Genomic DNA, 112,648 nt, shown 5'->3' with positions numbered 1-112,648 from the left:
AGTAAAAAACAGACGCTTCCTGTAACTAACAAAATCTAGGAGGAAAGGGGTAACAGGAGGAGGTCGAATTGCAGAAAGGGCCCTATAGAGAAGCAATCAAGATGATCAATTAAAGGGGATGGGATGGGGGAGGATGGAACCTCTTTAAAACTCATGAGGTCCCACCGGGTGTGGTGGTGCATGCTTGTAATCCCAGCACTTGGGAGGCTGAGACAGGAGGATCGCACAGGTTCGAAGCCAGCCTTAGCTATTTGGTGAGGCTCTCAGCAACTCAGTGAGACCCTGTTTCCAAATAAAATATAAAATAGGTCTGGGAGTATAGCCCGGAGGTAGTAAGCCCCTGGGTTCCACCCCTAGTACCACCAAAAAAATAAAACAAAACAAAACAAAAAACCAACCAACCAACCAAACAAACAAACCTTCATGAGGTACATAAACAAATGTATCAAAGATAATCACCAATCAAGCATGGGATCGAGGGATGGGGAGGGAATGGGATGGGGATTGGATGAGGGCCAATTGGATGAAGTGTGCTTGTATATCTTCTCAAATCTTGTATTCCAATGTCATGTATGATTACAATGCACCAATAAAAAAAAAGAAAAGAAAAATAAATAAAATGGACTCCAGAGATCTAAAGAGATGTAGACTTACTAGAAACCTATTTCCTCTTAACTATTAAAACCATCTTCACATATGCGAACAAACGTACCACAAACACTTTACAATTTGCTTTAAATGCTTTATAACTTGCTTTAACCCTCTGATTTTCCTATCCTGGTCCTTTCTTTCCCATTTGGGACAATCTTAGGATAAACCTTGAAACATGCTTTCTTGTTGATAACTAGAATACCAGTATTAATTTAAGCAGTGGCAGGTCACTACAGCTTTGGCACCCACAGAATCATGTCTCTACATATTGTTTGTCACCCTGTGTCTCTTATCTTGTACACAACAGTTTTGAATGGTTTGTTATGCAGCAATTGATGTCACTGAATGACTTATGACATAGTCCAAAGTATATTACAAATGGTAAAACAAGATTAAAAGAAAACAAGTAGCTAGGTGTGGCGGCCTGTGCCTGAAATCCTAGTACTCAGGAGGCTGAGAAAGAAGGATTGTAAGTTTAAAGCTGCTCAGCAATTTAGTGAGCCCCTGTTTCAAAATAAAAAATAAAAAAAGATCTGGGCATGTAGCTTGATAGCATAATGCCCCTGGTTTTTATTCCTGGTACCCCCCCCCCAAAAAAAAAAAAGAAATCTATTGTCCTCAGATGCTCTCTCTCGTTATCCAGGTCTCAGATCAAATGTTACTCTGCAGTTTTCCGTGACCACACCATTTTGGTAATGTTTTATTCCTTTTTCAGTTTCTATCACTTTATTCTCTTCACATCACTATTTGAGTTTATTGTATTCATTTTTCTTTATGTCTGCTTTTCTTATTGGAATGCAAAGTTCACTGGAGCAAGAACTCTAAGTATTTCCCACCTCCCTTTTAGTTTCGGTGCTAGAGATTGATCTCAGGGGCTTTCTACCATTGAACCAGCCATTTTATTTTTATATTTTTGGAACAGTGTCTCACTAAGTTGTGGAGGAACCTTGCTTAATTGCTGATGCTCTCCTCAAACTTGTGATCCTCCTGTCTCAGCCTCTCAAGTACTGGGCTTACAGGCGTGCATCACCATGACTGGCTTCTAAGTATTTATTTGTAATATCCTAGTACATTATCATAGCTCAGTAATATTTATTGAGTTAATGAGTTAATGAAAGATATTCTGGTAGTGATTTTACTTTCTAGGCTTCAGCTAATAGTAATCTAAATTTGGAACTGGGTGCTGTGACACACACCTGTAATACGAGCAATTTGGGAGATTGAGGCTGAAGGTTCATAGGTTTGAGCTCAGCTTCAGTAATTTAAAAATACCCTATCTTAACATAAATACTACTACTACTACTGATGATGATGATGATGATGATGATGATGATAGGGTCATGGATGTAGCTCTGTGGTAAAGGACTCCTGGGTTCAATCCCCAGCACTGCAGAAAACAAAAGACAAACCCCCAAACAACTCCTCAAGCTTCCTTAAATTTGACTACCTAGCCTTGAGCTTCTCATGAAGTGCAAAAGCAAAAGACACAAAAGGGAGGGACAGGCAATGGGAGAAGCAAAAGCATAAAATATGGCAAAAGTTAGTGTTCATCTCATGTAAAACATCAAGAAATAAACAGAAAATCCAAACCAGAGGACTGCAGAGAGTTTAGCAAGAAAACTAAAAACCTTCAGTCAGATCCTGATAGGAACTAAAGAACTAAAAGTATAACCACCTTGATGTAACACTTACCAAGGAATGTAAAAGAAAAAGACCATGGTATAATTTGGTGTTAGGTTATATATTCTGATAGCACTGTAAATTTGTATTCTTTGGAAAACAACATCTGTATAGCTATTAAGATATTTTAAAATCTTTGGCCTGAGATTCCTATGCTATGAAAATTAGCCAAAGAAAATAACACATGTAACTCAACAGATGCCAAATACAAAAAGATACTCTTTAAGATACTGTTTTCATAGTGAAACAGAATAGGCGTTGCCTAGTAGGGGCAATGATTTCTTTAGCTGAGGCGTGGGTAAGGCATGGAATTTCACGTTGCCATTAAATGTTAGAATTGTGAGGATTATGAAGCAGCATTGAAACATTTCCTTCACACTCGATGAAATGCAGAATTTTATGTTGAGCATACATATGAAGGAAATGACGGCACAAAGATACAGGATATTTGTCTCTGAGATAGTTTTTACCTCCAAAATTGGAGAGTAAACAGAAGAAACAAAATTTTAAGTAACTTCTTCATGCTTACATCCTTTCAAAACAGACTTGCCAAGACATCCTGCTGCCTCGGCATCTATGTGTTGAAGACCCCACTCCACATAGGTAATCTGGCAAGAACGCCCCGAGAAAGAGGTATCGTCTCTGGCAAAAAATATCCCCCACTTTAGATATCCTTCATAACTATTATTCTCTTGGTATTCTTTTAACTCTCTACACGAATTGCTCCAGTGATGTGAAATTAGGACTATAAATAGAAATTGAGTCCATGGATATAAATTTTCTAATAATTTGTATAAACGTCCTTGGCTTTGCTCAATAGTAAGGAAAAAACTGGCCAGAACTCAGATGCTGTGATAAGCATTCCAGCTGCAGCAATTACAAAGGGTCTCTGACCCTCACTATCACTAACTTAGGTTAAGCTATTAACTCAGGTAAGGTAGTTCAGTTTAAGGAAACTTTGTTTACCCTTAAGATCCTGCCTAGAGACAGAAGAGATAAAAACCTTGTGTGTGACCTTAAAGCAATTTAGTTGATAAACAACTTAGTTGCCCAAATACAATAGACTCAAGGAAAAAGATTGGTGACTTTTACGCCCAGTGTAAATATTCCTGAAGACAGAGAGGCTGACCGCAGGGTTAGAAATAAATATGACTAAATAAAGGACAGACGTTCTAAATATATATGTATGAAGGAAAGGAAATACCGTAAGAGTAAGAAAAGCATTTTTGCATGAAGAAGAGCTTATCATAAGAAAGTCCCAACTGGGAAAGGAAGGAATTAGAAAGTTAGAAGCAGGTTGCAGAGGGTTTGTGACAGAGAAATGGATTATTAAAGATGAGTAGGCTTTTAATAGGCTTATTGTCTAAAGAAGAGTGTTCAGCAGTTAAGGACAATTAAAACCAAGAACTTTGTGGTGTTGTTTGTGGTATTTTGTCTGCAAAACTGTGTTGTGAGTATGCTTAAGCTTTCAGATTAAGAAGATAAGATGCCAACACCTGGAAAAACTCTATCACATCCACCTGAATCACCACATCTCCCCACACTTGCTATATGAACTGAGCCCAAAAGATGGAAAGTTCCAGGAAAGTTAAAGAAGATTCCCCGAGAAACCGCCAAGCCTTGGGCATGCCTGTTTGGAACTGCTTATCTGCAAAACCTGAGAAAAAATCCGAAGGGAGTTAATCTCTCGAAGATCAACAGCCAGCTGAAGGACTAGTTTTATTACCTTTGTTTACATGTCATTCATTATCATTTCACAGTGATTGCATTCACCCCCTTTTTCTCTTATTATTAACCTTACTGGTGAAGGGTATAAATTTCTTGGAGTTTTTGTAATAAAGTGTCATTGGTTCAAGAAGCCTTTGTCCACCTCAAATTCCTTCCCAAACGTCGTACCCAAAAACTTAGGGAATTCATAGAGGGGAAGGAATTGCTGCAGATAAGTTTCTGCAGAAATCCACCTGCCTTTTGCCCCATCTTTCTGAGGCTCCCGGTCGGAGGGGACTTGCCCCCCCCACAAGAACTGAGCTAGTCGGTAACACAGACTTTGTCTCTGAGTTGCAGCACCCATTCATATTTTAAAATTTATCATCTTTTGTAACAAAGTTCTTTTTCTTCTCACTGCAACCTGTTTCCTGTCTTTAAAAAATTAGCAGCACTAGCCAGGCATAGTGGCCCATGCTTGTAATCCCCGCGCTTGGGGGCTGACACAGGAGGATCGCACAGGTTCGAAGCCAGCCTCAGCTACTTAGTGAGGCTCTCAGCAACTTAGTGAGACCCTGTTTCCAAATAAAATATAAAATACGTCTGGGAGTATAGCCCGGAGGTGGAAAGCCTCTAGGTTTCACCCCTAGTACCCTCTCCCCCAATTGGCAGCACTATGTAAAAAAAAAAAAAAGTTTTAAAGTTCGTGGGTTCAATTTAATTCCTCTCACCCATTAAAATTTTTGGTACTGGGGAGTGAACCCACCATGCCTGACTTGAATTCTTTCACATGACTGCCTTCTTGATTTTTGTACAATACAGTAGACACAATGGCAGACCCGGTAATCCCAGTACTCGGGAGGCTGAGTCAGGAGAGTCACAGGGTCGCAGGTTGGAGAAAAGCCTCAGCCACGTAGGGAGACAGCAACCTAGTGAGACCCTATTTCAAAACAAAAACGGGATGGGGGATGTATCTCAGAGACAGAATGTCCCTGGCTTCAACCCCCTAGCGTCACAAAAAAAACAAAAGAAAAAAGCCACACTCGGGCTCCTATTCCCACTACTCAAACGCCCGGGTATAAACTGGGGTAGAGGCCAGCGCCGAGGCCAGTGAGCGAGCCTCCAGCCAGGTGTCGCAAGGCGCCCGCCGCGCTTTCCGGCACTCGCCCCGCCCCGCCCCGCCCCGCCGCTGCCGTAAGTCTGGAGCCGGCCAGCATGGCCGCGCCCTGTCCCCGCGGCCCGTCCGCCGCTGCCCTGGCAGCCTGGTGGCTCCTGTCTCTCGGAAGCCTGGCCGCTGGGCACATCGAGGTAGGCGTCGGGCTCCTCGACGACGTCGCCGCGGGAGGAGGCCGTGTCGGGGCTGCGATCGCCCGGAGCTTGGCGGCCGCTGGAGGCCGCCGAGGAGCCCGCCCGGGCCGCGGGGGCTCCAGCCCCTGGGTCGGGGGACCGCGCGGCCCGTGTCGGCCTTTGCAATTGCCCAGTGCAAAGAGTCGAACCCTTGGAAACCGAGAAGAGCCCGCCCGGCTGCTCCGCGCGCGCCCCTGCCCAGCAGTGACGCGTCGGCCGGGCGGGCGCCCCCTTCGCCATCTTCACCCCGCGCCGGGCGCTCGGGGGAGGAGCCGCCGCACCTGTGGGCGCCTGGGCGGCCCCACGCACCCTCCTTCCCATTTTTTTTTTTTTTAAACTTGGCCACAGGTCGTTCTGATTCTCTATAATAATTTTACTAACCTTTTACTCAAATACGCTTGATTCCTCGGTTCTGTAATTCAGACCTCTAGCATCCTTTTCAGGTTTGCATATTCAGCTGGAGCCGAGACATGGGAGGAGTAGTTTCCGAAGTTTTATCTTCTGTGTATCCCCTATCTTTACAGACACACTGGGAAAAAACCCAAACAACCAAGCACCTTCTTTTCTCTGTGTGTTGCTTAGTCCAGAAGTGTTGCTGGCAAACTGGAAGCCTGGGAGTTTAATTATCTCCAAACTTTATGTTCTGAACTCTTAGAAGTGTCGGTACCTCTCCACTACCAATGGCTTAATCCTGACACTGATCATTTCTTGTCTAGAATATTGCAATGACTTTCTTTTGTTTCCTCTGGGCTCCCATACATTAATGATAGTCTTAGTAAAAATATAAGCCCGATCAGGGTAATAGGAGACTATTAATGTTTCTCCATTGCCTATAGAATAATGTCTAAGTATTATAGTCTGGTCTCTGCCTGATTCCCCAGTATTTCATATTAGAACCTACCCCCTTCAGCACCTTGAGCTTGGACCAGTGGACCCCAAATTCTTTGAATACCCACCCTGTCACTCAAAAGGTGATATTGAACATAAAATTTTGCTGTTTGCTTTCTTTCTCCTAGTGGATTATCATGCATACTTCATTTTGGATACCATTATTATTTCTCATAGATACAATATTTTTTCACATTGCCAACTTTAGACCCCTATTCCTTTTGTCCAAGTTGCAGAGAAAGCATAATCTCTATACAGCCTCTCCCTGTCTGCTGCCTTTGCCTTTACTATCGTGATTTGTACTTCAACTAGTATAGTAGTCATCTTTTATAATCCATGTATTCTCTATTATTCTATCATCTCGCATTTCAAGTGCAATAATTCTCTGACTGGTCTACCTGGAATCATTCTTTTTTCCAGTCCGTTCAGCAGAGAAACTTTTGAGGTTCAAATCTGATCATTTTCTTCATATGTACCTTAATGTTACTTTAAAGGTAAAGAACAAAACTTCATCATGACTCACAAACATCCCTTGCCTATATTTTCAGTTCTCTCACTTTCCCTTTCATATGTGTAGTTATGTAAAACTTCTAGTTTTTGAAACCTTTAAGCTCCCTTCTTCTATTGGTTACATTTCCCTTGTTTGGAATTGTCTTCCCTCTTTTTTTTGCGGTACTGGGTATGGAACCCAGGGGCATTCTACCTCTGAGCTATACCCCCAGCCCTATTTTTTAATTCTTTATTTTGAAAGTCTTATTAAGTTGCAGAGGGCCTCATTAAGTAGTTGGGGCTGTCTACAAACCCTTGATCCTCTTGCCTTTGTCTTACCTTTTTTGTTCATCTTTTCGATTTTAACCCAAAGGGTGATTCTTTTGGGAAAGGTTTCCTGATTGGAACATAAGTCACTTCCCCTTCATATACTCCTTAAAAAAGTAAAAATAAAATTCCCGTGTCTTTCCATTGTAGGATTTATGGTTTGTTTTTATTTGCTTAATATGGAATCTATCCAACTAATTAGTAACATCGTTGAAGGCAAGTACCATGACAATTTTTGACTTTCATTATGTCCTTATTACTTAATGATGACTGGTGTGTGTTGTCCAATAAATGCAATTTAATGAATGTTGTATGTAATGAATTTACATGCTTGTCTTTATTAAACTGGAATTCTTGAGAAGCATTGTGCTTTTTAGTGATTTTTTGTATCACTGTACATTATATGATATCTGGCCCATAATAGGTGCTCCATTAAGTATGTTCAGAGTGAGTAACTTTACAGTGACTATATTATGTAGACAATCAGGGGAGTCTGACAGTCTTAAAGTTTTCACTAAATTTTTTTTTTTTTTTTTTTTTTTTTGCGGGTCTGGGTATGGAAGCCAGGGGCACTCGACCTCCAACCTATACCTCCTGCCCTATTATTTATTCTTTATTTTGAAACAGAGTCTCACTAAGTTGCGGAAGGCCTCACTAAGTAGCTGAGGCTGTTTGCGAACCGCCATCTTCCGGTCTCAGCCTCCTAAATACTGGGATTACAAGTGTGCACTACCATATCCCGCTTCACTAAAATCTTAATGAAGTAAGAATATTGGGGCTGGAAAACAGATTAGAGATTGAGTCAAGACTCACTTTCTACATAAGAAAAGTCAAGTCTAAATAGTGAAATGACTTACCCCAATCTCACAGACAGCTGGATTTTAGCTCAGGTCTACAAATTCCCAAACTAATACTTTATATACTATAGCATGTTTCTTTCCTTAGCATCTAGGCAGCTATTGACAAGGACTTAAGAGGAGAAAAAATATTCTACTCACATTTAAGTGGAACTTTTAATCTTATTTTCCCTAAAATTTTCCTGCTAGCCAAAAAATAATATTTGTTCAGCAATCACTATGTTCCAGTCACTATTCCTATACTTTGGGAGTTAGATAGTATTACTGTTTTGTAGTTGGAGAAATGGAGGCACAAAGAAGTTAAACAACTTTCCTAAGTTTGTATAGCTAGTGAGTAGTAGTGACAGATTTGAACCCAGGCATTCTAACTGTCCTAGTAACATACTGTTTGGAAGCAGATCTGAGGTCAGTATTATTTAGATCCATTATTAATGTATAATTAAAATCATGTTCAAGCTGGGCGTGGTGGCGCACACTTGTAATCCCAGTGCTTAGGAGGCGGAGACAGGAGGATCGCACAGGTTCAAAGCCAGCCTCAGGTACTCAGTGAGGCTCTCAGCAACTTAGTGAGATCCTGTTTCCAAATAAATGTATAAAATAGGTTTGGGAGTATAGCCAGGAGGTAGAAAGAAAGCCTCTAGGTTCCACCCCCAGTACCACCAAAAAAAAAAAAAAAAGAAATCATTTCATTAGTATTGTATTATAGAGTTTTTGACATCTTGAAATGGCAAGTATAATTAGCCTCACTCTGATACATTAATGAAATGGTATGTGGCAGCATGCTAGAGGGTATGTTCAAAAGATATATTGGTGAGTTTAAATAAAATACCTAGCACATAGAGAAGGAAGGATGTTGAGTGAAGTTTTAACAGGAAAGATATGAATTGTTCTATGTAGAATCCATATATGAAAAGTATCCTTCACAGTTTCAGGACAGAATATAAGTATGTGAGTAAGATTTGGCTGTGTTTGAAATAAAATGGTTAAAAACAAATAGCTGAGTGTGGTGGTGCATGGCTGTAATGGGGGGGCTGAGACAGAAAGATTGTAACTTCAAGGACAGTCTCAACAAATAGTGACATTCTTCAGTAACCAAGTGAGACCTTGTTTCAAAATAAAAATAAAATAGGACTGTGTGTGTGTGTGTGTGTGTGTGTGTGTGTGTGTGTGTGGTAGCTCAGAGGTAGAATTCCCCTGGGTTTAATCCTAACTAAACAAAAAACCCAAATAGCTCTCCAGCAAAAACAAAAAATATTCTCCAGCAAAAACAAAAAACAAAAGCATTTTTGATGGATTCATTAACACATTTGTCTGATCATTAATGTTTAATGTTGTGTCCAGTATCAAAGTATATTAGCATAATTGAAGAGATTTTAGAAAACTAATAGTAATGATTATTAAATGATTAAAAAGACTTCTGTGAGAAATTTGAGGAATGGTTGTTTTGGCTGAGAAAATAGGGAAATGATGTTATTTCTCAACAGATTCATGGGGATTAAAAACTATATGACATTACTAAAAGTAAAAATATTAATTGTTGAGATCTTGGCATAAACATTTTCATTATATGGTTCTATTATAGAAAGTGACTACTTCATTAAAGGGATCATCAGAGTATAAGCTAAAAGATTTTGAAATTTACAGGTTTATAATGCTACTTTTACCTGACACTTTTTGTCTGAACCCATCCTTCATGTGATTTCAGTTTTTAGGCAACACTCTTGCTTTGTTTATTACCAAGAAAGGCACGTGTACCATATATTCATTCATTCAAAAAATAGGTATTTAATGTCTGTCACAGTGGTGTAGGCCTATAATCCCAGCAATTTAGGAGGCTGAGGCAGGAGGATCACAAGTGTGAGGCTAGACCTTGTCTCAAAACAAAACCCAACCCAACCCAACCCAAACTAAACCAAAACAAGACACAAAGGGCTGGTGCTGCAGCTTGGGATGGAGCTTAGTAGTATAGCACTTGTGGGTTCAATCCCAGTAATCCCCCCCCCCCAATTTAAAATTCACTATGTGCCATACTTGGAATGCATTAGTAATGTAACTGATTAGTGCCTCTGTCCTCCTGGAGCTTGCATACTATGGGAAGAAAAAGACCATAGTATACATAATGAATAAGTTAATTACATATAATGTAAGAAAATGATAAATAATGGAAAAAATAAATGGTAAAGAAAGTGTTGTGTGAGGTCGCAGGATTTAAATGATAGCCTTGTTAAGTCTTGAACAGACATTCTGTGTTCTCTGTTGAGCCTTTGTACAAAATAGATCTCAGGGAATGGGTAATAATATGTAGCTTATGTATTTTCACTTGTATAATGCTTAATAATTCTATTAGAGTAGAAGCTCTTGCACACATATTGCTAGAGTCCTGTAAAATGGCATTGAGGTGGAGGGTTGGCATTGCTTTCATTTTGCGCAGAAAAGTCTTGAGAGTTAAGAGAGTGTGTGTGTATGGCCGGGGCGTGGGGCACGCTTGTAATCCCAGCATTTGGGAGGCTGAGACTGGAGGATTGCGGTTCGCGGACACCCTCAGCCACTTAGGCCCTCCGCAACTCAGTGAGACCCTGTTTCAAAATAAAGACTGAAATACTGGTCAGGGTTGTAGCTCGGGGGCCAAATGCCCCTGGGTTCCATCCCCAGACCTGCAAAGAAAAAGAAAGAAAGAGAGAGAGAGAGAGAGAGAGAGAGAGAGAGAGAGTATTGTTGGAGATCTAACCCAGCGAGTCTTGAGAGAGTTAAGGGTGTGTGTGTGTGTGTAGTGTGTTACTGAAGATCTAACTCAGGGCCTGCTTTGTGCTGTGAAAGCACATTACCATTGAACTGTACCAACAGCCCAGAAGCCAAGTATTATGTATTATACTAATTAAAGATGCTCTGTTTAATCATTGTTTGATGTCAGAGCCTTTTTTTTTGCACACAGTATCTTTTTGTGTGTGTGTGTGTGTGGTACTGGGGTTCCTGGAAGCCCTTCTACCTCCAGGCTACACTCCCAGACCTATTTTTATATTTTTATTTGGAAACAGGGTCTCCTAAGCCAGCGCGTGGGGCTGGCTTCAAATCTGCGCGATCCTCCTGTCTCTGCCTCCCAAGCGCGGGGATTACAAGCGTGCGCCACCACGCCCAGCTTGCACACGGTATCTTAAACTATGTTTTTTTCATTTCTATATAGCATCATAAACTAGGGCTTTTTTTTCGAATATCTTAGTACTAGTTTCTAGTCTTACGTTTGATTCTTAATTTTATCTATAAGATTAAATACTGGTATCTTCATCAATTTACATGCAATGATTGATTTTATAGCTGAGAAAAACTCCATGAGTCTTAACTGTCATTTATCAATCCTTATTCTGGGAAATTTGACTTTTAACTATTTTGCTTTTATTTGACTGACAGGACCAAGCAGAACAATTCTTTAGAAGTCGCCATACAAATAACTGGGCTGTTTTGGTAAGTATGTTTTCTCAACATACACTGTGTTGTCACATCAGAACTGAAAATTTTGTATGAATAGAATTTTAGAGAATAAAAAAATAATCATATATATGTGTATATATATATATATATATATTTGTGTGTGTGTGTGTGTGTGTGTGTGTGTGTGTGTGTGTGGTGCTGGGGGTGGAACCCAGGGACTTTCTACCTCCAGGCTGTACTCCCATACCTATTTTATACTTTATTTGGAAATAGGGTTTCACTAAGTTGCTGAGAGCCTCAGTAAGTAGCTGGGGCTGGCTTCGAACCTGTGTAATCCTCCTGTCTCAGCCTCCCAAGTGCTGGGATTACAAGCGTGTGCCACCACGCCTGGCTAATCTTATATTTTTAACAAAAATTTTTTATATTTTGAGTTGGCTATAATTTATCTTTTATTTATTTATTTATTTTTGATGGTACTGGGGGTGGAACCCAGAGGCTTTCTACCTCCAGGCTATACTCCCAGACCTATTTTTTAACATTTTATTTAGAAACAGGGTCTCACTAAGTTGCTGAGAGCCTCACTAAGTAGCTGAGGCTGGCTTTGAACCTGTGTGATCCTCCTGTCTCAACCTCCCAAGCGCGGGGATTACAAGTGTACGCCACCACACCCGGCTTGAGTTGGCCATAATTTAAATTGACCATTTTAACTAACAGTTATTTCTTGCCCTTAATTTATTAGTCAAGTGGTGATCTGTAAGTAAATAAATATAAGAAGAAATTAGGGTGCTGTTGTTAAAGGAAGCAGTTTATAAAATATAGAATCATTTTTAACTGGAAATGAGTAATTATATTTCTTATATTAATAGATTATAGTTCCTTTTTACTTCTTTTATTTTTTCTTAATTTTTGTGTTACTGGGGATTTAACCTAGTGGTATTCTACCTCTGAGATACATCCCCAGCCATATTTTTATATTTTATTTTGAAACAGGGTCTCATTAAGTTGTGGAGGACTTCACTAAATTTTGAGGCTGGCCATGAGCCTGCAATCTTCCTGGCTCAGCCTCCCAAGTACTGGGAATTTATAGGCATATGCCACCATGCCCAACTTGATTTTTTATTTTTAAATTTTTTTTATGTTCACAAAAGTAGTAAATGATAATCATAGAAAATACAAATTATACAGAAAGGTTTAGAAAAAACATTAATTTTTTTGTGTGAATTTCACTTCAATTAAAAAGGAGAGAAGGCTGATCTCACTTAACATAATGTTCTCCAGGTCCTTCCATCTTCTTGCAAATGGCATGATTTTGTCCTTCCTTACTGCTGAGTAGACTTCCATTGTGTGTATTTTCTATAATTTTGCAATCCATTCATCTGTTGATGGAGACCTAGGTTGGTTCCATATTTTGGCTATTAGGAATTGTGCTGCTATGAACATGGGTATGCATATGTTATTTTAGTTCTTTGATTTCAACCTCTTTGGAAAGATACCCAGGAGTGGTATAGTCGGATCATATGGTGGGTCCATTCCCAGTTTTCTAAGGGATCTCCACAGTGATCTCTATAGCGGCTGAACTAGTTTGCACTCCCATCAACAGTGTAAAAAAGTTCCTCTTTCCCCACATCCTCACCAGCATTTGTTGTTATTTGACTTCTTTATGCTTGCCACTCTGATTGGGGTTAGATGGAATCTCAGCATAGTTTTGATTTGCATCTCCCTGATGGCTAATGATGTTGAACATTTTTTTCATGTATCTATTGGCCATTTGTATCTCTTCTTTTGTGAAGTGTCTAGTCAATTCAGTTGCCCATTTCTAAAAACTTGCTCTACAGTAGCAGGAAAACTAAGAGTTCTTTCATGATTAATCTATAAGAAGTCTTAGAAGAGGGAATAACTGCCAATGTGCAGACTGTCAATTGCCAAAGATTTCCTTTTCAAAACTAACAGCCTATTAGCTTGTACTACACATACATTAAAGCCTTCTTTGTCTGGGAAATCTCTAACCAAGAATCTCTCCATCCTCAGTAATTTGGGTTTCAGATGAAAAATACAGGATAAAAAAGAGGTATTATTGCAGTTTTATGACAACTGCAACCTTGATATTTTGCTCAGTGTTTTACATATTAGGCTTAGCACTGTATGGTGAAACATCAATAAATTATTTTCTGAAAATGGGAAGTTAGGAAATTTGACCAGGCCCAATTGAAACTACTAAAACACATTCTTTCAATGTTATGTTACTCAGTTTTTAAAAATATAAGTTTTTCTGGGTTTTGGGGTGATACCTGTAATCCCAGTACTTGGGAGGCTAAGATAGGACAATCTCAGGTTTGAGGCCAGTGTACTGTAACTTAGTGAGACCCTGTCTCAAAATTTAAAAAATAAATAAAATATAGGTAGGGATGTAGCTCAAAGATAAACTGCCCCTGGGTCCAATTCCCAATACCAATCCCCCCACACCTACATTTTTCTTCCAGGTTGAATTAATTTAATGTTAGTCTTGACTACATGATCAGAGGTAAATGAAGTACCCCTTTTCTTTTGTAAAATGACTGAGGAAACATTTGCCACCAGAGGGAGATAGACGGAAAATTGAATTCTATTTTGGTTTCAGATCTGTTTTGTATAATAATTTTTGCCTCTGTTTAGTAAAAGAAATTATGAAGATAATCCATATTCTTGGGTAGAGAATTACATCAATAAAGAGTATAAGATGAAAAGTTATTGGGCTCCTCTTTGGATGTCATTTTATTCTTTAGTGGTAGAATAGTGGTTACTATTAACAGGTTCTTATATTTCCTTCAAGAAATTTGTGGTGGGTATGATCACATTTGTGTCTACCCCTCCTCTCTTTTAAAAAGACTAACAGATGATACCATATGCCCTTTTACAACTTCAATGTTTTTTGTATTTCATTCAGTGAATATTTGATAATTTATATTTGGTTGGTATTTTGTGTCTCTTCTATTTTTTCACCTTAGTTTTCTAATAAATTACCCATGAAAATGAAGGACTTTCTTAGATATTTGCTCTTTAAGTGATTTAACAGATGCAGAAAGCCTTTTATGTTTGCATAAAGTACAACAAAAGTACTGGCTTTTATTATGGTTTATTCAGATGTAAATTGTCTTTTTTTTCTGCTTCAAGTTAGGAAACCTGTAAATTTTGGGGGTAGTGATTTGGCTTTCAGCTTTTTGGTTTTCATTTTTGCTGGTATAGGCAATGTTTAGTGAAAAATGTTAAGTACATATTTTTGCATACTGTGTGAGCAAAGTGAAAAGATGTACATTTTCAAACTTGATGTGTATTGCAAATTGCCTTCTTAGAAGGTTTATGCTAATTTTCACATTTTAGTTAGTCAGCTATGAATACTTTCTCCACACCCTTGGCAATACTGTGAATTGTCACACTTTTTGGTACTTACTGGTCTAATTTATGTTTTTTAAAGTGTGGCTGAAGTTGAGTCCATTTTTAATACTTTTGTTATGACACACTTGTTCTTATCCTGTCCTCTTTTTTTTACAAATTAGTCTGTTCATTTTTTTCTGTTGAGTTATGTATAAGGCTATTAGACCTTATATTATTTTGAATTTTCATTTGTTTTTTGTGATTTCTTTTTAGTATTTTGTGATATTTTAGTATTTTGTGATACTATTTTGTGATATTTTTGACATATGGAGTTTTATATTTTTATATAGTCAAAATTTTAATCTTTTTTTTTGTTTCTAAGATGAAAATTCACCTTAAAAAATAGCTGGGCATGGTGGCTCATACCTGTAATCCCTAGTACTCGGGAGACTGGGACAGGAGCATCTCAGATTCAAGGCCAGCCTCAGCAATTTAGTGAAACTTCAGTAGCTTAGTGTGACTCTGCTTTAAAATAAATAAAAAGTGCTATGGTTGTAGCTCAGAGGTAGAACAGCTCTGTGTTCAATCCCCAATACTCACTCCTCCCAAAATATCAAGTGGTTCCTGTATTTGGCAGGGGCAAAAGCATTTATATTCTTCTCATGATTGTCATTATTCTCACTATATACACAGACATGTGGTAGGAGGAAGGAGTGTGCTTTGTGAGTATACCACCACCGGCCTCAATCTCTGTTTACCTTCCTTAAATGGATTACCAAAAAACCTAATTTTTCAGGCATAGAGTTAGGTCTTCCTAGCAACTCTGATGTAATTTTTAGTAATCTTTAAGTGTAGAACTGTTTCTGGTTTTCTGATCTATTTATTGGTTTTATAATGCATTTTCTTATGTGTATATAAAACTGTTTTGTATGTTATATTTTAGTCTGTCGTACATTTTTTGCAGTTAAGAAGCAATCAAGAGTGAAACAAACATATAACTTAGGGGAGCTTATTTTCTTCTCAATTATTTGATGAGATTATGGGTATTAACTTTGATTCTAAATAATTAAACCGTTTAGAAATAGGAATGTCATAAAAATCACAGAAATTGACATTGACTAAATTGGTTTACATTTGGTTAAATTCTCTGAAGATTATTTTCTTTTAAGCTGTGTGATCTTTTTTAGCAGTTAGGAAAAGCCTCTCTTTAGAAAGATTGGTTTTATTAACAGTTCTTTATGTTTTTTTATTGTTTGTAAGTCTGAAAGAATTTCTAAATCATACTTCAAGAACTCTGTGGCCTATTTTTACTCATAGAAATCATATTTTTGTTTTAATTAGGTGTGTACATCCCGATTCTGGTTTAATTATCGACATGTTGCAAATACTCTTTCTGTTTATAGAAGTGTCAAGAGGCTAGGTATTCCTGACAGGTAAGAAATCTTAATGAAGTTCAATTTTGAACCTTAATAAAGATGACCCTTATGTAACTGTTGCTATATTTGTATTTTTTTGTTCCTTATGAAAGACATAGAGAAACCCTATTTGAAGTTTTTGGCAGAAAGCCAACTTAATGAGACCCTATTTCCAAATAAAGTATAAAAAATAGGTCTAGGAGTATAGCCCAGAGGTAGAAAAGCCCCTGGGTTCCACCCTCAGTACCACAAACAAACAAACAAAAAAATTGGGTTGGGGGTATAGCTCAGAGGTAAAATGCCTCTGGGTCTAATTTCCAGCATATCCTTGAGCCAGGCTTGGTGGCACACAGCTTGTCATTCAGTACTTGGGAGGCTGATACAGAGACAGGAGGATAGCAGGTTTACGGCCTGCTTCAGAAACTTAGTGAGGCTCTGTTTCAAAATAAAACAATAAAAAATAAAATACAGCTGGGGGTGTAGTTCAGAGGCAAAATGTCCCTTAGTTCAATCCCAGATAATGCCAAAGAAAATAAAGAAAAGGCATATCCTGATTCCCTTATTTACCTCTATAGTACCTCTTGTATACTATTAATATAACATGATTGTCCTAAATATAGTATATCTTGAAGGGAACAAGACTCCCCTGCCCCTGTCCCCCACATGCTAGAGATGGGTGATACCTAGGGCCGTACATGTGTTGGGCAAGCTCCACTTGGAGTCCTGAAGGGTTACATTTTATTTCACTTTTTCCTTTAGCATCTGCCATGGTGCCTAGAGCACATAGTAGGTGCTCAGTAGAAGTTGGGTAAATAAATAAATGTGTAACTTGGAAATATTTTATCAGTTATACAAAGCAAACATAAACTTACTTTTAAAGCAGAAATATTTATATCTCCTAAACTGTTTTTGTCTACTTTTCAGAAAATACTAATCTGATATTAAAGACACTCTAATCAATATCTTGCTAGAATTTTATAATATTATTTGAAAATATTGGCTTAAAGAAAAGAGATATTAATGGCTCTGTGGGAAGGTGGAAAGACCCCCCCCCCAATAAGATTCTCATAATTGATTTCTAGTTCAGCTATTATCGATTTGATACCTAAGGTCCACACAGGAGAGGTGTCTTGTATTTTGTGTCCATACTTTTTTTGGTACCTTACTGGGGCTGGGAGACTGTGTTTTTATTTACCTGATTTCAGCTTCCTGAACTGTTCCACTGTGTTGAGGCCGTTTTCTGCCCCGAAGAGTTGTTTTGGATGAGATCCCTGTGTGGCTGCCTCTAGTGTTCTTAATGTGACTAAGATGAGAAACCAGCCATGAAGCAGGGAGTAGGTTCTAAAGTTTGTATGTGATGCAAAAATTGAGGCAAAAATGTTTCTGAAAAATTTCTTAAATAGCACATAAATTAGTGCAGTATTGTCTTTCAAGTATGACACAATTACAGCCAGTTTTTCTTCCAGTGCTTGAACACTTTGAGCACTGGGTGGAGTCTTTTACTTATGAGTAGAAGCTGTGTTATATGAAAAATATACATATCTAACATTAGAATTAAGATTCTAACACTGTGAGAGGCACATGGGAATTGAGGCTGACTTAGGGAATATAGATTCATAGCTCCCTTCTCATGTTTACTTTGGGAAAAAATGCATTTTAGTATTAGGCTGTATTAGGCTGGGTGAGATCTTTTTCTCTCCCCTCCCCTCCTTCTCCCTCTCCCTCTTTATGAGATTTAAATTATTCATGGAAGCCTGCAGCGTGGTGGCGCACGCTTGTAATTCCAGCATTTGGGAGGCTGAGACCGGAGGATCTCCGTTCACAGGCAGCCTCAGCTTAGTGAGGCCCTTTGCAACTCAGTGAGACCTTGTTTCAAAATAAAGAATAAAAAGCAGGGCAGGGGGTATAGCTCGGAGGTCAAATGCCCCTGCGTTCCATCCCCCAGACCTGCAAAAAAAAAAAAAAAAAAACATATTCATGGAGTAAAACATGTATGTATTTTTTCTGAAAATATTATTTAGTACTACCACAGGCTGAGTGGATTTGAGTTAACGTAATTGTCCCTGTCTGATAAACTATTTCTGTAGTTAAATCTAAGGCTTTTTTTGAGTCTACCTAACACTGTCTTTCTTTATTCCATATTCCAATCATTATATAAAACTTACATTCTTAGTTTGAACATTCAATTGTTCATCTCCCTTTATTCAGAAATCTTTAGTTTTTGCAGAATAAAGGTCAGCTTCCCTTTCCTGCTACTCGAGACCCCTTACAGTCTGGTTCCAAATCTGACATTCCGGTCACTGCACTCAGCCACTAACGTTTCAGCCAGTTCCTTCTCCTCCGCCCCTGCATGGCCTCTGTGCATTGTCTTGATTGGTCTTCCCTTATGGTTCTTTCCTTCTTTCTAGTTTGCTGATGTCTATTTAATCTGTGTGTTCCCTAAAGGCTTCTTGGTCCTTTTACATAAATATTTTACTTATACTTTTAGGGCACTATCTTGTTTGTGTTGCCCTCATTTCTTCAAGCCTGGATATGATGCCTTGTTTATATTCCTCACAGTGCATTCTTTGGTGCATTGTGCAGTTTAGTGAATGAATAATTATGTTAAGAGACCCTTAGCTAATTGAAACTCATTAGTCTAGACTAGAAAATAAACATTTGTCAATTCTGTATTCTCTTTTCTTTTATTCATGTTTTTCAAACATCGCTGAGCTAAAAGTGCTCTGTAGTTGATTTTCTCAGCTATTCCCTAGCTCCTGTTTTAGGTGGGTGGAGGGTCTCACTAGGCCATTTCAAACTGATTTCTTTTTACCCCAAATAATTCCATAAGAGTCTTGTCTAAAACAAATTAACTTCAGTCTTATTTGTTCCCTACCTTGCTACCCAGTAAGCTCTTTCCAGGATGGACATTTTTCTTTTCATCACTTGTTTTTAACATTTTTATATAGTAATTAGAATTGGGAGCTAAATAGACAGTCATTTGAATTCTAATAATGTTTCTGTAAATTGAAAAAAACCCACTACTTGCCTGTTACTGCTATTTTTTAAAACCTGTTGGTTACATGAGGTCACTTGCTCTTCATGCTGCCGTGGATTTGTCTTTGTCTAAGGTAGAGCATTAATAAGATATGTGAACACTCTTACTGTATAATTTTTTAGTGACATAACCAGGAGAAGGAAATAGCTGTTATGGGTGTGTATAAACGTTTGTGGCTTTCTCCACAGTAAGGATAGCCAACATGGACTCCTTCCCATGCCCTGCAGCACACATTCACTTTCCACCGTAATTCATAGACTGTGTCGGAAACCTTATAATCAATTATTTAATTATTCCTTCAGACCATTGTGAGAAATTTTTCCCTAATTTACATATTAAAATGGTAGCTCAGGATTGCTAAATGACTTGTTTAAGGTCCCTTAAGTATACCCTTTAATAAAAATAGCCAGAATTTGAATTCAGGTTTGATGTTATAAGCAGAGAATTTCTATTATGTCATACCTGTCTCTTCCCTAAGAAAATGTAGTAGTTAATATTTATATAACATTTGTGATTAGATTTCTTTAAAATTATGTTATCTCACTTTATGACAATCTGTAGAGATTAATACAATTATATATACTCCATGTTTTAAATATTTAATTAAATTCTAAAAGATGTCTACATGTAGTAATGGGGTTATGAAAATAATTAATACATATGAGAAATTTCTCCCCAATTTTCCCATTTTGTTGTTTCCATAGTTTTTACTGTTGCCTAAGTGTTATTTCATGCTTCACCTGCTTGATTCTTCTGGATTTAGGCATGCTTTGTAGTTATAGTACAGGTTGAGCATCCCTGATCTGATAACCTGAAATGCTCCAAAACCTAAAACTTTTTGAGCACTTATATGACACCTCAGGGTCATATCAGTGCTGACACATGGTAGGTCTTAGTCATAATGTAGGCACAGTAAAAATGTTGTGTAAAATGTGTGTAAAGTGTATATGAAACAAATCATTTTTGTGTGTAGACTTGACTCCCATCTCCAGAATATCTCTTCTTCTGTCTACACACACACACACACACACACACACACACACACACACACACACTTCAAATTTTGTATAAATCCGAAATCTGAAACACTCTGGTCCCAGTAAGATGAGGGATACTTAACTTAAGCTGGGCATGCTGTTTATTCCTGCTTGTCGTCTCTTCCCCCTTCCAACTCATCCTACACACACCTATGACCCTGCATTCCTCCTTTGACTCCCACGATGAAGAACCTGCAGTGACTCTCTAGTATCTTTCTAACAGATCCCAAAATTTCAATCACCTTTGGGCTTTACTGCTTGTTAATTCCAATTCACTATTTTCAATTTGTCCATTTGTTGTGATATCTACTATGAAGTTTTTGGCCTCTCTCATTTCTACTTTTGGCCATATGTCCCACCTAGGACACTTAGACTGTCCTGTGTTCTTCATTTATGTTTTGTTTCACTGTGTAAATCTTCATGGTCTCTGTTTATAGAGATCACCAGCAAATTTTTCAATTGACTTACTTACAACTAGTTTATAAGATTTTAAAATAATTATATATGTCTTAAAATTTTGATCTATCATTACTTTTAGTATTTTAATATACTGATAATCATTGTATTTTATGATTTTGCCTCATATTTCTTTTTCTTGCCCCATTTTTTATTTATTTATTTTTAATTGGTACATTGTAGTCATATATCAATCACATTGGAGTACAAGACTTGAGAGGATATACAAGCACACATCATCCAATTAGCCCTCATCCAGCCCCCATCCCATTCCCTCCCCCTCCCTCGATCCCATGCTTGTTTGGTGATTAACTTTGATACATTTGTTTATGTACCTCCTGCGTTTTAAAGAGGCTCCATCCTCCCCTATTCCATACCCTCTGATTGGTCACCTTAGTTGCCTCACTATAGGGCCCTTTCTATAGCTCGACCTCTTCCTGTTGACCCTTTCCTCCTAGTTATTGCTGATTAGGGGAAGCATCTGATATATATTTTCTACGATATTTCTCTATGCATGCCGCGTTGCATGTACTGATCCCACTCTTGACGGCCCCAGTAGTGGCCTGGCTACCAGGTGGACTGATCCAGACCACACTGGCTGGCAGTCTCTGATCCTGGCCTCGGAGGCCCCAGCACCGGCCTTGCCTCATGGCAGGCTCCGATGACGGCCTTGCTGGCCCCAGCACCAGTCTAATCCCTTGGCAGGCTCCGATCCAGCCTCGGAGGCCTCAGTAGTGGCCTTGCCTCACGGAAGGCTCCGATGCCGGCTGCTGGGCCCGGCACCAGCCTAACCCCTCGCAGGCTCTGATCCCGGTCTCGGAGGCCTCAGTACCGGACTTGCCTCATGGCAGGCTCCAGTGCTGGCCATTGGCCCCGGCACCAGCCTAATCCCTCGGCAGGTTCTTATCCTGGCCTTGGAGGCCCCAGCACTGGCCTTGCCTCATGGCAGGCTCCGATGCGGGCCGCTGGCCCCGGCATTGGCCTAACCCCTTGGCAGGCTCCGATCCCAGCCTCAGAGGCCCCAGTAGCGGCCTTGCCTCACAGCAGGCTCCGATGCTAGCCGTTGGCCCCAGCACCAGTCTAACCCCTCGGCAGGCTCCGATCCCGGCCTCGGAGGCCCCAGCACCAGCCTTTCCTCACGGTGAGCTCCGATCCTGGCCTTGCTGGCCCTGGCACCGGCCTAATCCCTCGGCAGGCTCTTATCCTGGCCTCGGAGGACCCAGCACCAGCCTTGACTCACAGCAGGCTCTGATGCCGGCCTCGTTGGCCCCAGCACCGGTTTAACCCCTTGGCAGGCTCCAATCCCGGCCTTAGAGGCCTCAGTAGCGACCTTGCCTCATGGAAGGCTCCGATACCGGCCATTGGCCCCGGCACCGGCCTAACCCCTCGGCAGGCTCTTATCCTGGCCTCGGAGGCCCCAGCACTGGCCTTGCCTCATGGCAAACTCCGATGCCGGCCTCGCTGGCCCCGGCACCGGCCTAACCCCTCGGCAGGCTCCGATCCTGGCCTCGGAGGCCTCAGTAGCGGCCTTGCCTCACGGAAGGCTCCGATGCTGGCCGCTGGCTCCGATGCTGGCCGCTGGCCCCGGTACCGGCCTAACCCCTCGGCAGGCTCCAATCCAGGCCTTGGAGGCCCCAGCACCAGCGTTTCCTCACAGTGAGCTCCGATCCTGGCCTTGCTGGCCCTGGCACCAGACTAACCCTTCAGCAGACTCTGATCCCGGCCATGAAGGCTCCAGCACCGGCCTTGCCTCACGGCAGGCTCCGATCCCAGCCTCCCTGGCTCCAGCATCGGCCTAACCCCTCGGCAGGCTCCGATCTCGGCCTCGGAGGCCCCAGTAGTGGTCTTGCCTCATGGCAGGCTCCGATGTTGGCCATTGGCCCCAGCACTGGCCTAACCCCTCAGCAGGCTTCGATCACTGTCTCGAAGCTCCAGCACCGGCCTTGCCTCATGGCAGGCTCCGATCCCGGCCTTGCTGGCCCTGGCACCGGCCTAACCCCTCGGCAGGCTCTTATCCTGGCCTCGGAGGACCCAGCACCAGCCTTGCCTCACAGCAGGCTCTGATGCTGGCCTCGTTGGCCCCAGCACCGGTCTAACCCCTTGGCAGGCTCCAATCCCGGCCTCGGAGGCCTCAGTAGCGACCTTGCCTCATGGAAGGCTCCGATACCGGCCATTGGCCCCGGCACCGGCCTAACCCCTCGGCAGGCTCTTATCCTGGCCTCGGAGGCCCCAGCACTGGCCTTGCCTCATGGCAAACTCCGATGCCGGCCTCGCTGGCCCTGGCACCGGCCTAACCCCTCAGCAGGCTCCAATCCTGGCCTCACTGGCCCCAGCACTGGCCTAACCCCTCAGCAGGCTCCGATCCCGGCCTCAGAGGCTCCAGCACCGGCCTTGCCTCACGGCAGGCTCCAATCCCAGCTTTGCTGTGTCCGTCGACGGCCTCACCCCCGGGCAGGCTCCAATCCGAGCACCCTCTTCGCCCAACCAATTGTCCCACGTTCTCGAGGGTGTGTGGTGGTAACATTCTGCCTTTGGGGTTATTATTTCAAAGTTTCCAGGTGTAATGCATCAGATCTCTGCCTCCCTTGAGTACTGGCCACTGCCACTGCCACTGCCTCCACCATTTCAAATCCTTCCCAGGCTCTTTTTCCACTCTGAATGTTGTCCAGTGTTCCTAAGCATGCGTGACGGTAGCATTCGACATTTGGTGTAATTTCTCCAAAAAAATAAGGTTGGTAGGATCCAATTTCTGCTTCTCTTGAATACAAGTCTCCACCGCCATCGCAGAGATCGCTTTCAACACCGCCTTTCTCCTTGGTCTCCGCTTAACTCTCTCCTTACAGGTGATGTCCAAGATTCTTAACAATATAGAGAAACAGCAGTCCTCCTTCATGGGGAATTTTTCCATAACTTTCAGTGCATTTGGATAAGTTTTGTCTGCATCTCCAGTGTCCTGGCATCCGCCACAGCTTTCTTAACTCCTCTCCGATATTTTTTCTTTTTCTTTCTTTTTTTTTTTTTTTTTTAAATAAGAGAAGACAGTATATGTGGTTTGAGGAGGTAGTGGGATCAGGCACTCAGTAGCACTGTTTAATGGTCGGTTTCCCCATGGGTCCAGTGTGCTCCGCACTACTCCGCCTGGGGTCCAGAGTCCCGTGACCCGGGCCCCGGCTGGCGTGCCCCGCCTCTTGCCCCATTTTTTAATGAACAAAAGGTCTGGAACTATATAAATGTGTTTTGTAAATTATTCGCAAAGTAGTGTCATAGATATTGTCAAGATAATTTTAACTCATGCCTTTGAATGTTCTTTCTCTTGTCTCCTGTCATGTACCAACAGTTTTTTTTCTCATCTTCTCCTTAAAAATATAAATAATAGTGTGAGAATACGAGTACTTCTATGCTCTGAACAGTCTGTCCTTTTAGTCTCACATTGGCAGTTGGTCTGTCTGACACTCCATGATGTTCCTGGTGGAGGAGTGTATTATAGCTTGGGTAGGTAGTGAAGTATATGCTATGGTTTGTGAAATATGCTTTAGGGAGGAGAACAGTGACAAAGGTAAAATAACATGTTGCCACCACCTTGAAGCTCTTGTTTGGAGACTTAAGTCGAATCAATTTGCCAGACCAGTAAGCCTTTAAGGGATTTTATGGAGTGTAAGGGAAATTTCTTTATTGATTTACATCCGTTTGTATTTGTAGATAAGAAGATCTTTGGTTGTTGAAGGAAGAGATGCTATTTCCTTTCCTTTGCAAATGAGACCCTGTTCCAAAATAAAGAATAAAAAATAGGGCAGGGGGTATAGCTCAGAGATAGAATGCCCCTGGGTCCATCCCCAGTACCGCAAAAAAGGGGGGGGTTTCCTTTGAGTATTAAATCTTTTCATATATATCTCTATTTAATCTTGTTTTGATAGCATTAAATTTTAAACTTTTCAATGTTTTTCTATAAACCTCTTTGGTAGAGTATTTTAATTATCTTAATTTTGTTAATATTATAAATGATATATTTTCCTGAACACATTTTCTAACTTCTGTTATTTGTATGCAGTTTGTTTTTTGTATATTGTTCTAGCAACTTGCTGAACCTAATTATATTTAATAAGTTCTTTTTTGATAGCTATAAATCTGCAATGACAGTTTTTTCACATCTCTGTGCCTATATATTTTTTAAAGAAATCTTCAAATGCTATTCAAATTTGAAAAATTTGAGATAAAAATAATCTTTAAAGGCCTCAAATTTAACAGTCTAGAGAAATCCTTTGTTTTATGCATGTGAAAATGGATTTTTGAGATATAATGTTTAAGGTTAAAACTTTATAGAGGCAAAACTAATTCTAAAATTCTAATATAGTGATTATATTACATTGTATTGCCCATTTATCAATGAAAAAGCATAAATGAAAGCAAAAATTAAAAAATAAAATGCTGATATGCCTTATAAAGTTGATGTTTGCATGATAATATACTTATTGTTATAAATGATAACCTAATAACATTACCAAAACTACAATAGGCTATCTTCAGAGCTTTCTCCTATAATAAGCTTTCTGTAGAGCTATTCATTTGTTTCCATTTGAGAATAACTCAGAAATTTATTTTTATTTTCACTTTGGTGCTCATAGTAAATGGATCTATTGGCATTTTATATCCAGTATTTGTGTTAGAATATGTATTAAGCTGAGTATTTGTAATGACTTTGTTTGTTAAAATAGTTTTGTTTAATGATTCTTTCAAAATAAATTATAAGTCATTTTAAAATTGAGGAGCTCCCGAGGATTGTATAAACATAAGGATATCACAACTAAGATGAGAGGCACTTAACATGGTATTTAAAGAGTATGTAGTGCTGGGCTTAGGGGCACATGATTATAATCCCAGTACATGGGAGGTTGAGACAGGAGGCTTGCAGTTTGGAGATCAGCTTCTGTAGATTCGTGAGACCTTGTTTCAAAATAAAAATTAAAAGGGCTGGAGGTGTAGCTTGGAGGTAGAATACCTTTGGGTTCAATCCCTAGTATAAAAAAAAAAAAAAGACTATGTAGGCCATAGTGTCTGGGACTTTGGTTTAAATCATTTTTCCATTATTGAGTTAGGCCAGACCAGAAAGAATTGGAGAAGAATGATTACTTGGCTTACCTTGCTTTTGCTTCAGGTTGCTATCAAACTAACATAGAAGCAACACAAAGGATATATGAACTGGAGAAATGATGTGAGTGAGTGGCTTATATTTCTTCCCTAGTTTCTCACTGCAGTGATTTCCAAATGTGGTGGTTGACACAGTTTATAGAAAGTAAAAAATCAGGTAAAATGAATCCAGAACAACCAATAGAGGAAGAGCTTTATTGTCACTCAGAATCCTACTGCTTCTCACACACGGCAAGTTTCTACTGTGCCTGAAGTTCAAACTTGCATGTTTTATTACTTACTGCATCACCAAGCCTTCAGTGATTTTAGAAATACCATAATATAGCCACTGTTCTTTCTGGTCAGTATTCTTGCAGCTATAATCTATAAGACTGACTTAGAGCCAGGCTTGGTGGCACATGCTTGTAATCCCAGTATTTGGAAGGCTGAGGCAGGAGGATTGTGGTTCATGGACAACCTCAGCTATTTAGGCTTTTTGCAACTCAGTGAGACCCTTTTTCAAAATAAACAATAATAAAAAATAGGGCTGGAGGTATAGCTCAGAGGTAGAATGCCCCTGCTTCCATCTTCATTACCGCCAAAAAAAGCCCCCCCAAAAACAACCCCCCCCAAAACAAAACACTACTCTCAAGGCTGAGACAGGATGATTGCAGGTTCATGGCCAGCCTCAGCTACTTAGTGAGGCCCTCTGAAACTTAGTGAGACCCTGTTTGAAAATAAAGAATAAAAAATAGGGCTGGGAGTGTAGCTCAGGGGTAGAATGCCATTAGGTTTCTCAGTACAGCAAAAACAAAAAACTACTTTCAAGTTCTAATCTTTGTAAGGCTTCATGAACTTGATGGCCTGAGTTGCTGCTGCCCTTCCTCCTCCTCCTTTTATTTTTTTAAGCACTGGTGAAGGGATTGAATCCAGTGATGGAGCTAGACAAGTGCTCTGTCACTGAATTACACTTCAGCCCAAGCCCTGTTCCTGAATTTCTACAAAGCTGTGTGTCATTTTAATGGCTATCCTTCATGAACAAGCTGTAGTAATTCCTTGCACTTAAAAAAAACAAACAAACACCTAACTAGAATAAATATTAAGGAATGATAGAGAATTAACAGAGCCTTTTCCTTTAACCTAGGATTTAACTTTTGTTTATTTTCTGATTTTTTTCCCTTTGGAAACTTGATAAAGGCAGGACATTTTATTTTTAGTAAAGAAATATTGATTGAATGGCTATAACTGGACTGGAATAAATAATACCTTAGGAGAAAGACATATCTTTGGGTTTCCCTGATTGTGATAATTCCCATAACTGGGCTTGTTCCTTTTAGGAACCTTGAAAACTATGCCTATGAAGTGCTATATAAGATACCAACTCTAGGAAGAGGGGGAATGAATCTCTTAAGACAAGTTGGATATTCTGCCCACCCAAATATAAGTCTTATTCCCCTAGTTGTCTCCTGATGTACTAGACAGTACCTTGGGAGGCCCATGTTTTCTTCCTTTCCTTCTCCCTCTCCCTCTTTCTCTCTCTTTCTCCAACAACCCCCCCCCCCCCCCCCCAACACATACTCTTTTTGCCTTCTGACTTGAAAGAGAAAGTAAGCCCTGGGCAGTTGTGTATGTTGAGAGCCTTTGTATTTACAGTACATTTGCCAATTTGTGTAATTTCAAATGAGGTGGGAATACATGGAACAGAAAGAGATTGGAGAGTACATTATAAGAAAGAATGTAAAAAGAACTTAGTAGCCATGCGTGGTGGTATATGCTTGTAATCCCTGCTCTTGGGAGGCGGAGACAGGAGGATCACACAGGTGTGAAGCCAGCTTCAGCTATTTAGTGAAGCTCTCAGCAACTTAGTGAGACCCTGTTTCCAAATAAAATATTAAATAGGTTTGGGAGTATAACCTGGGGGTAGAAAGCCTCTGAGTTCCACCCCCAGTACCAACACACACACACACACACACACACACACACACACACACACACAAAAAAAAAAAAAAAAACCAACAAAAAACCAGTAAATTATCTAAGAAAAGACTTAAGTGCTTGGGAGTTGGCCGTGAGAGTGACTTCAGAATAAGTCAGATCCAACTTGAATTTCACCATGGAAAGTGGTGATAATAAGTATATCTAAGGAAGTCCTGAAGACTTTTAATGGAGAATTGATAGTTCTTTCTCTACTATATTTGATCTGACACTTTGAAGAACATTGAAAGGATAAATGAAATTAACATTTATGCCTGGTGTGGTGGCACACGCTTGTAATCCCCGTGCTTGGGAAGTGGAGACAGGAGGATCGCGCTGGTTTGGAGCCAGCCTTGCTGGCTTAAGAGACCCTGTTTCCAAATAAAAAAATATAAAATAGGTCTGGGAGTGTAGCCCGGAGGGAGAAGGGCTTCCAGGAACCCCAGTACCACCAAAAAAAAAAAAAAATAAATAACATTTATGAATATGATTTGATTTCTTTGGGGAAAATATATTTTACAGAGTTTCATATTAATAGTTTCCAAGAATTTGGCATGAACATGACTGGTAGATTACTCAGTTCATTAAAAGGTTAAATTCCTACTCTGATACATTAATTTACACTTAAAATTATATCCATCTCAGCCGGGCGTGGTGGCGCAAGCTTGTAATCCCAGCATTTGGGAGGCTGAGACTGGAGGATCGCGGTTCGCGGACAGCCTCAGCTACTTAGTGAGGCCCTTTGCAATGCAGTGAGACCCAGTTTCAAAATAAAGAATAAAAAATAGGGCAGGGTGTGTAGCTCGAAGGTCAAATGCCCCTGGGTTCCATCCCCAGACCTGGAAAAAAAAAAAAGTATATATATATCCATCTCTAAGACTTCGATTCATGATATGCAAATATGCTATTTTATAAAGTAAAATCCATATTAGCTAGAACTTTTGCTTAACCATACTAGTCCTCTAAAAAAAGAAGCCAAAGGACAATCAGATAATAGCTTTGTAGGGAACATTCTCTCCAAATATATTTTAGAGTTTCTTTTCAGGCAAATGAAGTCCAATCTGATGTCTTGGCTTTTATCTAATTTTATCAACATTATTATGCTTAATTAAAATAGATATTTAAATCATAGCTTTGGCACACTGATCAAAAGTATTTTGTGTAATAGATTATACTTACATAAGAAAGCAGTTTATATATTCTTTTTACATTTAAATATTTATGTAGTTGTTTAGCTTCCACATTAGAATATTAAAGGTTGGTAAACACCGATCAATTATTTCTTCCACAGAACTATAACCACATATTATCAAAACAGTATGAAAATATACTTAACTAACATTTATACACATCATGATTTATCAATTATATAAAAAAACAGATTATCAAGTCTCCAGATACTAAGCTATTCAGCTCAAGAGGCATATAAAATATTAGCCATCTGCTTCGTTAGTAGAGACCCACTTCTTTTGCAAAAGAGGCTGAGAATAGAGGAAAAAATATACTAAAAACAAAAGAATAGCTGATAAGCAAATTCCAATTAAAAATTAACAAGTTACTGAAATTTTATGGTTGGGAGTTATTTTAGTTAAAGTAACAAAGTATCTCTACCTTTAAAAAGTATTGACTAGGGGCTGGGATGTAGCTCAGTGGCAAAACGCCTGCTTTGCAGGTGTGGCGCTCTGGGTTCGATCCCCAGTTCCAAAAAAGACAAAAAAAAAAAAAAAAAAAAAGTATTGACTAAAATGAAGAGTGTCTTTATTTTCTCTACATATAAAGCACAACACTCGTTCATTTTTAGGCCTTCACTGTCAAGTTGTACTTCAAAGTACAAACATTAAATTAAGTGTAAATATTTTTTTTGGGGGGGCACATTCTGGAGACATTATGACTTATTTCTGTATAATATAAATTTTCAAAATGAAAGTTTTCTATAGCAATATGAAATGAGATTTATAGAATGATATTACATAATTGCTGCAAGATTTGGTAAAAAGTCCAGCAAGAATGAAAAGGTTGTGCAAGCCTGATATAGTGGTGCCAACGTGGGGACTATGAACAGGATGTGACCAGCAAATGATTTGTAGACATTGCTTTCAGAATTTGACATGACTCAAGGTATAAATCATGTAAGATATAGTGTTCCTAGTTCATAAGGTTTTAGTTCGTACTAAAAGCATGCATGTATTACAGTAGGTATTTGGTGCTCAATTGTTCTAAATTACCTATTGATAAGATTCTGGCATTGGAATAGATTTAAAGAAGACATAATTGAATACTGCATTATATCAGGAAAGGTCAGCTGGTATAGATGGTAAGCACATCTTAAATGCTGAGCAAGAAGAATCCTTTGCTGAGTGTCCAAGTAGATTGATCATAACCCAGAGGTTCTGTCAATTTTGTGACCTTATGGTAAAACTGCTTTTCATTTATTCCTATGGAATCTTCAGACTCTGTCAACCAACTAATTTGTTAGCTAATAGATAGGGAAAATTAGATCCTGTCAAAGGTTATTTCTAAAATATTAGTATCCGGCTGTTTTTTTATTTTATTTTGCAATAGTTGTTTTTAGGACCATTGGAATCTCTGCAGCACTGACATGTTTTAGGGTGATACTTCTCCAAGTACAAAAGTTCCTTGATGTTACCGTGCATGGTGGCGCACGCTTGTAATCCCAGCATTTGGTAGGCTGAGACAGGAGGCACTTGGTTCTCTGCTAGCCTTAGCTACTTACTGAGGCCCTTTGCAACTCAGTGAGACCCTGTTTCAAAATAAAGAATAAAAAATAGGGTTGGGGGTGTAGCTTGGAGATAGAATGCCCCTGGCTTCCATCTCTAATATCACACACACACAAAGGTTCTTGATGTTAAAAGTAGCAATCTGCTTTTGTCTTTTGAACTGTTATCCTCATGCTTCATTCCATCTTTTGATAATGGCAGAGCAGTAAGCCCTGGAGTTTTCCTCAGGCCTGGAACACAGTCAGCAGCAGACAACCAGGCTCTTCATGAAACTTACTACAAACTTTACTAGTCATCAGCAGTCTGGCTGGATGGCGATGCATCTTCATCAAAAGGCCAGTGAAGACCCCTGCTCGTTTTCCATAAGAACAGTATCATAAATTGCTTTACAGATTACTGTTGTAGTAACTGCATACTTAGTTTTCTCTATAAGATAGTCTTGGTTGGATTGTCTGTAATAAGAAATATAATGTTCTTGTATGTGATTTCTATAGGAACTGGGTGGTTCATTCAAGCCATGCTAGTTAAAAAAATACTCCATAGTTAAAAAATAATTAATTAAAATTTTCTCATTTTATTGCCATGTATGAATTGCGCAGTGAAAATTTATAATAAAAAACTTATTTCATTACATTTAATGCATATATTAACATAAAGGAATTTAAAACCTATATACAGAAATCATGTAAAGAAACTGAAATCTGCTCAATTATAGTGTAGTTGGAATTCTCAGTGCCCTGGGTAGAAAGTTAGTAGTGGGTATGAAATGTAGCTCTTACTATGGAGGTGCTGCAGGCCTGTAATGCTGTGGCAACAGAGAGGAAGGACACTGAGTTTGCTCTGTCTGGGTCAGAGCTGTAGAAAGCCAGTTCAATTCAGCACTTTGTGTTTAGGCTAACTGCTCTTTAGAGGGCTTCTTGGTAGAGTAGCAATGACTTGCTATAGTTCACTTGCCCTCATAAAGGTCATGCTGTACCTGATAGTAATTTCCAGTGCCTGCCAGCAACTCTATAAAGTATAATTGCAAAAAGAAATGTCTTTACTCATTGAAGATTGTGGCCTAATCATTCATCTGGTTCTGAGGTGGCAGTAAAATACAGTTGGCAGCTGTGGCTGTGGCTGTGGCTGTAGGGCAGAGGTCCATGGTGACCCCTTGTAGGGTGAAGGTAGGTCAGGTGGTGGGGCAACAGGTTAATTAGGTTTTAAAAGAGGATTGAAATAAAAATATCTCATTCCTCAAGCATGATTAGTCAGATTTTATTGTAATTAGATTTGGAGAAGAGTCTTACTTTTTTTGAGGTTCTAGGGATGGAACCCAGGGGCATTCTACCTCCGAGCTATTTTTTATTCTTTACCCTCAGCTCTATTTTTTTATTTTTTACTTTGAAACAGGGTCTCACTGAGTTGCAAAGAACCTCACTAAGTAGCCGAGGTTGTCTGAGTACCATGATCCTTCTGTCTCAGCCTCCCAAATGCTGGGATTACAAGTGTGCACCACCATACCCAATTAGATTCTCACTTTTTAAAATGTGAAAACAGATTTGTTTATTTAGAGCTTAACAAAAATATATGTAATGAAATTTGAAGCCTAAATTTCTTGAATCATGGAAAATGAAAACACGAAGATGAGGTTCTTAAGAGGATAAACAGTGTCCTGTTAGCATTTGTTAGAGAACTTAGTAAGGATTTTGGCTCTTTTCAGTACTTGGGAGTTGGATGAACGGCAATATATACCATTGTGCCAAAGGATGTAGTAGTGACTGAAAGTGTGCAGGCTCTAAAGCCTAATCTTAATTCCTGCTTCCAGCCCTACAACTTTGGGCAGGCAATCCCACCTCGCTGATTTCCTGTCCTCAGGATGGAGACAGCAATTCGTTTTTGTAGAATTGTGATTTAGTGAGAATTAAGTATTTGAAAGGGCCTTGAGACAGTGAACGTCACTCAGTAAACTTAACTAATATTTGATTATTTATTTCCACCCTCCCCAGCTCCACCCCAATCACCTCTACCTCATTGTGGCTAGGTTTTAAATATTAGTAGTCACCAATTTTTTGTTACAATGTTCTTTATCCTGAATTCTGCCTTCTCTTTTATTTTAATTTTTAAAATTTATTTTATTTTATTTTATTTTTTGGTGGTACTGGGGTTTCTGGAAGCCCTTCGACCTCTGGGCTATACTCCCAGACCTATTTTTTATATATTTTTTTGTTTGGAAACAGGGTCTCTTAAGCCAGCGAGGCTGGCTCCGAACCAGCGCGATCCTCCTGTCTCCGCCTCCCTAGTGCGGGGATTACAAGCGTGCACCACCACACCCGGCTCTCTTTTATTTTTAATTGGCTGTCTACTAAAATTCTGTGTTTAGGGAAGTGTTTTTAGAAGTTCTACTATATAATTTAACATTTCTCAACTTAAACCAGTTTTCTCTTCTAGAAATGACATACAGTGGTAAGTTCTGTAAATTTATCTTGTTGTCACTTTTATATAACCTTTACCTTATTTTTCTATAATCTATTGATATGTGAAACCCAAAACTGATAATTCGGATAAAATTTTATAGTAAGTACAAGAACAATTAATGTGGAAAAGTTAAGTTAGATCCATGCCAGTGAATATACTTTTAAAAAGTATTGTTGAATTATTTGGGATTTATTTATCTTCCAGTTAATTAGTCTTTGATCTTGTCTATGATAGTTTCCATTCTATATTTTTCCCTCCTCATTTTTTTTTTTTTGTCAGAGATGACTTTTATAATCAAGTGGAAGAGCAGAGGGATGACAAAGTACTCTTTACCACCAGGGTTGTGTCTTCGTATTTAACCTTTTGCCAAATAGGTTTGTAAAAATGACATGTAATGCCTCAGAAAAAAAATACCATGTAATTTTTCTTAATGAAAAAAAAAGTTTGAGTCATCTTGCTTAAAGCCTAGAAGAAACTAAAAAGACTATGATTTTCTTACCATTTGAGAATAGAAATATACTAGAAGGCATATTAATGATATTTGCATATATTTTCAAGCAAAGCATAATTCAGGCATGTGGTCAAGTCATAGGAAATTGCTTGTAGCACTAAAGAGATTACAGATAGACTGTTAAAATCTGTTTTACTTAAAAAGATTCTAAAATACTTGTCATAAAAGTAGTTGAGTTAGGGAGATTGACTATATCAGTACAGATCATTATTGGAAAAACAACAAAAATAATGATTTTGTTAAACATTAGAATATATGAAAGATTGCATACAGTAGTTTCTAGTTCAATGAGTACAATGTGCTACATCTTTTTTTTTTTTTCTTTTTTCTTTTTGTTAAAGGTACTGGGAATTGAACACAGTAGGTTTCTCCCACCAAGCTACACCCGTAGCCAGCCCTTTAAGTTTTGAAACAAGCTCTTATTAAGTTGCTGAGCCTGGCCTTGAACCTGTGATCCTCCTGTCTCAGGCTCCCAAATACTGGGATTATAGGCATATGCTACTATGCCTGGTTCTGTATCAGGATTTAAAAATCTATTTTGTGTATTTTGGCAGAAAGTAGGTTATGCTAGATCAGTGACATTCATGAATACAACATTACTGATTTTTACTATTTTTGTGAGCCATCCAGAATGTTCAAGAAAGACAGTAACTTGTAATTTTGGTAATGTAATACACAGTTGAATTCTAATCCTTGAAGCTGGTGTGCTTGGGTAAGTCATTAAACTAATTAGTGAGGAGTCAAGCAGTGGAAAATCAGAAGAGATGAGAATTTGTCTATACAATACTGATTTTAACCTAAGAGAAAAGGGGAAGAAAGTGGGTGGAGTATCTGTACTACTTGCTCTTTCCTGCATTATGGGAAGAGTGGTACTTTTGGGGGGACAAATTATAGGCAGAAACAAGGCAGTGATGGTATAAGGTGTAGGCTTCTTCGGATGCAGATGGTGGAGAGCAAATATGGCAGGCTTGGTGGCCAAAAAGAGTAGTGAGAGAAGGGCCAGCACTAGGATCATAAAATAGAATTTGCAACATACTGAAAAAAAGTAGAAAGGGCACTGAAAAGTTCCATCATTACCTTGATATACTTACAGGAGAAGCCACATGCTCTGGTGCTATTCTTTGATTTTAGACTTTGCTAAGGTCTCTGGATACTTGTAGTTAGACTTTCAAGGGCCTATTTTATTATAGTTATGTGCCATAAATATTGAACAGTGATCATGAGTTCACATATCTAACTTAATCATCTGAGTAATTAAATGATCTGTGTAAGACAAACATTAAATATTTAAAATGTCTGTTCACATAGTTTCAGGATACTGCAAAGTTGTTAAAAGCAGACTCTAATGTTAAACAAACCTGGGGTAGAATTCAGACTCTGCTACTTGCTAACTCTGTGACTTGGGGCATGCTACTTAATATCTGTGTGGTTTAGTTTTGTAACCTATACAAGAGAGATTAATAATACTTAAAGGAATAATGTATGAGATAATGGTTATTTTATTTGTATAGTGCTTGAGGTATACTAAGTGTATAATAATTAGCTGTTATACTAAATCACATGTGACAGCCGGGCATGGTGGCCACGCTTGGGAGGCAGAGACAGGAAGATTGCGCAGGTTTGAAGCCAGCCGTGCTGGCTGAAGAGATCCTGTTTCCAAATAAAGAAAAAAAGGGAAGTATAAAATAGGTCTGGGAGTGTAGCCCGGAGGTAAAAGGGTTTCCAGGAACCCCAGTACCACCAAAAAAAAAAAAAAAAAAAAAAAAAAAAAAAAAAAAAAAAAATTCACATGTGACTTAAAATATGTGAGCCTGCAGCTACCTCATGTAATTTGTCAATATGGTAACTTGTCTGCCACTGATGGCTCTTTCTGTGTGCAGTATGTGTTTTATTTCTAATAATGTGAAGTATAAAATACCTGACAGCATATAGTATGGAAATGCTAATAGATAATTTGGTAAATTGAAAGTAATTCTGAGAATTTTAATAGTCCAGCATCTGTGACTAGCAGATGTCTCATGATTAGTTTCTAGTATATTGGTAGTGAGAGTTACTCTTCAAGATGTGAAAGAAGAAGAAGAAAAACCTGAATGAAAATTACTTTGACATCATGCTACTGATTAAATTGAATTGCTGAATTTTCTTGTTCCAGTAGTTATAACATTATTGCAGAAGCAGAGTGAGAGAGTGAGTGAGAGTGAGAGAGAGTGAGAGAGAGAGAGAGAGAGAGAGAGAGAGAGAGAGAGAGAGAGAGAGGTGTGTGTGTGTGTGTGTGTGTGTGTGTGTGTGTGGTGTGTGTTGGGGAGTGGAGACCAGTAACTATGAAGCAAAAACCTAGAGGACCCTTTGACCCTCATATTTCCTGCTGCTTTAATTTCTGCTTCTGTCCTAGCTTGGCTTATGATCTTATCGGAGATAAGCCTTGTAATCTTTGTTCTAGTAGCTAATCATGTTTTAGGTAGTATTATCTGGTTAGTAGTATGCCTATAGAATGCCAAGCAATTTTAAGGGGACAATTTAATAATAACATTTTTATCAATATAGTAATTTATTTAAATTTTATTCAGTGAAAATTAAGGTAATACTAGTTTATTTTAAATGAAAATTTATGCTTTTTGAAATTTTATACTCTAATAGACTATGAAAGATTACTTATTTATTTAAAATAAGTGTGTATGGGCCAGGTATGGAGATGCATGCTTGTAATCCTAGTACTTGGGAGGCTGAGATAGGAGGATCACTGGTTCTCGGTCAGCCTCAGCAAACTTGTGAGGCCCTCCACAACTTAGTGAGACCCTGTTTAAAAATACATAATAAAAAATAGGGCTGGGGGTATAGCTTGGAAGTAGAATGGCCTCCACTTCAAGTTTAATCCCCAATATGACACACACACACACACACACACACACACACACACACACACAAATAAAGTATGTGTATTTTTTTTTACTCGTTTGGCAAAAGATGATTGGGTAAAGAATGACTTAGAAGTCCCAGTATAGGATTTACCTGTTCATTCAGTGCTTGGCAAACGTAATAGTGGTAAAGGATTTATTTTGGGTCTTTCCCCCAATTATTATCAAATTTGGTTTTAAAACGTTTTAGAAATTTAAGTGTTTTTTTTTTTTGTGGTACTGGGGTGAAACCCAGGGACTTTACCTCTGGGCTATACTCCCAGACCTATTTTATACTTTATTTAGAAATAGGGTCTCAGTAAGTTGCTGAGAGCCTCACTAAGTAGCTGAGGCTGGCTTTGAACCTGTGTGATCCTCCTGGCTCAGCCTCCCAAGCACTGGGATTACAAGTGTGCGTCACCACGCCCAGCTAGAAGTTTAAAATTTTTATTTTCATGTTGATTATGATCTTAACAAAACCTATATAAGTATGATTAGAATATTTAATTTAGAACTAGTTGCCAAAAAGTAGTGAGGGAAAGATATTAGTAGATTTCTTACGCTTTATGTATGTATAAAAGTAGTAAATGCATATAAATAAGCATATATACATAAGTGTGTCCTCACAGTTTTCTTTAAATTAATGGAGAGTACATGATTTTAAAAACATGGAAGTCATTTGTATAATAACTTTCCCATACCTTCGAGGGCTCATACTGAGAGGGGGCCATTTTACAGATGCTTTGTTGTGTGAAGTAGGTTTTGCAGGGGCTTGAGAACAAAGCAGTGTGAGTTGAGTCATCATGCTCAGTGGAATAGGCTTACCTAACTGGGAGCATTGTATTCTTGTATGAGTTGATTTTGGGGATTTTGTTTGAATTTTAATAAGTTATAAGGTGATTTGTTATTTTTTGGAATGTAGAAGCGAGCCTGTAGTGTAAATGTTTTTGGTCTTGATTGTAGAAGTCTTGACTTAATCCACATTAAGTACAGATTTAAATAACCACTGTGATGATAACCCAATATTCAGTGAAAAGACACTTGAGGGAGTCAAGTGAGACCTCACAGCTGGCATTAGGGAATGCTTATTGGCAAAAGCTTACTTAAATAGATCTGGTTTTCCTGAACTATAATAGAGGTTGGAAATTTTGAATTGCATATTGTATGACATACTTTTGTGAATATTGTCTATATGAAGTTATATTTGTAGTGTTGATGTCAAAATACAGGATAAAATTAAATGTACAACCAGACCTGAAGCTCTTCAGTTAAACATAACAGCAGTCAGTTTTAGTAAAATAACATCTTTCAAATGGGATTAATGTTGTTACAGTATTAGTAGTCTGGTAGTTTTGCTAGAATTTAATTTATAATTTTATCTTGAGTATAGTTTTGTAAGAACTATGAACCTAAGTGTACCAGTATTGGGAATGGCCTAGGAATATTTGAGAAAACTCTGATTATTAATAAATATATTTCAAAAATTGGGTGAGGGGCAGATCTGTGAAAGGACTTGGTTTCTGTGGAGAGGCAAGCAACTATTCCAATGTAAATTAACCTAGCTAGAGGTAATTAGCAAGTCTCTAGGAGAGGGGAACTAGGACTTCCTCATCCTCATTCTAAAGACAGGTTTACATAATAATTGGATAATCTAGTTAGGATGGGAGGAGGGGGTCAACCTTTGTGAAAGGAGAAACCTTGGTTGGAAAGTACGAGGAGGAGCTTTACAGGGACTTTTACTATGTAAGAATTACGTGAAACAAGATGGAGGATGTCGTGTATAAAAAGTCTGTTCATGGACGGAGGATGTCGTGTATAGAAAGTCTATTCCGTGTTTTGTACTTAGGTGATTTCGTTCGAAGCAACCCCTCATGTTGAGGCTGTAACTATCTTCTGTATTTCTTTCTTTTTAATAAACTTTTTAAAATCTTCAGCAAGAGTCCGGGCTATTGCATATCTACCCTTAGCTCAGGACAAGAACCCATGGGTTTTTTTTTTTGTTTTTTGGGGGGGAGAATAATTCCCAAGGGTCTAACAAAGGTCCCTGGGGACAGTTTCCCAAACGGTAAAAGTCCAAAACCGTAACACTAAATACTTTACTTTCATATGTATTTTTAAATACCATTGTATAAATATTTTTATTTTCTCCAGAAAACGTTATGAACTTTTTTAGTTCTCAGAAACAGCGAATGGACTTTTGAACCTTTGACATTTATTCTGTATCTTGATTTGTTTCTCATTTATCAATATTATTATAAATAAAATGTTTTATATAATGATTATATGTAATCCAGGGCAGAATACTTATGCTGATGTCTAGGAAAAATATTGATTATATTTATAATTTTAAGATGAAATTATTATATCTTTATGATTGATATTGACATTGTATAGGCATTGGATAATAATTTAGTTTTATGGTGTGAAATTAATTCTAAACAAAAAATACTTTTTTTTGTAGTATTGGGGATTGAGCCCAGGGGGATTCTACCTCTGAGCTGCACCTCCAGTACTACTTTTTATTCTTTATTGTGACACAGGGTCTCACTAAGTTGTGGAAGGCCTCACTCACTAAGTAGCTGAGGCTAGCTGAGAACCTCTGATCCTACTGTCTTAGCCTCCCAAGTACTGGGATTACAGGCGTGTGCTGCCACGCCTGGCAGATGGAATACTGATTTTTATATTAACATTTGTATATTGGTTCTGTTTTGTTTTAAAATTATAGGTTTGATAATATTAATGTAAATTAATGATCTTAAGTTATAAAAAGGCAAAATATATTTTTTGCTTAAAAAGGAATAACTCACCATTTTGTAAGTATGAGTCAGTAACAGCTGAAGATCTGATATTTGAATGTGGCAGGATTGGAAGACTTTCAAAGTAGAAGTCTAGCCAGTTTTTAAGACCAATCATGGTGTTTCAGTTTTGAACTTTAATGTATTTGAACATATGCAGCAGAACATTTTCTTCTTGCTGACTCCTGCCAAACTAATTACGTATGCCACAGTAATTTTTCCCTTATGTTTGGGAAGCTCAAATATATGGTAGAATAAAGAATTTCCTGACTCATGTTCACTAGTTTTAATAGTAGGACCAAGAGGAGAAGTATTTAAGAGACATTCTGAAAATTTCTCCTAAAGAAATGATATGCAAAATGAAAATGTTTTGTTATTTTAAAATTATTTATTGAGTGCCTACTACATGCCAGGTTTTATTACTAAGCCTAAATAATACAGTGGTGATCAGGAGAGAGTGTGGTCCTCTGAGCTTATATTCTGATGGAGGGAGGTAGAAAATGATGGGGATTTCAGATCACAAATATCCTGTAGAAAGTAAAGTACATAATGAGCTAGTGTTTCTTATCTTAACTGATATCAGAATAATTTGAGTATCTTTTTGAAAAGAAGTCTAAATTTGGTGAGTAGCTCCAAAAAGTAGGAAATATTTGGCGTATTTCTGGAACAGAAAGGCCTGTGTGGAAGGAGCATAGCAAATATAAGTGCTAGGGACTAAAGTTGGAGAGAAAGAAACCAGATTAAAAGAGGGTTTTATATCCTAAGTAGTTTTTAATTTTTTATTTATTTTATATATTTTATTTTTATGTGGATCATATTGAAAATGGCATACATTTAGACTGTGCTTGGTGTCCTTATACCCCCACTTCCTCTTCCCCCTCCCAAGAATGAGTCCTTTTACACATATTTGAATGTAGCTCCTCTATTAGTCAACCTCAGCCTTCTTCCTCTCCTACCCTTCCATTCTAGCTTTGCTGAGGTTTTGCCTCCATTATCTGGACTCTCACTGGTATTCCTAATAGTCTGTAGTTTGTGCATATTAGAGAAAACATATGTCTCTTCTCTTACTGTGCTTGGCTGATCTCACTTAACATAATGTTCTCCAGGTCTTTCCATCTTCTTGCAAATGACATGATTTTGTTCTTTATAGCTGTAGTAGTTTTGATTTTACTCTAATTATAACAGGGAGCACTTGGAAGGTTTAAGTGGGAAAGATTTGACTTATTTAGGTGAGATCACTCTGAAGATAATGAGAAGAATGAATAAATGTGGGTGAGAGCAGCTGCAGGAGGTTAGGCAGGGGACATTCTAGCATCTAATGGAGAGATGATGGTGACTGGGATGAGGAAAATGAGTGAAGCTCATGAGGAGGACTGGAATGGCACTGTGCTCTTGTGCTGTACTGATAGCTGGTAGATCACATATTTTTATACTTGAGCATTTGAGAGTCTGAAAGTTAATTTTTTTGGAGTATCATCGTTTAATGTGGACGCTGCAAGTCTTAAAAATGTCAAATATTACTAAAATATTTAAATATTTTTTGGGGAAGACATTGTAGCTCCTTTACTTTCCTTTGCTGTATATTCAGTCATTTCAGTTCGTATAGATAAGTTCATGCCAGATTACTCTGTTTCTCTATTTACTTTTCTACTTTTGTTGGTGCATTATAGTCTCACATCATTATGTTGTTCATAGTGATTATGACTTACATGCAGACAACACTTGGTGAGCTTTCTCTTATCTCCCTCCCCGCCCACATACAAGATAGTGAGATTGGCGTTGGTATTCTTACATATATACCTAATGTCAGTGGAGTGTTCCCTTTATTAATTCTCCTTCTCCCCACCCAAAACCACCTCCCCTACTCCATTATCTAAAGTCCCTTTTATATCCCAATAACTCCTAGCTATAACACTTCTGGGTATCTTTCCAAATGGACTGAAATAAGAATATTATGTAATTATGCATATCCATGTTTCTAGCAGCACAATTATAGATAGCCAAATTATGGAACCAGCCCAAGTATCCCATCAACAGATGAATGGATCACAAAATTATGGGATACACACACACACACACACACACACACACACACACACACACACAATGGAATTCTACTCAGAAGTAAAAAAGAACAAAACTATGTCATTTGTAGGAAAATGGATGGACCTGGAGAACATTATGTTAAGTGAGATTAGCCAGTCACAGAAAGTAAAAGGCTATATGTACTTTAAAATTTACATTTTATAAGAACATGCTAAAATAATTAAAGCCCCTTAAATATAAAGTTAAGAATTTAATTGTTTTAGTGATAAAAAGTAAACATAATTGTATTTTTTTTTTTTTGTGTGTGGGTCTGGGGATGGAACCCAGGGGCATTCGACCTCCGAGCTACACCCTCACCCTATATTTTATTCTTTATTTTGAAACCGGGTCTCACTGAGTTGCAAAGGGCCTCACTAAGTAGCTGAGGCTGTCTGCGAACTGTGATCCTCCAGGTCTCAGCCTCCCGAATGCTGGGATTATAAGCTTGCGCCACCACGCCCGGCAAAAAGTAAACATAATTGTAAATGTTATAAAATTTATGTGTTTAACCTTTTGATTTTATTTGAAGATAAATAATTTATATTTCTCTGGAACTCTTTTTCCTAGTCACATTGTCCTGATGCTTGCTGATGATATGGCATGCAATCCTAGAAATCCCAAACCAGCGACCGTTTTTAGTCACAAGAATATGGAGCTAAATGTGTATGGAGATGATGTGGAAGTGGATTATAGAAGCTATGAGGTACACTGTTTAATCTAGCAATATTCTTAAATGTCATTATTACTATTTATTTTGGGATGTTGGGGATGGAACCCAGAGGCTTCCTACCTCTGGGTTACACTCCCAGACCTATTTTATATTTTATTTGGAAACAAGGTCTCACTAAGTTGCTGAGAGCCTCACTAAGTAGCTGAGGCTGGCTTAGAACCTGTGCGACCCTCCTGTCTCAGCCTACCAAGTGCTGGGATTACAAGTGTGCGTCACCATGCCTGGCTTTTAAAGCAATTTTAAAAGCATATCTCTCTCTTCCTAAGCTGTAAGTTCCTCTAGGACACTCAGAAGTGGTTTTTCAGTCAATTAAGTGTTTATGAATAGTTTTACTTCTTACTTGTTTAGTCATCTTAAAATATAGACAAAAATTTTTCTTCCTTGTTAGCCAACAAGAAGCCCTATTAAGACAATTGGCATTTTGCTGTCTTTTGAGCAAAATGTAAATTTAAAGAGCTTATATGCATGTTTTCACATACATTTATATACTCATGATGTAGAGAAAAGTCTGACAAGAAAGCTGGATAGATTTTCTACTTTTTAAGGTTAGATATGCATAATATATGACTTAGCTGTTAATTTTAAATTAGCAGTTTACTCTCTACAACTTTAAATATGCCTTCAAAGAATTCCAGGGCTTGAAATTCCAGATTGAGAAATCTGATTTAAAATGTGAATTTTTTTTACATATTAAAGATACTCCTAACAAACTCTAAGTAACAAAATGAATTAAAAATTAAAGATACATGACTTAAGGATACATGACTTAAGGGATCTTTATAGTTGACTAAGTAGTTTTACAGATCAGATACAATAATTTGTCTGAATTTATTTACAAATTCTTAGCTTTTGTATCTTCTCAAAGGATTGCCTATTCAGACAGGTTAATAATTTTTAAGCTTTTGGGTAATTTTTTTTTTTTTTTTTTGGAGTGTCTGGGGATGTAACCCAGAGGCATTTGACCTCCGAGCTACACTCCCTGCCCAATTTTTTTCTTCTTTATTTTGAAACAGGGTCTCACTGAGTTGTGGAGGGTCTCACTAAGTAGCTGAGGCTGTCCTCTCGCAATCCCAGTCTCAGCCTCCCGAATGCTGGGATTTACAAGCGTGCACCACCACACCTGGTGGTAATTTTTTTAATTTAATTTTTTTTCTGTGATACTGAGGATTGAACTACTAAATTACATCCCTAGCCCTTTTTATTTTTTATTTTGTGACAGAGTCTCCCTAAGTTGCCCCGGCTACCTTCACACTTGGTATCCTCCTCCAGTGCCTCCTGAGTAATTGAGATTACAGGCAGGTGCCACCATGTCCAGGGCTTTTGGGCAAATTTTAATGACAAAACCTTGCATAGCATATATAGTTTTAAATTTAGAATTAAGTTACTTTCTCCAAAATATTCTGTTATTTCTTAGTATTTTCTTTTAATAGAAGCAAAGTTACTTGGAGGCATATGTATAAAGAAACATATTTTAAATGAGTTAACTTTTTTGTGTATTTTATTTTCAGTCTATCCTGAGCAATATTGAGGAGGAGGAATGTTTTTGAAAGTTAAAAAAAAGTTGTTTTTTTTTTTTAGTTTCTTCAGGTTCTATTTTATCTGATTCCTTCCTTTCTTTTTACAAGGTAACTGTGGAGAATTTTTTACGGGTATTAACTGGGAGGATCCCACCTAGTACTCCTCGGTCAAAACGTCTACTTTCTGATGATAGAAGCAATATTCTTATTTACATGACAGGTAATTTCAGAATTTAGAGACTTCATAGTAGAATATATTGAAACTCTTTGAAATCTTATGAGAAGAAATTTAAGCGTATTAAATGATTTTTGTTTAAAATCATTTTTGTCATGTTGTTTAGTATTCTTATGATACAGAACTACTTGAAATGATATTTGAAAATGATATAGAAGCTGAAATGCTACAAAATCTGAAACTGTTTGAGCACCAGCATAGATGTCACAGTGGAAAATTCCACACATGACTTCCTTTGACAGGCATGCTAAGAACATTGTATAAAATTACCTTTAGCCTATGTGTATAAGGTGTATATGAAAAATATATTATTTTCATGTTTAGACTTAGATTTCATTCCCCAAATACCTCACTTAGTAGAAGCAAATATTCTAAAATTTGAAAAGATTCTAAAATCCAAAATACTTCTGTCCCAAGCATTTTGGATTAAGGAATATGCAGCTTTTATAACATATTGTGCTATTCTTATTTTCTATGCTTTTTATTCTTGCCCTGGTAAAGTTTATTGCCCTTTACTTGGCTTCCTGTTGTAGCATCTTTGCCTTTAGTTTTCTTCTCCTGTTAGTCAGACTATCTTGGTAAAGTATTTAATAGAAATTAGAGATATTCTGCTTAAAACTTTATAATTCTTTTGTTGATTGAATCTCAAGATTTAGTGTGCATAAGGATTAACTGGATGTAACTACTTAGACCTTGTCCTAAAATTTTTACTTAGTTTGATCTGGGGTAGGTTGATAAAATTGCTTTACATACTACCCAGATGTGATATAAAACAGGTTTTTGTCTATACTTTGAGGAATATTGGACATAAAGTGTTTCATGTAACAAAATTAGTTATAGTATATGTTTTATATGATAATATGTTATGATTTAGTTACATTATTTTTTACTTAATTTCATTCTTAGTTCCTACACTTATTTTTATTATAAGCACTTGATTGTTCTTTCTTCCAAACATTTCCTTAAATTGTTGGCCTTTGCTTATTATGTCCTGTCAGTCTACGTGCCCATCTGATGCTTTTATCTTTTTAGTGTTCACTTGGGCCATTTCCTTTGTAAGTCTAAGGTGGCCTATGTCTGCAAAGGCATGGGGTAGCCCTAGTTTAGATCTGCTGGCTCTGTGTAATTATTAACAGCGTCTCCTTTCTTCCTCAGAAGTGTCCTTGTGTCAGTAGCACACTGTATAATTGTCCTCCCGTGACACTTTTGATCTTGGCTGGTGTAGGTTCTGCTCTTTGCACTCCCATATAAACCTTTCATTTCTATCAGGATTTAAGTTACTAGTTTCTTATTATTACCTGAAAGGAAATTATTATCTGAAGAATATTTTGAATTCCAAGATATCAGTACCTATATTAAATTATTCAACAAATATAAATATTGATCAAAAGATATTCAGTAAAATTTCAGAGGCCTTTTGATTCAGTTGATAATAATATAGGTACAAAATGATTTTTAGATGTCATGTGGCAGACTAGTAATGATGCCTAGCTTTAGTAGATGTACTCAACTAAAGAATTTATGTCTTTTTTTTTTTTTGCGGGTCTGGGGATGGAACCCAGGGACATTTGACCTCCGAGCTACACCCCCTGCCCTATTTTTTATTCTTTATTTTGAAACCGGGTCTCACTGAGTTGCAGAGGGCCTCACTAAGTAGCTGAGGCTGTCCGCGAACCGCGATCCTCCAGGTCTCAGCCTCCCGAATGCTGGGATTACAAGCGTGCGCCACCACGCCCGGCTTACACGTCTTTTCTAATTCTGTTGGTTCTCTTTTAGAATAACTCCAGCCATGGAAGAAATTCCAATAGTTTAGATAGGTTTTGATAAACATTACCTCTGAACTAACTGCCTATTTTGTAAATAAAGAGTCCAGTAGCTGTGACAGAGTCCACATGGCTCACAAAACTACAACATTTGTTATCTCATCCTTTATAGGAAAGGTTACTAACCTCTGTATAAGAAAGTGAGGGCTGATAATTATGATAATGTAATAAAAATGATAATATCTGATAGTTATTAAGGCTCACCATTCCTCATGTAGTATCTTGAATTATTATATACATTAACTAATTTCTTCCTCACAGCAGCCTGATGATTTACATATTTATAGTCAGGGCCCCAAATATGTTTGTGGAGTTTGGACAGTGCACACCAGTATCTGACTTGGGGTTGAGTGAGAGCTGAAATCTAGTGCATCTAATAGTATCTAATAGTAGGTTGGAATATTTTTCCCAGAAAAACATAGTCACTGTTTACTTGTGATCTTTCAATGCTACATGTATTCAGAGGAAAACACTAAAACTTATTCTTTTTTTTTTTTTTTGGTCCAGTGGAAAATATCTCGAAAATTTTTAAAATTTTTGTTTGTTTTTGTGGTGCTGGGGATTGAACCCAAGGGCATTTTAACTCAGAGTTACACCCCCCTGCCCGATTTTTTATTCTTTATTTTGAAACAGGATCTCACTAACTTGCAGAGGGACTCACTAAGTAGCTGAGGCTGGCCCCGGGATCTTCCTGCCTCAGCTTCCCAAGTACAGGGATTACAAGCATGTGCCACCATGCTTGGCGGAAGGTTTTTCTAGAAATGTACACAAAACAGTTATAGAAGGATGCTAGTGATGATCCTGCTGATACATTTCTCACTTTATGGCTGAGGAAAGGGAGGCATAGATTAAATTATTTGCCTAAGATAACACAGTGAGTAAGTGGCATAGCATACGAATTGTACCTGAAATAATAAGTGGCACGATCTTCTGACCAACTCCCATGGTACTACTGCCAGTGATAGGAAAAACATTCAACTTTAGATGAGAGCCACACTTCCAGGTATTGATAGTTTTCTAAGTATACACGACTATTAGGATACCATGAGTGGTATTAGGATACCACGAGTATTAGGATACCATGGGATTAGCTAGTGTCTTGAATTCTTTCCTTACTAAAAATATTTGTCTGGCATTTGAAAAATTTTTATGGGTAGAATAAATATCTGATATAGTCATAGAGCCAGTATAAGAGTAAAAATGTGCGTTTCTGGAATTGAATGATAGAAAACTGTTCAAGATACTTATTTTTTTTTTTTTTTTTTTGGTGATACTAGGGGTGGAACCCAGGGGCTTTCTACCTCTGGGCTATACCCCCAGACCTATTTTATATTTTATTGGAAACGGGGTCTCACTAAGTTACTGAAAACCTCACTAAGTAGCTGAGGCTGGCTTCGAAACTGTGCGATCATCCTGTCTCAGCCTTCCAAGCATCGGGATTACAAGTGTGCGCCACCACACCTGGCTGTACTATTTTTTATAGTCTGTCATTATTCTCTTTAATTGATATGGTAGACATCTATATTTGTTTTTACCATACAGATTTTCATGTATAAAATAGTAATATTAAAATAGTACAATGAATGAAGTAAATATACATATCTAGATGTATGGAGTTTGCATCTTAAAACAGTATATCTTCTTTTCCTCCAAGGGCATGGTGGAAATGGTTTCTTAAAATTTCAAGATTCTGAAGAAATTACCAACATAGAACTTGCAGATGCATTTGAACAAATGTGGCAAAAAAGACGGTAATTAGCAAATGACTTCTTTTAAGAAGTCATTAACTTATTTTTTATAAGATAAATTAATACCTATATTTTCAATGATAGATGTGTAGTGTTTGTTTTTATAAGATTTTAACTTATTTTAATTTTTCTACTCTTTTACATTTATATTTATTATTTGCATCAAACTGAGCAGACTCCAGAGCTTGCTCTTGTTTTACTATACTGCCATTCATAACTTCAGATGTTTCTGATCCTTAGGATCCTCCACAAACTGTTATCAGAAAAAAATGTGTTATATGAATGTGGCTTCTGTCACTGTCTTGGACATTGTGGTTCAGGATTTCGTACTTCCTTTGCAGGAGCATTGTTTCCTGTTTACTTAGATATAGTGTCTGAGGACAACTTCCCAGGAAACTTACCTCCTTCCCACTTGTACCTTCACCAGCTAGCCAGCTTTTTGTAAAATCGAGATCTGATTATATTATTCTTTCACTTAAAAAAATGCAAAACAAGACAAAACAAACAAAAACGGCTCGGTAGCTTCCTCAAATTTACAGGACAAGATCCAGACTTCTTATGCGGTCTTAATATAACTCACGCTATTCTATCAGTTTGAAACCAATTTCCCTTCATTCCCCCAAGTTTACTCTAAACTTTGGCAACACAGAATTATTTCCCATTCTCACACTTCTATATTTTTCATATTAGGTACTTCTCTGCTATGTACTCTTTCTTTCCCTATAACATAAAATAGTGGTCACCTGCTGTTGTCCATGTCAGGCACCACCTTTTTCTGACCTGCTTTTCTTTGTAGTTCCTTAGATTCATTCCTCAATGCTCATAGAACCCTCGGACTCTGCTATGTTAGACTAAGCTCTTTGAGGGCAGGGGTTATTGTATTCCCACTGCAGTGTCAGGCGCACGGTACACTCATATACTATTTGTAATATTTACTTCATTTCAATTTAGATATATTTGAGTTTTTGAAGATGGTGCCCTCCCCCACACCTTTTTCTGAACGAAGTTTAGTTTCTAAGATAGCATGGATGCCAAATAAGTGATTGTTGAATTGAGTGTTTGGGTTCTGCATCATCAGGCCTACAGAAGGGAGAGGAAAACATGTTGAGGCAGCTACTTTGTAGCATAACCAGTTTTCCCTCTTGGGTGGTTTCCTTTACCTTTCTAACTTTCTATTATACCTTTAACTTTTGTAATACCAAATTTCTATTGGAAACGCTCCAAATTTTTAGCTAACCAATTGCTAAGATATTACTTAAACATATCCTGCAAATTATATAGGAATATTAATGTATGATTAACAGAATGATTCATATCAAAGATATTATCACTTTTCTTTCAGCTATAATGAGCTGCTGTTTATTATTGATACTTGTCAAGGAGCATCCATGTATGAGCGATTTTACTCTCCTAACATAATGGCTCTAGCTAGTAGCCAAGTGGGAGAAGATTCACTCTCGGTACGTGCATTTTCCTCGTTGGTAGATGCAACTGTCTTTGGAATCTGAGGCTGTTTATGAAATCACTTTTGTGATTTTTAAATATATCTGTTATTTCTTATTCTTAAAATTTTTTACATAGAAGGAAATTCTGTTTATATGTTAACTGTTTTGCTACGATGATGCTATTAGACATGTGCTTTCTTTTCACAGCATCAACCTGATCCTGCAATTGGAGTCCATCTTATGGATAGATACACATTTTATGTATTGGAATTTTTGGAAGAAATTAATCCAGCTAGTGAAACTAATATGAATGACCTTGTGAGTATTCCTTTGATTTGATTATAACATGTAGATATGCTAATCCCTTTTTGGCACTGGAGGTTCAACCCTAATCTTTTTTTTTTTTTTTTTTTTTTTTTTTGGTACTGGGGATGGAAGCCAGGGGCATTCAACCTCTGAGCTACACCACCTGTTCTATTTTTTGTTCTTTATTTTGAAACTGGGTCTCACTGAGTTGCAAAGGGCCTCACTAGGTAGCTGAGGCTGTCTACGAACTGTGATCCTCCTGTCTCAGCCTCCCAAATGCTGGGATTACAAGCGTGCACCACCACGCCTGGCGTCAACCCTAATTTTAATGTGGCAAGTGAAGTCTGTTCTCTGGACCTTTGCATTTTACTCTTCTGTATGTTGAATTGTGGTCTGTTAAGCTGTTGAATTTTCCATCTTATTAGTGTCAACCACAAAAGGCCCAAAGCTTTCGCCCAGGGAACTTGCTATTTCGGAGATACTTTCCTGCTTTCATTCATTTGCTCATTCTCTATTCCCTGCCAGAAATGTAATTTTTTCTTTTTAGATTACACTTTTGAAATTCTGCCTATTCGGGGGTCAAATCAGATGTATCCCATCCCCTTTGCGACGTCCCTCAAATTCTTCCCTGATAGAATTTATTTTACCTTTCTAGAACTTCTATAGAACGTTATTTCTTCTGTAACATTTATTATAAACTATCTTTTATTGACATTACTGAGTAACAGTCTTTCTTATTTAATGGGAAACTCTTGGGAAAAAAGAAGACTTGTCTTAATATTTTTATGTGCCCTACAAATTTCAACACAGTCTTTTGACATGGTTTGTCAAATTTAGTTAAAAAAAATTTCTGTCTTTTAGTGCTGATTATATCTTTTAATTAAATCACTTTGAAGTTGCTGTTGAAATTAGGCATAATAAAAAGTTTAAAACAAGTTTAGACTGAATAATTTCTGTGTATAGATGATTTTCTCTTTTGTTTCAAAAGCTTGTATCTTGCTCACTCACTCACAAACATTTCTTGAGTTTGCAAGTGCCAATCCAGTCCCTGCTGTTCTCAGTGAAAGAGGTAGACACTGTTTCTGCTTTCATGGAGTTTAGGAACAAAGGGGACACTGAAGTCACAGGACTCTGCCCTCTACATTTCAGCCTAGCAGCTTTGCATTGATTTTTAAAAATTATATGCAAACCATTTTTTGGTCAAGTTTTCATTTTATAATAGGGATTCTACTCTAGAAGTCTGAAAATCCCTGCTATAGGCTGTCAAACTTCCTACAATTACTAACTTCAGTTTGGAGTTTATCTATTTTAATACCTGTTAATAAGTCTTGGTTTAAATTTGAATTTTAAAACTTGTGATAATGCTATTTTAACGTTAAGAAAATTGTAGTCACCGAGATTTTATTTACTTTGATTTAGAAGTTTACTCTTGTTTTGCATTGTACATTATATAAATTTAAAATATGTGTACCTTACATTTTGAATGTCTAATGGATTTTTAAAAAGTGCTTCTTCCATTGAAATTATGTGGACTTTTACTTTTTATTATTACTCACAATTGCTATTTAGTTTTGAATAAACATTTCTTACTACTATCTCATCTTTCCTTTCCTCCTTTATTAAAAAAAATTTATTTGTGGTGCTGGGGATTGAACCCAGGCCTTCCCACATGCAAGGCAAGTAGTGCTCCACCACTGAGCTACATTCCCAGCCCTTTTTATTTTGTTTTGACAGAGTTTCTTTAAGTTATCCAGGCTGATCTGGAACTTGTGATCCTCCTGCCTTGGTCTCCAGAGTAGCTAGCAATACAGGCATGTATCACTGTACCCAGTTCCATTTTGAAATTGAATAATGATTCTTGTTCAGTAAGAATGGTCCATTTTCTTGCATCTTATTAGCACAGTAATTTTGCCCTGAGAGAAGAGATCTCTCCAGAAGAGAGTCTAGAAGAATTCCAGAAAGAGAAGAGAACTTACCTTAGGAAAGCAGGGTCCTTCACAGATATAATGGAAAAGAAATTTAGCATGTGTCAGTAGAGGAACAGAAGTATAAGAAAATAAGGACTACACATTTAAGGGAGAACGGGGACAAATACTGAGTGTAAGAGACATATTTGGAGTTCTGGCTCCTCTTTTAAAGGAAACTTGGTGAAGAGTGGCTACGGAAAAGTACATGAGGATGATCTATAATTCAGTGATCACAAGTCAGGGAATGGTGGACCGGTCATTTTCTGGTTTCCATTGTCTAATCAATAGCTAACACTGAAAAGTACCGTATTACAGGCTTCTCAAATACTATCTTGCTCTGTTTACTTGGGGAAGGGGTTAACAAAACACATGGTAACTATCATAAGTGAGTAAACTTTTAGTTAACTTTATAATTTATAGATTTCCTAGGAATTTGGGAGTAATAGATCAGGAAGAGAGACTGGTTTGGGGGGTATCAGGTCTGGAAAAAATATGCAGAACTTCTGAATTAAAATGTTCTTTTCTTCTTCCTTCATGTCTCCTTTCTACATATTTTCCTTTAAAAATTTTCTTTTATCCTACATCAGTTTTACATATCTCTAGTGCATTTAAATTTGCTGAGTAATTAGTTGTGTTCATAGTACTTTATTATGTGCTTCCGGAGCATCAAAATTAGAACCCTGGTGATTAGTTTCTTAAAAATGCCAGGTGTAATGGAGCACACCTGTAATCTTAGTAATTGGGAGGCTGAGACAGTAGGACAGCAGGTTCAAGGCCAATCTCAGCAATTTATCAAGACCCTCCCTATTTCAAAATAAAAAATAAAATAGGGCTGGAGCTATTGCTCAGAGGTAGAATACCCACTGATTCAATTCTCAGTACCCTCCTCAAATAATATTGAATATATACATAAAATATAAAATATATACATAAGTATATATACATAACAGTTTGAAGAGCAATTTATAAACTATTAAATGTTATATGAATTCTCTGGACCTTCCATGTAATGTGTTTTTTTTTCTTTGTGAATGTGTGACTCTTGCCATGTACTTTTATTATTCTTTTAGTGTTGTAATTATAAACTGTAATTGTTAATATTTCTAGTGTGCCCTCAAGAGTCTGACCTTAAAATAAGAGGTATAAGGACTATTTTTTATACATCTTACTATCTGTAGAACTTGATTATAGTATGTGGTATAGAAATGTTTATTGAATATTTATTGAATGAATAAGGAAATATGACAGCAACATATTTATATGGTGCCTTTAAATATAGTAGGATTACTGATTAATTTTTATTGGAAAAGTTAAGTTTTCAAGATTGAAGGAAATGTATAGCATACTTTAGGGAAATGAAATACTTGTAACTGCACAGAAATTAGAATATTGATGATTCTTGTCCTTGATAATAAACATATAGACTGTTTGGACATGGATATTGTATAAGTGAAGGGGGTTATTGAAAATTAAAATGAGAAATGTTAAGACCTGTGGTTATCATTGCAGAGGGCAATAAGGAAATAAGACTGATGATAAATATTCTTGAAGGAAGGAATGGGCTTCATGACCTCCATGGTCAGCTTTCTTTTATCACTCTTCTGATGTCTGTTTAGTTTTCTTAGAATGCCAAATATTATGGTAGATAGGCTGTAATCTTTAGAATTAGTATCTTGTTTAGATTTGGGAGGGCTTCAATACTCTAGACTGTCCTTTATTATGTCTCCTGATTTAACAAATTATGTATATGTATGCATGTGTGCGTTTGTTTATTTTATTTTTCAGTTTCAAGTATGTCCCAAAAGTCTCTGTGTTTCTACTCCTGGACATCGTACTGATCTTTTTCAGAGAGATCCTAAAAATGTTCTGATAACTGATTTCTTTGGAAGTGTACGTAAAGTGGAAATTACAACAGAGATGATCAGCTTGCAACGGGATTCAGAAGCCATAGAAAGAAGGTATTCATTTAAAATTATTATTTGAGTAGAATATTCTATTCTCACTTTTTGTATATTTTTATGAAACCTTAAGAGAAAAGTTGGTGTTTGTAAGCAGTTCCACATTTCCACCCAGTCTTCACTTTATATAGGCCCCAGGGTTTACAGATTTATGGAAACTTAAATATTAACGGGAAGTAAATATCATCATTACAATTATGTTAGCATTTCAAAAATACACTATTGATTGTAGTGCAATTTGAGACTTACTAGTAAGGCCTAAAACTTTGCCCATAACATAAATCTTGTCCATCACAGAGCCACACTTTTCTACTGGGGCTCTTGGTAATTCATTAGGGCAGACATGAGAGAGGAACAAGGCAGGTGCTCACTCATTGTGCATGAGCAGTGAGTGCACATGCGTGTTTCTGTGAAAAAGGTTGAAAGAAATTGTTTGACTTTGGATATAAGAATTTTAGAAGTACTAATATTATTAATTTTTTCCTCAAAGGCAGAGTACCATACTAAGATTAAATAATGGCTCAGTTAATAGTCATTTTTTTGAAATACTTAATATTTTGTTAGCAATCTAAATTTGTTATTATATAATATTATCACATTCCAGAGAAATGTTTTGGATTACCAAATGGCAACACTTATTTTTCAGTGTTTCAAAAATTTCAAAGATTTATAGTTGAAGTTATGAACGTGGCAGAAATAAATCCAAAAATCACCATGAACTATTTTTCATTAATATTTAGAATTTATATTAATTATGTTCTATTCTAGGTATTCAAAGCCTTAGATGCATTTCTTTTCCAAATCCCTGTAGTTATTGGTTTAAAAATGTTTTAACATAGCAGATGAAGATCCTATAGCAAAAATCTCTTTTTATTTCTTGTTTAAATAAGAGCTTTCATATTGTCTTTCTAAAAATGACTAAGATATACTTTAATACTTAGGATTAGCATTTATATTTTACCAAATTTATTTTATAATTTGTCTTGAACATAATTTTATTTACCTTCTCTTAACCATTTAAGCATTGAATTAATCTCTTCTATAGCTAAGGGTCATCTTTGTACTTTTGTACTTATTTTCTATTCTTTCAACATAATATTAAATATATAATCATTGGATCATAAAAATTATTGTAGTGGAATTCAGCCAAGTTTTGTTACATATTCTTAAAAAATTGAATTTTGCCGCTTTTCTCTGTGTATTAGTTTGAAATCAGACATTGTTAGTGCTGAAGAGTGTCATACTTTATCTTTGAGAAGAAAATTATTTAAAATTTTAAAACCAGGTACCAAGCACTGTTGAATTAGAGCACCCTCTAGTGTTTACAGATAAATTTTTACTGAGATTGTGGCCTTTTACCATGAGGTTCATAATTGAGGTTACAAAACAGATGTAGTGACAGGGACCTGTAGTCCCAGCTACTCAGGAGGCTCAGGCAGGAGGATGGCTTGCGTTCAGGAGTTAGGGGCCAGCCCAGGCAATAGAGTGAGGTCCTATCTCTTAAAAATCATTACTAGTATAATTTATTCAATTAATCTATGGGAACTTTGGTTCTTATTGTGCTCCAGGAGAACAATGTTAATAGGCTCCTGTATTCCTCCAGCATGTTAGACAAGTTTTCTACCACTGAGCCATACCTTTCCTTTTCTTTCCTTTCCTTTTCTTTTTTTCTTTCCTTTTCTTTTTTTAGGCTGCTGGGGATTGTATCCATGGCTTCTCTATCATTGAACTATACTCCTAGCCCATTTAATTTTTTTTTTTTTTTTGTGTGTGTGTGTGGTACCCATGGTGGAACCCAGGGGCTTTTCTACCTCCAGGCTATACTTCCAGACCTGTTTTATACTTTATTTGGAAACAGGCTCTCACTTAGTTGCTGAGAGCCTCACTAAGTAGTTGAGGCTGGCTTTGAACCTATGCAATACTCCTGTTTTAGCCTCCCAAGTGCAGGGATTACAAGCGTGTGCCACCACGCCTGGCAAGCCCACTTTAATTTTAAGAAAGGATTTGGCTAAGTTGCCAAGGTTAGCCCCAAATTTGTGATCCTCCTGTCTCAGCCTCCCAAATACTGGGATTGCAGGTGTGTATCACCACACCAATCTACCTTCAGTTGCACGAAGAATGGAAGAAAGGGAGGGAGGGAGGAAAGGAAGGAAGTATATCGAGATTTTGATGGGTATTAGATTGACTATATAAATTTAGGAATTATGAGTAGCTTAATACTGGCCTCTCCAATCCATACACATATCTTGGCAGTTACTTAGATTTATTTAGTTTTTTATTTTTTGCTCAAATACAGAGTACAATAGATTTTTATAATGACTCTGTGTTTTGGGATTCTGGTTTGATAGACCTGATCCAATAAAAGTTCCAGCAGGATTATTTATTTATTTATTTTTAAGAGATTGAAAACCTTATTCCAAAATTTAATTAATTTTTTGTGGTACTGGGGATTGAACCCAGGGGCATACTACCTCTGAGTTACACCCCCAGACCTTTTTTTTTTTTAATTCTTTATTTTTAAACAGGATCTAACTAAGTTGCAGAGGGCCTCACTAAGTAGCTGAGGCTGATCTTGAAACTATGATTCTCCTATCTCAAGTACTAGGCTTATATGTGTGTGTGAAACACAAAATTTATATGGAAATGTAAAGGACCTACTATAGTGTATATTATATCATGATCATAGGGATTCTAACCTTTTTCTGTTTATTCAGAAATTAAATCAGAAGTTAAATGTACATGTTTAATTATAAAACTCTTATCAAAGTATTCACTGAAAATTGCTTATGGTAAATTGATAAGATGGTGAGACTTTATGAACCGAAAAATAAATCAATGAAATTGCTCAAATAATAGTTAAGAGAATTTCTCTCTTTTCTATACTACTACATTTTTCCAGGTTATTAACTTGTCTATCAGTCAGTATAATTCTGTGTTTTCTTAAGCATCTTATTTGATCATTTATGTTATTACTTATAATGGTTTATCATTTTATTTATTTAAGATCTCATTAAAATGAAATTTCACAAATTAGATATGATTCATCTGATTTACAACAGTACCCAAACTTATAATTATCCATTTTTTTCATTTTATATGCACAAAGTTTTTATTGGTATAGTTATGAAATACGTTTATCATTTCATAAATAGTTTTTAGCAACTTTTTCCAATATATAATTAAAAATATGCATTGAGTTGCTTTATGATCTTAAGAAATCAGTGTATATAAAGAGTATAGCACAATATAGTACTATATTTTTCATATAAATAAAACATCCCCAAATATAAATTGGTAATTTTCATGCTTACTAGGAGCAATAGTTTTCTAGCAGCAGTAATAAACTAATATTTATTAACATTTCATATATAAGACCTAAAACTAAATTTGTGTAATATCCAGAAGTGATGTAATATTATTTATAAAACCATTTGAATTTAATCCATCAGAGAATAAGGTTCTGAAATATATGAGAAAGTACTTATCATAGGACCAGGACTGTTAAGATTTCTTTTGTTAAAAAAAAATTTTTTTTTCTATTGGAATTTGAATGTAGGAGTGCTCTTCCTCTGAGCTATTTCCCCAGCCATTTCTTTTAAGTTTTATTTTGGGACAGGGTCTGCTAAGTTTGAAACAGGGTCTACACAGGGTGACCCTTAAGTTGTGATCCTCCCGATTCTGCTTCCCAAGAGTTGAGATTACAGCCTGTGTCACAGGTTTCTTTGAAGTCTTTGAATCTATATTCTGTGACTCCTAATTATCATACTAATTATGGTATTATCTAGTCCACCTAATTAAGACTTAATGCTCTAAATAAGTTTAAAATATTTACCATCGATCATTGTAGGAGATATTATTATAGCATAGTAATCAAAAGCAAAGACATTAGAGTCTGCTCCTGAATTCAGATCCTCTGCCATTGGCTGTTTAATCTTGGACAACCAATGTGTATTCCTCTGCTTTGTTTCTATATCTATAAAATCGGAATTTTTTTTTCTTTTTTGTACCTTGGATTGAGTACAGGGGCACTCTGCCTCCAAGCTACCCTCTCAGCCCCTTCTATTTTCCATTTAAAAAAATACCTTTATTGATGCATTATAATCTTGAATCGTAATGTGGTTATAGTGATAGCAACACACATGCATAAAGCTCTTGGTGGGCTTTCCCCTGACTCCTTCCCATTCCCTTCCTTCCTCGTACAGTATATTGAGATTGACATTGGTATTTTCACATGTGTATATAATTCAATGGAAGTGATTTCTTCATTGATTCTCCTCTTCCCCCCACTCCTCTTCCTTACCTCCACTAGAATTTCTCCTCCATTATCTGAAATCCTCTGGTATCCCAATTACTTCCTAGCTTCTGCATGTGACAGAAAACATATGACTTCACTTTCTATGTCTGGCTAATCTTAATATAATGTTCTCCAGGTCCATTCATTTTCCTGAAAATAATGTGATTTTATTCTTTATTGCTGAGTAGAATTCCATTGTGTGGAATATCCCATAATTTTGTAATCAATTAATCTGTTGATAAACACCTAGGTTAGTATTTTGGCTATTGTGAATTCCACTGCTATAAACATACATATGCACATATTACTATACTATTCTGATGTCAATCAGTCCCTTTGGAAAGATACCCAGGAGTGATATATATATACAGCTGGAACATATGGTTGACCCAATTTTCTGAGGAAATCTCCACTTGGATCTCCATAGTGGCTGTACTAATTTGCAGTCCCACTACTGATTTGCAGTCCTACCACAGTGTTGAAGAGTTCCTATTTCCCCACATCCTTGCTGGAATGTATTGGTTTTTAACTTTGTTGCTGAGGGTCTCACTTAGTTGCTAAGGTTGTCCTTGAACCCGTGATCCTCCTATCTCAGTCTTCTAAGTACTGGGATTATAGGATTATAGGCATGTGCCACCATGTTCAGCTTGCATATAGGTTTTTTTTTTTTTTTTTTTTTGTGGTACTGGGGTTCCTGGTAACCCTTCTACCTCTGGGCTACGCTCCCAGGCCTATTTTTATACTTTTTTATTTGGAAACAGGGTCTCTTAAACCAGCGCAGCTGGCTTCGAACCTGCACGATCCTCCTGTCTCTGCCTCCCAAGCGCGGGGATTACAAGTGTGCGCCACCACGCCCGGCTGCATATAGTTTTTAAGGTAACTAATTTTCATTTTGCTTATCAATCACGTAATTCTCAGGAATTATATCTCAGAAATAAAGTGCTCAATAAGTTTTTAACATTACTGAGAAAGATCATTGCATGTACTGGTAAAAGTTAATTATTGTCAGAATCCTGTTTATAGTACATTTAAGCCATTATTTTAAAAGATCAGTTCTGCTTTTATCAGTAGAAGCCAGTTATTTCAAATTTGGATGATTCTCATTTGTAGAAATGCAATAAGGAATTGAGAAGTTGTGTTTTACCAGAAGATGGCAGTAATACTATGTACTAGTACATGTGGAATAATCTTTTAAAAATGCTAGAGATTAAGGGAGGTATATCTTCATATTAATCATGGTACTTGTCTTTTCAGATCACTTGGGAGAAAAAGACTTGATACTGGATTGTCAGTTTAAAAAAGTGCTAATAATTTCTTTTTATCTAATTTGGATTGTTGAGGAAACCTAATAATATGTAACTTTACCCACAAAATCTGTGGGAAGCTTTTTTCTTTTTGGTACTGGGAATTGAACCTGGGGGCATTCTACCTCCAAGAACCTTTTTAAACCCTTAAACCTTTTTAAGTAATTTTGAGGATTGGGGATAATGTATATAAAATGAATATAGTTATCCTTACCATTTAAAACTCATTCCAGCCATGTTGATGTTTTTTATCCAGTAGAACCGTGTAGTTTTACCTTTTTTATTTGGTCCACTATATAAGTGCTATTTATGTAGCTTGATTTGCATTTTTATCAGCCATGCCACATGTGACCCATTCTGACAGGAATTATTGTTAGCCTGGTCTTCTCATATTTACTTACATTGTTGAATTTTTAAAAAATCTATTTCAGGGGCATGGGGAATGTTGCTCCGTGGTAAAGCGCTTGCATAGCATGTGCAAAGCCCTGGGTTCAGACTGTTTTTTTCCGTTCTGGGGATGGAACCCAGGGGCAGTCTACCTTTGAGCTACACCCCAGCTCTATTTTTTATTTTTTGCTTTGAAACAAGGTCTCACTAGTGCATGCTTGTAATTCCAGCATTTAGGAGGCTGAGACAGGAGGTTTGCAGTTTGTGGACAGCTTTGGGTACTACTTAGTGAAGCCCTTTGCAACTCAGTGAGACCCTGTTTTGGGCTGTGGGTGTAGCTTGGAGGTAGAATGCCCCTAGGTTCCATCCCCAGTACTGAAAAAAAACAAAAACAAACTAAGCCACTTTATTTCCTTTATGTTTTTTTTTTTTTTTTTTTTTGTTTTTGGTGGTACTGGGGTTCCTGGAAGCCCTTCTACCTCTGGCTACACTCCCATGGGCTACACTCCCAGACCTATTTTTTTTAATACTTTTTTATGTGGAAATGGTCTCTTAAACCACGGCTGGCTTTGAACCTGTGTGATCCTCCTGTCTCTGCCTCCCAAGTGCAGGGATTACAAGCGTGCGTCACCATGCCCGGCTATGTTTTTATCTTACTAATAATTCTTATATACGTTTTACTTCATTATGATAGCCTATTAGTATTTGAGAATATGCATTCTGATATAATATTTGGAAACTACCTATAAGTTTTATGTGGGACAAAAGTGAACATGGCAAGTAAGGGACAGGGTCCTCAGGTCTTTGCTGGTGATATCCTTCATGTTTGATAAAAGTTCTGGGTCACAGCTATGACATGTATTAGAAAACTCACTTTCTCTGGGCTATTTGCTTAATTGGAAATTTATAATAAACTTTTAAAAAATAAGTCAAAATGGAAGTAATGTAGCATTGTGTAAGGTACATTTTTCTATAAATGTAATAGATAAATTCTATAAGGTAATCAAAATTGCTCATTTCAAACTTAATTTTCTCATAAAGCTAAAAAATTTCAGGAGACTGAAAAATATTAAAGCATTGTTTGATTTTGACCATGTCTTGGTAGAAATTAAATGTTTATGTGAAAAAGGAAACATATTTCTTCATGAAACAAAAATATATTGACAATTTTCATTTGAGCTGCAAATGACATTAATTTACTAACACTGATTAGCTTATTTTTATTTACGTTCATATTGATAGAGTTCTTATCATATTCAGTGATATTCTAGACTTTGCTTTTTTTTTTTTTTGTGGTACTGGGGGTGGAAACCAGAGGCTTTTTTCCTCCGGGCCATACTCCCAGCCCTATTTTATATTTTATTTGGAAACAGGGTCTCACTAAGTTGCTGAGAGCCTCACTAAGTAGATGAGGCTGGCTTCAAACCTGCGATCCTCCTGTCTCAGCCTCCCAAGTGCTGGGATTACAAGAGTGTACCACCACGCCCGGCTGACTTTAATATCTTTAATTAGATGAAATTGTGACAAATTATTTTGATGTTATTTTTACTAAGGGGACATAATATAATTGTGGAATTTTTAAATGAATTTGATAAAGTTCATTTACTTTAATATGAGCCTTTCTCTGTTTATCGGTTGATATCAACTTCTAATTTTATTAATATATTATGAGTTCTCAAGAAGAAAAAAACAAATAGAAATTGATAACATATAAATTCATAGGATATGATCCTAAAATATCTGTATTTATCACATGATAACTAAATGTGAATGTTGGCTAAGAATTCATTTTCCCACATTGTGAGTGGTAATGGATCTCATTTGCTTGATCTGCGCTATTGCCAGTGTGAGATTCAGAGATAGTTGATGAACAATTAAATTGAGTTTTATTAAAATTAGTATATCTAATTTTAAAAAATGTTTATTTCTTTATACCAAAGATGTGTACATTTAGAGTACATACATACTGAAGAGGAGGAGCGTAATATTGTAGATTTCTGTTAGGTGTTTTAAAGATTGTGTGCTTTGCGACAATCTTCTGCACTTTGGCTCTAAGGTGTGAAGACAGGCAATAACGAGCTGTGGCAAGACATAAAATTGGAACTGTTGTGATTGCTTTGAATAAGCATGACCTGTACATTTAAAACCTTCCATCTAACTGAAGGGAAAACACTAACCTGTGCTTTAAAGCAAAAAGCCTTATTGTTTGTTTAGTGTGCTTTAATTGTAATACATATCTCTACACGAGAAAATCATCAAATATATGTGCAATATGGTTTTAATATTAAGGTTAGAGGGTTTTTTAATATATTTTTGAAAATTAGGTATGGCAATGCTTTGAAAATTCAGATACAAAGCCAGGTGTGGTGGTGCAGGCTTTAATTCCAGCACTTGGGAGGCTGAGACAGGAGGATCACACAGGTTCGAAGCCAGCCTCAGCTACTTAGTGAGGCTCTTAGCAACTTAGTGAGACCATGTTTCCAAACAAAATATAAAATAGGTCTGGGAGTGTAGCTCAGAGGTAGAAGGCCCCTGGGTTTCATCCCAAGTACCATAAAAAAAAAAAAAAAGAAAATTCAGATGTAAGGTAACTTTTGGTAATAACAAGCATGTAAAGATCAATAATTAACACAGAATATGGAAAATCTTTTTACTTTGGATATAAAAATACAACTTGCCTTTAATGGACTTTGGCATCTATAGCTTCAGATTTCATCAGAAGGAAATATTTCTCAGTAAAGAATATTCTGTAATTTTCAGAATGTGATATATTTCGCCGGGCGTGGTGGCCCACACTTGTAATCCCCGCGCTTGGGAGGCGGAGACAAGAGGATCGATCGCACAGGTTCGAAGCCAGCCGCGCTGGATTAAGAGCCCCTGTTTCCACAAAAAAAGTAAAAAATAGGTCTGGGAGTGTAGCCCGTGGGAGTGTATCCCGGAGGTAGAAGGGCTTCCAGGAACCCCAGTATCACCAAAAAAAGAGAATGTGTTATATTTCACTTTTTCCAGAAAAAAAATTAATATAACTGAAACATATAGTTTTAGTTAATAGTAAAGAGTAATCCATTACCTCTACTTTTGGGATTATTTCTGACTGGATTTTTCTACAAAATCCTCATTATTAAATACCTTAAGTATTCTACAGATGAACAAAAATGTACTTTTAAATACATAACTTATTAGCTTTTAGGAGGTGTGTAGAGAGGAGACAATGTTGCTTGATGGCTAGCATTGCTGGCCTTTTCCAGAGTGGACTAAAATCAGCACTCTCTCACCCCCTTATTCAATGGAAGGAGGAGCTAGGAGGATTCAGCTTCCTACAGGGTTTATAGATGGCGGCAGCTGATATTCCAAACATGCAGCTGGCAGCAAACTCTAACTCTCTCTCTTTTTTTTTTTTTTTTGGGTGGTACTGGGGTTCCTGGAAGCCCTTCTACCTCTGGGCTACACTCCCAGACCAATTTTTTTTTTTAATAATTTTGAAACAGGGTCTCATAAGCCAGCGTGGCTGGCTTTGAACCTGCGCAATCCTCCTGCCTCCGCCTCCCTAGCGCAGGGATTACAAGCGTGTGCCACCACGCCCGGCTCCAACTCTCTTTTTAAGGTCAGCTTAGGTTTACTGTAAAAGTCTCCTGATTTTATGTGTTTTGACTTCATGTGGATCTCATGTGGTTTAGGTTCCTTCTTGGGCCAATCTATAATCTGTTCATCTGCACCTTAATTCAGATGTGCCTTTGCAGGAACTATGTGCCTTATCCTGCAATTGCCCTGTTCATTTATAAGCAGAAAGTTATTTGTAAGAGCTTATTGCTAAAAGTATCTCTCAGAAGAAATGTCTAGGAGAGCTTTGCTAAGGTAGGTAACTAAATGATAATCGCTGATACAGAATGTAGATTCTTGAGTTGGAGTAGTTATGTATAAGGGTCAAAACTATGGATCCATTTGTATCGGATAGTTAGGGCATAAGACCTTTTTTTATAAAATAATTAACTTCTGCTTTATTCTCGCTCAAATTATGGTTTGGAATGAAAATCAGTCTTTAGAAGAAGAAAATATAAAAATTTATTTGATGTGCTTTGGTTATAGGTGGGAAAAGAAAAAGGCTTCTCTGAAAATATTTAAGTATAGTCACACTCTCAGGTGGTAAAGGGTTGTAATTTTCTTGATCTAATTAAGTCAAGAAATTCAACTGAAGGTATATGAGATTGATAGCAATCCAAAGCCACACAGAAACAAACTCAGATTTTGTTTGGAAGGATTACCCTCAATTTTGGTTCCTCAGAATCCTCACAGATTAAGTTCAGTCAGATGTGTGCTTATAATCCGAAACTGTATTTTTGAGAAGATATGCCACTAAGAGAGTAATTAGTTTTCTATTGCTGTATAACTACCAAATGTTAGGGTAAAGTATTACCGATTTACTTTTTACAGTACCTATAGTTCTGAAGACTGGGTATCAGCCTGATCCTTTGTCCAAAGTTTCACTGGCTGAAATAAAATGTAACCCAGTGCTGTGATTTTATCTGAGACTTGGAGTTTTCTTCCAAGCTCACTCACTGTGGACAAAATTTAGTTCCTTACATGTGTAGGGTTGAGTCCCCCATTTTCTTTCAATGTCACCCAAGAACAATTCTTAATTCCAACAGGCTGCAGTAGGTCCTTGCTTCATGGGCCCCTCACTAGGCAATTTGCAGTATGGCTGTTTGCTTCTTTCAAGGTTACTAGTCGAATCTCTTATCACTTTGAATCTATTTGACTTAAAAACGAGACCAATTCCTTCTAGTGGATCACCTGATTAGGTCAAGTCTGTCCAAGACAGTCTGTTTTTGATAAACTCATTATGAACTGATTTGGGACCTTAATTATATTTGCAGAGTTTGTTTACCTTTGCCATATAATGTAAATTTTATCACAGGAGTGAAATTCATCATTGTCACAGTCCTGCTTGTGCTAAAAGAAAGCAGATTGTACCTGGCATGAATACCAGGGGATGAGAATCATGAAGGCTAGCCCAGAATTCTACCTTTCACAATACGGAAGAATCAACAAACTTTTACCTATAAGAACATCAGATGTTTCAATTATCAAGTACAAAATATGGAACAACCATTCATTTTAAAAATGAAAAAAGGACATGAAATGTAGGAAGATTGTAAGATGATTTAAAAAATGATCAGGTATCTTGAAAAATATCAAAAATAGAACTTTCCTATTTGAAAACCCCAATTTTTAAATTAAAGTAAAAAATATTAAGTTAAACAGTAGCTGTATTATCTAGCTAGTAACACATAAAAACATTCTAAAACTGTCTTTAAACAACCATCTGATTAGCATATGATTCTGAGGATCAACATTTTAGGGTAGATTCAGCTACATGGTTCTTCTAGGTTATGTTGTTTATGTTCATCTCTAGGTTGCTAAGTGACTTCTGATCTTCTTTAGACTATCTCATATTTCTAGGTCTTTTGATATTGATTTAGTTCCCATGTAGTCGCATCTCTATGAGGTTAGCTTGAGCAAGTTCACCTGGCAGAGATAGGGGTCCCAAAAGTATTTTATAAGGCCTAGTAAGTCCTAAATATGGGACTGGAACACTGTTATTTTTACTACATCCTATTATACAGAGGGGATCATAAAGCCAATCCAAATTTAGCAGCTAGAGAAATAGACTGTAGCTTTGTTAGAGGAAGCTACCAAGTCACATCACAAAAAGTATGAATTGATGCAGGAAGGAGTAAAAGACTTCAACCATTTTTGTAATATTCGCCAAAATTGAAAAGAATATCAGATAAATAAAAACATTAAGTCTCAAGAGATACACAGTGTAAAAGATAGACAAAAGGATGGAAAGTACAAGGGACAGATTATGGGGTATGAGAGTAATATTGTAATCTATTGACTAATGTTCTAAGGAGAAAATATAAAATAACTACAGTGTATTATTAAAAGGGAAAGTGGTTTATGATTTTGCATTTTAAAGGTAGTTTAAAAAATCCAAATCAGAATATAAGGAGTTTACACTTCATAAAATTTTAGAGCTCTCCTTAAACCACCTTCTCTTTCCCTGATCCCCTGAGGAAAATATAAAATCAGCTGAAAGTCCCTTGACATCTTCCAGGACCCTTTTCCCCTGTGGGTACTAAAATCTGCAGATGCTCAAGCCTCTTATACACAACAGCATAGTATTTCTGTATAATCTACACTGTCCTCCTGCATACTTTAAATAATCTCTAGCTTATAATACCTAAAGCAATGTGAATGCTATATAAATAGTTGTTAAACTATATTGTTTAGGGAATAATGGCAAGGAAGGAAAAGTCTTCATGTGCTCAATACAGATACCACTCTACCCTCACCCCATAGTTTTGATTTGTGGTTTGTTGAATCTGCAGATGCAGAACCCAGATATGGAAGGCTAACTGTATCCACCATGGGGTAGTTGCTCTGTTGACATCAAACACTGTAATAGCAAGAGTGGAAACCAAAAGATATTAGAGGAAAACCAACAAAGTACTAAAGGAAATAACTGTCAGCCTAGAATTTGTACTCAGCTAAACTACCATTAGAGAATGAGCAAAAATGATATTTGCAAATATAAATGCTAAGAATGTTTCGTATTAGTACAACTAAAGGGACACACTTCTTGAAGAAGGAAAATTAGCCAGAAGGGAGATCTAACCACAGGAAAGAATGCTGAGCTAATAAAATGGTGGTTTGCAAACAGCCTCAGCTACTTAGTGAGGCCCTCTGCAACTCAATGAGACCCTGTTTCAAACTAAAGAATAAGAAATAGGGCAGGGGGTAGAGCTCGGAGGTCAAATGCTCCTGAGTTCCATTCTCAGATCCACCAAAAAAAAAATTAAAAATAGGGCTGGGAATGTAGCTCTGCAGTAGAATGCCCCTGGGTTTCAGCTACAGTACTGGAAAAAATAAAATAAATAAATAAAAATAAAGTATTTTTAAGTACTCATTTTGTTTTGAAAAAGGGACAGAAATTCTAAATTCTAGCATTAAATAAGTATGCTATTGATATTTTGAGAGTGACCACTAAGCGAGTAGAAATAGAGGAAATAAAATCAGAAATCATACAGGAGAAAAAAGAAGTAAAAAATCCCTGAAAAGGTGAAAGAATACAAATGAAATATAGACAAAATACAAGACAAATAGAAATTACAAAATAAAAAGGAAAATGATGCTACTTATCACAATAAATTTAAACTGATTTTAAGAGTTTAGAGATCAAATTAGAATAAAAAGAAATGTTACAGACATAAAATGTAATGGTGTCAAATATCTGAAAATAAAAAGATTACCAGGCATTGCTAACCAAAAGAAAGCTTATGTACATATGCTAGTATTAGGCAAAATAGATTTAAGAACATTTTCAAGCATAAAGAACGCAAATAATTGTAAAAGATTTATCTCATTAGGGAGAAAAACATGTAAACTTTTAATTACCCAGTAACATGGCTACAGAATATTTTTTAAACAAAAGTTTACACATTTAAAAAGGAGCTTGATAGCCGGGCGTGGTGGCGCACGCTTGTAATCCCCGCGCTTGGGAGGCGGAGACAGGAGGATCGCGCAGGTTTGAAGCCAGCCGCTCTGGCTTAAGAGATCCAGTTTCCAAAAAATAAACTAGGTCTGGGAGTGTAGCCCGGAGATAGAAGGGCTTCCAGGAACCCCAGTACTACCAAAAATAAATAAATAAATAAATAAATAAATAAATAAATAAATAAATAAATAAATATAAAAAGGAGATTGATGAATTCACCATTGTAGTGGAAGATTTCAGTATCACATTATCAGAAATTTATTTTAAAAAACTTTCCAAAGTTTTAACATTGATATGAATAGCATTTATAAGCCTGACCTAATATATTGAATAGAAACAAATGTTCTTAAGATCAAATATAATATCTATAAATATTAACCCATAATAGACCATAAAAAGCAAGTTGTAGGGACTAAAAAGTATTAAAATCTTAAAAATATGTATTTTTCCTGATTTTAATGTAATTGTTGCAATCAGTAGCAAAACAATGATCTGAAACATGTTTGGAAATTTAAATGTACATTATATCTAATTATATATCATATATCATTTATATTATGCATTAGAAAACATAAGCAACAACTATAGTCCACCTGAATATACATCTTATAAATTCGTCATCTTCTTTATGAAAATAATTATAAAATTATTGAACATAAAGGAATACTTAAGTAAACACAAAGGTAAACCATATTCAGAGATAAGAATAAATTATCATATAACTATATAATTTTGTAAATACAATGTAACTTCTCTTAAAATTTCAGTATTTATTTAATGCGCAGAACTAGTCTATGTTCAAATTTATTAACTTGCTTAATCCTCAAACAACTTATTGTCACACAATAAGCAGAAGTGCTAACTATCTTGATCCCAGATATGTACTTGACTCTACTGTATTCTGTCCTTCCAGGGTTTTTTGTGGAACTTTATAAGCTGTTCATCAAATTCATATTGATTAGTATAGGAGAAAGAATAGCCAGGGCCATATAGAAGACTAAGGCATGTGGGCAGGACTGGTGTTAGGCAAAACATTTATTCTATCTGACACGGACTTTCTATTTTAAAGCTGCAATGATTCAAATAATGTGATAGTCGTTCTGGTTATATAAGTAAATATGCAGCAACTTATAAATCCTCTCAAATACCATGCATAATAATATATGATATATGGCTTTAAACAAATTGGAAGAAAGGATAGATAGGTTAAAAAGTCCATGTTGAAGCAATTGGTTTGCCACAGAGGAAAAAATATTAGTTTCTCCCTTCACACTGTACTTAAAAATAAATTATAAGTGAATTAAAAGTATAAATGCATAAAGGAAAACATTAAAACTATTGGAGAAAATCTTTTTGATTTAGGAGTAGGGAAAGTAGGCATGCCACCCAAAGCATAGCTAATAAAAGAAAAAAATGTTAAAGTATACTGAAACAAAATTAAAATATCATAGCGAAACAAATGGAAGAAAAGTATTGTTGAAATGTTTCACAACACAGATGTCAAAGAATTTGCACCCAGATTATCTAAATAACTGTACCTTAATTGAACTAGACACTTCACAAAAGAAGAGATACAAATGGCCAATAAAAACATGAAAAATGTTCCGCATCATTAACAGTCAGGGAGATGCAAATCAAAACTACACTAAGATTCTCTCTTGCCCCAATTAGAATGGCAGTCATCAAGAAGTCAAACAATAATAAATGCTGGCAAGGATGTGGGGAAATAGGAACTCTTCTACACTATTGTAGGATTGCAAATTAGTGCAGCCATTATGGAGATCAATGTGGAGAATTCCTCAGAAAACTGGGAAAGGGTCTACCATATGATCTGGCTTTACCACTCCTGGGTATCTTTAAAAAATGACTGAAATCAGCATATTATAGTAATTCATGCATATCCATATTTATAGCAGTATAGTTAATAATGGCCAAATTATGGAACCAACCTAGGTTTCCATCAACAGATGACTGGATTACAAAATTATAAGATATCTATACAATGGAATTCTACTCAGCAATAAAGAAAGAACAAAGTTATGTAATTTGATGGAAAAATGGATGGACCTGGAGAACATTAAGTGAGATTGACCAGTCACAGAAAGTGAAGTGTCATTTGTTTTCTGTCATGCAAAAGCTTGGGAGTAATTGGGATACAAGAGGAACTTCAGATAATGAGGGAAAAACTCCAGTGAAGTGAGGGAGGAGGTCTATGGGAGGAGAATCACAGTGAAGGAATCACTTTCACTGACATCAGTACATACATCAGTGGCAATCTCAATCTCCTGTATGGGGAAGAAGAGGGGAGTGAGGAGGGAGGCAGGGGAAGGCTCACCCAGTGCTATATACATGTATATCACTAACCCTCTGAACTGCATTATGATGTGAGACTATAGTGCACCAATGAAAGTATAAAAAAAAAACAATGCCTTGATAAAAAAAATAGAAAAGCAAGCAAAGGAAGCACAGTTTGGAAAAAGACTCTTGTCCAAGGACAATATAAAGGTGTTTTTTAAACAATTTCTTGCAAAAATTAAGTGGTGACAGTGAAAGGAAATGTTAAATTATACATTTCTGGTAGCAGTATAAATTGATACAACCACTTTGGATAGCAATTTGGTTGTTTTTAAAGAAACTTTAAAATGTACATAATATATGACCCAGCAAGTCTACTTCTGCATAACTGTCCTAATACAAAAATTGAGAAACTTTCTGTAAAAGGGTCAGGTAGTATCTTATCCTTTGTTGGACATGTATGGTCTCGATCTTAAATACTCAACTCTTATTGTATGCAACACTGAAATTTAAATGTGAAATAATTTTCACTTGTCAACGAAATGTCATTCCTTTTTAGCCTTATTTTTTCAGCCATTTAAAAATGCTCGCAGAACATGAAGCAAGTGACAGGCTATATTTGTTCCTTGTGTAACTGAATGAAAAAACAAGTGGCTGAGTTACACATAGTAGAATATTATTAATGAAACAATTTAGAGATGTCTATAAATTTTTCATGAATACATAGATAGGTATTTGAACTCTTTTACACAGTTGGTGGGAATGCAAACTAGTTCAGCTGCTATGGAGAACAGTGTGGAGATTCCTTAGAAAATTGGGAATGGACCCACCATATGATCCATCTATACCACTCCTAGGTATCTTTCCAAAGGGGTTGAAACCAGAGAACTACAATAACATATGCATACCCATGTTCATAGCAGCATATTTTGTAATAGCCAAAATATGGAACCAATTTAGGTCTCCATCAACAGATGAATGGATTTCAAAATTATGGGAAATACACACAATGGAATTCTACTCAGCTATAAAGAAGAGCAAAATCATGTCATTCTCAAGAAGATGGAAAGACCTGAAGAACATTATGTTAAGTGAGATTAGCCAAACACAGAAAGAGAAGGGACGTATGTTTTCTCTAATATGCCCAAACTGGAGAGTATTTGGAATACTAGAGAGACTCCAGATAGTGGAGGGGAAACCTCAGCAAAGCTAGAATGAAAGAGTTGGAGAGGAAGAAGGCTGAGGTTGATTAATGGAGGAGCTGCTACATTCGAATATGTGTAAAAGTATGAATGTAGCATGGTTAACTTGGATACTCATTTTTGGGAGAGGGGGAGGGGAAGTGGGGTTGGGAGAGGGCACCAAGCACAGTCTGAATGTATGCCATTTTCAATATGATCCACATAAAAATAAAAAAAAATTTTAAAGTCAAATAAAAGTCAAATAAAATGACTCATAATTCCTCATAGACTTAGTAGCATGGAGTCACAGTAAGTGCACAATAAATTTGGCATTTTTTCCCCTGCCTCCCTCGAATACTATATTAGAATTACCGATTATACTACAAAGATATTGCTGTATACATAAAAGTTAGCAGGTTGTATGAGCTTTGGAAAGCCCACCTTCAACTCCTATCAGACATGAAGTTACTTCTAACATCCCTTTAGTGAGAACTAGAGCTTGGTTTTCTGGAATTTTATTCTGTTAGCTTTATTGAATTACTTGGAATATATCCTTTGGTCTACATTACAATATGACCGTAAATAAATAGCATTTAAACATTTGGGCCATAAATTAGTGTAATCTTAATTCTCTTGGGAGTTAACTTTTTAATTTCTACCTCATATTACCTATTCCTTCCTCCCTCTTCTCTCTCTCTCTCTCTCTCTCTCTCTCTCTCTCTCTCTCTCTCTCTCTCTCTCTCTCAGTACCGGGGATGGAACCCAGGGGCATTGTACTTTTATTTCTACCTCATATTACCTATTCCTTCCTCTCTCTTCTCTCCTCTCTCTTCTCTCCTCTCTCCTCTCTCCTCTCTCCTCTCTCCTCTCTCCTCTCTCCTCTCTCCTCTCTCCTCTCTCCTCTCTCCTCTCTCCTCTCCCCTCTCTCTCTCTCTCTCTCTCTCTCTCTCTCTCTCTCTCAGTACCGGGGATGGAACCCAGGGGCATTGTACCTCCAAGCTACACCCCCAGCTCCTTTTATTTTTTTTTAAGTCTTTAATTTTATTTATTAATTTATTATTTACTTTTTTGAGAGTCTGGGGATGGAACCCAGGGTCATTCAACTGAGCTACACCCCTTGCCCTAATTTTTATTCTTTATTTTGAAACAGGGTCTCACTAAGTTGGCAAGGGCCTTGCTAAGTAGCTGAGGCTGTTGGTGAACTGCGATCCTCTGGTCTCTGTCTCCTGAATGCTGGGATTATAAGCGTGTGTCACCATACCTGGCTACATTACATCTCTTTCTAGTTCAGCATCTTCTGTATGCTGTTCAAAGCAGCTTATAACCAACCAAGGTCATGTTTTCATATCTTCTCTCCTGAATTTTTTTTTTTTTTTTTTGTGTGTGTGTGGTACTGGGAATGGAACCCAGTGGCATTCTACCTCCGAGCTACATCCCCGATCCTATTTTTTTTTATTTTGAAACAGGGTCTCACAGAGTTGCAAAAGGCCTCACTAAGTAGCTGAGGCTGGCCACGAACCTCCATCCTCGTCTCCATCTCCTGAATGCTGGGATTACAACAATGTCCCACCACGCCTGGCATTCTCTCTTGAATTTTAGTTAATTAGAAGAATGGCAGTGCAAGGAATATATCATCATGGGAGATGATATATTAGATTGTTTTCTCACTGGTGTATAACCTGTCTTCACAAAAATAATCTTCAGAGACTCTGGGGACCTTTCTAGCATGGTAATAGCATTTTGTGTCTGTCCCTATTAACCAATAAAGTATATTTTCTCTCTTAGAGTGTCTTTTTAAATTTTCAGAAATGTCATAGAGTTCCAAGTTTGTCCATTATATCTTGCACAATATGTGTTGTAGACTGTGTGACTACTTAAACATTTTTTAAGAAGCAGTTTATAATTGAACATTTTTCTATGCCTTTTTAAAGATTGTAATAAGAAATTAATTTGATTTCTTTATTTTATATTCTTAGTTGTAAGTAATTCTTTTAATTTATTATGTTCAAGATGTTATACTAAGTGTTGGGTTAGATTCCTAATTTTGGTATGTTTGGAGAATTTCTTCCTAATGATTTTGAATTAATGTAGATGTATTTTGAATTATTTAATAACCTTAATTTTTAGTTTGTATCTAATAGAATGCAGTGTCTCTGCTTTCCTGTAAGTTTTGTTGGGTTTTTCAGTGTTTTCGAAGAGGCTTTGTTTTGTGTGTGTGTGTGTGTGTGTGTGTGTGTGTGTGTGGTGCTGGAACGCAGAGGCATTCCACCTCTGAGCTATACTGCCTGCCCTATTTTTTATTCTTTATTTTGAAACAAGGTCTCACTGAGTTGCAAAGGGCCTCACTAAGTAGCTGAGGCTGTCCACAAACTGTAATCCTCCTATCTCAGCCTCCTGAATGCTGGGATTACAAGCGTGCACCACCACGCCCGGCTGCTTTGTTCTTTAGTCTGCATTAAGCTATGCCATTTTTATCCATGAACAATCTGATTTCAATATGGCATTATAGAGTAAAAACTTTAATGAGTCAGAAATGACCTTATGCATAGGCACTATAAATGATTTTATGGTATTATTTCAGGAATGGTTTGATAGCACAGAGGGGAAAGAGTTTTGAGGACACTGGGCATTTAAGAAAGAGAAAAAAATACACAAAGAGGGATTATAAATACTAATTTCATAGGCTTCATAATTTGCCAGCTATATTTTGTTTATGCAGAGGATTTGGATAATATTTTAATTGTATTTTTATTTGAGATGGTAGCAAATTTAATTTGTCTTCTACAAAAACACTTTTTAGAAAAAATAGTAATGTTAAATTAGGATTGCACAGCTTTTTCTATGCAGAAGCTATTCCATTCTTAAATTATTTAAATAGACCTTGAAAAAAAGGTAATGGAAAAAGGTTATCCTTATAGGAATTATCCTGAAATGTCTCAAAATATTATATAAAAAGAATACTAGGATGACTTCAAGAAAAAGGCCAGTTTACAAGAGAACTGTTCCAAGTTATCTGGGAATGGCAGCCTCATGTAAATTGAAATGATCATTTGTAGCTTTCTCTGTCTGAATTGTACTATAAGCTTTATCAGAAAGTATAGGTTACCTTAGGTGGTTGTCTTGGTGAAAGCACTAATTCTGGGAGAATGGAAGACATCTAATAAGGGACAGGGTGGAGTTGGTGGTACCCCTTGGGGTATTAGCAAAGAGAAGGAAGAAAGCAACTGAAGATAAGGGCTTTATGGAAATAAGATAGTATTAAAAACATACAAATTCTGTTCCACCACCACCATAAAAAGTACCATTTGTTAAAGAATCTGCATGCCAGCATAGCCACAGAAGAGGGTGCTGTTGAACTGAGAAACCAAATAAATCATCTTTTCCTCATCACAAGATAAATTGACACTACTAATTTTGAAAAAGCAAATGTAAATTATCGTCAAAAGGAAGAAAAACAAGTATCTGTATGAATTTACTAAAAGGATAAAATAAAAAATTACTATCAATCCTTCTTAGGAAATTTTGAATATATACAGATACATATAAAGAATGAATGCAAAAATAAGAAGAAATGAAAGGTCAGGTGTAGGAGAAAAAAATAGAAAACAGAAGAAAACTGAAAATCATTACTTAAATGTGAATAACGTGTATTAAGCAAGCAATTGCATCACGAAAGGGCACCCTGAGCCAGTCATTTAAAAACTCACAATGGAAATAGACAACAGGAGTACGTGTGAAACAGGAGTTGGCAGAACTTTGGAAATTGATAAAATAAGACCCGGCGTGGTGGCGCACGCTTGTAATTCCCACACTTGGGAGGCAGAGACAGGAGGATTGCACAGGTTCGAAGCCAGCCACGCGTGCTGGCTTAGGAAACCCTGTTTCCAAGTAAAAATATAAAATAGGTCTGGGAGTGTAGCTCAGAGGTAGAAGGGCTTCCAGGAACCCCAATACCACCAAAAAAAAAAAAAAAAAAGAAAGAAAGAAATTGATAAAATAAGACAAAAATCATCTGAGAAGTGAGAACTAATTACAAGGTAACCAAGGAAAATAGTTATTATCAAAAGTTCAGTAAGGCACATAAAGAATAGAAATAAATGAGTTAAGAAAATGACACAAAAAAAGAGGAGAGGTAAAAAGAATCAGAGGAAAAATAGAGAAAATTCATTATATTTAGTTCAATGCTTGAATTATGAAAACAAAGTGTCAAAAATATTAATTAAAATACACTAACAATGAAAATAAATGGAACGAGCATCAAGCTGCTACCTTACTTCTTGATAGCAACTTACAAAGCAAGAAAACAATAGACAAACATTTTCAAGAAAGTCAATATGAACACTCAATTGATTGCAGAACCATTGAATAAACAAAAAAACTCGAGTCCATAGTGATACCCAAGGGCACTTGTTTATTGCAAAGGAAGGACTCTGAAAATATGTGGCAATTATGAAAAAAATTCAAAATATCCTTAGTTGATAAGTGCTTGAAATATTTAGATGTGGATTGTCATTAATCTGTATCTTTCAATGGTTTAACAAAAAACAAAATATAAAATATGGAAATTTTTTAGAAATTTTCATAATACTTTCTTGACATTTAAAAAAGTTACTCAAAATGAATTGCCAAATTTCAAGTATTTTTGTATAAAGAAATTTTTTATAGTAAATGACAAACATTTTTGGAGTAAAATGTATTTCATCTTCTACATTGTTACTTTAGATTTTTGGAATAACTAACAAAGAGTGATGTTTTCATATTTCTCTGTAGTCTTTTGAGTTACAGTCAGTGATCTAATCTCCATCCAGTTTTTCAGCAGATATTCACTGAAACTACTGGTGCCTTAACAAGGAATCAGGGCATGGCATCAAATTGAGTGATCACTGAATTCTTCCCACCATAAATCCCAGTAAAAAAAAGGAATCCCCAAAAGGTGTTTTACATAAAAGTACCCTTGATGTGGAAGGGAAAAATTTTAATTGAGTGACTTATCTTTTCCTTACTGAGTTGTAATATGTATCAGATACATGACTTGTAAAATTTTTCTCTCATTCTGTAGGTGTTCTTTTCACTGCCTTGATTGTGTTTTTTGACACACAAAGGTTTTGAAATGTGATGATGTCCAATTTTTTTTCTTTTGTTTCCATGTGTTTTGTATGTGAAGATGTGGGTAGACTTTTGAAGTGTACATTGTGAAATGCTTTCAAGCAATGTTTTGGCTTTTTTTGTTTTGTCAGTATCTGTGATAAAACATAATTGTATTGCTCTGCTAGTATTTCTGTAACAGAGTACCACAGGTTGAGTAGCTTAAACAAGTATATTTCCTTGAGTTTGGAGGCTAGGAATTATCTGCAGTACTGATTTCTTCCATGGCCTCTCTCCCTGGGTTGATGGCTATTTTCCTCTCTGCTGTCTTCACGTGACCATTACTCTGTCTCTGTGACTCAATCTTCTCTTCTTAGAAGGATACTAATTGTGTCCCGCTCTAAAGGCCTCATTTAACCTCAGTTGCCTCTGTAAAGACTCTATGAATATTGTGACATTCTGAGGGCTTCAAAATAGGCCCTTTGGAGTGTGTGGGAGAGGTATAATTCAACTCATAATAGATACATAACATAAAATTTTTATTTTAGTCATTTTGGAGCATTCAGTTCACTGATATTAACAAAATTTGCATTATCATGTAACCATCACAACCATCTGTCTCTTGCAAACTGAAACTCTTCCCATGAAATAGTGACTTCCCAGTATCCCTTTCTCCTATCCCTTGAAACCACCTTTCTACTTTTTATAAACCATAATGCTTTGGAATAGTTTTTTTGTTTGCATTAGTAATAATCTTCAAAGTTCCCTTCAAATTAAGTTAATTATATTATGTCAGTCCTATAAGATATACACAAACTTTTACTTAGATATGAGGTTCTTGAAGTTCTTTATTTGTGTATCTCCCTTTTTTATGGGAGAGACTCCAGAGCTCTCTTCATATTTCCATAACTAGCAGCCCTCAAAACTTAGCCCAATCTTACTTATTTCCAAAAACCCCAAAGTTTAGGTTTTTAGTTCTCAGAAATAAGACCCATGCAGGAGGCATCACAGTACCTGACCTCAAACTATATTGCAAAGCCATAGCAGTAAAAACAGCATGGTATTGGTAAAAAACAGACACATAGACCAATAGAGCAGAATAAAGGACTCAGAAACAAATTCACACACTTAGAGTCAGTTGATTTTGACAAAGAGGCCAAAAACATGCACAGGAAAAAGATAGCCTCTTCAACAAATGGTGTTGGAAAATCTGGTTAACCATATGCAGAAAAATGGAAATAAACCCCATTTTCTCACCCTGATGGTGGATCAAAGATCTGAAAATAAGACCAGAGACCTTGCAGTTACTTGAAGAGAGCATAGGACCAACACTTCAACACATAAACACAGGTAAGAACTTTCTCAATAAGACTCAAAGGCACAAGAAATTAAATGGAGGATCAATACATGGGGTTGCATTAAACTAAAGAGCTTCTGTGCAGCAAAGGAAACTATCAAGAACCTTAACAGAGAGTCAGCAGAATGGGAGAAAATTTGCCAACTACTCATCTGATAGAGGACTAATATCTAGAATATACAGAGAACTCAAGAAGCTTACCACTTTAGTGCAACCACTTTGGAAAACAGTATGATCCTCAGAAGAATGGGAGTGAACCTACCATATGATCCAGCAATACTATTTACCCAAAAGAATGGAAACCGAACTACCAAATTAATGCATGCGTTATCTGTTCATAGCTGCACAATTCACAAATTGCCAAACTATGGAACCAGCTAAGATGTCCTTCAACAGATGAATGGATTATGAAACTATGGAATATGTACACAGTAGAATTTTACTCAGCCATTAGGAAGAACGAAATTACATCATTTGCAGGGAAATGGATGGAAATAGAGAACATTATGCTCAGTGAAATTAGTCAGTCACAAAAAGTAAAAAGTCTGATGCTTTCCCTAATATTTGGAAGCTAGGAAGAAAATGGGTTACAGGAGGAACTCAAGACAAAGGAGGAGAAGCTATAGATGAGCAAATAAGGCGACCTAACTTTAACAAACATATCAAAGTCAATCACTAATCCAAACATGAGAAGGAAGAAGGGTGAGGGAATGGAGTGGGAAGTGGTGATGTGTCCATGTATGCCTCTACCACTTTGTACCCCATTAAGATGTATGATTACAATGTACCAATAAAATACATACATATATTTAATTTAAAATTGATGTGTAATTTGCAGAAAAATGGTAAGAAATGCTTAGGTTTTTTTGTGTGTCTTGAAATCTAATGTTTATTTGCTATTTCTAAAAGTATCCCCAGCACACACACACAAAGTATATTTTTTATCTGGAACTCGGATTCACTAAGTTGCTGAGAGACTTGTTAATTTGCTGAGGCTGGCTTTGAATTGCCATCTTCCTGTCTCAGCCTCCCAAGTACTAGGATTACAGGATAATGCCACCATTGTCCTTCTAAAATGGTCAATATTTTAAAAATATTTACTAAATATTTAATATTTGATATTTGTTAAATTCATTTCATTTTATAAGATATCTTAAAATTCTTATTTCTGTACCTTACTATTTTATATTGCATTAGGTATCCATTATATAAATTTCCATCTTATTTTAAACGTAGACATGGAAGGAAATATTTCTTATTTATTTTTTATTTTTGTGGAACTGGGGATACAACACAGGGGCTTTCTACCTCCAGGCTACACTTCCAGACCTATATATATATTATATATATATTATATATATATTATATATATATGTTATTTGGAAACAGGATCTTATTAAGTTGCTGAGAGCCTCACTAAGTAGCTGAGTCTGGCTTCAAACCTGTGAGATTCTTCTGTTTCAGCCTCCCAAGGACTGGGATTACAAGGATGTGCCACCACGCCTGGCCAATATTTCTTACTTTAAATAAACCATCAGAGAGTTGTTTTTATTTCATTTTATTTTTTATTTTTTATTTCCATTTTATTTTTTATTTCATTTTATTTTTTGAGTATTATATGGTAAAAATTGAATATACAAAGAAGATTAAGATGTGGTTTCTGCCTTTAATTAAATAAAAAAAAATGCATCTAGATGGCTAAGAACAAACCTAGAAGAGAATTTATGTTTGGCCTAATCAGATGTAATGTCATGGGGAAAGTAAGAGAGTTCTGAAAGTGCAAAGCCCAAACAGGGTCACAAAAACAGACTGGCAGATTGAGAAAGTATTATTATAGGTGAGGCTCACCTAGGGTAGAGCCAGGTTTTGAAAACCTTCAACTGCTCTGATAAAGAAGTCACCTCCTATGAACAGAAAGCTCTCTAACATTTTTTCTTTTGGTGGTACTGGGGTTCCTGGAAGCCCTTCTACCTCCGGGCTACACTCCCAGACCTATTTTTACATTTTTATTTGGAAACAGGGTCTCCTAAGCCAGTGCGCGTGGCTGGCTTCGAACCAGCGCGATCCTCTTGTCTCTGCCTCCCAAGCGCAGGGATTACAAGCGTGCGCCACCACGCCCGGCTCTCTAACATTTTTAAGCTGCAGAGTGAAAGGTAGGTATTGAGAATTTGGATGATGTTACCTAATCTTATTATGTAGTTATTAAATGTAGTCTGAATACATTTTTGGTCATGTCACTTAAAATTTTTTGTTGTATGGTTTTTCAGAGTTTATTGATAATTACTAGTTATTTCAAAGACTTGTTAAGAAATATGTATACATGTATTTAATATATTTCACATTTGTTCTATTTAAATACTTTCCATATTTAAACATATTATTTGCCTGATCTTTGGGTTTTTAATTCCTCTTTTCCAGCCATAAGGAAGACCAAATGGATCAGGATCTAATGGAACCTCTGAAATTTGCTGAGCAACTTCCTGTAGCTCAGATAATACATCAGGTTTGCTTTCCATTTTGTTCTCTTGGAAGAAACAACATTTTTAATCTCAGGAAAATAATTGCTTTTGTTAGGTTTTTCAGAATCAATGTGTTATAGCTGAGAGGCATTCTAGGCTGTCTATCCCTACTTAGGCTACACCTATTACAGTTAAAAGTCTCTTTTACAGCAGAATATTAAAAGGTTACTTGCTGCGTAACACTAGAATTCTTACTTGTGTGAAATGCAGGGTAGTCAGAATTATCTTTTGTGCATTGCTTAATAACAAAATTTAATTTCAGACAACTTTCATTTTGAATCATTATACATAATACTTGTTAGTTGCAAGGTGAAAGAACTGAAAAATATTATTTGGTGTAATTTTTTGGAGTAGCTAAAAAGAGAAAACAGTCTTGCCCTATTTCTTCCACCCTACTCCATTATCAACCCTTGTAAAGTATAATTCTAAATGTCATGTGGGCAATTTGTTCATTTCCAATTATAATGACTCTATCATCCCTTCTACATAATGATAATTTTAGAAAAGTCAGTGTTGTAAGTATTTAAGCTTAGAGTTTGTACTATAATTTTGACAGCATATAACCTCTGCCCTGCTGGGACAGAATCTAATAATTTTAAATGGTCTTTTGACTATAGTTATATAGCCTTTATACTTAGCAGATTTTTCATATCAAAAGCCCTTCTATATCAGAATTTTTGTGAATATTAACTATTATTGTCTTATCATTTGTCCTTTAATCAAAAGATTTTTTAAAATTTGCTAATTGGGTTGATTATAAATGTCAGTTTGAGCTTATTAATAGAAATAAACTTTTACTTTAAATATTGACTATATGGATCTTTTCATTGATAATAAAACATAGTATTAAAGTTCTGTAAGAAATTATAAAAAAGTAAAAAAAAATTCCCCTTTGGGAATCTCATCTGTGCTTGGTAATCAGGTCCAGTTTATATGTCAGGAATCCCCTAGTGTTGTTAGAGCTTAAATGACCGAACAGTCTGCAAATGTCACATTTAAAATTCTGTCTTCATGCCTGACTATCAGCATAAATGAATTAAACAGCAGAGCAGGCAGCAAGTCAATATGTTCTTAACAGTAAGAGTGAGCAATGAAACTGTTTGTGGTTGCTCAGAATAGTTAAATAGAACCTGCTCAGAACAGTTCACCTGGAAAAAAATTTGAACGCGGAAATAAGAATTAACCTTTAAGATGGTTGACCAGAGGAAATGTCAGTAATATTTTTATAGCATGAATGAACCAATAAACTACCTGGTTTATATAACATTTGTGTTTTGCTGTTATACACTATGTGAATTTAAAGATGAAAAGTTTTAACCCTGGTGAAAATTTGAGGGAGCGGGGAGGAGAGAGAGAGAGAGAGAGAGAGAGAGAGAGAGAGAGAGAGAGAGAGAGAGAGAGAGAATTTTGGCAGCATAAGAAACTATTCATTTTAATATTGAATTGTAAACATTGTAATTAAAATTCTGCAGCATAATAATTATATGAAATTTCAATCTTTCAAAAATTTTGCATGAAAAGAATTTATTTCATTTTGATTTTTATTGAACAATTGTAATTCTCTTCTCAAGGGATAGTCAAAAAAGGTTACCATGAATCCCAGATTCTTTATTTATTCTTTTTATTCCCTTTTTTTTGAAACTACTGTTCAAGTCTATATAACGGCTTGTTTCATGGGGAAGAGAACACCGGAATAGGTTAGACTTTCTTGCTATAGCAAGCTCAAGTTGTGTCAGACAGTTCTGATCATCTGCCACAGAGTGTTGCCTGCCTGCAATGTCCCTTTTTTGACTCTACTATAACTTGGCTGTTACCATTGGTTGGTCTCTCTCTTTCTGTAGACACACACACACACACACACACACACACACACACACACACAATGTTGCCAGGAGTTGATTTGTAAGGGATTATTTGAAAACAAAAACAAAAACAAAAAAACACACAAAGCTTGTCCCTATAAGAATAATAATGTGATAATTAAGTTCAGCCAATTCCAAAAAACTTTTAAATCTATGATATATCTAAGTCATAGTGTTATTGTAGTATATAAATAACCTCTACTTGTAACTATTTTAATGAGAAACAGTCTTGCATCATATTTTACCCATTTCTGTTTTAGAGTACGAGTCATTTTATATATAAATGACTCGTACTCTAAAACAGAAATGGGTAAAGGTCTGTTTATTTACATATCTTATATATCCTATTTGATTATTTTTATGGACGAGCTTGATTTTTTGGTACTTCTTTCAGTATCTGGCCTTGTGCCATGCATGCATATACCTCAATGGATAGATGATATTTTTAATGGTACCTTGAAAACAGACCTCTTTTTACTCTCCCACTGCCCATTCATCAGAATCCACAGACTCTCACTGCTAATACTGTTTAGAAGCTGCAGAAGAAATGGAGGCTTTTGAGGAAAGAAGAGGGGCAGAGGCTGTAATATGAGGAGCAGCATGAGAGAGAGAAGAATGAGTCTCAGTCATTTTAGTAATTAATTTCTTATGTATGTTACTTGAACTACATTTTATGGTTAGGATTCTTGCTATTACCATTTTATACTGACAAATTATTTACCATTTTTGTAGTATTCCTAGCAAATCCTGTATGTCTAGGAAACCTAAGAGACTCAAGCTGTAAACAATAAAATTAATGAGAGAATGTGGTGAGATAGTTAAATAGAAACTAAATAAAATTGGAAGTTTGTGTTTGCAGTAAACACACAGAAATGGAAATGGAGAAATTTATCTGTCACAACAATGAAAGAACTATAAAATAAAAATGATTAAATTTAACAAGTAAACCATAAGAGCTAAATAGGAATCATGGAAATGTACCATGTTTCAGAAACTTAAAGACATAACAAATGCTTGATGGTAGAGGGAGAGAAACAATACCATACAAATATAAATTCTTTCAAATTAGTAATAATAATTACAATGGAAACAGTTTTTTTTAATAATGAGAAAAATAACCGTGTTATTTACATGGCAGAATAAAAGAGAATAACCAAATAAAATATATAAAAGGGAGGAAGTATAGACATAGGTATAAAAAATGTATCTTTATAAAAATAAATGTTCATGTCAGCATTGTTTTCAATATTTGAAAAGTGGAAGTAGTACCAATGTTTATCAACTGGTATATAAATAAATAAACTATAGTATATTAATTCATGCAACAATATAATTCAGCAAAAAAAAAGGAATGAAGTACTGTTAAAGCTATGACATGTATGAACCTTACAACTTATTATGTTAAGTGGATGAAGCCAGTCACAAAAATCTCATATATGTTTCCATTTACATGAACTGTCCACAACAGCCAGTTCAATAGAGACAAAGCAGAATCATGGTTAGGTAAATCTGGGATGAGATCAGGAATGGGTACTCACTGCTAACTGGCACTTCCTTTGTTGGAGTAATGAAAATGTTCTAAACTTAATGGTGATCATTGTATAGCTCTGAGAGTATTCTAAAGCCATTGAATGGCACATTTTTAAAGGGTGAATTTTGTGGGGTGTCATATCTCAAAGATAAATTTGAAAATTAAAATCACCTATTTCTAATAGAGATGCTAGCAAACAGGAACTTGTATACACTGCTGATAGATATATGAACTTTTCCTACCAAAATTTCTAGAAGGCCATCTGGCACCATATCTTCACATTTAACATATGCCATACTCTCTTACCTTTCTAGAAGAGCATCTGCCAATACATATCTTCACTTAATATATACCATACACTTGAATGGTTCCACTCATTAGAATCCAGCCAATACTTCTAATACAGGAATATCTCAGTACAGTGATATTCATAGTAGCTTACCTTGACCATAACAAATTGGGAACATGGATACCCCTTGGCATAATTGATAGAGCATATGTGATTTTAGGAGATGCCATTCAGTAGAACAAATACATTGTTCTTTTTTTTTTAATGGATTTATTTTCATGTCTTCTGACCCTCTTTCCCCTCCTCTTGTCTCTGCTTGATAAAGAAAATTTAATGCAGTCACTTCTAGATAAAGTCACTTCCAGAGTTTTCTCCGCCCTCTTTCTAAGGTTATAGAGTTGTGGCTTAGGTAATAGGGCACAGTCCACATGACTTGGTGGCACTAAGGGATTCATTGTTGCTCCACTGAGAGATACTATTATGTTATCATTTTGGATAGTCATCTATCCCTCTAGTAACCACCAAGATAGCATGCATACCACATCTGTTAATATTTAACATATTCTTTCTCTGTACATAGTTGCATAAAGGAAGAGCACGAGTAGGTAATGGGAAAGACAGCTCTTGTTTGCAGTCTTTTTCTTTTTTTTCCCTCTTCTGTCTGCTGATTTTTTGCTCTTTCTTCTTTTTTCTCCCTTTTATTTTCTGTTTCATTCCTGTAAACAGTAATGTGAATCTTTTCTAAGAATTGGTGAATTTTATTAGTGTTTTTATTGAAAAGTTAACTAAATGGAATGTCTGAAGCATAGGCGACACTGGATAAGTCTGGCAACCACTGGTTGTTGAATTTAGGCTGCTTTCACACTGAGAAGAAAGTTCAGAGATCTCTAAAGGCCACTAAGAGCTTGTTGACCAACCTGCTTGTGATACTCAGATTTCTTTCATAACCAACAATAATAATACTTATTGAACATTTCTGAAATGGTATGCAAACAGGCATTCATTGTATTAAGTTAAATTTAGACAGCCTAGTGGTTCTGCTGCAAAATAAAAAGGTATAAATAATTGGAAGTGTAGATTACTGATATAAGGGGCATTACTATAAACAAAAATACAAATAATCTTTTCAAGGATTTATTAAGCTTATTAGAACTTAGACTATTACAAAGAAATAACAGGAAAATGCATAATAAGAAAAGTGCTTTGGTAAACTTTGCAAGCTTATGTTAGTAATTTCTCTTTAAAGATGATTATTTTTATCAAAATTTATTTATTAGGAAGGAATGTACATTATTTTGAGGCAGATATATAGAAAGAAGTGGATAACTTTTCCTGATGAGTAAACTTTACATTTACTAAACAGATGATAATTTGAAAATTATATAACTTTTCAAAAATATAAATTTTGAAGTAAGATATAAAATTTATGAACATAATATGGTATTTTATGGAAATTGGTGTTTTTTTCTTCATAAAAAATCACTTGCTGATAGGGTTAGATAACATTTTCCATGTAACCAATAGGTTCATTTGATAAACATAAAAAGTTGATTCACATCATGTGGAATTTATTGAGTTAGAAAATAGTGGTGATTTGAAAACTAATCAAGAACTGGGTGTTTTGGCACATACTTGTAATCCCAGTACTTGGGAGGTTGAGACAGGAAGATTACAGGTTTGAGGACAGCTTCAACAAATAGTGAGACTCTCAGAAACCTAGAGAGATCGTCTCTGTTTCAAAATTAAAAAAAATAAAAGTAGTGCCAGGCATGGTGGCGCACACTTGTAATCCCCGCGCTTGGGAGGTGGAGACAGGAGGATCGCGCAGGTTTGAAGCCAGCCTCACTGGCTTAAGAGACCCTCTTTCCAAATAAAAATATAAAATAGGTCTGGGAGTGTAGCCTGGAGGTAGAAGGGTTTCCGGGAACCCCAGTACCACCAAAATAAATAAATAAATAAATAAATAAATAAATAAATAAATAAATAAATAAAATTAAAAAATAAAAGTAAAATAGTCATACAAGTAAAAAATAAAAGCCTTGGGAGGCAGAGATAAGAGGATCACAGGTTCACAGCCAGCCTCAGCTACTTAGTGAGAACTTCTGTAACTTAGTGAGACCCCGTTTCAAAATAAAGAATAAAAGATAGGCCTGGGGCTGTATCTCAGAGGTAGAATGTCCTGGGTTCAATCCCAAGTACCATAATAAAATAAATAAATAAATAAATAAATTTTTAGTAAGCTATACTAATTTTAAATACATATACTATTGTTTTCAGAGTAAAATACTTTAGAAAGGTAGAAAGAAATTAGCTATTATTATAATAGTTTTTTAGTAGCCTTATCTAGTTAGGTATGTCTTTTTATTTATTTCATTTTGCATCAAGAATCAATTTTGGTTATCCCTGGCATATATTAAAATATTTAGGCCAGTATCTTTTATATTTTATTTCTTTTGCAGTAATGGGGGTGGAATCCAGGGGCATTCTACCTCTGAGCTACACACCGGCCCTATTTTTTTTTTCTTTTTTCATTTTAAAGCAGGTCTCACTAAGTTAGGGAGGGCCTCACTAAGTAGCTGAGATTGTTTATGAACCTGCAATCGTCCTGTCTCAGCCTCCCAAGTACTGGGATTTCAAGTGTGTGCCACTACACCCCGTTAGGCTAGTATCTTTTAAATATTAAAAGTGAGCTGAGCGTAGTGGCACACGCTTGTAATCCCCGCGCTTGGGAGGCGGAAACAGGAGGATCTTGCAGGTTCGAAGCCAGCCGCTCTGGCTTAAGAGACCCTGTTTCCAAATAAAAATATAAAAACTAGGTCTGGGAGTGTATCCCAAAGGTAGAAGGGCTTCCAGGAACCTCAGTACCACCAAAAAAAAAAAATAAATAAATAAAAATAAATAAATAAATAAATACATACATAAATACATAAATAAATAAATATTGAAAGTGACACTAATGCAAGCATGTTAGTAGAGTTTATCAACAGAACATATATGTATATGATAATAGATATGTCACCTATGTGACCTAGAAACTCTAAAGTTTATGGAATATGTAAATGATGAAAGTGATATTACAGATTGGTGAGAAATTAAAGGCTTATTTGATAAAAATGTTGAGATAATTGATTATTTGTGTGGGAGGGGTACTAGATTTTTGCTCCATAACACACGGGAAAAGTAAATTCTATTTGGTCTGGTTATGATGATGCATGCTTGTAATCCCAGCATTTAAGAAGCTGAGACAGGAGAATTGTGGTTCTTGGACAGCCTCAGCTACTTAGTCCTCCATAATTTAGTGAGACCCTGTTTCAAAATAAAGAATAAAATATAGGACTGGGGATGTCGCTCGGGAGGTAGAATGTCTCTGGGTTTCATCCCCAGTACCACAAAAAAGAGTAAATTCCATTTTGACTTTGATTAACACAAAAATTGAAAGTACAGTAACTAGAAAAGAATGCTGGCAAATATTTATGGGTAAGGACTTTCTGAGCATGGAATACTGTCAAGAACTACAAAGAAAAATTGATATATTTTACATTGTAAAATGTAAATTTTTCATACATCAGAATGAAAGGGAACAAATTGGAAAACTTTTCATCAGAAAGATTTAACGTGTGTGTGTGTGCGCGCGTGTGTGTGTGTGTGTGTATGGAGCATCTACTGAGTGTTAAAACAAAACCCAAAACCCAATACCCTGCAGTGGAAAGGAACAAAGAACTTACATAGATACACCCTAAAAGTTAAAATACAAAGACAGGCATGGTAGTACATGCCTGTTGTCCCGGCTATTTGGTAAGATGAGGAGAGAGGATCACTTAAGCCCATGAGTTGGAGACCAGACTAAGCAACATAGCAAGACATCAGTCTGGGGAGGGAGGAAGAGAGTGAGAAGAGGGGGAGATGGAGATAGATGGATAGATAGATAGATAGATAATGACAGTTAAAAACATGTTCATGTTAGTTAATGTTCTAAGAGGTGTTTATTTCAAACAAAAATACCATAAAACAAAACAAAAACCTTTTGGGTTAGCAAAGATATGAAAGGTGGGAATCATAATGACTAAAGCTCTGATACTGCTGTAAGGGAATATAAATTGGTACAAATAATTGAGGACAATTTGCTAGTTTGTACCAAAAATTTTAAATATGTTTATAGGCTAGTTACTCACAGAAGACTGAACACATGTGTTTATTCTTTTTCTCCTTGAAAACCTTTTAAAATGAGAGATAATATACAAAAATGTATAAACTCCACAAGGCAAAGAAAATGGAAGATGAAAGAATAGCAGATGAAATAGTGAATTAAATTCGGAAGAATAAAAGAAGTTGGACAAATGATAATCAGTTTAGCAGAGTGGAAAAGCTGAGCCCTAACTTGAGTCAGTGGGATCCCTGTGAAATGAGGCAGTTTGTACTACAGAACCTTGGAAGGGTAAAAACTAGCCATCTCAGAGGATGGAGTCAATGAGGAAGTCCTATGTCCTTTTCTTATTTGTTCCTCAGAACACTGGCCTTCAGGCTTATATTCCATTAGGCAGAAGATCAGAAAAATTTTCCCTGAAGATGCCAGTGTAATATACAAATAATGTTCAGGGGGTGAAGTTACAGCTCTGGTAGAGTGCTTGCCTAGAATACATGCGGCCCCGAGTTTAGTTCCCAATATCACAGAATTAGCCTTCAGAACGTTGTCCTTCAGGCTTATAATAGGCAGAAGACCAGAGAATTTTTCACTGAAAAATTCTATAATATAAAAATATTAGAGAATCAACTATAAAAATATTGTAGAGGAATGGAGTTACAATTCAGTGGTAGAATACTTGCTTAAAATACAAAAAAAATACATAAAACCCCAAGTTCAATCATTAGCAACACACACACACACACACACACACACACACACACACACACAGTATATTTTGAAATTGACAGAACCCTAGTTTATTTTTTATTATTATTTTATTTATATTTTTTAAATTTATTTTTATTGGTGCATTGTAATCATACATCACATTGGAATACAAGACTTGAGAGGATATACAAGCACACATTATCCAATTAGCCCTCATCCAGTCCCCATCCTATTCCCTCCCCCTCCCTTGATCCCATGCTTGTTTGGTGATTAACTTTGATACATATGTACCTCCTGCTTTTTAAAGAGGCTCCATCCTCCCCTATTCCATACCCTCTGATTGGTCACCTTTATTGCTTCACTATAGGGCCTTTTCTATAGCTTGACTACTTCCTGTTGCCTGTTTCTTCCTAGTTATTGCTAATTAGGGGAAGCATCTGGTTTTAATTTTCTGCGATATTTCTCTGTGCATGCCGCGTTGCAAATACCGATCCCACTCTTGATGGCACCAGTTGTGGCCTGGCTACCTGGTGGACTGATCCAGACCTCTCTGGCTCAAGCAGCGGCCTTGCCTCATGGGAAGCCCTGATTCTGGTCTCGCTGGCCCCGACACTGGCCTAACCCCTCAGCTGGCTCCGATCCCGGCCTTGGAGGCCCCAGCACCGGCCTTCCTCACGGCAGGCTCTGATGCTGGCCGGTGGCCCCGGCATCGGCCTAACCCCTCGGCAGGCTCTGATCCTGGCCTCAGAGGCCCCAATAGTGGTCTTGCCTCATGGCAGGCTCCAATGCCGGCCTTTGGGCCCGGCACTGGCCTAACCCCTCGGCAGGCTCCGATCCCAGCCTAGGAGGCCCCAGCACCGGCCTTGCCTCATGGCAGGCTCCGATGTCATCCTCGCTAGCCCCAGCACCGGCCTAACCCCTTGGCAGGCTCTGATTCTGGCCTTGGAGGCCTCAATAGCGGCCTTGCCTCACGGAAGGCTCCAATGCTGGCTGCTGGCCCTGACACCAGCCTAACCCCTCAGCAGGCTCTGATCCCAGTCTCGGAGGCCCCAGCACCGGCCTTGCCTCACGACAGGCTCCGATCCCGGCCATGCTGGCCCTGGCACCAGCCTGACCCCTCGGCAGGCTCCGATCCCGGCCTCGCTGGCCCCAGCACTGGCCTAACCCCTCGGCATCGGAGGCCCCAGCACCGGCCTTGCCTCATGGCTGAGAACCCTAGTTTAATAGTAAGTCCCAGTCTATTCACCGCATCCATAAGCCCCACTATTCTATAAGTACTACTAATGGATAAAGAGCTTATGTTCCATTTTTTATTGCCTCTTAACTATGAAAATATAACCAAAGATGATAGGACTTTTGGGAAATACATTTATTATAAAAGACAGAGATCAAATTAAACAAATGTAAAATGGGAACTTAGCAAACAGATCATGCCAAGAACAGATAATAATAACAATAATATAATAATAACAACAACCTCAGAAGTAAATGAGAAGAGTCTCGTACAAAAAGCCACATGGTTTTAAAAAACTTAAACTTATTGAAATATTTTATGTCAATGAATACACTGCAATGATGGAGAAATATTGCCTACTTTTTGACCTACCTTGTTTTTATTCGTATCCTAGACTTTCTCTAGATTCCCTATTTTCAGTTACAGCCTTTTACATATCCTTCAGTATTTTGATAAGGTTAATAAATTGCAAGATATTTTTAAAATGTGACTCTGTACACTGTGTATGGTGATGGTACAGTTGGACCTTTCTATCGTTTTATTCAGATAAGCTGCACAGATTACTCTAGAGCTATATATTATTACAGATTTCGTTTCTTGGAGGGATACTGGAGTGTTATGCCAGGCCTTTGGTTAAAATGTGGAAGATTATCTTGTACAGTTTTGTTGATGTTATTATCGTTGTTATTCCTTTTAAGTTATAGAGATAATTTTTTCCAGAATATCTAGTTCATATAGTTTCCAGCTACATTGGTCATCTTCCTTAAGAATGCGCTTGGCATTTGGGGGAACAGTTTGTTTATTGTGCAGAATGATCTGTGCATAGTAGGATGTTTGGCATCCTTGGTCTTCCCAAACACTGGTTGCCAGGAGCACTGCTGAGTCACTGTGGCAGTAAAAAAATGCCCTCACCTTTTCTGAACTCCTCTTTGAGGACCACCACAGGTAATGATTTGTAATGTCTGCCTATAGAATCTTTTATTTGTTTAATCTGGCCTCTTAATCTTGTAATTTCAACATTTCAAATTATGTATAATTGAGAATCTTTTCTAGTTGTATGCATTCTGAAATGTCTTGAACTTTGCAATTCTTATGACATGGATTGGGTAATTTTTCAGTTTCTCTGGCCTCATTTATGATTATTCTTCATTTTATTTTGTTGTAGCTATTTTGGCATTTTAATATATACATACATACATACATACATACATACATACATACATACATATATTTTCGGTACTGGGGATTGAACCCAGGGGCTTTTCTATCTCTGGGCTATATTCCCAGACCTATTTTTATACTTTTATTTGGAAACAGGGTCTCACTAAGTTGCAGAGGGCCTCACTAAGTAGCTGAGGGTGGCCACAAATGTGTGATCCTTCTATCTCAGCTTCCCAAGTACTCGGATTACAAGTATGGACCACTACAGCCAGCTGCATTTTAATATTTTTCTATTCCAGTAATACCTACTCCATTATAGCTAAACTTTCCTAAAGCTTGACTGAAATGTCTATCACGTAGAAAGTCTCAGATACCTTCTTTTTAAAATGTGCCTATTGAATTATCGATATCTGGAAACTCATCAAAGTGTACTGAATCCATTCACTCTCTGCCTAGGGACTGACTTAAATCACTTTAAAATCTCACAGAGCTTTCTCTAAGCAAAGCAACTCTAAAGCTGAAGTGTAGCAAAAATAATATACTGTTCATTTATTTTTCATTCAAATTGTAAAGGAAGTAATGAAAATTAAACTACTTGGAGGCCATGTACTATTATTTTAATATCAACTGATTGCTTTTAAATTGGTATAAATTAACCTCAGCTTTCATATCATAACTTATGACAGTCACTTCCAAAAATGTCACTCTTCAAGGAATAAATGAAACCATAAAGCTGTTTGAAAATAGCGCTTGAAATTTCAATAATGATATCTCATCAACTTTATGTGAATTTGAAAACATTTAACCCACCTATAAATTTGTCACTGTATCACTTTCTGATATATTGGTTTTATATTGAAAATTAAAAAATGGGAGCCTCACTAGTCACAAGTTTTCCAAAACAAAAAGAGATTTCTGTTTTTATCAAATTTGTGAAGATTTTTAAAATGAGAATAGTTGATGATGATGAGGAGGAGGCATATTCCAACTTCCCTTTCTCCCTCCCTGCCTCCTTTTCTCCCTTCTCCAACTCCCTTTCTCCCTCTCCTTTATAATATTCACTATAATTGGTTTTTAACTTTATTCTATTTCTTAAGTGTTTCTTAAATTCATCTCTTTTATTTTTGTTGTACAAACATAAACAGATACAAAGCATATTTTACAGTTGATTATAATCAGCATCATCAGAAAATACTCGGTACCATTGAAAAAGTTGTCATTCCCATTTTATACACAAGTGTAGTGAGGTTCCAAATAGTTTTAAGCAATTTGCCTAAGGTCTTCCATCTTTTAAGTGCTAAAGCCAGAATTTGAATCTAGGTCTGATTTCAGAGTCACTGTTCTTCATTACTATTCTATACTTCCATGAGTGAACTATTGAAAGATGTAATACGTGGTCTAGTTAATAAAAGTCATATTTTGAAAGAACCAATTATTGACAGATTCAGTTTAATGTTTTTCAGCAGATGAGAATAATAAATATTCATTTATTTGAAAACTGGCCCTAAAGAAAGTAACCCTCTTCCAAGTCTAGACCTAATTTATTCTTCCACCTCAACAGCACTTGGCTCTTCAAGCAGAGTTTGAGACAGCTGAAAATCTAAAGCAGTGTGCATATAAAAAATGATGGGGGAGGGAGCTAAAGAATAAAAGCAATATTTTGCCTATGGATGATTCACTTGGAAAGAAAGAACAGTTTCAGTGATGTGATCACTTATTCTGAGAATGCATTTTTAATTTAGTTCAAACAGTTCAGTGACCTTAAGAATTTAGTAGGCTTTTGTGAACTATGAGGATAATCTAGCTACCATTTACACATGATTTTTTAAAATATCAAATTTCTGTAAAATTGATGATAAAGTGAATGTTTAGTTAGAACACAACTCATTCACTGATTGAAGATTGCCTGTACTAGTTTTTTTGTCTGTTCCCCACTACTGTGGGCAACCTAATAGATAATGGGATATCTAGTGTTGTAAGAAAAATTAGTGCCAAAGAACCTTGATGATTATTAACTTGCATGAAAACTAAATATTCTGCATGAGTAGACTTTGAGTACTTACGAATTAGCTATACACAAGTTAGACAATCAGTAATTAAAAACAACTAGACAAATTCACATTTTTCACATATCAAAGTAATTTAGAGTTTGTCACATTTAGAAAGCAAATATCCCTAATGAATACTAGACATTTGACCCCTTGTGTTGCTTTGAATATTTAGATAGGTGATAATAATTATCTGTTCCTTTTGTTTTACAGCTTCATTGTCTAAGGAAGACAAAAGGCTTTCAGAACTTTTTTTTTGGTGATTCTTCCCAAGGAATATATTGTAAATTTTCCTTTTCTTTTAAAATATTTTTGTAAATAGTGGAGACTTATTATATCTTATAATGGATTTTCACTTTAGTAGCAGGTACCATGATAGAATCACAATTGAAGTTTTTAAATGAATTTTAATCTTTTAAAACTTGCTGTAATTTTGTAAATATTCTAAATAGGAAACATGTTTTCATTTTTCTGTATTCAATTATACTAAATTGTATCACATAGCTTCTGATATATTCTTAGGTTTTCTGACTACATTTGTCTTAAGAGTGAGTGTAGACTAATTCTGTGGTATTAAGGCTATTGATATGCTTTGGTGAGGGATTAGTCTTTGTGGGTTGAAGTACATGGTGCTGGAACAGAAGAAATAGTCCTTTTCCAGCTTCAGAAATGATTCTTTTTGGATAGTTCTCGAGCTGTATATATGTATAAACATTTAATTTAGGAAATATACAAGGAAGAAAATGTGTCATGGAGAAAATAGAACCAAACCACTCACACCAATGTATCAATTGCTTCTGTTGGAAATTTTTATTTACAGTACAATAATTAAGGAAGTTAACATTTTAGTTAAAAAACAAAAATACATTGTTGCTTTCTTTTATCAATTCTTGTTTATTATTTTATGCCCATTTAAATTAACTTTATGGCAATCAGACTCAGGTATCCATCAAAAAGAGTATTAAAAATATCACCAGAAAAAGGTTAAGCCCGGAGCTGTGGTGCATGCTGATAATCCCAGAATTTGGGAAGCTCACACAAAGGAGGATTGCAGATTTGAAGCCAGGGCACAATAACTTATCAAAACCCCATTACAAAATAAAAAGGGCTGGGGATGTAGCTCAGTGGTAGAGCCCCCTGGGTTTAATCCACAGAAAAATAAAGCCTCAGTGAATCTCTTCTCATGTATACAGAAACTGATAGTTTAGCTATAGGCCTACTGAAATACAGTTCTGTTCAGCTACATGCTGTATATGGGCAGAGGTTAGTGACTTGCAATATGCATTCTTAGGTTTTCTGACTAATTAACTTTTTAAATATAATATAATATTTAATTTAATATATCATCTAAATTGACCTCAAATCACCTTAATATGATTCCCAGTAAGAGTTGAAGTTATTAATTTTACAACTGATATATACATGTCAGAAAAGTCTTATGTTTAACATTAACTATAACATTAAAAATTAACTTTAAATATAACTTTAAAATTTCATTGTACCAATCATGTTTTGTGGGAAATTTGTGCATTATTATTTCAGCTATCTCAGATGATAGTTTTTGGTAATTCTTAGAGAAGTATTTAATAGATTTTTCTTTTATATTATTTGTTTTATTTTAATCTGTATTCAAATATATTTATCAGTGTTTAATAAATATGTTTTTTCTAATTTGTATATCTATAATTTGTCAGTTCTATATCCAAGATTATTAATACCTTGTGAAAACAGAATGTTGTTCATGTTATCTAACTGATTAAAAGTTTTCTAGTTTAATATGTGGCAACAGATGTCCTCATCTTGTGAAATAATTAAACATATCTATATTTAGATAGTGTTATTCAGTCTATAACATTGGTAGAGAGAGGTATGAAAATTATAAATGGATATATTAGGCACTAATGTTTTTTCTTATGCTAAATATATCTATCAACTATCAAAAATTGTTAAAGTTTAGGATAGAGCAGTAAATTTAATCAACATTTCAATAATTAATTTTTTAGAATTTTCTGATTTTGTATTTTACTTTTCTGGTGTGCCTTAGTTGGCTGTTTTTGCCTAAACAAAAATAGTTATTATAATAGACGATGAACCTTATCTTGCTATCTTTAACTAGTATAGAAATAGAAAAGTGCTGTTTAAGCACACCATCATTGATTAAACCACAATGAGAGTGCTTATCCATGGGAAAGATCATTATAAGTAGAGTAAGGAAAAATAATTGCAAGATTTTCTTTTATTGAAAAAATATATTAAACATTTTTATAATAACTACTATGATTAAAAGTGACCATTTTATTAAAAGATTCTTTGTCAAACTTTTGATAATTTACTTTCAAAGGATTTTAGTCTGTGATCTTTTTTGATAAAGGCAAATTGAGTTCCAAAAAATTAATTTGACTGAAATTAAATTGTTTCTTCCATGAATGATTTTATTTAAGCACAGAGAGAGGCTTACTGATTTGTACTCAGACTATATATCTCAAAAGAGAAGACGCCAGTACTCAGACTTTAACACTTGAAAGCATTGTGATGATTCTCTTGGGAAACTCACATTAAAGAAGTTATAAAAATTCTGCCTAAAAACAAGAATTTGGAATTTAACTTTGTTCAAACAGGAAAGTAATGGGAGCCCATTACAGTAATTTTAGATTTTTTTCTTAACTGTTTACCCACTTGGGAATAATTTCACAACTGGTAACACGCATTATTCATTCTTGATGTTTTTGTGTGTGGTTTTTTTTTTTTTTGCTATGGCATAAAATATAGTTATAATGTACTTTTTGGATAGTTAGGTGGAATGAGTTATAATAAGCAATTGACATTTTTCTTATCAGCAGGAGACAATTTTCTCATGGTTTGAAATCATAAAATTATCTAATAGTATGGAAGTAGATTTCATAGAATAAAAAGTTAATGTTAGAAGATCCTTTAGCCTTTTAAAAATCTATTAAGCCAAGCATGATGTTGTATGCTTGTAATCCCAGTGTTTGGGTTCGCGGCCAGCCTCAGCTGCTTAGTGAGGAGCTCTGCAACATAGTGAGACCTTATTTCAAAATAAAGAATAAAGTAGGGCTGGGGGTATAGCTCAGAGGTAGAATGCCCTTGGGTTTAATCCCCAGTACCTTAAAAAATAATCTGTGCTATCCTTCAGCATCTTAGATTATATCCTACCAAAGGTTGCCTAAGTATCGATTTAGATATCTCTGAATGGTGGAAAAGTTCTCTCATACCCCTTAAAGTAGCCCATTCTTTCCAATGTACTGCTTTGTTGGAGATATCTTTCTTATATTTAATTGAAAACAATTTCTCATATTTCCACTCCTTCATTTTAGTGCTAGTACTGAAGGCTGTTTCAAACATTCCTGGTTCCGTCTGCTAACCACCTTCAGATATTTGAAAAGTTATGACTGTATTTACTCTTCAGGAGTCTGTGGTACAGAATCATGGCCCAGTCAAGAGAGTATGCTATTTGGAATTGAGTCAGGACTAGGTTCAAACCAAGGTTCTCTAGTTACTAGTTCTCCTAGCTTAGGCAATTTACTTACCTCTTGGTCTTCGTATAAAATGGAGTTAATGCCTTCAATGAAGAATTGCTACAAGATAATGTATATAGCACACCTGGTACATTCCTGATACTCAAGAATATTGGTTCTTGACTAATGTTAACTCTCTTCCTCTTCTCCTTTTCTGTACCTCTCCCATACATATTCAGAAAAGCTGTCTTTTTTTTGGGGGGGGTACTGGGTATGAACCCAGGGGTATACTGCCTCTAAACTACAAAACCAGCCCCATTTTATTTTATTATTATTTTTTTAAATTTTGAAACAGGGTCTTACCAAGTTGTTGAGGGCCTCGCTATGTTGCTGAGGCTGGCCTTGAACCTGTGATTCTCCCAGCAAGTACTGAGATTATAGGCATGCACCACCATGCTTAGCTAGAAAAGTATATTTAAGAACACATTTTTAGTATTAGGGCATAGAACTAATTAAAATAAGAAAGTACAAAGAACTACTTAGTTACTGCCCAATTATTGGGAGGAGAGAATAAATCAGCATTTACCCTTTCCCTACCTCTATTTTAAGTTTGATTGGCAGGAAATCCTGGTAACTACTAGTAATCAGAATCAAATAGAAAATAATGTCCTGCAGATTCTTTGAGGATTTTAATATCAATTCTTTCTAATATCTGTTTACTACTCAAAGGACTATTGGAAGCCTTTTGAAAAGGAAATAATAAAGCTAGAATAACATCTATAAGAGGACTTTTACAAAGGAATTTTATTTCTACTTATGGTTATTTCTGTGTTTCACTGTTTGATTGCTGGTCTCTCTCACTACATTGTAAACTCCAAGGATCATGTCTTTGCTTACCATTATACACCAGTTCTTAACCCTGTCTGATATTTGATAGGTACTCAGTTCATATTTATTAAATGAATAATTGAAATAATATACCATTGAGTCACATGTATAATTGGTAAAATTGGGTATACATGTAAAAAAGTGCCATTTCACAGTTCTGTGGTTGTTATATGTAAATAACTTTTGTAGTGTACCTATTTTGTTCCACTTAGATAAAGTGGAACAAAAGGAGACATCTTGTAGGTATCATATGTGTTGTATGCTTTTATTTAACCTGTCAGTCTCTGCCTTTTAATTGATTTGTTTAGACCCTTTCATTTAATGCAATTATCAGTATTTGGATTTAAATCTACCATATTACTATTTGTTTTCTGTTTGCCCATTTGTTCTTAGTTCCCTTTTCTTCTGTCCTTGCCTTCTTTTGGTATTAATATTTTGTATGCTTCTATTTTATCTTTAATATTGCATTATTGGTAAGTATTTTCTTGCTGTAGGATTTATACTGTATACTTTTAATTTGTCATAGATTAAATAATATTACTTCATGGGTAGCATAAAATATATAATTCCCAGTTCTTCTGTTCTCTTCTTTATGCTCTCGTGTACATTTGATTCTTCATGTTATGAACCCCATAAGATATTATTTTTGCTTTTATATTTATTATTATTATTTTTTGTGGTAGTGGTGGTGGAACCCAGGGGCTTTTCTACCTCCGGGCTATACTCCCAGACCTATTTTTATACTTTTATTTGGAAACAGGGTCTCACTAAGTTGCTGAGAGCCTCACTAAGTAGCTGAGGCTGGCTTCGAACCTGTGCCATTCTCCTGTCTCAGCCTCCCAAGTGCTGGGATTACAAGTGTGAGCCACCACGCCCAGCTCTTATTTTTACTTTTAAACAGTTATTTTCTGAAGAAATTTTAGAACAGGGAAAATACTTTTTATATTTTTTTCACCTATTTACCATTTCTGTCTTTCACTTAAGTCACATTTCTATTTAGCCAAATTGTCCTTCTGCCTGAAGAACTCCAACATTTCTTATGGTAGAGGTCTGTGGATGTTGAATTTACAAAGCTTTTGTTCTACTGAAAGGTATTTTATTTCTCTTTCATACATGAAGGGCATTTACACTTGGTACATGCCTAGATTTCTAGCTTAACAGTTGTTTTTCTTCAGCATTTTAGAGAAATCTTTACCTTTTTTTTTTTAATTTGTCTCCATAAGTTTCTTAACAGCCCATCTTCAAACACTCTGAATTTTGTTCCTCTGAAGCTTACACATTTTCTTAAAGGGCCAAATAGTAAATATTTTAGGCATCTGGACCACATACCCACGTGGTCTTTTTGAAGTTACTCAACTTCTGATGTACTGTGAAGCCACAGTAAATAATATGAAATGAATGAACATGGTTGTGTTTCACTGAAATTTCTCCTTCCTCCTCTCCCACAGGGCCTGGCACATGCTAGGCAAGTGTGCTGCCATTGAGCTGCTCGGCCCTGCATGTCATATATGCACAAAGTTACAACTTCACTAAAAATTGAGCGAGTCTTTCTTTATGGATCCTTTGAGCTCTTTTTATGGTTTATTTTATTTTCTGTTTTTCCCAATACTACTTGAGTAGTGTACCCTGCAAATGCTAGCCACTTAGGACGTCCTTGAATTCAAATCCATGTTTTTTCAACTCAGACTAGTAAGCTCTGTGTGCTTCAGTTTGAAACTGCCTCTATGCAGTAAGCTTGGGGCAATAAAAGAATCTTGTTTCTATTCTCTCAGAGATTGGAAAACTACTACAAATTGTCCAATGTCTGAAAACCATTGTTTCTTATCTTTCATCTAATTTTTTAGTACTTTAGGACTGGCAGAGATAATGTGGGTAGTGTTATAGGTGGAAGTATACCTGATTATCTTCATACAAACACTTCACAAACGAAACCTTATTTATTTGAGGGAATAATGGATTTATCTTACTTAAGAACTAAGAAATCAATTCATTTGTTCTAAACTTTATATTGTTTTAAACATTTTTTAAACTTTTTTTGTAATGGGGATTGAACCCAGAGGCATTCTACCTCCAAGTTACAGTCCTGTTTTTTATTTTTTATATTGAAATAGGGTCTCTCTAGTTTGATGACAGTCTCACTACTTACTGAGGCTGTCCTCGAGCCTGAGATCCTCTTGTCTCAGCCTCTCAAGTACTGGGATTACAGGTGTGCATCACCATGCCTGGCTTAAAATTATTATTATTATTGTTGTTGTTATTGTTGTTGTTGTTATTATTATTATTATTATTGGTGGTACTGGGAATGGAACCCTTCTACCTCTGTGCTACACTCCCAGACCTATTTTTTATATTTTATTTGGAAACAGAGTCTTTCTCTCTCTCTCTCTCTCTCTCTCTCTCTCTCTTTTTTTTTTTTTTTTTGGTGGTACTGGGGTTCCTGGAAGCCCTTCTACTTCCGGGCTACACTCTCAGACCTATTTTTTATATATTTTTTTGAAACAGGGTCTCTTACGCCAGCGCGTCTGGCTTGGAACCTGCGCAATCCTCCTGTCTCTGCCTCCCAAGCGCGGGGATTACAAGCATGCACTACCATGCCTGGCCAAGAAACAGTCTCTTAAACCAGCAAGACTGGCTTCGAACCTGTGTGATCCTCCTGTCTCCGCCTCCAAAGCGCGGGGATTACAAGCATGCGCCACCACGCCCGGCATTAAACATTATTTTTAGCTGATGACTTTTTGCTATGGATTCCTAAAATAGATTGTGCTGTGTGATTACTCTAATTCTTAATTTTTCTTAAGTCAGGAAACCAAGAGCAAAAACAAATAAATTAGCATTTAATATATGGTATTTATATTTGAATATTTTATACTTTTTATTATTAAGAAAAAATAATATGTTACTAAAAATTGATGCTGTATCATATTCAAAGCTTGTGGGACCTTAATATGGTTCATAAACGAGTATCAAAAACAGGTCAAAGTGTAGTGGGTTCAACTAATAACTTAGAGTGGGAGATATAAACCAGGTATCACTGGAGGCCAGAGAAGTTATGTCTTACTGGGATATTAGAACAGACTTTACTTGGAGGTAATATTTGAGCCAAGTCTTAGGGTATAAGTAGATATGGAAGAGTAGGAAGAATAAGACTATATTATTTAATTTGATTTTCTATTTTTTAGCATAAAGTAAATATAGTAACTTCAAGTATTATTTTACCAAACACATACCAGATGTGATGAATAGTCTTATATCCTATTAATGTATTATTATTTATCTAAGCTCAACAGGTTTGTGAATTACTTTTCTACTGTTCTGTAGCAAGCAGTGATTTGGAAGCATTATTCCCTCATAGTTTCTGTGGCCTAGAGTCTGGGCCTGTCTGCCTCGGGGCCTCTGCTTGGGACTCACTAGGCTTCATTCTAGGTGCAATCAGGACTGCGGTCTCATCTGTACTCATTGTCATCTTCTCTGTGTACTAGTTAGTTCTCTGTGGTGGTAGGACTGAGGCCCTCAAGTTCAAGAGGCTGTCTGCCATTCCCGCCTCCTGTTCCACTCTACACTTGGCGGTGTGTTTGTTCAAGACCAACAGGAGGATCAGCTTGCATCAAGGCTGCTCTTAATACATCTGTCTTTCTGACTTCTGTCTATGATATTCAGACTTTATTTTAAAGGGCTCACTTCTTTAGGGAAGCCCCTTTCTTCCCACTGCTCCTTACCTCACACCAAGATCATCTCCTTTTTGATTATCTGAAAGTCAACTAATCAGAGACCTTACTTACATCATCAGAATCCCTCCTTTATCTTATAATGCAGCCTACTCATGGGTATGATATCTTCTCATAGTAGTGGGTTCTCTCTATACCCAAGGGGCAAATATTCCATAGGGAATGTATATCAGGGAGAGGGAATTTTGGAGGTTTTCTTAGAATTCTGCCTACCACAGTTTGATTTGTACTTTTGATACAATTTGAAGAATAAAACTTATATTTGATTACAAATATAAAAATATAGACTGGAAATATTAATAAACTATCACTAATTAGATAGTTGAAGACAGTTATCTTCTGAAGCAATTATAACTAACCTTAGTAGATTGCTTTGTAATTTTTTTCTTAAATTTATATAACTGAACTGCTTATTATACTTTAAGAAAAAGAATCTCATTGAAATTCTGGAAAATTTCCATTTACTTACCAATAGATGTGTCCTATTTTGAAAATTCTATTTTCTCTTTTTACATACTTTTAATACTTAGATCCGTGCTCTTTTAAGTATTTTGAAGTTATATGGTAATGTTCCCCTAGCAACATGAAGGGGAAATTGAATGTGGCTCACAATTGGAAGTGCAGTGTTGCTTAGCTACCTATCTTTTTAATTTGAAATATTAAGCATTTCAATAATAGGTGGCCCTTAAGCATTTAAGTGTTTGCTCATGACACATTGCAATGTTTTATGTATGCTTTTCACCTTTGTGTTATAGCTGTTATTGTGAAAGGTTAAAAAAAAGGAGGATTGTATCTTAATAGCAGTCAGTAGAATACTTTACATAAAATCAGTCATTTTATAAGAAGCTTTAATGGACACAAATGAAATCACAGGATATACTTTAATATGAACCTACCTCAAATACAGTTAGAATACAAAATGTAATAATTACACCAATCTGTCACTTGATTGTAAGTAAAATCATTGTAGAATGTCTAAAATGTTACATATAGTTGTTTTAAAAATAGCAATATTGTTATAGAGCAGCAATATCATTAAACACATTCTGAAAAAGCACTTTATTATATTGTAGTGCTGTCATGCTATTTCTGCTACTTTTTGTTAAAGTAGCATATCAAGTACTGAATCGTATTGTAGTATTCCCAATTTAGAAAAGAATATGTGCAATTCTTCTAGGTAGACTCTGAACACAAATAATCTTTGTGTATTACTCTTCTTTCCCAAAAATAATTAAGAAAGTACAGATTCATTTTATGTATACTTCTTCAAAAGATGAAAAGCTACCTAAAATCCTACTTCTCTCAGAGAAACACTACTGAGACTTGGCATTAATTTTCCTTGTTTGTATTTATTATAGAAATACAGATCATAATTAATATTCAAAGTACATCTTATTTTATTTTCTTATTACTATAGGATAAGCATCTCCAAGTCGTTAAAATTGTTTAAAAAATTTTTGATGACTGATATGTGTATAAAATGTTTCCCATTTTATTGTTTACATAGATTGTTTCCTGAACTCTGAGACAAAAAAGTCTTTGTGCAAAGCCATTGTCAGCATTTCTGAGTCCCGTAACACAGAGCTCAGGAATGATCCAGGTCCTGTAAGTTGAGAAGGAATTAACTTTTTAAAGGCCTCTGAACATGTTCATAGATCTTTTTTTTTCTGGAAAGTTGGTTGCCATTTACTAGTTTAATTAAAAAAAGGAATAAATAGTTAATATATTATTAAGATTAAGAAAAATGTTTTCAGATGTGAGTTAGCCTTTTATAACTTTTCTTTTGTGAAAATTTTCATTTCCTCGTCCCATTTATTGATAAATCCTTGTGTTTTGTGGATATGGAGGTAATTCATGTATTGAGTTTATCCCCCTCTCTGTCACATTTTCTCATTTGTTTGCCTTTTAACTTGACTTCTAAACTTTGTGAAATATAGATCTTTCAAAATATTTTTTAATTTTTACCTTTTTTATTTCTGTTTGTTGCATTTAGACTTATAAACCTCTTTACTATGCGGATTCTCCTACATTTTCTCTCTTTTTTCTTCTGTATTTACATTTAATTCTAAATCATGTAAAGAATATTTTGGTGTTTATAGTATGGTAGCAAAAACTGTTTTTTTTTTTAAAAAACACTAATCCATTGATAGGGTATCACTAAGAATAATATTCCCTTGATTTGTGAAACCTCTTTTATCATATGTTCTTGGGTACTGGGCTGATTGCCGGCTTTCTACTTTGTTTTTTATGTTTCTGTTCTTGCATCAAAACCATGTTATTGTTTAGTGTTATTATATCTTTTTGTCATTCTTTATTGTTATCCCTCCTTACAAAATAATATAGACTTTTTTTTTTACCTGACAATTCATGGTAGGGGTATTCCTAGTTTTGCTTTTTATTGCTGCTGTGAATAAAATTTGTTTCCATTTTCTGACTTACTTTTAGTGGCATAAATGGAGGGTATTGAGTTTAAATATTTATCTCAAATCTGAGCTCTCAGCTTTATTCTCAGTAATTATTAGTTAGTTTTATAGTTTATGGATATCTAATTATAATATCTGCATTACTTTCTTTCCCAAGAATTATATCCAAATTGGCCAGAAATTCCAGAGTAATATTTACTGGCAATGTTAATAGTGTATATTCTTGCCACAGACAAGCTAAAACCATGGCCAAAGAAAGTAACAGTCAACTTTCTATTATACTAAAGTCGGAGTTGAAAAAAATTTTTACTCACCTATCTTTATACCAGATTAACTGCTTTACGAATTTATCATGGATAAAGTCCATAAAGATCTTAAGAGATACTCATTTCTCCAGTAGGGGGCAACATCTGATTGCCACTTGTAACTTTGACAGGGAAGGAACTAGACTTAGACCTAGTCTGCAGTTGGGCAGAGGCGGCTGCAGGGAAGCTGAGTGAATTAGCCTCCAGATTCCCCACTTCATTTCCTTGCAAGTAGTTTCTGGCATGGTGGCAGCCGGGGTCTCTCCAAGACTGGGAGGAAGAACTAGTGTGAGCAGCACTGCAGGTCCCTTTAACTGAGAATACGCAGTGAAACTGAGGATGGTAAAGAACACTCATGAATGTACCTCTAGAAGACAGCACAGCAGGTATTTTATCTGGACAACTTTAGAATCCAGTAGTAAATACCATTTAAATCAAATAGGTATCTGCGGAAGTCCTTACTTTGTGGTCTTTTGCTCTGACTTGATTACAAAGCTAGATTTCTTATACTAGGAAGGTCAGAGAGGATTATCTTGACCTACCTACCAGACCCAACAAAGTTCATGAAGGATAAGGACCACTTAGCTGCCCTTCATACCTGAAGCTACAAGTATGTAAATGGAAACATTTTCTGTATTGTGATTTTAAGAAGCAGGTTTTTTCCCTTCCACATTTTCACCTCTGTGGATATACTTCCTAGCTGTGGGTTGGAGTGCTGGGGACCGAGACCAGGGGCATATTACCTCTGAGCTATATACCCAGTTCTTCTTTTTTTTAAATTTATTTTGAAATAGGGTATCTAAGTTGCTGAGCCTGTCTTCAAACCTGTGATCCTCCTGTTTCAGCTTCCCACAAACTGGGATTACAGGCATGTACCACCCAGTCTGTCTTATTTCATAGCTTTTGATACATACCAAGCCATTCCAAAACCGAGTGACTTGGTCATGTATTAGCTCATCATTGTGCAGGTTGATAATTTGGGCTGAGGACAGTGGGCAGCATTGTTTTGGTTTTGGTTCTTAGTTGGCTGATTATTGGCCAGAAGGACCTCAGCCCTCCACATGAGGTCTCTTCCTGAAGAGGCTCAGGCTTCTTTTCGTGGTCACGCTGGAGGTCTGAGAGCAGAAGCACAAAAGGCCTCTTGCAACCACACTTGGAATGGGTTGTTAGTTGTATTGCATTCTTTTGGCCAAAAGTAGTTGCCAGAACAGCTGCTTTGGGGACTAGGGATATAGAGTCTACCTCTTAATCTTAGGTGCTATGCGGCCACTGTACACAGAATCAGAAACACGGAAGTATGGAGAATCAAGGCCATGTTTGCCATTAATCTAACACACTGTGTAAATGAATGACTTGAAGATGTGCTCAGAACACTGTGTTCCTTCCTCCCCCCCCTCTCTTTTGCAGTACTGGGGCTGGAACCCAGGGCCATTCTACCTCTGAGCTACATTCCCAGCTCTATATTTTATTCTTCATTTTGAAACAGGTCTCACTGAGTTGCAGAGGGACTCACTAAGTAGCTGAGGCTGTCTGCGAACCATGATCCTCCTATCTCAGTCTCCCAAATGCTGGGATTGCAAGTGTGTGCCACCACACCTGGTTCCTTCCTACTCTTTGTAGATTTTAGTTTTGAAGTTATATAATTATGCTGCCCAGTTTTCTTTCTCTGCCTGTATCTTTGTGTCTTGTATTTTTTTCCCATTTATAATATTTCTTTATTTCTGGTTGCTTGTATATCATTATTTGAATCCATGCTAAATACAAATTTTCTAAAATTATATTTTGATTCCTTATTGAATTTTATTAAACAATATCTTCTTTGCACCAGGAGTGGTGGTGCATGCTTGTAATCTCAGCATTTGTGAGACTTGAGACCAGATAATCGCAGTTCATGGACAGCCTCAGCTACTTAGTGAGGTCCTCTGCAACTCAGTGAGACTCTGTTTCAAAATAAAAATACAAAATAGGGCAGAGGGTATAGCTCGTAGGTTGAATGGCCCTGGGTTCCATCCCCAGATCCACACACCAAAAAAGTCTTCTTTGCATTTTAAAGGTATAATTTCTTCCTCGTGTGTAGGAGTATTTTCTACAGAGCTTACAGTGATTTTCCCTTTTTCTTTGGGCACTGTTGGCATTTACAGAGTGTATGGATATGTTTCATTGTGCACTCAGTTATGAATGTCCTCTCTTATCTGTCCGATAGGTTATAATACTAATAGGTAGCAATAGCTAGGTGTTTCTGACAAAACTAGGATCATATACTGCTACCTTTCCACTTATGCCTAGTTTGGGGGCACTTTTTTAAAAAGGTGAAATGTATGGGAAATCCATCCTTCCTTCCTTCCTTCCTTCCTTCCTTCCTTCCTTCCTTCCTTCCTCCCTCCCTCCCTCCCTTCCTCCATCCCTCCCTCCCTCTCTCCCCTTCTTTCTTCTTCCTTTCTTTCCAGTGCTGGGATGGAACTCAGGGGCAACACACACTATTTACAAGGTTCTTCCTGTATTTTCCACTCTGCAAAGCTTTCCACATGGACCTTGACTCTTTTAGGATACAGTGAACCATTTTGATGCCCCTCTCCCTCTGTCATGTTGTTTACTGATTGTATTTAAATGGAAATATAAAGACATGTGTCATGTGGAAGATGGAATGAGTTATACAGCTGTGGCTGCATCATAAACCCATCCATCTGAAGCTGGGCATGGTTGTACACTCTTATAATCCCAGCACTTGGGAGGCTGAGACAGTAGAATTGCAGGTTCGATACCAGCCTCAGCAGCTTAGTGAGGCTCTCAGCAACTTAGCGAGACCATGTTTCCAAATAAAATATAAAATAGGTCTGGGATGTAGTCCAGAGATACAAGTCCCCTGGGTTCCATCACTAGTACCACAAAAATGAACACACAAACCCATCCTTCTACTATATAAGCACTGTGTCTCCTAAACAGCAGGCAGCAAAGGGAGCAAACTGAAGCCTCTTTCAGCAGCAGTATTCTCATGTCCCTAGAGCAGAGCAATCATTTGCATGGTATGTAGCAATCAGAACCTGGGCCCAGCATTAACTTGATTTAAAACTTGGTTTCTGGGACTTTCAGATAGCGAAGCTATCAGGTTTCTCATCAGAGATTAACTTTATTTTGATGGGTGTGCTGTCATCTCACTTCTGTGCCTTTATGTGTATTGTGAGATGTGAGAGGCTATATTGGGAGATTCTGTTCAGATGCCCTTTTAAGCTGAGTCTCAAATACAGTGTGTGTGTGTGTGTGTGTGTGTGTGTGTGTGTGTGTGTGTGTTACTGAGGATTGAACCCAGGGGCGTTCTATCTCTGAGTTACACTTCCAGCTCTTATGTATGTATGTATGTATGTATGTATGTATGTGTGTATGTATATATGAATTTACTTATTTTAAAACAGTGTCTTGCTAGGTTGCCATGAGCTTTATTAAGTTGATCTTGAGCCCGTGATTTTCCTGTCTCAGCCTCCCAAGTACTGGGACTATAGGTGTACACCACCATCCCTGGCTCAAAAAAGCACTTAATTCTTCTTACTCACAAGGTATAATAAATATGCAGTAAAAAAAAAACATAGTAAGTGCAAATAGCAGTTTTTGAAACATTAGGATTTGCTTTGTTGGTTTGTACAATATTGCTAGCATATAAATAAATACACGATTCTATTATAATTTTTGTAAGTATGTGTATTTCTTAGTCCTCTGGGATGACTTCCAGAGTTTGCTCTTGGGAAGCCACAGTTGTAGCACTTTACTTCTCTCTCTGGAACTAATGTGGGCATTGGTGGTCTGGTTGAGGGACATGTGCTTGTCAAGGAGGTTCAAGAGCCAGGAAGAGCACTTCCACAGTTCTCCACACCAGCTTTTAGAATAACAGATCACCACAGCTGACAGAGGTCATTGTTAACTTTCAGGAGAAGTGATAGTTACTTCCAAAGTGACTCTCTTCCTCCTTGGTTGTCTTATCTATGACAACTATTTTTGACTGCTAAGCTTAAGAGCTATGGTAAAATTATAACCTCAAGAAATCCTTCATATTGGAAATGAACTAGAGTTTCACAATTTCTACAGTAAAATTTTCTATTAACTATTTGATTATTATTTATGTAATCTCAGAGCTTAAATGATGTTCACTGTTTTTTTTTTTTTTTTAACATGACTTGGTTTGAACATCTCCTGAACTCTTTTAGCACTGATGCTCATCAATTTGTTTGTTGGAACAATTGTCTCTAGAAGAGTTTACCTTAATGGAGCTGGGTGTGGTGGCACATGCCTGTAATTCTGTAATTCCAGTACTTGGGATGCTAAGACAGGAGATCGCAGGTTTGCAACCAGACAGAGCAACCTAATGAGACCCTCAGCAATTTAGTTAAACTCCATTTCAAAAACAAAACAAAATAAGGCTGGGAGTGTAGCTCAGAGGTAGAATGCTCCAGAGTTCAATCCCTAGTACCACATACAAAAGTTTACCTTAATGCCATATTTTGACAATATTTAATTTTCCTGTTGTAGGAGTGAGTGTGTGTGTGTGTGTGTGTGTGTGTGTGTGTGTGTGTGTTTCCCAAATGCTGTGTAAACCAGGTGCTGGTGTTTGTGTTTGTTTTCTGAACTAGGTTAGTGCACTTAAACTGGGCTTCCAGGGAACACCTACAGGCTGTTGTTTAAAGGTGTGCTTCCATTAATAATGAATGATGGCAATCGTTTTTTTTTTTTTTAATTTCTGGAAAAGTAATTTTTGTTATTAGGCTTTTTTAGTCTTTTCATGTGACTTATGAATTGTTTGACTTGTAGAAAATAAACAGGATAAAAACTGAATAGTAGTCATGTTTAGCTCACATTCTTATTTTTTCTTTGACACATGCTTGTGATAAGTATATTGACATTACCTATGTTCAATGTAACTATGCTTTATATTAATTATTCTAGAGTTTCTACTGAAATTAAATTAGGATTTGCCACAGTGTTGCACAAAAGCACTGTGAACTTTCACAAACTCTGAGAACCACTGAACTTAGCATTTTGCAAGATACTAGAGGGCAAGGACTTTTGTCATCATCCTCATCATGCATACCATCAGAAGCCATTGCCGATTTGAGTGGAACGTAACATGAAGAAAACTTCATTTAATATTTTCATGTAAGCCAGGCATGGTGGTGCACACTTGTAATTCCAGCATTCAGCATTCGGGAGGATCGCGATTTGCGAACAGCCTCAGCTCCTTAGTGAGGTCCTCTGCAACTTAGGTCCTGTTTCAAAATAAAGAATAAAAAAATAGGGCAGGGAGTGTAGCTTGGAGGTCAAATGCCCCTGGGTTCCATCCCAGACCCGCAAAAAAAAAAAAAAAGTATATATATATATATAAAGAGAGAGAGGGGGGGGGAGGTGTACTGGGGTTCCTGGAAACCCTTCTACCTCCGGGCTACACTCCCAAACCTATTTTATAGATTTTTATTTGGAAACAGGGTCTCTTAAGCCAGCGTGGCTGGCTTCGAACCTGCGTGATCCTCCTGTCTCCGCCTCCCAAGTGCGAGGATTACAAGCATGTGCCACCATGTCCAGCGATATATATTTTTTATATAATATTTTGGGGAGTTTTTGGAAGGATTGGTATACTCATTTTAGTTTGAGAACTTAATTTTGAATTGATGAAAGTTGATTCTCATAACTGTTAAATTTTTGGTCAGTGATTCAGTAAGTTGACCCTTTGAGATCATAGTTACAAATCTCTAATTACAGGGCCCTATCAAAATTGTTTAAATGCCAACTCATTGGAGAAGACTGGTCCTTGCTGGACCAAGGAACATTAGACCTTGGCTGGTTGTTGTTGGGTAGAGTTGGAGAATGCCATGTAAAATGGACTCAGGTAGATTCTGACATTTTGAAGTTTTCATAGAGATAAACAATAAAGAAAACTGAAATGGTAGATAGTGTAACAGTCAATAGTTACATAGCAAGTATTTTAAGAACTCAAAGGAAAGAATGTCAGCTGGAAAAATCTGGAGTAGTTGGCATATTTGAGTTAGTGAATCTTGAACAGGCACAGTGGGGTAAGGAGCATTGTACATCAGGGAGATTAAGGACCCACTGGCCCCAAACAAGTGAGTGTTGAATGTCTGAAGGAATGACTGGAGTTGGGTAGTGTGTGTTCTTCCATCAGTTGATTAAGTATGATATATAAGCGCCTTCTATATGCTAGGCCTGGTGGAAGGTTGGTGCTGAGAATATAGCAAGATGACCCTCATGGAACTATAGTCTAACAGGAGAGACAGATAAAATTGAAAAACTAGTAAATACATAAATTCAGAGTGAGGAGGGCTGTTTGTTAGGTTACTGGATAAACTTTGGCAAGGAGAGATGGTTGAATTGGGTTGTCAAGAAAGGCCTCCTGAGGAATAGCATAGAAGCTAAAACTCATCTTTGGTAGGAGCCAGTTTACTCTTTGGGATATTTATACCATGTGTGAAGTCTTTACTGTTGTTACTATCCCAGTACATTTAATCTGACTACATTTACTCTGCCTTAAAACACAACCAGTAAAATTTCTTTTTTCCACCAGTATTTGCTTTATCCATTGCATTGTTTGCCTCTTGCTAAATTGACCGTGTTATCCTTGTTTTGCAGAAACCAAAGCCGAAAGACTGGCATCCTCCTGGGGGCTTTATTCTGGGACTGTGGGCACTCATTATCATGGTTTTCTTCAAGACATACGGAATCAAGCATATGAAGTTCATTTTTTAGACTTGAGGACAAATGAAGAATAATGTATGGAAGATTTCAGCACTGGATAAAATTTCTTTTATGTGTTTTTAAAAATACATTGTTTTTGTGTAAATTGGAAAAAAGTATAAGGAAACTAAATTTTGATTAGCTATTGACTGTTTAATTTTATTAAAGGAAAATAATTGTTAATGCATTTGCCTATTGACCAGTTAATATACTTTAGTTTTTTATTTTATGTGTTATTAAAACAAATGAGGCAGAGATCAGATTATACTGATTGATTCTTTTTGAAAGTAACAGTTTCCCCTAGTCTTATCCTTTTTTCATTTGGAAAAGAAAACAAATTGTGAAGATGTTAAATTCTCATTAAAAGAGGTAACTTCTATTAATTCTGTGTATATCTTTTTGAAGATTTTATTTATATACATATTTTCTCCAAATAGAGATCATATAGCCTTCTATAGCCTTTGTTTTCATTTTATAATATATTATCAAACTTTCCCTCTCCTTGGATATTTGTCAATAATGTATTAAGAATAATATCAATTGTATGAATCTGTAGCAATTCATTTGACAAACTTCTATTGTTGGTCACTCACTGCTTCCAAAATTTTCATTTAGTGTGTTCTTTAATGTTATGTTACTTTGTTTTCAGTCACTCATGGAATCTGAAGCTTTAACTATAAGTAAAGATGAAAATTTAGTTTCTTAATCTATGATACCAGCAGTCTTAAGGACCTTATTTGCTATCTGTTGATATGGGGAATTTTAGACCTTTGAGAATTTTATGGCTTCTCAAAGAAACACACCCTAGCATTTTTCATTTGTAAGCATTCTGTGAGCCTCTAGAATTGTATCACCTCCTCTTCACTTTCCTCCTTGAGATAGCCTACAAAAACTTCATTTCATTCTTTTAAGATAAGTCTTGCCTTCTGGCTGAATCTACACTTTTCTTGAGGACAGTTCCATAAAATAGGTAACATGCACAGAAAATACACACTTCTGGCCCTGTCTTCCTACCTGATGATGTACCGCAAGAGTCAAGAAGCCCTCTCCTGGGCCTTGATGAGATACAAGAGCTTATGTTCCTGTTACGGGTTTTTTAGCCTGTCAGCTGTCTTCACATCTTTCTTAGGACTAGAAATGATGTTGATATTGTGCTTTGCAATGAACCCCAGATACTATTTTTTCTTTTCAAAACTATTGCACGTGAGGGAGAGAAATGTCTGCAAATTCAGTGTTCCTGTTCCAGGGGTTACTCTTGCATATTTTTTTACATGTATTTTGTCCAAAGATTTTTGTGTTGGATTTTTTTGTTCATTGCAAAGATCTGATTTATAGTTGTAGGTATATAAAGAAGTTCTTCTACAATTAGACATAAATTAATATTCCTTGAGCCGGGCATGGTGGTGCATGCTTATAAACCCCACACTTGGGAGGTGGAGACAGGAGGATTGCGCAGGTTTGAAGCCAGCTGCACTGGCTTAAGAGACCCTGTTTCCAAATAAAATATAAAATAGGTCTGGGATTGTAGCACGGAGATAGAAGGGTTTCCAGGAACCCCAGTACCACCAAAATACATAAATAAATAAATAAATAAATAAATAAATAAATAAAATAAAAATATTCCTTGGAATTTATTTTTATAGCACTTAAATATTGCCATTCAAAAGCATCATACTTTCATAGGCAAAGGATTGACTGTGTTGTCTCCCCAATTAGAACAAATGATTTTGAAGGTTTAACCAGCTCTTAGTTTTATTTTAATTGATGCTTTTATTGGTACATCTATATAAATGAAGGAAATCTTTATCTGATCATATCTAGAGAGAAGGATCTGTTTTTACTTAGAAAGGAGGGGAAAGAAACTTAAAGCCTGATCTCAGTAGTGCTAAGAGACAGAAGTTTGTTTTGTCTCTCTTCAGCTACTTACCCAAGGTCATGAGCCCCAAGGTGGGGTGCAGCTATTTAGAGTGGTAAAGGACTTATGATTGTTCTTGAGCCAGAGTAATTTAGTTTGAATATAATGAAACATACCCTGATGGTAAAGGCTGATGGAATGTAAAAAGATTCCTCTTCAGAGATTGTAGAAGGTGCCCTTCTTAGTTAAAACCAAACTGGGAGAAGTAATGCTAGATATAATATACAGGATTAATTTTGTCTAGGCAGAGTTTCAAAGGGCAATTATATCTTTCTCTTTCACTATTGAATTTTCAGAATATGTTTAAAGCAAAAAGCTTAAAATATGTTAAGGTTTAGCTCATAACCATAATTTTTTTTACATAAAGCATATCCATTCTGCCTTTAATTGTAAACAGTCACCTATGTATAAGTGAGGTTACTTAGGAAATATTGTAAAGGCAATTAAATGGCCTAGACTTTAAATGATAACATAAGAACATATCCTTAAATGTATTCTACTGGAGTCACAAAGAGCTGAACAACGGAAAGGTGTTTGATTTTTGCCATTCTCAAAAGTGATTTGGTGAGGATCAGATGGCATAATATTGTGACTCCACATTTTGGAAATGGTGAATATATGGTCGTGGTGTTTTTGTTTCTGCTTAGGAAAATACCAAGGGGAAAATTAATGGTGATGGCATTCCTGTTCTATAGCATGTATTTACCTTTTTAAGCTACTCAGTGTGATTCTTGTTCTCGTTGATATTCTTTTTCTCCTCCCCCACTGCATCCTTCAGGGAGAAAAGGGATGTAGATAAATGGATCCCAGCAGACATGTCCTGACATTTCAGGAGGACCAGGGTATAATGATGCCATCCTGCAAAGGCAGCCTGTGTGAGAAAAAGAAACCAAACAAAGTGCATTTTAAAATTACAAAAGACCTTTACATATGCTTTTCTTTACAAAAGAAAAATATGGTTTGGATAAAATGCTGATTAAACTGGATAAAAAAATTAGAATTAAACACGAAAATAATGCATACATTTATGGCTTCTATTTTTATATATTCTCAGCTAGTTGAAAGTGATGACTCCCACAGCAAGCATAACTCAGCTTGTTTCTGCTTATGGAGTATTTTCTACTGTGGTATATGTTGATAACTTTTCTTCCATTATGTATGTTGTACAGCAGAGTTACAGTTACTGTGGGAATCATCGTTTGAAATTTTGACTTGTGTCTCTTTACAACAAATTTTGTATTAACATAGAACATTTTCC

At 36.3% G+C, this 112,648-nt stretch overlaps 1 protein-coding gene across 1 annotated transcript; it reads left to right on the top strand.

Annotated features, from left to right (window-relative positions):
* Positions 1 to 5,250: 5,250 nt before the first annotated feature.
* PIGK (phosphatidylinositol glycan anchor biosynthesis class K) lies at positions 5,251 to 109,487 on the top strand (the record flags this gene model as incomplete). The annotated part of the gene is made up of 11 exons (XM_080692975.1): positions 5,251 to 5,343; positions 11,349 to 11,402; positions 16,062 to 16,153; positions 41,811 to 41,946; positions 43,599 to 43,710; positions 47,203 to 47,299; positions 48,639 to 48,756; positions 48,949 to 49,059; positions 52,800 to 52,972; positions 78,849 to 78,933; positions 109,371 to 109,487. 11 exons carry the CDS (start codon positions 5,251 to 5,253, stop codon positions 109,485 to 109,487), a joined length of 1,188 nt encoding a protein of 395 aa, XP_080549101.1.
* Between the last annotated feature and the right edge of the window lie 3,161 nt (positions 109,488 to 112,648).

This window comes from Muscardinus avellanarius (assembly GCF_963383645.1).
Source record: "Muscardinus avellanarius genome assembly, chromosome: 3".
Taxonomy (NCBI): Eukaryota; Metazoa; Chordata; class Mammalia; order Rodentia; family Gliridae; genus Muscardinus; species Muscardinus avellanarius.
The sequence above is the reverse complement of the archived record's forward strand: the minus strand, read 5'-3'. Positions and strand labels throughout refer to the sequence as shown.